Source organism: Oncorhynchus tshawytscha, unplaced genomic scaffold, assembly GCF_018296145.1.
Source record: "Oncorhynchus tshawytscha isolate Ot180627B unplaced genomic scaffold, Otsh_v2.0 Un_scaffold_530_pilon_pilon, whole genome shotgun sequence".
Lineage (NCBI taxonomy): Eukaryota > Metazoa > Chordata > Actinopteri > Salmoniformes > Salmonidae > Oncorhynchus > Oncorhynchus tshawytscha.
Genome location: NW_024609811.1, coordinates 5,457 through 146,652, shown reverse-complemented (window position 1 = coordinate 146,652; position 141,196 = coordinate 5,457). Strand labels below are relative to the sequence as shown.

General features: G+C 43.1%; 8 protein-coding genes and 4 pseudogenes across 11 annotated transcripts in view; 6 read left to right on the top strand and 6 right to left on the bottom strand.

Annotated features, from left to right (window-relative positions):
- The first annotated feature begins 9,139 nt into the window (after positions 1-9,139).
- On the top strand, positions 9,140-22,724 carry vps33b (VPS33B late endosome and lysosome associated). 3 transcript variants are annotated; one of them, XM_042318619.1, is made up of 24 exons: positions 9,140-9,224; positions 10,227-10,371; positions 10,702-10,782; positions 10,912-10,973; positions 11,579-11,628; positions 12,456-12,523; positions 12,619-12,664; positions 12,751-12,845; positions 13,070-13,174; positions 16,174-16,264; positions 16,484-16,561; positions 16,772-16,845; positions 16,948-17,034; positions 17,292-17,382; positions 17,960-18,034; positions 18,147-18,211; positions 18,600-18,654; positions 18,760-18,806; positions 19,132-19,264; positions 19,819-19,892; positions 21,338-21,439; positions 21,524-21,599; positions 21,747-21,866; positions 22,254-22,724. In XM_042318619.1, the coding sequence occupies exons 2-24, from the start codon at positions 10,276-10,278 to the stop codon at positions 22,331-22,333; spliced, it is 1,851 nt and encodes a 616-aa protein (XP_042174553.1). In that variant the 5' UTR covers positions 9,140-9,224; positions 10,227-10,275; the 3' UTR covers positions 22,334-22,724. The 3 variants fall into 3 exon arrangements, with proteins under 3 accessions (XP_042174553.1, XP_042174552.1, XP_042174554.1); XM_042318618.1 differs by having other exon boundaries at positions 21,744-21,866; XM_042318620.1 differs by lacking the exons at positions 18,600-18,654; positions 18,760-18,806 and having other exon boundaries at positions 21,744-21,866.
- Positions 22,725-22,862: 138 nt separating this feature from the next.
- On the top strand, positions 22,863-33,291 carry prc1b (protein regulator of cytokinesis 1b). The gene is made up of 15 exons (XM_042318621.1): positions 22,863-23,023; positions 23,594-23,726; positions 24,043-24,165; positions 24,708-24,941; positions 25,428-25,598; positions 25,949-26,098; positions 26,535-26,682; positions 26,923-27,059; position 29,207; positions 29,532-29,624; positions 29,811-29,959; positions 30,235-30,345; positions 30,598-30,711; positions 32,129-32,317; positions 33,077-33,291. The coding sequence occupies exons 1-15, from the start codon at positions 23,013-23,015 to the stop codon at positions 33,146-33,148; spliced, it is 1,836 nt and encodes a 611-aa protein (XP_042174555.1). The 5' UTR covers positions 22,863-23,012; the 3' UTR covers positions 33,149-33,291.
- A 4,421-nt stretch (positions 33,292-37,712) lies between these two features.
- Positions 37,713-47,792, top strand: LOC121845991 (annotated as a pseudogene).
- On the bottom strand, positions 46,124-49,971 carry LOC121845992 (methionyl-tRNA formyltransferase, mitochondrial-like). Of its 2 annotated transcripts, none has more exons than XM_042318623.1 (9): positions 49,593-49,971; positions 49,201-49,417; positions 48,733-48,855; positions 48,106-48,208; positions 47,785-47,860; positions 47,536-47,627; positions 47,208-47,286; positions 46,937-47,010; positions 46,124-46,727 (listed from the first exon to the last, which is right to left on the bottom strand). In XM_042318623.1, exons 3-9 carry the CDS (start codon positions 48,750-48,752, stop codon positions 46,527-46,529), a joined length of 645 nt encoding a protein of 214 aa, XP_042174557.1. In that variant the 5' UTR covers positions 48,753-48,855; positions 49,201-49,417; positions 49,593-49,971; the 3' UTR covers positions 46,124-46,526. The 2 variants fall into 2 exon arrangements, with proteins under 2 accessions (XP_042174557.1, XP_042174556.1); XM_042318622.1 differs by having other exon boundaries at positions 49,201-49,398.
- Positions 49,972-51,673: 1,702 nt separating this feature from the next.
- On the top strand, positions 51,674-56,533 carry LOC121845990 (annotated as a pseudogene).
- Positions 56,534-57,610: 1,077 nt separating this feature from the next.
- On the bottom strand, positions 57,611-62,989 carry LOC112244487 (annotated as a pseudogene).
- Positions 62,990-63,566: 577 nt separating this feature from the next.
- Positions 63,567-65,473, top strand: LOC112238502 (kelch repeat and BTB domain-containing protein 13-like). The gene has a single exon (XM_024407078.2). The coding sequence runs from the start codon at positions 63,759-63,761 to the stop codon at positions 65,295-65,297; it is 1,539 nt and encodes a 512-aa protein (XP_024262846.2). The 5' UTR covers positions 63,567-63,758; the 3' UTR covers positions 65,298-65,473.
- A 613-nt stretch (positions 65,474-66,086) lies between these two features.
- On the bottom strand, positions 66,087-88,225 carry LOC112227845 (ubiquitin associated protein 1-like b). The gene is made up of 6 exons (XM_042318633.1): positions 88,114-88,225; positions 84,971-85,124; positions 82,367-82,974; positions 80,585-80,800; positions 68,407-68,508; positions 66,087-68,110 (listed from the first exon to the last, which is right to left on the bottom strand). The coding sequence occupies exons 3-6, from the start codon at positions 82,748-82,750 to the stop codon at positions 67,976-67,978; spliced, it is 837 nt and encodes a 278-aa protein (XP_042174567.1). The 5' UTR covers positions 82,751-82,974; positions 84,971-85,124; positions 88,114-88,225; the 3' UTR covers positions 66,087-67,975.
- Positions 88,226-88,979: 754 nt separating this feature from the next.
- Positions 88,980-92,545, bottom strand: LOC112227575 (programmed cell death protein 7). Its single transcript, XM_024392373.2, is given in 6 exon segments — positions 88,980-89,359; positions 89,641-89,704; positions 89,707-89,727; positions 90,024-90,254; positions 90,457-90,595; positions 91,118-92,545. Coding segments are annotated over 6 exon segments (1,887 nt in total). The 5' UTR covers positions 92,411-92,545; the 3' UTR covers positions 88,980-89,220.
- Positions 92,546-94,806: 2,261 nt separating this feature from the next.
- LOC112243059 lies at positions 94,807-116,375 on the bottom strand (annotated as a pseudogene).
- A 4,116-nt stretch (positions 116,376-120,491) lies between these two features.
- On the top strand, positions 120,492-128,672 carry LOC121845996 (maspardin-like). The gene is made up of 8 exons (XM_042318635.1): positions 120,492-120,623; positions 122,741-122,902; positions 123,863-123,943; positions 124,425-124,570; positions 125,092-125,200; positions 125,431-125,538; positions 125,755-125,895; positions 126,566-128,672. Exons 1-8 carry the CDS (start codon positions 120,492-120,494, stop codon positions 126,845-126,847), a joined length of 1,161 nt encoding a protein of 386 aa, XP_042174569.1. The 3' UTR covers positions 126,848-128,672.
- Positions 128,673-132,312: 3,640 nt separating this feature from the next.
- Positions 132,313-141,196, bottom strand: part of LOC121845995 (ankyrin repeat and death domain-containing protein 1A-like) — a gene marked incomplete at its 5' end in the record, with an annotated part of 14,232 nt that continues 5,348 nt past the window's right edge. The window contains 12 exon segments of the mRNA XM_042318634.1: positions 132,313-132,539; positions 133,816-133,947; positions 134,364-134,565; positions 134,803-134,898; positions 135,615-135,713; positions 136,052-136,150; positions 137,366-137,464; positions 137,909-138,007; positions 138,328-138,426; positions 138,623-138,721; positions 139,386-139,493; positions 140,902-141,000. Of these exon segments, the coding sequence (XP_042174568.1) occupies positions 132,478-132,539; positions 133,816-133,947; positions 134,364-134,565; positions 134,803-134,898; positions 135,615-135,713; positions 136,052-136,150; positions 137,366-137,464; positions 137,909-138,007; positions 138,328-138,426; positions 138,623-138,721; positions 139,386-139,493; positions 140,902-141,000 (1,293 nt within the window).

Genomic DNA, 141,196 nt, shown 5'->3' with positions numbered 1-141,196 from the left:
TATTCCTCCGCAAGGCTATCAAACAAGCTAAGCGCCAGTACAGAGACAAAGTAGAATCTCAATTCAACGGCTCAGACACAAGAGGCATGTGGCAGGGTCTACAATCAATCACGGACTACAGGAAGAAACCCAGCCCAGTCACGGACCAGGATGTCTTGCTCCCAGGCAGACTAAATAACTTTTTGCCCGCTTTGAGGACAATACAGTGCCACTGACACGGCCTGCAACGAAAACATGCGGTCTCTCCTTCACTGCAGCCGAAGTGAGTAAGACATTTAGACGTGTTAACCCTCGCAAGGCTGCAGGCCCAGACGGCATCCCCAGCCGCGCCCTCAGAGCATGCGCAGACCAGCTGGCCGGTGTGTTTACGGACATATTCAATCAATCCCTATACCAGTCTGCTGTTCCCACATGCTTCAAGAGGGCCACCATTGTTCCTGTTCCCAAGAAAGCTAAGGTAACTGAGCTAAACGACTACCGCCCGTAGCACTCACATCCGTCATCATGAAGTGCTTTGAGAGACTAGTCAAGGACCATATCACCTCCACCCTACCTGACACCCTTGACCCACTCCAATTTGCTTACCGCCCAAATAGGTCCACAGACGATGCAATCTCAACCACACTGCACACTGCCCTAACCCATCTGGACAAGAGGAATACCTATGTGAGAATGCTGTTCATCGACTACAGCTCGGCATTCAACACCATAGTACCCTCCAAGCTCATCATCAAGCTTGAGACCCTGGGTCTCGACCCCGCCCTGTGCAACTGGGTACTGGACTTCCTGACGGGCCGCCCCCAGGTGGTGAGGGTAGGCAACAACATCTCCTCCCCGCTGATCCTCAACACTGGGGCCCCACAAGGGTGCGTTCTGAGCCCTCTCCTGTACTCCCTGTTCACCCACGACTGCGTGGCCACGCACGCCTCCAACTCAATCATCAAGTTTGCGGACGACACAACAGTGGTAGGCTTGATTACCAATAACGACGAGACGGCCTACAGGGAGGAGGTGAGGGCCCTCGGAGTGTGGTGTCAGGAAAATAACCTCACACTCAACGTCAACAAAACTAAGGAGATGATTGTGGACTTCAGGAAACAGCAGAGGGAACACCCCCCATCCACATCGATGGAACAGTAGTGGAGAGGGTAGCAAGTTTTAAGTTCCTCGGCATACACATCACAGACAAACTGAATTGGTCCACTCACACAGACAGCATCGTGAGGAAGGCGCAGCAGCGCCTCTTCAACCTCAGGAGGCTGAAGAAATTCGGCTTGTCACCAAAAGCACTCACAAACTTCTACAGATGCACAATCGAGAGCATCCTGGCGGGCTGTATCACCGCCTGGTATGGCAACTGCACCGCCCTCAACCGTAAGGCTCTCCAGAGGGTAGTGAGGTCTGAAAGATGATAAAGATCATCAAGGACATCAACCACCCGAGCCACTGCCTGTTCACCCCGCTGTCATCCAGAAGGCGAGGTCAGTACAGGTGCATCAAAGCTGGGACCGAGAGACTGAAAAACAGCTTCTATCTCAAGGCCATCAGACTGTTAAACAGCCACCACTAACATTGAGTGGCTACTGCCAACACACTGTCAATGACACTGACTCTACTCCAGCCACTTTAATCATGGGAATTGATGGGAAATGATGTAAATATATCACTAGCCACTTTAAACAATGCTACCTTATATAATGTTACTTACCCTACATTATTCATCTCATATGCATACGTAGATACTGTACTCTATATCATCGACTGCATCCTTATGTAATACATGTATCACTAGCCACTTTAACTACGCCACTTGGTTTACATACTCATCTCATATGTATATACTGTACTCGATATCATCTACTGTATCTTGCCTATGCTGCTCTGTACCATCACTCATTCATATATCCTTATGTACATATTCTTTATCCCCTTACACTGTGTATAAGACAGTAGTTTTTTTGGAATTGTTAGTTAGATTACTTGTTCGTTATTACTGCATTGTCGGAACTAGAAGCACAAGCATTTAGCTACACTCGCATTAACATCTGCTAACCATGTGTATGTGACAAATAAAATTTGATTTGATTTGATTTGACATACAGGTCCTTGCAAAAGTATTCATCCCCCTTGGTGTTTTTCCTATTTTGTTGCATTACAACCTGTAATTTAAATTGATTTTTATTTGGATTTCATGTAACGGACATACACAAAATAGTCCAAATTGGTGAAGTGAAATTAAAAAAATAACTTGTTTAAAACAATTCTAAAAATGTCAAATGTAAAAGTGGTGCATGCATATGTATTCACCCCTTTGATATACCTGTATTAACTGCACCTGTTTGAACTCGTTACCTGTATAAAAGACACCTGTCCACACACTGAATCAAACAGACTCCAACCTCTCCACAATGGCCAAGACCAGAGAGCTGTGTAAGGACATCAGGGATAAAATTGTAGACCTGCACAAGGCTGGGATGGGCTACAGGACAATAGGCAAGCAGCTTGGTGAGCAGGCAACAACTGTTGGCAAAATTATTAGAAAATGGAAGAAGTTCAAGATGAAGGTCAATCACCCTCGGTCTGGGGCTCCATGCAAGATCTCACCTCGTGGGGCATCAATGATCATGAGGAAGGTGAGGGATCAGCCCAGAATTACATGGCAGGACCTGGTCAATGACCTGAAGAGAGCTGGGATCACAGTCTCAAAGAAAACCATTAGTAACACACTACGCCATCGTGGATTGAAATCCTGCAGCGCACGCAAGGTCCCCCTGCTCAAGCCAGCGCATGTCCAGGCCCATATGAAGTTTACCAATGACCATCTGGATGATCCAGAGGAGGAATGGGAGAAGGTCATGTGGTCTGATGAGACAAAAACAGAGCTTTTTGGTCTATACTCCACTCGCCGTGTTTGGAAGAAGAAGAACACATCCCAACTGTGAAGCATGGAGGTGGAAACATCATTCTTTGGGGGTGCTTTTCTGCAAATGGGGACAGGACGACCTCACCGTATTGAGGGGAGGATGGATGGGGCCATGTATCGCGAGATCTTGGCCAACAACCTCCTTCCCTCAGTAAGAGCATTGAAGATGGGTCGTGGCTGGGTCTTCCAGCATGACAACAACCCGAAACACACAGCCAGGGCAACTAAGGAGTGGCTCTGTAAGAGGCATCTCAAGGTCCTGGAGTGGCCTAGCCAGTCTCCAGACCTGAACCCAATAGAAAATCTTTGGAGGGAGCTGAAAGTCTGTATTGCCCAGTGACAGCCCCGAAACCTGAAGGATCTGGAGAAGGTCTGTATGGAGGAGTGGGCCAAAATCCCTGCTGCAGTGTGTGCAAACCTGGTCAAGAACTACAGGAAATATATGATCTCTGTAATTGCAAACAAAGGTTTCTGAACCAAATATTAAGTTCTGCTTTTCTGATGTATCAAATACTTATGTCATGCAATAAAATGTAAATTAATTACTTTAAAAATTAAAAATCATACAATGTGTTTTTCTGGATTTTTGTTTTAGATTCCGTCTCTCACAGTTGAAGTGTACCTATGATAAAAATGACAGACCTCTACATGCTTTGTAAGTAGGAAAACCTGCAAAATCGGCAGTGTATCAAATACTTGTTCTCCCCACTGTATATATTTACGCTCAGTGTGTCGTCTTGATCGCTGTTGAAAAGTTTGTTTCTTTTGTAGAATTGTCCGTCTCTCTCTGCCGTGGTCAGAATGGATACTTCAGAGTAACATTCAGCAATGTTGTTATAGAATAGATGTTTCGGCGGTTGTCGGTCTTGCCCTTCAATGATACCGAATTCCTAGCTGCAGACTAGTAATTAATATCAAAGACTTGTTCTTATTCTGTGGGTATCGATAGTCTAAGAGTTTAACCACGTGGGATGGTTAAAAGATTCAGCAGTCTGGTCTCAACCTTGGCCCTCTCGTTATCGAGGTAAGCTGGTCTGCAAACTTTGTCCTCTCGTAATTGAGAGAAACATGGTCTGTTGAGAAATTCTCAAAGTGGGTTTTTTATTCGTGAATTGCAGAAAAGGCTGTCTCATGACGCCAGGTCCGAACTGGGCTCATGGGCGGTCCTCTGATTTAGTTAAGCTCAAAAGGGAATTGGAGTTTCCTTCATTAAACAGTCCAAAATCACATTACACAATTTTACAAACAGTATCATCTTCACTCATTCATCTTATACAACAATTAGATGTAAACCTCATATCTGAGGCTATTATATAAACAATGTTATGGTAATGTGGCTGGATTGTCTCCCATGAGCCCCACAAAATTGCACCAAACGGACCAGTTCGTAGCTGGATTCTTCACCGATCTTTTATACCTTCTCCGGAACATAAATGTTGTTCGGACCTCAAGTTCTGTGAGGTGGAAGAAATTCCTTTGTTCTCTTCTATGAAAACTCTACTCTGTCTCTATACTGTGGCCATGAGGAGATCATCTCCTCCAGGAATTTATGACCTCTCTGACCACAGCAGCCTAGTTGTAGGAGACAGAGAGGGGGATGGTGCTCGCTGTACCCAAAGAGGGCAACGTCATGACAGCGTTAACTAGTAATAAGTAGAGAGCATACATAGATGATCATATCTACTACAGTAATATCTCTCTCCTCTGGGGCTCACGCTCTGTAGCAGAGGAAGTTCCTCCTCTCCTCACAGTTCCTGGTTCCCCAGTGCTCTTCATCTCTGGTCAGGGTCCCACCATGGAGGTATTAGGCGGGGCATAGGGGCAGCTCCCCGCCGGACCAGGCCTGGTACTCCAGGTGGTCCCCGTTCACCAACAGCCATTCTCTGGCCAGGAAGATCAGACCCGTCCACACATGGTCGGTCTGGGCACCCTCCATCTTGCTCTGGGCCTGGAGATGTTCAGTCTTAGAGAGCATGCTGGGGAGGTCGGTGTAGTGATCCCTGCAGTACTCCAGAGCCTCCTCCCATCTCTTCATCTCAGGGTCACGGAGGAGAGAGGACGGAGGAGAGAGGGTGCAGGACTGACTTTTGTCCAAATGAGAAACGGCCCCACCACACCATCAGAGTGCCTTGTTACATCACCTGTACTCTCAGGTTACCAATTAGACTGCTTATATTTTTTTTCTACTGGGCACTTTCTTAATTGTCTGTCCTTGATTCCTCACATTCTCTTACCTCGTATCCTTCTCAAAACCCCCTGAGGACAACCTTGGATCTTCTCCTCCAATGGTTTTGAGCAGAAGGAGAAGAAAAGGGATGTGAGGATTCAGGGAAAGACAATATAGTAAGGGCCCTGTTCACACACTACCTAAATACGAACACCTCAGTCAAATAACTCCTGCATTTTCTAAGCAAACTACCCAGGAGCTTCGGAAAATCTCACGGTCCAAAAGAACCAGAATAAACTTTAATCAAAGCTGACATGTAAATCCCTCCAACAGTGAATCAGTAGAGAGAGAGTTCATCTTCTTGACCATATGCCCTTACACATTTTTAACGTCAAATGTCGGTGTGGAATATAGTAACATACGCGTAATATAGCATATGATGTCATCATAAATGTTTTGCAAGTTCTACCTGCATGTACGATTAACTTGTCAAAATCGGACAAAACTTTAGATTGATATACACATTTAACGTCTTCCTACAATAACAAAACTGAAATAGAATGCCCTGACTATGTTAATATAAGTGACTTGTATAGAGTCTGTTTGTGATGAACTATGACGGTGAAGCAATAAGATAAATAATATATTTCTTTCGTTACACTCTTAGATAAAAAGGGCTACCCTGTCTCTGACAGAGACTCTCCTAACTCAACATGTGCACACACACAATACCAACTACACACTACTCTTACCTAAACAGGAAGACTGCAGTCAAATCACTTGTGTATCTTCTAAGTAAACTCTACCCAAAAAGGTTGAAAATGTCAAATGGAGAAGGACAGTAACCAAAGCTTGCATGCAAATATTTATTTGGGCTTATCCAAGAAACCTTCATTTCAGCTTAAAAATAGAAATAAACTCAGCAAAAAAAGAAACGTCCCTTTTTCAGGACCCTGTCTTTCAAAGATAATTAGTAAAAATCCAAATAACTTCAAGGATCTTCCTTTTAGAGGGTTTAAACACTGTTTCCCATGCTTGTTCAATGAACCATAAACAATTAATGAACATGCACCTGTGGAACGGTCGTTAAGACACTAACAGCTTACAGATGGTAGGCAATTAAGGCCACAATTATGAAAACTTAGGACACTAAAGAGGCCTTTCTAATGACTCTGAAAAACACCAAAATAAAGATGCCCAGGGTCCCTGCTCATCTGCGTGAACGTGCCTTAGGCATGCTGCAAGGAGGCATGAGGACTGCAGATGTGGCCAGGGCAATAAATTGCAAAGTCTGTACTGTGAGACGCTTAAGACAGCGCTACAGGGAGACAGGAGGAACAGCTGCTCGTCCTCGCAGTGGCAGACCTCGTGTAACAACACCTGCACATGATCGGTACATCTGAACATCACACCTACGGGACAGGTACAGGATGGCATCAACAACTGCCCGAGTTACACCAGGAACACACAATCCCTCCATCAGTGCCCAGACTGTCCACAATAGGCTGAGAGAGGCTGGACTGAGGGCTTGTAGGCCTGTTGTAAGACATCTTGTAGGCCTGTTGTAAGACAGGTCCTCACCAGACATCACCGGCAACAACGCGCCTATGGGCACAAATCCACCATCACTGGACCAGACAGGACTGGCTAAAAGTCCTCTTCACTGATAAGTCACTGTTCTGTCTCACCAGGGGTGAAATATCTTCCTGTGTGTTACAGGGAAGATATTCTCCTCCCTCATGTGGTACCCTACCTGCAAACTCATCCTGACATAACCCTCCAGCATGACAATGCCACCAGCCACACTGCTCATTCTGTGCGTGGTTTCCTGCAAGACAGGAATGTCAGTGTTCTGCAAAGGCCAGCGAAGAGCCCAGATCTCAATCCCAATGAGCACTTCTGGGACCTGTTGTATTGGAGGGTGAGGGCTAGGGCCATTCCCACCAGAAATGTCCAGGAACTTGCAGGTGCCTTGGTGGAAGAGTTGGGTAACATCTCACAGCAAGGACTGGCAAATCTGGTGCAGTCCATGAGGAAGAGATGCACTGCAGTACTTAATGCAGCTGGTGGCCACACCAGATACTGACTGTTACTTTTGATTTTGAACCCCCCTTTGTTCAGGGACACATTATTCAATTTCTGTTAGTCACATGTCTGTGGAACTTGTTCAGTTTATGTCTCAGTTGTTGAATCTTGTTATGTTCATACAAATATATACACATGTTAAGTTTGCTGAAAATAAACGCAGTTGACAGTGAAAGGACGTTTATTTTTTTTGCTGAGTTTAGCTAATTTCTTGCTCATCAATTTTGACATTGCCATTCGCGTTCTATGGTTTTCTAGGAACAGACATGTCCGCAGTGGTTTAACAGTACCCAATTGTCAAACTTGAGTAAAAGTAAAGATACCTTAAAAGATAATGACTCAAGTAAAAGTGAAAGTCACCCTATAAAATACTACTTGAATAAAAGTCTAAAAGTATTTGGTTTTGAATATACTTAGGAATCAAAATTAAAAGTATAAATCATTTAAAATTCCTTATAATAATCAACTGAGACGGCACAATGTTTTTAAAATATTTTTTATACGGAAAGCCAGGGGCACACTTCAACAGTCAGACATAATTTACAAACTAAGCATTTGTGTTTAGTGAGTCTGCCAGATCAGAGGCAGTAGGGATGACCAAGGGGGTTCTCTTGATTAGTGTGTGAATTAGACAATTTTCCTGTCCTGCTAAGCATTCAAAATGTAACGAGTACTTTTGGGTGTCAGGGAAATGTAGTGGAGTAAAAGTTTTCAAAAATATAAATAATAAAGTTATGTACAGATACCCAAAAACTACTTAAGTAGTACTTTAAAGTATTTTTACTAAAGTACTTTACACTCCTGGACATACATAAGGTTTACATCCTACAAAAGGTCTGTGTGTAAATGAAGAATAATAACATCTGTGACCACTTTGGATATGAATTGATGCTGGTCTTTCTATGCTGTATCTGTTACAAGCCTCAGAAAGGGTGTCTGAGTCAGAATGCTGTAGATAAAGGAAAACGGACATCGAAGTTAGTCGAGCTGTGTGGCAGTTCAAGCGCATTCTTTATTCTTTTCCCAAATATTGTCTTGTTCAATCATGTCCTAATTCAATTACATATTTCTCATTCAACTTCAATACATCAGCTAGAATAATTATTCACAGTAAACATCATAAAATTAATTCATTGACATTTGACCTTCTCTTCTGTGACGCTGTAAGAAGCTCTCTGTATAGAGGAGAGTTCTTTTCAAGCTTGTGTTGCTTTCTCAGGTGGGCTGGCAGTCTTTTGACCACTTCATGACAGCCTGTCATGGGGCAAGGCCTGGAGTGATGGTTGTTTTTAGCCTTGCTGCTGCTGTCACCATGTCTGCTTGGTGCACCGAGACCGAATGTGTTGACTGCAGACTGGGCCTTCCCCTGCCCCACTCATGGACCTGCCGCAGGTGACGAGGTAGGTGAATGACGGTGACTTGACAGCCAGCCACCGGACACCTCTTTCGTCCTCTCCTTTGTGTTTTGTGTTTGTTTTCCTTTCTTTTGAGTCTTTGGTCCACACCTGTAAACATATCATTGACAACAAAGAAGAGAACATGGTTATGATGGAGACGGGTGATGATGTTGGAATTAAGATGAGGAAGGTTTGCTCTGCTAGGGACCTGGTGCATCTAAATGGTCAAAAGAGGATCTTCTGGATAAAATAAAGAAACATGGTGAGTGCTGGATGCTGCCAACTTGGTATTTGCTTTAAAAAAATCCACTTTTCCACCACATTTGTACCAATGGTTTTTATATAGCTACATCATTAATAGGTAATAGGGAGAGGCTACGGTACCTATTGGATAGTTGGTTTCTTTGGGGTCTTTAGTCCGTTGATCTTGGTGGTTTTCAGCAGAAAATGTCACCGTCTGCAACAATATAACCGAATCTGAACTCATAGTAGCAAGTTGCATACTGTAAACAGCAAAGTGCATTGACTACGTACAGTTCTCCAAAAGTTTTTCTCTCCAGTCATGTCTTGAGATACGGTGCCCTCTATTTACTTGTTCGTAGTGAAACAAAGATTCGCAACATCCCATCCGCACATCCGGAAACAAACCAAGGTAATGTACATAGCTAGCTAAAATTGATAGAGCATTTTAGGTTTATTTTACATTTTTAAATCGTCTAAATCGTCCAATAACCTATACAGTGACGGTATATACATTTGGTTTTAATGACTGACGTCGTCCTTATTGCCATATACAGTTAATCATGGTGTGACTACTAAATCAGCTGATAACTACAGTATGCTAACGTTAGCTCTCGAAAACTCTTCTCTGTATGTTGGTTTTCAGGGTTTCAGGTGTTACACCCGCATTTGTCTCAATGTAAACAAAAATGTTACGCTCTGTTTTAACGTTTAGAAAAGTAAATAATAATCGCGTTCAACCCGGTTTTCGAAACGTATATTTCATTTCAGTGAGAAATTATTTTTTCAAATAAAAAATATACACTATACTGTAGCTGGCCCGGTTCCACGATTAGCCAAAAGGATTAGCCCCCTCATTTGAAACTTGTGCCCCTTCAGTTTTTGTTGTAATGTCTCTATATAAAACATATTTTTAAACGATTGAGTGACAGGTTGGCACAAAATCTGTATCTCTGCTGCACTGTCAGCACAATAGACAGAGCCCACTGCTGTGTGTGTGTGTGTGTGTGTGTGTGTGTGTGTGTGTCTAGGGGCACCTGGTCTCAGATCATTTCTTATTATTTTGTATTTAAATCCGAGACATTCCATTTAGTATGATATGTTATATTTCGTATGGTATGCATTAATTTGTGGATGTCCATCAACCATTTCGTATGATATTTGACAAATTATAATTAATATTATATTTTAGGAATTTGTAAAACGTACAATATATTACGAGTGAATTCTAGCTAGGTGGCTAACGTTAGCTAGCTCGTTGTCAATGTGAAGCTACCCACTCTGCAAAGAAGTCAATTCAATGTCTATTCCACGTTGGTTCAACTTAATTTAATTGAAATGACGTGGAAACAGTGTTATTTCAATTAGAGTGTGCCCAGTGGGTAGCCCATCACAGCTGGATTGTATTTTCCAGGGAGGTGAATGGTTGGGCAGGTGTGTCACTCTGTTCCACCTCAGGCCCCATGGCTCACAGTGTCAGGAGAGATGCCCCTGAGCTCCCTGACTTCTCTCTGCTCAAGAGGCTGGCCAGGGACCAGCTCATTTACCTGCTGGAACAGGTAGGACTACTCCACCCATCTTCCCCCCACTCAGGTTATCAATTGTCTTGTGTCTCAGTATCCACAAGTACTCGCACAAGTCATGGATCCTATTAAAGTTGTAAAGCCTGGGTCAGTTCCCCAGACAGTCCTGGTCCTGGACTAAAAATCTGTTTCAATTGAGATTCTATAGGCTTAATCTGTGTCTGGGAAACTGTCCCTCTATGTTTCTGTAATGTATATTAGTCTCTACTGCAAATAGCAATCCTAAATTCCTCTTCTGGGGATTGATTAGGTATATTCATCATCCTCATCATCATCATGCTGCATTTTTACTCCCCTGGTTTAAAGCTACCTGGGAGGAAGGACCTGTTCATTGAGGCAGATTTGATGAGCCCCCTGGACCGCATTGCTAATGTCACAACACTAAAGGTACATGTCATTGTTATGTGTCTGAATATTGCTGTATACCATTTTGATTGCCTGTCCTTACATATATCAGTTTACCAGGTTACAATGAGGTTCAGTCCTATACAATCTTTGTCACCCTTCTCCTTGTAGCAACATGATGTGGACAAGCTTTACAAAGTGGAACACAAACCCATTGTCAGCACCTCAGATCAGTAAGTAGCAAATCCGATTGTAGTTCCATAGATCCGCTTCTCTTTTATTGTCTTGGAGAAACAAGTATCAGCGCCATAACAATGTTGTAACACAGCCATAACAATGTTGTAACACCGCCATAACAATGTTGTAACACAGCCATAACAATGTTGTAACACCGCCATAACAATGTTGTAACACAGCCATAACAATGTTGTAACACAGCCATAACAATGTTGTAACACAGCCATAACAATGTTGTAACACAGCCATAACAATGTTGTAACACCGCCATAACAATGTTGTAACACCGCCATAACAATGTTGTAACACCGCCATAACAATGTTGTAACACCGCCATAACAATATTGTAACACAGCCATAACAATGTTGTAACACCGCCATAACAATGTTGTAACACAGCCATAACAATGTTGTAACACCGCCATAACAATGTTGTAACACAGCCATAACAATGTTGTAACACCGCCATAACAATGTTGTAACACCGCCATAACAATGTTGTAACACAGCCATAACAATGTTGTAACACAGCCATAACAATGTTGTAACACAGCCATAACAATGTTGTAACATATCCTTAATAATGTGCCTTCCTTGACAGACTATGCTTCCTGATCCGTCCAAGAATAAAAACTGTCAAGTGGATATGTGGTAAGTAGAATGGTGGCACCCTGATATTGAAAATCAGCTGATTCATATTGTATGTCATTAAAGTGTAATTCTTGGGATGCCAATGCAGTGAAAGATTAAGTTAGCAACGCTATTCTCTTACGGAGAAATGAATGACTGTATTACTGTCGTCCCAGACTTTGAAATGCCTTGTCTTTTCTGGATCAGTGGTATTATCGACAGTGCTTCTGGAGTACGTTGTGTTACTGTGCAAACAAAGGCTTCTGATTTAATGTCCTTGATCGGGAAGACAATGAGGGAAATCACTCTGTTATGAGTTTGATTTATTCTTGCTCACAGATCAACTGAAGAAATGCAAAATGTACATGACTAATAATTGCAAAACACTCATTTAAATACATAACACATAATACATAAATATATATATATTTTTAATTTTACCTTTATTTTACTAGGCAAGTCAGTTAAGAACAAATTCTTATTTTCAATGACGGCCTAGGAACAGTGGGTTAGCTGCCTGTTCAGGGGCAGAACGACAGATTTGTACCTTGTCAGCTCGGGGATTTGAACTTGCAACCTTTCGGTTACTAGTCCAACGCTCTAACCACTAGGCTACCCAGAACACTTGAAACATTACAAGACATTTTTTAGAATGGAAATTGAAATATTAAAATGTGATTGTAAAACCCCCAAAAATTGAGGGGGGAAACCATTAAAGAGGTAGAGTTATTATACAGTCTGACAGCAGTGAGTAGAGTGCCGTTTCCCAGGTGGTTTGTACAGGCAGTTATACAGGACTGTTCGTGGCTGTTTCTTATATCCACTGACAAATTGGTTTCTTTTTCCAGATGTGGTCAATGCAGACAAAGCATTTGGGAGATTCAGAAGATACAAGATCATATTTAGCCCTCAGAAGGTGATTATTATGTAGTTATTGTATACTCTCTGCAATAAAACAATTATATTTGTTTTCTTTGCTCATTCTTCTCTCGCTTTCCGTGCCTCTTACAGTTTTATGCATGCGAGAACCTTTTGGAGGAGCAGGGAATCTTTGGTGGTAGGTGTCTTTTGATATTTCATATTAATATTTTGGTATTCCAGATGTTTGAATGTTAACAGACACTTTTTCACTCCCTTGTGAAGATGTGACTACTGACGAGTGGTCATTCTACCTCCTGCCCCTGGACGATGACATCATTAGCTTGGAGCTTCCGGAATTCTTCAGAGACTACTTCTTGGTAATGATAGACAGTAGTGCTGATGGGAGTTGTATTTAGGAATATCAGTCCCACTTTATGATGCAAAAATTATGTATTTACATGTAGTTACATAAGCAGGTACAGTGTAATAACAAATTAGTAACACATTTTGGCATATAACTAACAACCTAGTACTGGGACTAGCATGGTTATATTCATAGTGCTAATTATTTTGCTAACAAGCATGACCTGTGTGTCCACAGGAGGGAGACCAGCGCTGGGTGAGAACAGCGGGTAGTGCCCTGCATCTCCTACACTCTGTCTACGGCCCCTTCTCTAAGGTGTATGGGATCGGACGATGCTCCAAGGTAAGATCAGCTTGTAACGGCTTTCTTCTATCTCCTCCTCTGACGAAGAGGTGTAGCAAGGATCGGACCAAAATGCAGCATGGCTATTGCAATCCATGTTTATTAAATAATAAAGAAACACGAACTTACAAAAACAATAAACGTAATGTGAAAACCGAAACAGCCCTATCTGGTGAACACTACACAGAGACAGGAACAATCACCCACAAAATACACAGTGAAACCCAGGCTACCTAAATATGGTTCCCAATCAGAGACAACGAGAATCACCTGACTCTGATTGAGAACCGCCTCAGGCAGCCACGCCTAGCCACGCCCTAATCAGCCACAATCCCAATGCCCACAAAACCCCAATACGACAACACAATAAACCCATGTCACACCCTCGCCTGAACAAATAATTAAAGAAAACACAAAATACTAAGACCAAGGCGTGACAGAACCTCCCGGACGCACCTCAAACCATAGGGAGGGTCCGGGTGGGCGTCTGTCCATGGTGGCGGCTCCGGCTCGGGACGTGGACCCCACTCCATAAATGTCTTAGTTCCTCCCCTTGCGTCCTGGGATAGTCCACCCTCGCCGCCGACCATGACCTCGTAGTCCTCACCCAGAACCCCACTGGACTGAGGGGCAGCTCATGACTGAGGCAGCTCGTGACTGAGGGGAAGCTCGTGACTGAGGGGAAGCTCGGGACTGAGGGGAAGCTCGGTACTGAGGGGAAGCTCTGTACTGAGGGGCAGCTCTGGACTGAGGGGCAGCTCGGGACTGAGGGCAGCTCGGGACTGAGGGGCAGCTCGGGACAGAGGGGCAGCTCGGGACAGAGGGGCAGCTTGGGACTGAGGGGCAGCCCGGGACTGAGGGGAAGCCCGGGACTGAGGGAAGCCCGGGACTGAGGGAAGCCCGGGACTGAGGGGAAGCCCGGGACTGAGGGGAAGCCCAGTACTGAGGGGAAGCCCAGTACTGAGGGGAAGCCCAGTACTGAGAGGAAGCCAGGCAGTAGTTGGCTGAGATGAAGCTCAGGCAGGTAGTTAGCTGACTGGCAGATCCTGGCTGGCTGGCGGATCTGGAAGAGTCTGGTTGACTGGCAGATCTGGAAGAGTCTGGTTGACTGGCAGATCTGGAAGAGTCTGGTTGACTGGCAGATCTGGAAGATCATGGCTGACTGGCGGATCTAGCTGCTCTGGCTGCTCCATGCAGACTGACAGCTCTGGCTGCTCCATGTAGATTGGCAGCTCTGGCTTCTCCATGCAGACTGGCAGCTCTGGCTGCTCCATGCAGACTGGTAGCTTTGTGCAGACTGACAGCTTTGGCTGCTCCATGCAAACTGGCAGCTCAGGCTGCTCCATGCAGACTGACAGCTCTGGCTGCTCCATGTAGACTGGCAGCTCTGGCTGCTCCATGTAGACTGGCAGCTCTGGCTGCTCCATGTAGACTGGCAGCTCTGGCTGCTCCATGCAGACTGGCAGCTCTGGCTGCGTTGAACAGGCAGGAGGCTCCGGCAGCGCTGTAGAGGAGGAAGGCTCTGGAAGCGCTGAATAGGCGGGAGACTCCGACAGCGCAGGAGAGGAGGAAAACGCTGGCTGCGCTGAACAGGCGGGAGGCTCCGACAGCGCTAGAGAGAAGGATGGCTCTGGCTGTGCTGAACAGGCGGGAGGCTCCGGCAGCGCTAGAGGAAAGGAAGGCTCTGGCTGTACTGGATCGAGAACACGCACAGGAAGCCTGGTGCGGGGAGCTGCTACCGGAGGACTGGTGTGTGGAGGTGGCTCTGGATAGACCGGACCGTGCAGGCGCACTGGAGCTCTTGAGCACCAAGCCTGCCCAACTTTACCTGGCTCGATGCCCACTCTAGCCCGGCCAATACGAAGAGCTGGTATGTACCGCACCGGGCTATGCACCCGCACTGGAGACACCGTGCGCTCCATAGCATAACACGGTGCCTGCCCGGTCTCTCCAGCCCCCCGGTAAGCACAGGGAGTTTGCGCAAGTCTCCTACCTGGCATCGCCATACTCCCTGTGAGCCCCCCCCCAATACATTTTTGGAGGTGACTCTCAGGCTTCTATCCGCGTCGCCGTGCTGCCTCTTCATACCAGCGCCTCTCCGCTCTCGCCGCCTCCAGTTTTTCTTTGGGGCGTCGATATTCACCAGGCTGTGCCCATGGTCCTTTTCCGTCCAATATCTCTTCCCAAGTCCAGAAGTCCTTTGATCGTTGCTCCTCACGATTAACAGGGAGAGTTGGCTCAGGTCTAACTCCTGACTCTGCCACTCTCTCCCTGAGCCCCCCCCCCAATACATTTTTGGGGCTGCTTTTCGGAGTTTCTTTCTGCGCCGCCGTGTCTTTCTCTTCGACTCCATTCTCCTATAGCCCTCTTCGCACTGCTCCAGCGAATCCCAGGCGGGCTCCGGCACTCTCTCTGGGTCGACCGCCCACCTGTCTATTTCCTCCCAAGTCGTATACTCCATACTCCTGCTGTCCATAACGCCCTCCCATGTCCATTCCTCCTTTCGCTGCTCCTGCTGTCGCTGCCTGTTACCACGCCGCTCGGTCCGGGTGTGGTGGGTGATTCCTCCTCCTCTGACGAAGAGGTGTAGCAAGGATCGGACCAAAATGCAGCGTAATTAAAGAAATAATTAAAGAAAACACAAAATACTAAGACCAAGGCGTGACACAGCTCAGTACATCAACACTCTTTAATGTACTTTTGTATACGCAATTCAGCATTTAGCTGCCTTGTATACTGAATTAAAACAAAGCTAAAATACATCTGGGATTATGATTCTAGATGGTACTGAATGAATGATTTACTATGGGTGCCAGTCTGTTTATGTTTCAGCCAACCAGTCTTTGTCTTGTTCATCAAGGTAGAGCTGTATGTTGTTGAATGCCGACACAGTCAGAAATCAGCACCGGTACAGATGATTTAGATTTTCAAACACCATGATTTAGACGAGATTCATAGAGTATGTGTTAACAGTATGTCTGGTCTCTTGCCCGGTTCAGATGGCGTATGAATCGTGGAGGGAGCAGGTGGAGGAGGGGGAACAGAGAGCGCGTCAAGCGGAGATCGGAAATGTGTTTCTCATTGACAGAGGTAGATCTTTCTTGAACTGTGAATCACGGCAGTTGTGACGTTTGTCTTATTTGTTGCTCTCGTTTTTTGACATTTTAAATATGCTATTGGATAATGTTGTTATTCATTCTCACAGACTAACATATGAAAATGTGGATTTGGAATGGAATAACAATAGGGTGATACTTGTCATAATAATAGCTGATATCATACTAATGTTTTCTCTCATTCTCTTTGCAGATGTGGACCTTGTGACTCCTCTGTGTTCCCAGGTTGTCTATGAAGGACTTGTCGATGATATTTTCAGAATTAAATGTGGTAAGCAATGATATTTGCTATGATTACAGTCTCTACTTTGAAATAGCTATACTGCAAATAATGTGGTCTTTATATATTGTGTCCTAGTCACACACACTGAAGCCTCTTATTGCTGTATACTATTACAGTTACAATGCATAAAATGGCATTAAGATCTTATTGCATGTCCATTGTCTGTATGGAATTCTAATCCTTCTCTTTGTCCTATAGGATGTGTGGAGTTTTGTCCAGATGTCACCTCCTCTGACAAGAGTATAAAAGTGATGCTAAACTCTCAAGATAAGGTTGGCCTTTTAGAAGTATAACACGGTTGAATTGATATAATTTCCCCATCACTGGTTTAAGGATGACAGTCTCACTGGAATTTGTGCGTGCTTCTATCTCAGGTTTTTAACGAGATCAGGAACGAGCATTTCTCCCAGGTGTTTGGCTTCCTAAGTCAAAAGGCCCGAAACCTCCAGACTGCATATGATGTGAGTGTTTCATGCTGACCATATTTACATCTATATGGGCCTTTGTGCTTCCAATTTATTTGTTTACCTTTATTTGCTAGGTATGGTAAGCTGATTGACAGCACATTTATAATTTCCAACAATTCCCCCTGTTGAAGTGTTGCCCTGCGTGGATGCATAATATTTGTCTTAAATGTCCTCTTAGAGCTTTCTTTACATCAAAGAGTAGAAGTTCATGTTTGACGATTATTCATCTCTCTCCGTCTCTGTCATTACAGAAGCGTAGTGGAATGGATATTAAACAGATGAAGACGTTTGTGTCGGAGGAGCTGAAAGGGTTAAAACAGGAGCATCGGCTCCTCAGTCTGCGTGAGTATTGAGTCTCTACTTCCCCAGAGTCAAATGAATTGGTTGAGACCATTTCTATGTCTGCGTGCATTTTGAAGGAAGTTGTTAACTGGTGTTAGCGCAATTTATTTTTTGTTTTTATTTAACTTGGCAAGTCAGTTAAGAACAAATTCTTATTTACAATGACGGGCTACCCCGGCCAAACCCTCCCCTAACCCGGACGACGCTGGGCCAATTGTGTGCCGCCCTATGGGACTCCTGGTCACGGCCAGTTGTGATACAGCCTGGGATCGAACCCGGGTCTGTAGTGACGCCTCTAGCACTGCGATGCAGCCTTAGACCGCTGCACCACACAGGATCCTATGAATGAATGGAAGTGTATGGTAACTGCTAGTATGCTATTAGATACCAAAGACTTTCAGTCATTGCGCTAACACTAGTTAACATTAGCTCGAAAAACTACCTCTAACTTCCTTCATACTGGATGTAGAGACATACAAATGGTATCCATGAGTTCATCAGACTGTGAGGAAGTAGATAAAGGGTTTCATTGCAAAAATCCCAAAGTATCCCTTTAAAAAGACACGTCTCTCTTCAGATATTGGTGCCAGTGAGTCGATGATGAAGAAGAAAACGAAGCAGGACTTCCAAGAGCTGTTGAAGACAGAGCACTGTAATATTACATTACATAGGCTATACTGTACTTTGAGGCATATGCTTTTTCCCCATATGAATCCCATTTCCTGCATTGCATAATAACTGATACTTATTTCTCCACCCGACAGCCTTACTGGAGGGGTTTGAAATCCGTGAATGTATTTCTTACATAGAGGAGCATATCAATAGACAGGTGAGATTGTCTGGAAGATAATGGTACTATAGAAATATAATGAATAGAAAGGGTGTCTCTATTCAAGTCAATGATGTCATAATGGGTGGACTGGCAGCCATTCTGAGTGTACCCATGAGTTTACCAGTCAAATTGGCAGGGGTAGATCCTCCAAACCCGTTCTATTCATTATATTTCTACGAATGCTACATGCATAGAGGTAATCATAGTGCTAAATCGGCCCAATAAGATTTATATTGCAGGTTGTGTTCATCAATCATCCTGGCACATAATTGTTCTCTCTAACCACATCAAACTGTAAACGTTGTTACCAGGTACCACACTGGAGGAAGCTATCATCCACCTTATTGTGTTATCATCCACCTTATTGTGTTATCATCCACCTTAGGTCTCTATGGTGGAAAGTATGAGACTCCTTTGTCTGTTGTCTCTCACAGAAAACGGTGAGACTTCACAGAGATGTTTTTTAACCAAACACATGAAAATATAATTGATCTCATGATAAGATTCTTAGTCCTTTTAAATCAGCTGTTTATATTTTCCTTCAGGCCTCCTTCCCAAAGATTATCGGTCATTAAAAGCCCAGTTTCTACAGGTGGGTTCTGGTATCATAAGTATTGTTTTAAATGATATCTAGCACTGGTTGGGAAAAACATTTTAGTGACCAGAAAAATATGACCTCTCCCAGTCCCAGATATCTTGACGTTGTCAGGAAAAAAGACGTCTATACAACCAACCATTTTACAACCACAAAATTATGACATCCCAGACCAAATTTTGCCCGCTAGTGTGTTACTGTGTAACATTGTCAGTGTAATGTGCATTTAGACTGGATTCATTCTGTATCTTTGTATTTCCATTGTTATTTTGTTGGAGCCTTTTCCTTGTTACGTAGTTCTGTGTCCTATTTCCTCTCTCAGAGTTATGGCATTGAACACCTACTGACGTTTTCCAACCTGAAGCAGCTAGGCCTGCTGGTGGAGCAGCAGCCTGGAGAAACCCTCACTGTCATGGAGAGCAGAGTGGGCAAACTGGTCAACGACAAAACCGCAGGTCAGATACAGGCTGGTCCCAATACCGTTACTGTTTTTAATACAGGCTGGGTCCCAATACTGTTACTGTATTTAATACAGGCTGGGTTCCAATAACGTTACTGTATTTAATACAGGCTGGGTCCCTATACTGTTACTGTTTTTAATACAGGCTGGGTCCCAATACCGTTACTGTATTTAATACAGGCTGGGTCCCAATACCGTTACTGTATTTAATACAGACTGGGTCCCAATACCGTTACTGTATATAACTACTTTGTTTTTCTCCTCGTTTCCTTTCCTGAGTGACCACCACTAGTTGATGACGTGTCTGAATAGTTTTTTTTAACCTGTCAAGTCATTGTAATAAGGAATTGGGATAAGGAAATTAAGCTAATTAAGAATAGTGAGAGACTGACTGATCTGAACCAAGTGAGGGTACAGTGATTTAAATTTTTGAGACTACTACTACCCACAAACTATACATCATAGATATACTGTACTTTAGAGTCCTGACAATGACAAGAAGCTCTGCAAAATATCAGCACTTGAACATTTCAACATGTTCTATTTTAGGAAAGCTGACTGATGCCTTCTCCTCCCTGGCCAAGAAGAGCAATTTCCGTGCCTTGGGCAGGAGGCTCAATCTGGTATGTAGTCTTTTAATTTAATTAACAAAGCAATTACCATATTAAAAACATACCCATGTATTGAGTTACTTTAACTTCATGAAATTTCACTAAACATTATAGAGCGGATTCGTGTACACAGATTAAGCCTAATCCTGGATTCTCCATGAAACTTAGTTTTTAGTTCAGGACTAGGCTGGGAAATGGCCAGGAAACTGTGTTTTTAGTTCAGGACTAGGCTGGGAAATGGCCAGGAAACTGTGTTTTTAGTTCAGGACTAGGCTGGGAAATGGCCAGGAAACTGTGTTTTTAGTTCAGGACTAGGCTGGGAAATGGCCAGGAAACTGTGTTTTTAGTTCAGGACTAGGCTGGGAAATGGCCAGGAAACTGTGTTTTTAGTTCAGGACTAGGCTGGGAAATGGCCAGGAAACTGTGTTTTTAGTTCAGGACTAGGCTGGGAAATGGCTGTGTTTTTAGTTCAGGAAACTGTGTTTTTAGTTCAGGACTAGGCTGGGAAATGGCCAGGAAACTGTGTTTTTAGTTCAGGACTAGGCTGGGAAATGGCCAGGAAACTGTGTTTTTAGTTCAGGACTAGGCTGGGAAATGGCCAGGAAACTGTGTTTTTAGTTCAGGACTAGGCTGGGAAATGGCCAGGAAACTGTGTTTTTAGTTCAGGACTAGGCTGGGAAATGGCCAGGAAACTGTGTTTTTAGTTCAGGACTAGGCTGGGAAATGGCCAGGAAACTGTGTTTTTAGTTCAGGACTAGGCTGGGAAATGGCCAGGAAACTGTGTTTTTAGTTCAGGACTAGGCTGGGAAATGGACAGGAAACTCACCATAAAACAGGGTCCCAAACGATTTTGGCTGCGACCCGTTTTTGACATAAATAAAAAGTTGACTCCACCATGTTAAAAAACTGATGTTATCAACGGCAAATGTTTACATTTAGGCTATGACAGTCTATTATAAATCAGTCTGACTGTACTTTTGTCAGTATTTCAATCTGAAGGAAATATGGTTTGAAGTGACTAAAATGTACCAGAAAAGGTATAAGTTCAGAAGATCATCAGACAATAATGTTGTTTGATCTTCAGTTTGATTTAGTGCCTGGTCTTGTCCAGTCTGTTTTAATGAGTCCTGCGTGGCTTGTGGGCATTGTGGAGGGAAACAGAAGAAACAGAAGATACATACGTGTTCCTGAGAGTCTAATCTTACAGTAATGGGGTCATAATATTTTGTATCTTGAACCATTTAAAAGATTGAGCCACATTTGTAGGAAGAAAACAGAAACCTCTCTGTTTATTACAACGGTATCTAGTGGCTACCGGAGGTTTCTGACAAAACCCTGGTTCTAAGAACCAAGAGCGATTTTCTTTATATATAGTTTGGGAAACACTGCCCTAAATTAACTCCATAACCAAACAGTATTGCAATGAAACCGGATGTCCTTAATATATCTATATCAAGGTGCCCAAGTCAGATGAAGAGTATGACCTCCGTGTCCCTCGAGACATGGCCTATATCTTCAGTGGAGCCTACATTCCTTTGAGCTGCAAACTCATCGAACAGGTATGAACTCATGGATACTAAGACAGAAGTGTGGTTTCAATTAGTGATATAATAAAAAGTATTCCGCTTGTGCCACGTCTGCAGGTATTGGAGCGTGATGGCTGGACAGGGCTCGAGGAAGTCACCCGCATGCTCAACGGACATGAATTTGCAGTCACAGGTAAGACAAGTGGGCTTGACATTCACACTGAAATGTATGTAAACGGCACTTTTGAATGGAAAGTCCATTGAGGAAAGGGGAACACGCAGAGAATTCCAGTTCTTTATTTTCTCCCGCTCTCTACCTCCCCCCCTCCTCTCTCAGCAGGTAGTAACGGATCAGACGCAAGGGTGAAGACCGATTCCCAGCGTATCATCCTAGTCATGTTCCTGGGTGGGTGCACCTTCTCAGAGATCTCAGCACTACGCTTCCTGGGCAGAGAGAAAGGTAAGGAAGGCTTTATATTGGGATTCTGGAAGGTGGTGGTACTAGAAATGTATCAGTGTGCCAATGTAGGGAACAGCAGAAGTCTTGAGAGGTGGGCCAGTAACCAGAGGGTTGCCGGTTCAAATCCCAATGCTGACAGGGAAAATGTAGAGGGTGTGAGCTAAGGAAATATATATTCATGCCCCTATTTCTACCTCTATTTCTCCTAGGTTATACATTTATTGTGGTGACTACATAGTTTACAATATATGTTTTATATAGGTCAAGCGGGTTCTACATAATTACTTTGTACCATTGAAAAAGAGACCTTGGCTCTCAATTGGGATTTTCTGTATAAATACAAGTTGAATAAAAGTGGATAATGTGTTCTCTCTATGGTGTTTCTAGGTCTTAAATTCATTGTGGTGACCACAGCTATCACAAACAGTGCCAGACTTCTGGAGTCTATGTTGGACAACCATGCATGAGTCCTGGGGTCTTTCTATCATTGCCAATGGAAGCATCCAGCTTGTGGTCCAAGACATCATGGGGACACATACAGATGACTTTTTGGACAATTTGCATCAACAATATGACAACAAGCTACATGCTTGCACCTGCTATTCAGAGTCTTGTATTGGAAGCAGTCACTGTCTAGGATAGATCTGATTCAGAAAAAAATTGATTGACGTTGGAATATATTCCATCATAGTGCTATACCAACTGCAAAAGGTGTACAAAGAATGTTGTTTTCTGTCCACAGTACAAAACAAATATTATGTTTTATTTGTTGTCTGTGATTTATAATAAATGATATTTATGAATCTTACGATATCAAATACCTGTAGGTAAATAAACAATGACGTCTCTGTACGGTGACATTTGAAAGCATGTCTGTCACTTTACTGGTAATAACTGTTCGTTCTCTTAAGTCCACGCCCTTGCGCATGCGCACATGGTACCACCATGTCTAGACGATGACATAATGGCCGTCCTCAACCAATGAGAAACAAGACCGCAATTTGATGCATATTTTTGAATCGGACAGAAACGGCTTGACTTGAGAGAGAAGTAACACAGGCAAAGCTGAAGGACAGAGATTTGAGGATTTATGAGAAGTTTTGCTGCAAGCTTCAACACAACTGACTTAATTACTGGGACATCACGATGAGGAAGAGGCAAGTGAATTGTATTTGTAAAAAGTATTGCATTTGGCATGCAGAATTGAAATGTTAAGCTAGCTGTTAGCTAATTTAACAGCAGCAGTGTTTTGTGACTAACGTTATACCTAGCTACCTATATAGAAATTGCAAGATTACTGAAGATTATGAGTTTCTAGCTAAATCAACATTTTAGCAAACGTTAGATGTCAATTTGCCAGAAATGACTAACGTTAGGCAAGACAGTCATTCACAGACTAGGCTGCAAGCACGTTAGCTAACGTTACTGTCTGTAATACCACAGATATAACTTATTTTATTGTACTATACTGTAACGTTAACAGTTAACGACTGGGTGTGTCTGCAAAGTTGAATGAAGGATGGACTGTTGTGTGTTATCAATTCAAAGACTGATAAATTACAATAGCAGGACGACATTGACAATAACGTTAATGCTGCAGTGCTGCCCCTTGTCGCTGCAGTGCAGCGGTCCAGTAAAGTCAAGTAACTTTAACTAGTCATGCCAGTCCAAAATTAAACTTTTAAAAATATATTTTTTATATTTTTTATTTTTATATATGTCCCCAGTGAGGTGCTCGCAGCCGAGTCTGTGGCTTGCCTGAATAAAGCTCTCTGCCGCCTGAAGGACATCTGGGAAGAGATAGGAATACCAGAAGACCAAAGACTACAGAGAACCAATGTGGTCAAGAATCACATCAAGGTGAGTCAGAACAAATTGACACTCAAGCATAGAGTGTAATTATTCTCCAAGAAACAACATTCTTAAAGCCGTGACACCTGTCTGTGCACCTGCTGTAGCTAGTTAACTAGCTAGCTCAGACTCCAGGGCGTCTGGTGAAGAACTAGAACAGTAGCTAGCTAACCTACTTTTGAGGGGTGTGTTGCTAGGCTACATCACACTTATGCCCTATCTATTTAGTCTGCTAAATGTGAGATTTCTATATGTAGCTAATTCACAAGTATGTATTCCTTCCTATATGTGGACTGACTAGTCATTTCTGCACATCTCTCATCAGGGTTTGTTAGACATGATGATAACAGAGGAGGAGTCTCTTAGGACCAGACTGTTGAGCAGCATTGAAGCCTGTCACAAACAACTGGATACGCTGTGCTTGGAACTGCAGCTACCCCCATTTGAGGTAAGCATCCTAACAGTTTCTAACAGGGTCTGCAAAGTTTTACTAGTATGCAAATGACAACCCATAAAAATATAATGACTGGTGGATAGGGATTCAAATCAATGTCCCAGTCAAATTGCCATGGTCTGATTGGCTTTGTCCTTTCTAGTAATTATATTTCTAGGATAAAGCATGTACGGCTTACTATGATGATTTATGGACTTATTGCTGTCCATTTCCTGAAGATGAGTGGATGGAGAAAAAAAGGGCTATTATGGAAAGAAGGGAATGAGGCCATTCCAGTTTAGATAAGTCCATTTTTGAATTTGAAGATTTCTTTGGATAAGTCTTCCAGGGTTGGGGCCAATTCAGGATGTAAACTGAAATTCTCTTTTCAGTTTACTTTCTGAATACTCAAAATGTAAATGGCATTAACCCCAACCCTGGTGCCTTCCCTGGGTACAGATCTGGGATCAGTTTCCCCTCCTCAATACTCACCTTAACCATTAGTGGGGAAATACAGTGTCTAGGGGCAACTTCACCAATACCTTTTCTCTCACCAGGAGGAGAGGGGCGTCACCATGCTGCAGCAGGAGAAGGAGATCCGGACCCAGGTGGAGATGTTGGTGAAGGAGCGGACCCAGAGGATGCAGCAGCTGAAGGCCTTGACGGAGCGCGACCAGGACCTATGTGACACTCTGTGTTCGGACCCCTACGCCCTCGACCCTAACGCCGTGCCCTCCCTGGAGCAGCTGGACGGCTTCCGCCAGCACATCGGCAGCCAGACCACAGAGAAGGTGGATAGGGATTTGTAATAAAAGCAGACCCTGGATTCACATACCAGTAGTATTTGTTTAAAAAAACATATAATGTAGCTGCACTTGATTGCGTTTACCTGGCACAATGGAACTAATGGAATAGTCCCAAAGGAGCAAACCCCATGTGATACATCATGCAGGCTCAATCAAATACTCAAAGGATTTGAAAGAAAAATGTTATTTGAACGTAGATGTGAATGATGGTGCATACTTCAAAGCCTGCTCCTGGAGAGCTGCTGTTTGTTCTGCCATTTTGTTTTAGCCCGGCACTTATTTGCTGATTCAACTACTCTCCGTCTTTAATCTAGATTCATGATTAGTTGAATTGTTTGTAGTAAAGCCAAAAAAGGTTGGCCCTTGATTCTGCTCCTCACTTAGAGAAAATAATATTGGGGGAAAACACTGATGTAAAATAATATACACATTTGAGGAGATCCCTAACAGCATATCTCTGTCTGTGGCCAGGAGCGGCGGCATGCTGAGTTTGTGGGCATCAAGAGGCAGATCATCCTGTGCATGGATGACCTGGACCAGCTGCCAGAGACCAGCTTCGAGAAGGACATCATCTGCGAGGACCAGGAGGCCTTCTGCCTGTCCAAAGACAACATCGCCTCACTCAAACTCCTCCTCAGCCAAGTGAGAATGGAACTAATCCAATATGTTTGAGATGATAGTTTGAGCGATACTTTGCCATGTCTGTGCAGAATGAACAAAGTTGATCTGCTCACCACCACAATACAGTAGAAAGTCGACCTACACACGTTACATTTCTACATTTCAACAATACTGTATCAGTTCATTATCACTTCACTATAGATCATGTAAATATCTTCATTTGCATTTTGTTGCTAATATCTGTCATTGGCTGTGTTCCAGGTCTTTATTGCAGTCGCGCCTCATGTAAAGACAATACAGATGTCCTAGAACGTGCCCATTTCCATAGTGCTCCTTTACTGACCGTCCTGTGTCTATGTTGTTCTGTCTAGCTAGAGGAGAGGAAGGCAGAGAACCAGGCGGTGTGTGAGGCTCACAGGGAGAAGATCCAGGAGCTGTGGGACAGACTGCAGGTGCCCCAGGAGGAGAGAGAGCTCTTCTCAGAGCACATGGTCGCCTCCAAGAAGAAGAACCTGGATGCTGTCAGTGAACACACTTAGCTTATGTCCCAAATGGCACCCTAATCCCTTTCTAGTGCACTTATTTTGACCAAAGCCCAATGAACAAATGTTGACCATGTCCCTTACTTTCCTAAATATTCTGAAATAACTGTTTTTATTTATTTTTGAAAGATAAGCATGAAATGGGCTTGGTCTAATTGACTCAACAACTTAAAATGCATATCTAAGTTTAGCTTTCTTAATGAACCAGAAAGTCAATAGTTGTTTATGGTGTTAAAAAAAATGGATCCTGCTTTGTAGTATGTATACCCCTCTGGTTTGTACCCTGGCTAGTCACCATTGTCTCCAGTACTCTATCTGGCATTCTAAAGCTGTTTCTAAACAAGGTCTGTCTATTAATCAAGAAAATGTTAGAATCAAAGAACCAAATTGTTCTCTCTTCTTTTTCACACCTCAGTTGGAGGCAGAGGGCAAGCGACTGATGGAGCTCAAACGACTGAACATGCGAAACGTTACTGAAGCCATCCGCTCAGAGATCGCAGTGCTCTGGGAGAAATGCTTCTTCAGCAGTGATCAGCAACAGGCCTTTGTGCCCTACTTTAGCAGTATGTTGGGTTTTAGGGTTTTGATTACAGGTTAAACACAAGCTTTGGTAGACCAATCAATGAATGAAGACTCAGAGAAGTCTTTCTAGTGAACAATGTGTTTTATGATTGTTCACTTATTAATCACATACCCATGCATCACATACCCATGCATTTAGTTTTCCCTTTTGAAAAGGCAAAATAAAATCAATGTGACTGATTTTAATAGTACATTTAATTATTTGTTTTTCCCTCCTTCAGATGATTTTACAGAGCAGCTGTTGGGGCTGCACGACGCTGAGATCCTGAGGCTGAAGAAGCACTATGAAGAACACAAGGAGCTGTTTGAGGGGGTTCAACGCTGGGAGGAGAGCTGGAGACTCTTCCTGGAACTAGAGGTTAGCAGTGGAGAAGCACCGTGGAAACATTTTAGTCATTTAGCAGACGTTCTTATCCATAGCAACCATAGCGAGTGCATTCATCTTAAAATAGCTAGGTGAGACAACCACATATCACAGTTGTAGTTTGTACATTTTTGTCAATAAAGACGTTATCAGCAAAGTTGGTGCTAGTAGGAAAAGACAAGTGCAATCATCTTTTTTAAATGGGCTTTAAAGGGATAGTTCACTTTAAGAAAATGTTTATTGCTTATTTTTGAATTACCTAGGCTGTTTCATCCAAACAATTTTGAAGTTAAATAACATAACATTTTAATTTTGAATTACAAAAAAATATTTGTACAAATGACACATTTTTGGGAGTCTTACTGCTATTAGCCCATACAAATGCATTAAATAACAAATTTACTACATAGAAAGTAGGTTGTTCTGAAGTGTAAGAGAAATAAGAAAGGTCAGGAAACTTGTTTATTATTATTATATATATTTTCTTACGTGTGTGTGTGTATATAACTATGAAGTAACACATGGAATTGTGTAGTAACCAAAATAGTGTTAAACAAAAATATATATTTCAGATTCTTCAAAGTAGCCACCCTTTGCCTTGATGACTGCTTTGCACACTCCTGGCATTCTCTCTACCAGCTTCACGAGGAATGCTTTTCCAGTCTTGAAGGAGTTCCCAGTTATGCTGAGCAAATGTTGGCTGCTTTTCCTTCACTCTGCGGTCCAACTCCTCCCAAACCATCTTAATTGGGTTGAGGTCGGGTGATGGTGGAGGCCAGGTCATCTGATGCAGCACTCCATCACTCTCCTTGGTCAAATAGCCCTCACAATCTGGAGGTGTGTTGGGTCATTGTCCTGTTGAAAAACCAATGATAGTCCCACTAAGCGTATACCAGATGGGATGGCGAATCGCTGCAGAATGCTGTGGTAGCCATGATGGTTGTGTTCCTTGAATTCTAAATAAATTACTGACAACGTCACCAGCAAAGCACCATCACACCACCTCCTCCATGCTTCACGGTGGGAACCACACACGCAGAGATCATCCGTTCACCTACTCTGCGTCTCACGAAGATGCAGCGGTTGGAACCAAAAATCTTAAATTTGGACCAAAAGACAGATTTCCACCAGTCTAATGCCCATTGCTTGTGTTTCTTGGCCCAAGCAAGTCTCTTCTTCTTATTGGTGTCCTTTAGTAGTGGTTTCTTTGCAGCAATTTGACCATGAAGGCCTGATTCACGCAGTCTCCTGTGAACAGTTGATGTTGAGATGTGTCTGTTACTTGAACTCTGAAGCATTTATTTGGGCTGCAATCTGTGGTGCAGTTAACTCTAATGAACTTAACTCTGGGTCTTCCTTTCCTGTGGAAGTCCTCATTAGAGCCAGTTTCATCATAGCGTTTGATGGTTGTTGTGACAGCACTTGAAGAAACTTTAAAAGTTCTTGAAATTTTCCGCATTGACTGACCTTCATGTCTTAAAGTAATGATGGATAGTCATTTCACTTTGCTTATTTTAGCTATTCTTGCCATAATATGGACTTAGCCCTATTTGGTAAAAGACCATCTTGTGTATACCACCCCTACCTTGCCACAACACAACTGATTGGCTCAAATTGATGAACTTTTAACAAGGCACACCTGTTAATTTAAATGTATTCCAGGTGACTACCTCATGAAGCTGGTTGAGAGAATGCCAAGAGTATGCAAAGCTGTCATCAAGGCAAAGTGTGGCTACTTTGAAGAATCTCAAATATAAAATACATTTAACACTTTTTGTTTCTTTTTGTTATTACATGATTCCATGTGTTATTTCATAGTTTTGATAGCTTCACTAGTATTCTACAATGTAGAAAATAGTCAAAAATAAAGACAATAACGAGTAGGTGTGTCCAAACTTTTGACTGGTACTCTACTTTCATTAAAAAAAAAAAGTCAACCGGTACCGAGGGACATTCAGATGAGTCTTGTGAGGCCTGTGGGTGTCCTAGAGCAAAACAACCGATGTACTTTATACAGGGGTACTAGTATGTAGCCCAAACTGTTCGGACGGTATAGACAGAAGTTGGCAGATCGTCTGTACCAACTTCAGACAAGTCCCAAGATGATTGTGGGGGTCGTGGAGCAAAATGTTTCCAAAGAGGGTCTTGATAGTTTGTAGGCAAAACCGTTTGGACGCTACAGACGATTTTGTGCAAAGACCAATTTTCGGTATGTCTCATGGTCTGACAAACACCACTCTGTCACCTTTCACCCCAAATGCGGAAGTGTTACATAGGCGGATGCAGTGGAATGAGACACATCCAATGCAAAAAAACCAACATCTCTAGCTTAAATTGACCAACAACAAAATTATTTTTTGTGTGTCTGAATTTTTGTATAATGCTAATTTAGATTTCTAAGGAGGCAGGCACAGTCATCAACCTTAGGGGGTTTTAACCCCTGGCATGACCTTTTTATCCCCACAGAAAAAAGCCACAGACCCTCCAGGTTCACCAACAGAGGAGGGAATCTGTTGAAAGAGGAGAAACAGAAAGCCGAGCTCCACAAAAGCCTCCCAAGGTAAATCCTTTTGAAAAAGACAGGGGTCTGTATTATTCCCTTGTTAGGGGGTAGCTACTGTACATAGAAACATGACAAGGCTCTCTTTTTTTTTTTTACCAGCCGTACATAATGCTATGCTATATAAACACATACTATACTGTAAAACACTTGGCTATATCCCTATATTTTTGTTTTGTTTGTCCAGCTTGAGAAGAAGCTGAAGGCTCAGATTGATGTGTGGGAGCAGGAGCAGGCCAGGGAGTTCCTGGTGAATGGACAGAAGTTCCTGCAGTTTGTAGAGGAGCAGTGGGAGCTGCACCGCATCGAGAAAGAGAATGAGAAGCTGGAGAGGGTAAAGACATGGCTACTCATTTGAGGGCAGAATCCTAACTTGAGAGATACAGTATTGGTCCTCTTCCTGGACCCAGATCAAACCTAGTCCTGGACTAAGAAGCATGACCAAAGAAGTGTTTTTCAGTCCAGGATTAGGTTTCATTTGGATCTGGGAAACCGGACCTATCATCATTTGTTACACACTTGTCTCAAGTTAGGGTTAGGTCTGTGCAGCTAAAAGCTTACTTTGTTACAATACTTTGATCTTATTGAGCTTATATTTTATTGTAACAGCAACTGAAAAAGAGCAAGCAGATTGAGGTGGATATGCTGTATGGGACAGCTGTCCGGACGCCTACCAAAAGGAGATTCCTTGGCACAACTACCCCCAGCAAAGCAAGAAAGGTACCACTCCAGTGACTTTGCTGCTGCTCTTTCTAGCCTTCATACTCATGGAACAATTGCGTGGCCCAATCTTAGCCTGGGTATCCAGTCTGTTTCTGGACTGCCTACGTTTGTATGACAAAGGTGGCTAAAGCAGAAACAAGACTGGACACCCAGGCTAACACAATCACTGGCTTGTATTTTAAATAGTTGCGCATTAATAACGTGAGCTTTTGGCATCACTAACTAACTCTGTCTGTGTGTTCTCTCCAGTTCAATGGCACCACCTCCAGCCTCTCTAGTGCCAACTCTAACAGTACCATGCGCTCAGCCTATGGCGGAACTGTCTGCCACTCACCCTCCCGCCCCCCTCTGTCAGTCAACAAGGTCAATGCAGCATGTTTGTACAACAACTAACTACACTGAAAAAATATATATAAATGCTACAATTTCAAAGATTTTACAGAGTTCAAATAAGGAAATCAGTCAATTGAAATAAATAAATTAGGCAGTAGTCTATGGATTTCACATGACTGGCAATACAGATATGCATCTGTTGGTCACAGACACCCTAGAAAAACAGTCAGTATCAGGTGTGACCACCATTTTCCTCATGCAATGCAACACATTTATTTTGCATAGAGTTGATCAGGCTGTTGATTGTAGAATGTTATCCCACTCCTCTTCAATGGCTGTGTGAAGTTGCTGGATATTGGCGGGAGCTGGAACACGCTGTTGTACATGTCAATCCAGAGCATCCCAAACATGCTCAATGGGTGACATGTCTGTCAAGTATGCAGTCCATGGAAGAACTGGGATATTTTCAGCTTTCATGAATTGTGTACCGACTCTTTCAACATTATCTTGCTGAATGGCACGCCAATCATCATGGTATCTCTGCATTCAAATTGTCATCGATAAAATGAAATTGTGTTCGTTGTCTATAGCTTATGCCTACCATTACCATAACCCCACCTCCACCATGGGGCACTCTGATCACAACATTGACATCAGCAATCCGCTCGCCCACACGACGCCATACACACACACACTGCCTGCCATCTGCCCGGTACAGTTGAAACCGGGATTCATCCATGAAGAACACACTTCTCCAATGTGCCAGTGGCCATAGAAGGTGAGCATTTGTCCAATGAAGTCCGTTTCGATGCCAAACTGCAGTCCAGTCAAGACCCTAGTGAAAAAGCTGGATGTGGAGGTCCTGGGCTGGCGTGGTTACACATGGTCTGTGGTTGTGTGAGGCCGGTTGGACGTACTGCCAAATTCTCTAAAACGACGTTGGAGGCAGCTTATGGTAGAGAAATGAACATTCAATTCTCTGGCAACAGCTCTGGTGGACATTCCTGCAGTCACCGTTCCAATTGCACACTCCCTCAACATGAGACATCTGTGGCATTGTGTTGTGTGACAATTTTTTTGAGAGAAATAAGCTTTTGTGCATATGGACAATTTTTGCAATCTTTATTTCAGCTCATGAAACATGGGACCTACACTTTACATGTTGCGTTTATATTTATTTCAGTATACTTAGACGCTATTTAATTACTTTTCTCAATTTAGACCAGTCATTTGGTATGGCTAACATGCTAATCTTTGGCCAAACCCTGACATTTACTCAAAGCAAACCATCTGTTGTGTTTTCTGTTCCCAAGCTTGGAATACAAACTGATGCTCTGTTTCTTCATTTTTGAAGTGATGGGGAAATGGAATATATCAGTTTGGATTCCAGGCTTCTCTTTCTCCCTTTCTCCTCATCCATATTTTCTCTGTGTTCTCCCCCATCCAGGTCCCATCGGTACGGACCCCGGGTCGCAGTAAGCCCCCTCTTGCGGGACTGCAGGAGCGCAACAAGGAGAACATGGGCCAGGTGACCGGACTTGGAGTCCCTCTTCAGAGCGGTGGGTTTAAAACCCTGGCTAGTCCGCAGCGTAACTTCAGCATTAACTCTGTCGCCAGCACTTATTCCGAGTTTGCGGTAATTTGTGTTTTTTTCTGTGTCTTATTTTCCACATTTTACTATGCAGCAACACACGGTCTAGCCATGAGAGGGGTTTGAGTGGAGAATTGTGGATAATTGATAAATGTATTCTGTTTTTAGACAGGCTTAATCAACACAGTAATCGAATCAGTTCAATCAAGGTTTGTTTGAATGTGTTAATTGCCTAAACTAAAACCATACACCTCAAATAATTCTTCCTGTATCCAAATATATGCATGTCATTAACCACTAAGATACATTCTTCAAAGGCTTCATCCCTGATTATGTTCACAGGTAACAGTAGTGTACCCTCTTGTTAGTGTGTCCTTGAGGGCTCTCAGGCTAGGCTGTGTGTCGCTATTTACTGATGTAACCTTTTTACAACCACACTCCTAATATCCTTTCTTCAGTCTTTCTCTGGCTGTCACTGTGGTTGTTTCTGCCTTTTTAAATGAAAATGTATTTGGGAAATGTGCAATTACCAGAATTGCATATTTTCTAGATTTGTGTTTATTTACTATGAAATGAAAACTGAGGTAGTGTCCATTGCTATTTGTCGCTACTCAATTTGTTTCCACTGCACCTTGGTCATGTTCATTAGGATATGCTGTAGCAAAATATTTTGCATGAAAATTAGCATTTTCTAATTTAGATCATACCTCCCCATTATACTCTGTTTCGTGCAACTGAACACTAGCCTGTTGATGTTGGGTGGGAAGGGAATATCTATGCTTATCTCTGTACCTTTGTCCACAGCGAGACCTCTCCAAGGTCACTAACAGCAAGAGCAAGCCAGACATGCTGAACTCCACCATTGCTCACCTTTGACCCCTGACACCAGACAATGACGCGGTTGGTTGATTGACATCCTGTGTTTGTGTCCCATCAAGTCCCCACCAGCTGTCATTTTAAAGTGGATCACTATCCTTTTTTTTTTTTTGTCTGCGTTTCTATGTAAATTTAAGGTAATACTATATGTGTATATATATGTATGTGTGTGTGTGTGTGCATTCATACATGCATGCATACATACATACATACATACATACATACATGCATGCATACATACATACATACATACAATACATACATACATACATACATACATACATACATACATACATACATACATACATACATACATACATACATACATACATACATACATACATATATACATACATACATACATAAATACGTACGTGTGTAAATATATGTAAGTGTTCGAATTAAAAACCTTAAAGGTCATGTTATGAAATGTATCATATTGTAACAAACAATTTTTAAGCACTAAAATGGCACGGATGACTATGTTCCTTGTATGTAAGATGGAGCAGACAGTACTGCCTGCAATCTCGTGCTCCGATGGTTTTGGTGAAAGAGGCTTGGGGTAGCCAGTGTTCGTTCTTTCCTTTAAGCCAGGCTTTCACTATCTTATTATACTCAAAGCATACCGATCATGAATATTTTGCACATGTTTTCTATTGTATATTAAATCATTTATTTTACACTCATGAGTTATGTGCCGTCATCACTTTTTTTTCCCACGACTTGATTTTCTGTGAACGTACAGTACCAGTCAAAGGTTTGGACACGCCTACTCATTCAAGGGTTTTTCTTTATTTTTACTCTTTTCTACATTGTATAATAATAGTGAAGACATCAACTATGAAATAACACATATGGAATCATGTAGTAACCAAAAAATTGTTAAACAAATCAAAATATATTTTAGATTATTCAAAGTAGCCACCCGTTGCCTTGACAGATTTGCACACTCTTGGCATTCTCTCTTCCAGCTTCACCTGGAATGCTTTTCCAACAGTCTTGAAGGAGTTCCCACATGCTGAGCACTTGTTTGCTGCTTTTCCTTCACCCTGCGGTCCAACTCATCCCAAACATCTCAATTGAGTTGAGGTTGGGTGATTGGAGGCCAGGTCATCTGGGTTTGGCTGGAGTAGGCTGTCATTGTAAATAAGAATTTGTTCTTAACCGACTTGCCTAGTTAAATACAAAAAAAACTATCTGATGCAGCACTCCATCACTCTCCTTCTTGGTCAAATAGCCCTTACAGTCTGGCGGTGTGTTGGGTCATTGTCCTGTTGAAAAGCAAATGATAGTCCCACTAAGCGCAAACCAGATGGGATGGCGTATTGCTGTGGTAGCCATGCTGGTTAAGTGTGCCTTGAATTCTAAATAAATCACTGACAGTGTCACCAGCAAAGCACCCCACACCATCACACTTCCTCCCCCATGCTTCACGTTGGGAACCACACATGCGGAGATCATCCGTTCACCTACTCTGCGTCTCACGAAGACACAGCGGTTGGAACCAAAAATCTCACATTTGAACTCATCAGACCAAATGACATGCAGTGCCTTGCGAAAGTATTCGGCCCCCTTGAACTTTGCGACCTTTTGCCACATTTCAGGCTTCAAACATAAAGATATAAAACTGTATTTTTTTGTGAAGAATCAACAACAAGTGGGACACAATCATGAAGTGGAACGACATTTATTGGATATTTCAAACTTTTTTAACAAATCAAAAACTGAAAAATTGGGCGTGCAAATTATTCAGCCCCCTTTACTTTCAGTGCAGCAAACTCCAGAAGTTCAGTGAGGATCTCTGAATGATCCAATGTTGACCTAAATGACTAATGATGATAAATACAATCCACCTGTGTTTAATCAAGTCTCCGTATAAATGCACCTGCACTGTGATAGCCTCAGAGGTCCGTTAAAAGTGCAGAGAACATCATGAAGAACAAGGAACACACCAGGCAGGTCCGAGATACTGTTGTGAAGAAGTTTAAAGCCGGATTTGGACACAAAAGATTTCCCAAGCTTTAAACATCCCAAGGAGCACTGTGCAAGCGATAATATTGAAATGGAAGGAGTATCAGACCACTGCAAATCTACCAAGACCTGGCCGTCCCTCTAAACTTTCAGCTCATACAAGGAGAAGACTGATCAGAGATGCAGCCAAGAGGCCCATGATCACTCTGGATGAACTGCAGAGATCTACAGCTGAGGTGGGAGACTGTCCATAGGACAACAATCAGTCGTATATTGCACAAATCTGGCCTTTATGGAAGAGTGGCAAGAAGAAAGCCATTTCTTAAAGATATCCATAAAAAGTGTCGTTTAAAGTTTGCCACAAGCCACCTGGGAGACACACCAAACATGTGGAAGAAGGTGCTCTGGTCAGATGAAACCAAAATTGAACTTTTTGGCAACAATGCAAAACGTTATGTTTGGCGTAAAAGCAACACAGCTCATCACCCTGAACACACCATCCCCACTGTCAAACATGGTGGTGGCAGCATCATGGTTTGGGCCTGCTTTTCTTCAGCAGGGACAGGGAAGATGGTTAAAATTGATGGGAAGATGGATGGAGCCAAATACAGGACCATTCTGGAAGAAAACCTGATGGAGTCTGCAAAAGACCTGAGACTGGGACGGAGATTTGTCTTCCAACAAGACAATGATCCAAAACATAAAGCAAAATCTACAATGGAATGGTTCAAAAATAAACATATCCAGGTGTTAGAATGGCCAAGTCAAAGTCCAGACCTGAATCCAATCGAGAATCTGTGGAAAGAACTGAAAACTGCTGTTCACAAATGCTCTCCATCCAACCTCACTGAGCTCGAGCTGTTTTGCAAGGAGGAATGGGAAAAAAATTCAGTCTCTCGATGTGCAAAACTGATAGAGACCTACCCCAAGCGACTTACAGCTGTAATCGCAGCAAAGGGTGGGCTACAAGGTATTAACTTAAGGGGGCTGAATAATTTTGCACGCCCAATTTTTCAGTTTTTGATTTGTTAAAAAAGTTTGAAATATCCAATAAATGTCGTTCCACTTCATGATTGTGTCCCACTTGTTGTTGATTCTTCACAAAAAAATACAGTTTTATATCTTTATGTTTGAAGCCTGAAATGTGGCAAAAGGTCGCAAAGTTCAAGGGGGCCAAATACTTTCGCAAGGCACTGTATTTTCACCGTCTAATGTCCATTGCTCATTTTTCTTGTCCCAAGCAAGTCTCTTCTTATTGGTGTCCTTTAGTAGTGGTTTCTTTGCAGAAATTTGACCATGAAGGCCTGATTCACGCAGTCTCCTCTGAACAGTTGATGTTGAGATGTGTCTGTTACTTGAACTCTGTGAAGCATTTATTTGTGCTGCAATTTCTGGGGCTAAATAATGAACTTATCCTATGCAGCAGAGGTAACTCTGGGTCTTGCTTTCCTGTGGGGTCCTCATTGAGAGCCAGTTTCATCATAGTGCTAGATGGTTTTTGAGAGTCCACTTGAAGAAACTTAAAGTTCTTTAAATTTTCCGGATTGATTGAACTTCATGTTTTAAAGTAATGATGGACTGTCGTTTCTCTTTGCTTATTTGAGCTGTTGTGGCCATAATATGGACTTGGTCTTTTACCAAATAGGGCTATCTTCTGTATACCAACCCTACCTTGCCACAACACAACTGATGGGCTCAAACGCATTAAGAAGGAAAGAAAATCCATAAACTTTTAACAAGGCACACCTGTTAATTGAAATGAAATTAAGCTGTTGTCATGTGTTGCCACCATGCTGTGCTTTCATGTGTTGCTGCCATGCTATGTTGTCGTTTTTGGTGTTGTCTCTCTTGTCGTGAAGTGAAGTATGTGTACTTTATGAAACACAATTTTGCACCACCATGCTAGGGTGGCTAATGCATGATCACTCATGTTGGAAACCCTGAAATGTTACACTTGCTAACCTAGGTGGAAGAATCAGATTCTGAATTTCCCTCTTGGGTTTGGACCAGAATCAACCAATAGGAGGCTTTACGCAAATAACTTTAGTTAATTTTAAGTCACAGGTGTCGAGTTTCCGACATGACATGAACACAGCATAATACCTAGGAACGCTAGTCCCAGATGTGCATATCGCCTTTAGCCATTTAGGCTGCAGCAGTCTGTTGTTTACCGCTGGCTGAAAAAGGGGTGTAAGTAGAATCAACCAATAGGAAGCTTATTTATATATATATTTTTAATATATATTTTTATTTTATTATTTTTTAAATCAAACCTTCTCACCATTAAATCAAGTTAAGGAGGAAATTGACACCCTTGCAGCGTGAATGGAGAATGTTCTATGTATTAACCGGTCCATGGGGGACACGAGTGTATATAGCTGGCTGCATCGTCATCTGCTGGCCTTGAGGTTAATTGTTCTCATTGTAATTTCGTTTAAAAAACATTTTTATGTAATCAACCATATCAAAATGAGAAATGAATGTTAATTGTAATTCTAAATCGTGTCTAATCAACAAATACATTTCTATGCATTCATTCTTTGTCTCAAGTGTTATCTTTTTGCATAGCATGTCAAAGGTTTGTCTGTTAAGTTTAGGTTCTTGTTTTACCTTAGTGGTTTTATGTCGGGCAGAATTCGTGGAGTACCAACATCCGGTTGAAACAATTTGATTTTGTAGTTCAGAAGAAAACAATTCTGCCACACATCGGCATGGACGGCAGCAGTAGCAAGCTAGTTATGCACAACATTACTCTTACTACTATTTTCTGCATCGTATATTTTAAATGGATCACTTCGAGGAAGATTTAGTCGCTGCATTAAGAGAAATTGTCAAAGACGGAAACTGGCAATGTGTAGGAAAGAAGTGTGATTTTGACTCACCATGCACAAAGTAAGCAGTCCAATTAGCTAGAATAGCAGCAGCTAGCATATACACATTAGCTGCCCTTGCCTATTCTAAAAAGATGGTCTAACTGCATGACTTCTCTACGTTTCCCCAAGGCTGTACTCTGAGGATGGTGAACACATTGTCCTGGTTCACACAGAAGATGACAGATTCTGGGCTATGGATTCATCCTGTCCCCATGAAGGTATAAGTTAGCCTAATTGATGGCATCAGCACACAGCACCATTAATCACTCAGCACTATGCTATGGTAGCTTGCTGTTCTGATGATTAATTCATAAACAACTACGTGCCAAAGTGGCTATAGGATGAGAGTATGCTATAAGAACAAAATGATCATGGTCACCATACGATGATGTCTTTCATCATTACAACCACTGTCTTGGCGCAGGAGGCCCTCTTGATCTCGGTGACATTGAGGACCTGGGAGATGGGAAGAGGGTTCTGGTCTGTCCCTGGCATCACTTTGACTTCTGCCTGGAGACAGGTGCCTCTTCCATGGGACTACAGGTAGAGAGATGGTCTCCAACAGAGCCTATTTATTCGTAGTATTCTAAATATAGGTTTCCTGAAACAGTGTGATAAAGGGAAGGTTGATATGTATTACCACCATCGGCTTCATACAGAAGTCAATGTGGCATTAATGTGTGTGCTTGGGGCGAGAGACAGGCATTTGGAGTTGCTTAGAGAAAGTACTGACACCCTGAGACAATCGAGACGTCTTGAATTTTTCACTTTGAGAATGTGTAGATCACAAGCGGATGAAACAATCTAATTGAATCCCTTTTATATCTACATAAGGCATCTACATGTGACAGCTTTGCAAGAGGTGTGAAGACATTCGCTAGGCAATGTACTGTATGTGTTATTAGAATTTGGTCATTGAATAACAACAGCTTATTAATCAATAATACCATGAGACTAAAATGAAAGTTTGTTTTTCTGTGTACAGAACCAGGTGTATGAGGTCAGAGTTGTCCAAGACATGATTTATATCAACACACAGAATGAGCTGTGTCTAAGTCCCATCCCAGAGACAGACACATCTAATGGTAAGGCGATAGTATACCTAATGAACGATGTACACCAGTCAAAGTTTTTTTTTTTACAATTACATAAAGGAAAGTAGTGTAGCCTGGGTGACAGTCTGTTTCTGCACTCTTGCCATCTCCTTATGGAATTGTCATGCCAAACTTGTTGGCTTGATGATGAGCAGGCAAGAACACACAGATCTGAGAGCAGGCTAGTAGCTAAGATATTTTTTTCTGGCAAAGCTTTGAATGATGTTAAGTACATTAATAAGAGACCTCTTTTTGTCTCAGGCAAGTTGTCAGTAGATGATGTCGAGCCATCACCCTCTGAGGACACACTGTGCTTCTGGGCTACAAAGATCCTCTGCACACCAGACCCCAAAGAGAAGGCAAGCCCCATTCACACTAACCACCACATGAAGTGTTAAACTGGGAGGGAATGGAGTGTTGGTTTGTGTTCATTAGGCACCAAATGAAGGAAAGAAAATGTCTGAAACAGGCAGAGACTCCCTGGACTTTCCATGGCAAAACATACAAAACTAGTTTTGGTGGCATACACAGATTTGCAGATGTTGTTTCGCTGCACCTGCGATGCTTGTATTTGACTATAGTGTAACGTTGATGATTTGTTCAACACTGCATATCTCACTGGCTCACTGACTTTGATCCAATCCCTGTAGGTAGCCATGACGCTGGAGGTCCAGGAGAGGTGGAACAGTGGGGAGATCACAGAGGTGGGTCAGGCTACACCACCTGTCCAGCCAAGCAGGAAGGAGAACCTGACCGTACTGCAGCCGGGCAAAATCAAGCGTGGCAAAGGTGGCACACAGGTCAGTGTTAAGAACACCTTCTAATCACTCAGACCAGACAGGTTGGCAGTATGAACTAACAAGTTCAGAATCTCTGAAATCCCCAAAAACTGAGTCTAAAATCCCATTGAACTTTAGAGGGATTATTCTCATTAGCACTGTATGTAAATTGTAGTCCTGCATCCTAAATAACAGGCTCTTCTCACTATCTAGAACTGTCTGGTCAGCTTGCTGAAGAACAGAATGGCTTTAGGAAAGCCAGAACATGTATAGACCACATCTATACTGTCTCTACAGTGGTCCAGGCTAGAATTCAAGAGAGAGAACCAACTTTTGCCTGTTTTATTGGTTTTATGAAGGCTTTTGATTAGGTAAATAGAGACCTAATTGCTTTTAGACTGAGGTAAATCCATTTGAATTTGATCACTTTTGACAACACCCTTTATTCAGGAGCACGTTGTGTCTCAACCACGGACACAACACAAAACCTCAGATGATGGAAAGTAGGGTATAAGCTACAACATATGCGAATGCGAAAATCTGAGTTTACGCCTTTTACATAATTGACATTAAAGGTAATTGTTTTTATATATATTTTTTACATTTAGTTTGACAACCCTATTTGTTGTAAGCTTTTGAATTATATCAAACTCAACCGTTTATCTTTTCCAGTGATGATGACATGGATGTCTCATGGTATGGTGGGGTAATGCTAAATGGGTCAACTTTGAGCACATCTTATTTCCTGAATGTTTTGCATGCAGGTCCAAAACGTCACTTTCTGACCACTTCTTCCATGAGCAAACATGTCTGGAACGTTTTGTTTCAATCAAAAGGAAGCTGTCAAAAAATGATTGAATTCATATGGATTTAACCACTAATTAAAATGGGAATTGATGGAAGATTCTCTGATGTTATCAAACCTCTTGATCTGGCTCCAGTTGCCTGTGTTCAGGTTAATGACCTGGTTTCCAACCCCTTACTGTGTATAGCAGGGAGATGTACTCTCACCCACTTTATTTACTCTATATGTTAATGATTTAGACCAAATGAAAAGGACCTTGGTTACTGTGCTTATTCTCAACTGTTTCAATCCTGTGTGTGTCCAGTGATGGACTATGCTGCTGGGGTATGGGGATCCAAAGTACATACTAATTGTAACAATGTTCAAAACAGAGCAATCCGCTGCTTTCTTGGTGTGTATAAACTGACTCGAAACCTGGCCATCTGTGGAGATATGGGTTGTGAAGGTAGTTAAAAAGGTGACATGGTACGTCTATGGAACAGACTGATGAATATGCCAGAACACAGAATCGCAAAAAAAGGGTTTGACTGAGACCTAGATAATTACCTATTTTTTGTGAAACTGATTTGCAGTATATATTCAGGAACAAATTACCATGTGGTGTTAACCAAATCTAGGACAAGCTTTTTCTGATCCACAAGGAAAAATGGGCAGCTGATATATGGTTTAGACCTAAAAACTTAGAACATACTGTCATCAAAGAGAACTATATCCCTGAACCATATGTCCTCCTGAACCTAACAAAAAGCCAAAGGTCAGTTTGTGCTCAACTCCCATCCGGCCCTCTCCCTCTGGCTTAGAGAAGGGTCCATTTAACACAGTGCCTGAAGAGGAGATCATTTGCCTACTGTGTTGGGAAATCCAAAACAAAATCCATTTAGTGTTTTATAGCCCTTTGTATAACGATCTGAGACATGTTATCTTCTGTAAAAATGTTTGGTGCTAAACCCTGAAGTATTGTGGTTACGGGACAAGCAGGGACTTGAAGTCTGTTTCAGGCAGGGGTTTGAGATCAGTTTGTTTACACTGCCTGGAGAAGGAGAAATGTACTCTTTGTGTAGTGTACGGTTTGTGTAGTGGTGCTAGATGGTAGCTGTACTGTTTGTGTAGTGGGGCTAGATGGTAGCTGTACTGTTTGTGTAGTGGGGCTAGATGGTAGCTGTACTGTTTGTAATGTACTGTTTGTGTAGTGGGGCTAGATGGTAGCTGTACTGTTTGTAATGTACTGTTTGTGTAGTGGGGCTGATGGTAGCTGTACTGTTTGTAATGTACTGTTTGTGTAGTGGGGCTAGATGGTAGCTGTACTGTTTGTAATGTACTGTTTGTGTAGTGGGGCTAGATGGTAGCTGTACTGTTTGTGTAGTGGGGCTAGATGGTAGCTGTACTGTTTGTGTAGTGGGGCTAGATGGTAGCTGTACTGTTTGTAATGTACTGTTTGTGTAGTGGGGCTAGATGGTAGCTGTACGGTTTGTGTAGTGGGGCTAGATGGTAGCTGTACTGTTTGTGTATTGGGGCTAGATGGTAGCTGTACTGTTTGTAATGTACTGTTTGTGTAGTGGGGCTAGATGGTAGCTGTACTGTTTGTGTAGTGGGGCTAGATGGTAGCTGTACTGTTTGTGTAGTGGGGCTAGATGGTAGCTGTACTGTTTGTAATGTACTGTTTGTGTAGTGGGGCTAGATGGTAGCTGTACTGTTTGTGTAGTGGGGCTAGATGGTAGCTGTACTGTTTGTGTAGTGGGGCTAGATGGTAGCTGTACTGTTTGTAATGTACTGTTTGTGTAGTGGGGCTAGATGGTAGCTGTACTGTTTGTAATGTACTGTTTGTGTAGTGGGGCTAGATGTTAGCTGTACTGTTTGTAATGTACTGTTTGTGTAGTGGGGCTAGATGGTAGCTGTACTGTTTGTAATGTACTGTTTGTGTAGTGGGGCTAGATGGTAGCTGTACTGTTTGTAATGTACTGTTTGTGTAGTGGGGCTAGATGGTAGCTGTACTGTTTGTAATGTACTGTTTGTGTAGTGGGGCTAGATGGTAGCTGTACTGTTTGTAATGTACTGTTTGTGTAGTGGGGCTAGATGGTAGCTGTACTGTTTGTAATGTACTGAGAAAGGAGGGAACATATGCCATGCCAGTATTGAACTACACAACCCCTAGATTAACCAAATGGGCATGCTAACTACCCACTGTCGCAATAAAATAATCTCTTCGGAAGTCAAAGTTTATTTGTCACTTGCACAGGATACAACATGTGTGAAACAGTGCAGTGACATGCTTACTTGCAAGCTCTTTCCCAACAATGCAGTACTCAATATAAAGGTAAGAGAAATAATACGAAGGACAAACAGTAGGAAAAAACTAGATGGTAAACTCTATACAGGATCAGTACCAGCACCATCATTTCAATGTGCAGGGATACTGGAGTAGTTGAGCTAGATGTGTGAGCAGGGGTAAAAGTGACTGTCAGCAGTATAAATAATAGAATAAATAGAAGCAGCAGCGTAAATGGTGTGTGTTCATGTGTGATGTGTGTGGCATTAGCATTCGTTGTCATGGTATTAGCATTCGTTGTCATACCATTAGTACATACAGTACGGACGAAGGCTATAGAACTGCAACATTCCATGCTTCATGAATGATGATTGATATGAGCGTGTGTGTTTACTATGTGTCTGACCAGGCTAGCAGGATAGCCCTCCTCCACTCCCTGGCTAACATAGAGCAGTGGGCTATAGACTTGTCCTGGGACGTCATCGCTCGCTTCTCATCGGTCAGACTGGACACTGGAGAGCCCCTGCCCCGCCAGTTCTTCAGCGACTTTGTCAAAGTGGCCGGAGACGAGGCCAAGGTCAGTGTCCTAACATACATTTAATTAATGTGGTCTGTTATGTGTTGTTTTAAGTATAGTTCACTTTCTGAAGTTTCAGCTTATTTTTTAAAAACAGGCTGGGGGAAAAAGTGGAATATTCCTTTAAGAATGATGCACATTATTGTTATGTATGTCTGTTGTTCAAACGTCTGTACATCAGATATTGGTAGTCCAAGTATATTTACTATGTTTATATTTGTATAATACTGCAAGACGGTGTTCCTCAAGGAGGATAAAAAGTGGTAGTACTGTATCAGTTGTGAGTAGTGGATGGACTGTTACCCTGGGAATACAATTCATTTCTACGGTTCCCTACAGCATTATCACTTACTAGAGACGAGGATCACAGAACTCGACAGCTTCTTTGGTGCGTTACCTGTTCATAATGGTGGGTGTTTCGCTGGCTTCTCCAGACTAAGGCCGGGCTTCAATCCGATCTCTTTTGTAGACAATGCGTCTTTGGAACGTCAATGTTCCCCGTGTTCGTGGAGATCGAATTCACAGTAAACTCTGCATATTTCGGCTCAATCGGAAATTAACTTTTAAGTATCACGCGTGCTATAATGCAGATTGGATTGAATCCTGGCCTAACTAACTATTAATATCATCACAGTTGGTTTTATGAAAAATACATGACATTTTCAGTGCAGCCAGTGTAAGTTGAGCTTCCTCCACTCGTCTCCACAGGACTGTGGCAGTCAGCAACGGATACGTCCCACGACCTTCTGGCGAGGCTAGCCATTGTGCATATGGTACATGAAGCCAGGTACAGCATCCACCTGAATTACAGCACCAACAGAATATGATTATGTTACCAGTGCAGTGGAAGCATTATGGTCCCTATTACCTTGACACATCTTCTAATACACCCATGGGGTTCACATTATCTGAAAGGTTTGGATAGGTGTGAGAAATGTCACTCCTCCTTGGCCACAAATAACCACAGGGTGGCGAAAACAAAAATGGATGAAATTCTTGTCTTTTCTAAATTGACTTGGGCTCAGGAAAGTACATCTACCTAACTCCCTCTCTCTCCTCCTGCAAGGGGCCTAGATGTGCACCCCCAGACCCTCTCCCGCTCGCTGCCCAGGGGGACTGCAGCTCTGTGGAGGTGCTGGAGGTTATCTACCAGGATGAGATCACTCACGTGGCCGCCGGGCTCCGCTGGTTCACCTACATCTGCTCACAGGAAGAACGGGTATGTCTATAAGGAGGCCATTATTTAACTACCGTTTAGTAGACTGAACAGTGCATAAATAGTTGCCTCTTTATAATGCACATTGTTGAAGAAATGTTTCATATAAAATCACTGCCACATTACAACTGGGTTTATGGTGAATGTAGTAAATCACTGGCCTGGTAACACATCCACCATAGTTGATGCAGCTGTGCCTCATCCAAAAGTGTAATACATTTTGGTAGCTAATATTCAGCTTTCCTGATGCTCTCTTTAGGATTGCTTATCTACTTTCCATGACTTGGTGAAGCAGCACTTCAAAGGTTACCTGAAGCCTCCTTTTAACACAGAGGGTAGGAAGACAGCAGGGATGACAGAGGAGGTATGATGACACCCTAAACACATTCACACTAGCTAACGGCAGCTAGCTTTATGACTAAAAGGAAACATGCAGTCAGTGTTTCCCAACCCTCTCTTAACCACCAGACATTTGTGTTCTACCACTTCACTGATACATCCTTATCACTAATGAACTAATTAGCCTACCAAGCACTTGATTAGTTGAATCAACAGGGCTAAAATAAAAAATGTAATCTTCCGAGGGGTTGGACAACACTGGTCTAATTCACACCCACTTTATCAAGTTAAGTGAATAAATACATTTCCTTCAATGTTTTGTTTAAAACTTAGTGAAATGCTACAATTCTGAACTTTCTTTCTCTCTTCCATAGTGGTACGTGCCTCTTGTAAAGCCTCCCAGCTAACAGACAATGTCCCCAAGACCAGCATGCTGTGACGAACACAGTTGTAAAGCCTCCCAGCTAACAGACAATGTCCCCGAGACCAGCATGCTGTGATGAACACAGTTGTAAAGCCTCCCAGTTAACAGACAATGTCCCCGAGACCAGCATGCTGTGACGAACACAGTTGTAAAGCCTCCCAGCTAACAGACAATGTCCCCGAGACCAGCATGCTGTGACGAACACAGTTGTAAAGCCTCCCAGTTAACAGACAATGTCCCCGAGACCAGCATGCTGTGACGAACACAGTTGCTGCGTCCCAGTGGGTGGGGGAAACAGATTCACACCAAATCTCATAACACCTGGATGAAGGTCAAACTGTTACTATTATAAAGGTTTAAACTCAAACATGTCAGTAGCCGTATCAATGTGGTATTGCAATCTAATATCTGAGCCCAATGTAGATGACGTGGCATTCGATCATTGGTTAATTTGTGCAGTGCGACTGCAATGTAGTCGGCCTGGAACGGCACCATTTAGTCCCCTGGGAAGAGTACATCTCTAAAACAGACCCCACCATCTCTACATCACTACAACTGTGATAAATATTACAAAGTCCAATGCATAATATGGTAATGGATAATGTCATAGAGCAAATGACAAAGGCAACAGAACCTTGTAAATGTTTATTTATGCAAATACAACTGTTATTTTGGTAGTCTAACGGGTTTGAGGGTTTTGCATTCGACAACAAACTACTCACACACAACAGCCTCTCCATGATATCACTATTATTACATTCATGTGTTCCATAGGCTATCAGGAAATAGTTTCCAGTAGGCGTAAAATAAGAGAAAACATTTTTGAAACAGAGGGTAGTTACTACCTGGACTTGAACAATAAGAAATGCTCATTTTTAGTTTCAAAACGTTTTGCCACGGTGTTCCCTGCTGAACACTACTCGTGTGTGTACTCTTAAATATGTTGTCTTAAAACAGACATAGTATAGATCCTTTATTTTTTACAGGAAATGTATCTAATCAAATAACATTAAAGTAGGTTGTTGTTTTGTGTTTTAATGCACAGCGTGTAGCTGTGTCAATGAGTTCTCTCCAGCTGATTGTAATCCAGTTCGGTCTCTGTTACTGTGGAACAGGCACTCCTGCTTGGGAGGGCCAGATCTGTTCTGGAAGCTCTGATGGAGATATCCGTTGTAGAAGTCCGCTGCCGACAGTCTCTTCTTCAGCATCACCGCCTTGAATCCCACCCAGCCATCCTTGACCACCGAACACACAAAAAGTGCTTGTCATCATTTCTTTATGGGATCCATCAAGTTAATTATTTGTATTATGCCATGATACATCAGGAAGTGAATTATTTTTCATTAATATTAGACATATTTCAAAAAGACAAAATTTGAGGTGTTTTGACATAATAACAGTAAACCATGGAAAGTGTCAAGGGTGAAAAGCCTGGCTCACGCACCTTACAACAGACAGCCAAGGTATTGGATTCTTTCTGATAACTCATAGATCCTGGCACAGGTATCCTCCCTCGACCTGTCATTAAAACAATCACAACCTTTCTCAACCTAAGATATTCAAAACGGATGTTACCAGACAGATTGTCTTTGCAGCGTGTGGACTCCAGCACTACTGCTGCCGATCCACACAGCTACTTACTGTTTGAACTAGCTGACTGAGTCAACCACCATCTACCACCAAGCAGTGTTGGAAACAATGAAAAAGGAAATTACCTGATAGTGAAATGTTGCACTTGCCAGTAAAGTCCAGCAGCTTTATGGTCTTGCCCATCCAAATTGTTCTCAATGGGATCTAATGAGAGAGAAGAGGAGGGCATTATTTTAACACTCCTGGACAATGTGTGTTGAGAGGCCGGTCATAGTAAATCAAGATTGTGTTCAGTATGCACAGAATTAGAAAATCATCTTGAAACAGGTGAGGAACGGCCTGAAATAGCCCAATCAAGTCTTATTGCTCACTTTAGAGAGGCTCACTTTAGTTTGAAGTTTTCTGACTTTTCTAGTTTCGTGCCAACTGAACATGACTGGTCTGTCTTATTACCCGGGATGCGATGGCACGAAACAGGCAGTCGATCTGGACACAGGTCTGCTCCTCCCATACGATCCAGCTCATCAATGTGCTGATTTTAGGGGCTGTTGAGAAGAGTCAACTCTAAGCTGAGGCATGAATGGGTGCTTAGAAAGTACATGCAGCTTTCGCAGTAAGTTGCAATTCTTGCTGATTGTTTATCATTCAAATTGTAATTACTACTAGCATCAAATGTCTGGTTGAGTAAATAAATGTTCTTACCTAAAGTGGCACCGTCTTGAGCTTGCTCCCTTCGGTTTGTGATTCTCTCTGGAAGGGTCCTTAATGTGTCAATCAACTGTTCAGGCAAAATAAGAAAGGTCCCATATAAGAGAGCTTACATTAACCATGACTGGTTTCTGACAAGCCTCTTCAAACGGATTACGCTCTGTGGATCTACGTCCCAAATGAGTGAGCTCAAATCACACCCTATTCCCCATGTAGTGCACTACATTTGACCAACAGAGTCACATAAGACTCGAGCCACGTAGTACACTGGATGGGAATAGGGTGCTATAACTACACAGTGTGAAGTGCACTCACCAGCTGGGCTCCCTTGGTGGCCAGAGTAGCTCCTAGCTGGTCAGCTGTGAAGTTGTCTGGGACCTGGTAGATCTCCTGGTGAAGAATGGGACCCACATCAAACCTGTAACAGAGACCAGAGACACACTGTAACACAGACACACACTGGTTTACTGTAACAGACAATGAGGTTTACTGTAACACAGATCAGAGATACACTGAGGTGCAACGGTTTAATGATCTTTGACTTGAGGAATAGTAGTATGTGCTTTGACAGTGAATACGGTAGTAGAGTACACTATTATATATAGGCCTATTGAAATCTGGTGGCCTCTGAAGACTTTATGGTCCAGTTTCCTGGACCCAGATAAAGCTGTCCTGTACAGGGCTATAACACATGCTCAATGGGGAAAGTCACAATTAAAAGGGCTTTTCAGTCCAGGATTAGGTTGGGAAATCATCCCTAAATATGCATTTGAACAAACAACCATCTGCTAATGTCATCCCTCACTTTTGCCTGTCAATAGTAGGTCCATGTTACTGGCAGATGACTGGTCCCTTTCATGACTTACCCTTCCTCCCTCAGCACCATGAGGAAAGGGAGAGAGGGAAGGGGACAGAAAGTAGCTCTGGGTCACGTTAGCCTACCTCTTTGGTCGTATCTGCATGACGCTGACCCCGGTGATAGTGTCTCCGTGTAGGATGGTGTGGAACACTGGGGCGGGGCCGCGCCATCTGGGGAGAAGGCTGGGGTGGACATTCAGGATCCCACTGGAATAGAGGCAACAGACACATGCTGCAACTATCACAATCAAACAGATTGGACACAGTCAGGGTTTGACTCTTGGGAGGAGTTCATAAGATTGACACTTCTTGGAGCGTCTGCTGCTTGTGTAGCTGATATGGAACATAGTAGCTACCGCGGAGCAAGTGATGTCGCCCGCCCTGAGATCTACAAGTACATTCTGGGTCAGTGGTAATGACAATGATCATTTTGGTGGCGAGTCAGAGTGTTGTGTGCAGGTCCCTGGTTTGCACCCAGCTAGGGGCACACAGGGACAGAAGCTATAACGTTACACTTGTATTGCATGAGTCACTTTCAGAGAAGTTACTCACCATGGAAACTGGTTGATAAGTCCTTCCCGAAGCAAGCAGCCAAACGACACCACCACCCCGACATCGAACCGCCCTTGAAGATCCCCGAGAGGCCAGACATGAACGGGCAGTTTGTTTTGATCAGCAAACTTCTTCACAGGGACGTCATTGGATAGTGTGACAACCTCAAGTGATTCCACAACTCGATCATTGGAGTCCCTGTGACAAATAATGACAGCTAACAACTAACATTAGGCGACGAGAGGTTACTCTAGCCTGGTCCCAGATCTGTTCGCACTGTTGCTCCAACTCTTATGAGACAGCACAAACAGATATTGGACCAGGTTAAAGTTACTCACTGCAAAGACTCTCCTCTTTGCTCACTGGCATGTCAATTGTTGTGGGTGTCATACCTAGATGCAGAGAGCAGCTTGAGGGATTCTACAGCAAAATCATCTGTCCCAAAGAAAAGGACCCTCCAAGGTGGTTCTGTTGATAAGTAGTTCCTAGTGGCAAATAGGCGGGTCTTGCCATGGACTTGTCCACAACGTCTATGTTTCTCCGGCGTTCTTTTGACCCACACGCCAACAGATGCATGCCTCTGGGTGCAATAATTGCAAAAGCCATGGAGTATTTTCAGACCCATTACTTTTGCCTTGACATTGTTCCACATCTTCTGTCATTGGTCGGGCGGGCATCTACCAATGCCACCAGTGTGTCAAAATTAGCTAACAATGCTCGACTCCAGTATGGCTAGTTTATTCGTCAAGACAAGCTCAACAAATTACACGAGGGCCCTCTAGAATTAAGATTTATTAGTGTGACACGCTTACCTTTAGCGTTAATTAATATTGTCCAACATTTAGCTTGATTAATGTCAGCTATAACGTTAAGGTATTTCTACATACGGGCGCCGCCATATTTTTTCTTGACATGTTTCCGGTTCTATCGAAAATAGTTCTCCTTCGTTTGATCAGACACTTTTAGTTCCGACTAGACAATGACGCCTTGATCACACCGATAGTACTCCTGCGCAAAATAGAACGCAGCATCATCTAGATATGGGTGCAACAAAAGTTCAACATTCACCTACTGCTACCATTTCTGTCAAGTCGTCTACGAATACAGTTTGACGCATACATTTTTAAATCCTATGTTTAGCACCACATAGAACGCATTGCAACTGCCTCTGCAATGCAGCGTTCCATTGGATTGAATGTACTTCTGGAGTCCCGGAATGATGACACTGTCAGTGTGATCGAGGCGTGAGTCCCTAAGAAGAGGCCTGTGCAGAGAGGTATATTATGTGGTCCAAACCTTCAGAGATAATCAAGTTCTCTCCCATGAAACTGAACTGTTTTTTCCTCACAGAGAAGGGATATTATATGTGTAAATAATTGACTTTATTCCAACCACAACCAATGGGACTCCTTAAAACACACCACTTTGAAACAACTATGACCAGAAGTTACTTTTCATTGCAGGTTATGATATGAGAGCATTTTCGCTAACCCAAACCCTAACCCTTTTCCTAACCTTAATCTAATTATCCTAACCTGCTATGTTGATTCTCCTTACCTGCTGCGTAAATTCTCCTAACCTGCTTCAAAAAAGTAACTTCTGGGCTTAGTTGTATTGAAGTAGTGTGTTTTTAGGGTATCTTCACCACCAACCAACAAACGTATTTGTTATTTGAGTATCCTCATCCTGTTGATTTTTAAAGTGTTGGAAAATAATGTCTTTGTGTTCACAAAACAGTTTAACTCACTCACTTAAAAGGCCAGCCTACTTCTTTCTCCTCTGCTAAGGTATGGTAGATGACCTGGAGGTCATTTACCTTTAACTGTAAAACATACTTGCAATAAAGAAATAAAAATCCCTTTAAGTCTCTTGTTTAACAGACAGATATCACAACAGTTCCACATATGCCAGATGTTTGACTAAACACAGACTGTTTTCCTCCCATGTCGGCAAACTGCAATGGCAAGGTCCCAGCAAGGCTAACTAAACAGTAACCAAGCAACCCTGGTCACTGACCTTGTCGATGCAAGGATAATGCCCCCCCAATGTAGAGTTTAAAAGCTTGAGTACAGGATTGATTCCATTCCATTGAGTTAGGAGAAGATTGTAATGAAGTAGGCCCAGTTATGGTGCAGTACACTATGCAGTAGTTTACAGTAGCATAATGAAGCATTCACAACTTCTTATCATTGAGAAAGAAAAGACTGCCATCACTATAAGGAGGCTGTTTCACCCGTCTCAAAATTTCTCTCTAGCAATAACATCCCCAACTACTTCCAGACTATGCATTCTTTAATAAATGAAGAACACATTGCACCACATAAAAAGTCCCCATATCCCCAGCTATAAAGGGAACATTTACAGATGCCATATAGCCATAATCAAGAGACTCAATGAACCAATCTCCTCCCCACATGCACTTTGGAAAGCCTCTCCTCTGCGTTGTGTATGTTCAACAGGTAGAATCATGTTCCTACTGCACTACCTCCCTTCTCCGAGTCAGACTGTGAGAGAAACAGCCCCTGGTAAGTGAGTAAATTGTTTTCATTACTTTAAAGCTACTGTCAGCAATTGGTATATCATTTTTTAAAACTTTTAAATTAATGATATATAGCCATTAGTTAGGAGGACTTGTAGTGTATATTGTTTGGTTTGGATTGTTAACGCTTATAGCAACTTTTATTGATAGGATGTTTGGATCATAATTAATAGGATCATTGGGGTAATATGATTGATAACCATCATCTTTTGATGTGTACTATACACACATAGAGTCAACCATTAGATTATCTACATTTACATTTGAATTTGTTGATGGGATAGGAGTATGTTTCGATTGAACCTCTAACATTTTATTGGCGCCTCGCTATCGGCGTTAAAAGTGCAATGATGGACAACTTTTCTAAATAGTTTACTTGATGATGAGTATTTCTCTTCAGGACCTAATATTGTAGCCTAATACACACTATTACAGTACATAATGGAATACACATGTACATAATGGAATTAGCAAGGTACAATGCCTCTACATACTTTCAACGTTGTTTTGAGTGTAGAGATGGAATTGCGGCACAAAGAAGGCAGTGCTTTGGATAAACTCTCAGTTTATAAGGTGGATGTGTATGTTTCCCTTTGGTCCACTAATTCAACGCAGACTAAAGCTTTGTTTTTATCGGTTGAGAAGCCCAGTAAAAAGGTGTTAGATACTACCATCCCAGGAATACTACCATACAACTTTCTAATGGGAACCAAGCCATAATAAAAGTTACATTTACATAACTATGATTATTATTATGTGTAAGTGTTGATCTTGTATTCTTGACTAAGGGAATACATTGTCATTCTGATTTATGTCAACAGTCATTGCAGATTTCATCCACTTCAGACATGTTTCGTGTGTGGATCAAACTCTGTCTCCTCTTGCCAGGTAATGCTATCCCTTCACACGTACACCTTTCACTGAAACATCAAAATCCCCTGATTCATTTAGCCATAAAACCACAACAACAAGTGGAAGCATGTTTTTGATTTGTCATAACACTACGCTCACAACAGTGCATGTCCACTATACTGCACTTCCAGGGGTAAGTAGCTTCATGATCCACAACACCCTCCACAGCCTGTGCTTGGAGGACTTCCCCCAAGACGGGCTGGTTCAGCTGAATAAATGCAACCTGGACTCAGTTCTCCAGCAGTGGATCTGGAGGGACCAGAGTCTCCTGGAGCGTGTGGGGACCTCCAGGTGCCTGTCGGCCCACCACTCTGATCCTGTCCAGACTGTACCCTGTGAGGGGGTAGAGGATGGGGGACACAGGGATGATGGGGGCTGCGGTGGGGGTGTGAGTTGAACAGGCTGATCAGTCAGAACAGTTCTCTGGAGCTCTCCACAGACGGGAAACGACTGACGCTGTCCCACAGGAGCAAGCAGACCAAGTGGAGGTCTCTGGATGAAGGGGATATATGCCAGGAGAGGCTCAGTAAGTGATTGTTGTTGCCTCAAAAGTTTTTTAATCGCTTAATTTACATTTAACACTGACTGTATAACAAATCCTCATGGCATGAAATTGGATCTTTGTGTAAATTGACTTACATGAGTGAAGCTCTAGAATGAGCCACATAAGCACTCATGATGTTGAAAATAATGTAACATTTTTATCTCCTTTTGAATGATTGACTTCATCACTAGTTAGCAGTTGTTAGATTGAGGCTTTGTGTGAATTGATACAGCATGGGCCTCTCAAACCTAGGCTAGAAGATATTAACTCAATGTCGTTCCACAATAGTCCCCCAGTCCACCTTGGCCACATGGTGCCATTGTGGCCACCATTTTGTCCGCATAAAAACTAACACAGGGGATGGTGATGCAACATGTGTTTGTATATTTGTACTGGCACCTGCAGGATCCAAAAGGGCATCGAGCGATCCCGATGAGTTTGAGGTGAAACCTGCGAAAGAGCAGAAAGCGGGGCCTCCTGGTATGACCGATGAACAGAAAGAATTCCTCAGATGGTTCTATCGCACTGAGGACCGTAAGTTATGCTCTTTACAAAGCTATTGTACCTTTTTCCCACTACCGAGCTGAGCCAAACTGAGCTAAGCTGTTCTGTGTCTTGCTGGAAAGGACAATGAGGAAGGAAAATAGCCAAGCCAGCACAGTACAGATAAGGTTGGCTTGATAGTGTGAAAATGGTATTATTAGTGTTGTATTAGGTTAATGTTGGGGTAGCAAACTGATCCATAGCCATTGTTTGGGAAATTACAAGTAAAATAGATATGATTGGATTGTTCTTAAGTAAGCTATTTGATATGACAGCTCCATTATGTTATCCAGCTCCATTATGTTATCCAGCTCCATTATGTTATCCAGCTCCATTACATTATCCAGCTCCATTACGTTATCCAGCTCCATTACATTATCCAGCTCCATTACGTTATTCAGCTCCATTAAGTTATCCAGCTCCATTACGTTATCCAGCTCCATTACGTTATTCCAGCTCCATTACGTTATCAAGCTCCATTACGTTATCCAGCTCCATTATGTTATTCAGCTCCATTATGTTATTCAGCTCCATTATGTTATTCAGCTCCATTATGTTATTCAGCTCCATTATGTTATTCAGTTATCCAGCTCCATTACGTTATCCTACTGAGCAGTTTGTTCTTACAATATATACTCAGTTAATCAGTTTTCACTTTTCATGGCACTGTAGTGGTGGTGGTGTCATTTATGTGATCTGATCCCAAAGCCTCCATAAAGGGATTGGTTATAGTGAAGCACTTTTTCTCTTAGTCAGATTTACATGGTAGTAAACTTTTATTCTCGCCAAGGCTCCAAGTCTGTAAAAAAAAAAGCTGTTAAGTGCACACTTGGTCCAAGTTCCAATGTTTTGTCTTTGATCACCTCTGAAATTTCCTGTGGGGTTATAACGGTGGGAAGATTTTCCGCAGTTACAACTGTGTGTTTTTGTCGTCACAGCAACTCCCTGGAAGTTTGCGATGCTGGCTCTGTCCTTCGCTGCCCTTCTGCTGGGCTGTCTGCTTCTGGGAATGGGCTCCATGGCGAACAAGTAAGCCCCTATCTGACACTGACTCAACTTAAGTAGACTAATGTCTACCCACTCAACTCAAAAATACTAATGTAATACACTGTCATTCTAAACAAGAAATATCTCATGTGTCTTCAATTATGAAACATGGTGTGGTGAAGATACTTATGGTCAACAACAGTAAATGATCCAAACAAAGTGTTCATCCCAAATAACACCCTAGCCTTATGGCCCTTGGTCAAAAGTAGTGCACTATGTAGGGAATACGGTTCAATTTGGGATGCAACCAAAGGCTCTGTGGAACCTAAATACAGGACCTGTTATGGAAGAAAACAAAAGCAATCTCCATATTTGTGCGTGCTGGTCTGGCCATCTTTATTTACACCACAGTGACTACATTTCCCATCATCCTCCACACAGAAACAGGAATAAGATAGCCAAGTACAAGGCGGCGGCTCTGGCCATGAAGCCGGAGGCGGAAGAACTACAGGTCATCATCACGGAAGTTGGAGGTCAAAGAACTAACTCAGAGGTCAAACCCGTCAACAGCGCCTCTGTCCAGGTCAGTATGAGCCAATCTGAGATCCCAGTGAGCCAGGCCAAGCCCCTCCAGGACAACGGGGAGGTAGAGGGGCTCAAACCGGGGGACATTGTGGTGACCTGGAATGACGGGAACGTGTCCAGCCTGTACCCCGAGCCTGAGGGGGAAGTGGAGGTGTTGGCGGAGGTAGAGAAAGAAGAGGTAGTTGAGGTAGAGAAAGAAAAGGTGGTGGAGGAGTTAGAGAAAGAGGAGGCAGAAGAGGGAGTGGTGGTAGAGGGATGAAGGAGAGAGATATAACAGCCACGTTCCTCATTACTGCTCCTCTGCAGAGGCAGAACAGAAACTCCTATTTACTTAGGCATAACTGTCATTTTAAGTTGTTTTATTTTGACCTGTAACTTAAACAACCACTGTCTGTTTAATTACTGTAATGCCCTTTTTACACTACTGTGCTGAGCCAGACCGTACTGTGCTGGCTCAGATATTTTATTGGAGGATGCGTAACTATGCCAGCGCAGTACAGCTTGACTTGGCTCAGTAGTGTGAAAAGGGTATACAACTACTACAAATAATGCTGTGTACAAGATGTGCAGTATCACAGTCATCATTCACAAGTACTTTGTTGGTTGCAGTTTCAGCCATGCTTGGAATATACATCTACTGTAAACATTGCTGGCCGTCGAAACATCGCAACCAACTATTTGGGATACCAAATAGTTAGTAAATGTTGTTTTTGGTCATGAAGAAGTGCAACGTGTTGTTTATAGTGTAGTGAAGAGTTTTCCTATGTCTCTTGACAGTATGTAGGAACACTGATAAACCATGTGTCATAAGCTATTCAAGTGTAGTCTACTTGGGAAACACTAAAAGGCAACTAAACATGGTCTGAGATAACATTAAAATTGGAAGATCAAACTTCTCTTTATACATCTCTTTTGTAATTCTATTTGTAAAGTATTTTTAGTTATAATGCTGGCCACCAGGAAGATTAGCCGACCTCATGGCATCAGCTAATGGGGATCCTAATATAATCCAAACTGGAATTATCTTGCTGTAAGTATAGTGGAAAGCTCTTGTGAGAGAGTATTCACATATAGATGTTTGGGACAGAAAACAGAATTCAGTGGGTTAACTTTTGTCATCATACCACCTCTCCATGTGTAAGATACATTTTCATTGTGTTATAAAAGCATTCCACCAATTGCAGTATTTACAATAAGGAAATAAAACTGTTCATATCAAAATAGTTATGTTTTGTCATTTTGGTTGGGATGGCATTAGCATACAATAGTATAAAACTGTGTTTTAAGTTTTTAAAAATGCAACCATTGTTACACTGATGAGCCTGAGGAGGGCGCCCACATCTCGTGAAAACGATGTATATATGAAGTTAAAGCCCCAATGCAGTTGTTTTGATATCAATATCAAATCATTACTGGGTAGCAATTAAGTACCTTACTGTAATGGATTTCCATTCAAATGGGCAAAAAATGCTTTTTAGCAAAAACATATTTCTCAAGCAAGAATTTCGCTCAGACTGTCTGGGAGTGGTCTGAGATGGGAGGGGAAAACTGAAAACTAGCTGTTATTGGCAGAGATGTTTGGAACTGTCTTTGTTATTTGTCTATGAACCAATTTATAGCATGGTGATGTGACCATGGAAAGCCAAAACTCGCGGCCATGCAAACCTGCTGATTAGAAACCAGCACCTATCAGGAAATTACACTGATCACATTTTTCACACTTTTACAGTGTTAGTTTCATCAACTGTTGTACAATATAATATAAAACACAGAAAAACTGAATTTTGACTGCACTGGGCCTTTTACTCAAAGATTGACTTGCTACTTTGTGTTATAACATCAAATAACTTATAATATGTCTTCATTCGATAAAATGAGTTTTCCTTTATAGCTTATTAAAATGCATATAAAAATACATGTGCATAGTGTCAGCAATCTATACTACAGTGAACATACCATCACCGTCATATGCACTCCAATCACCACAATACATTTGGCAACTAACATAACTTTGTCCCAGTAACTGACTTCAAGACAAACTTTGAAAACTTTGGCAATATAAATTCAACATTCACAATGACAGTTTAAACACCAGTCCATTACTGTCCATCTCTCAAGGAGCTCTGATAATTACTGTTCCATCTCTTCACTTGAAGGTGCAGTAAGTCATCATGACGTTTTGGTACACGCTCCAACGAAGTGATGGTGATATCACCATGACAGCTTCTGCTGCATACAGTATGTTGATGGCTTGGTTGTATGTTATTCTGTCTCCATTTTGTTCTGTTTTTCACATTTGACACAGTCCATTGTCTCTCATAACCTATTTCACAGTTCTCTCACTTGTCCATATTGTAAGCCACTATGGCAGACTTGTCAATAAGTCACTTTAGGAAAGTCCAGGTTGAGTCAAGTCTTCGAGCCTGAGACACTCAGTCAAGTCTCAAAACTCTGAGCACAAGTCCAAGTTAAGTCTCAGTCTCTGGTACAAGTCCAAGTTAAGTCTCAAGGTTTGGGCATAAGTCTCAAGTCTTTGAGCACAAGTTTGAGACAAGTCTCAAATTTCCATTCTTTAAGTCTGGTCTCATTCTCCATCGACTCATCAGAAGATCTTGAAGCCCTTGAGCAGCGTCAGCGTGGGTGCCCGCCGTTTGCTCTGTGCCCGTGATGACTTGACCGTCACCAGCTTGGCGGTGGCGGGCACTGGGAGCTCTTTGTAGCAGGGGTGGTGAACGGGGGCACGGTGGCGAGGCTGAACAATGGCTTGTTGTCCTCACTGATGTAAAGGGGACGTAACGGGGGGCTCCTTTTGCCGCCCAGCTGCCTGGCCTCCCTCACGGCTTCATGGAAGACCCGCTGGACAGACAGGAAGTCTAGGCAAGCAGACACCTCGAAGAACAGGCAGCCGAAACGGGTGGCGAGGGCCGAGCCGTCCGACTTACTCACCTGCCTGAAAGACAGAGTGGGAGAGACAGGGTGATGGGAGTGAGGAGAGAGAGAGAAGAGAGCGAGAGCGAGAGAGAGAAGAGAAGGAGAGCGAGAGAGTGAGAGAGAGAGAGAAAGAGAAAACAGGAGGGAGAGAGGGAGAGAGAAAAGAGAAGCCCTTTAGTTTAAACAGCTCCAAAATACACTGACCCCTATAATCAGTACTATAATGTGCCAACTTTGCACATATCATTAGTCAATCACACATCCTACATCCTTAGCTAACAACAAACTTTCCCACAACTTTAGAGAGCGTTCCTTTAAAAGTCTTATTAGGTCATAAACTAACGTTTTCATAGGAATGTCCCAAGAGATTATTCCATTCAAATATAACCCAGAACTCGGTGACCATGTTCTCAGGACTTAAGATATACATTTTCTAGACATGTTTCATGGGAACATTGCAAGAACATTTACATGTATGTGTCCAGTTTTCTGTGGGTTTGGAGAATATTCCATCCATGTCCCACCAAACATACACAGAACATGGTTGCCATATTCTCCAAGCATAACATATTGATGTTTGGGCCTCCCAAGAGGTGCAGTGGTCTAAGGCACTAAGGGTTCGTTCCCGGGCTGTGTCACAACCGGCCGTGATCGGGAGTCCCATAGGGCGGTGCACAATTGGCCCAGCGTCGTCCGGGTTAGGGGAGGGTTTGGCCGGGGGGGCTTTATTTGGCTCATTGTGCTCTAGCGACTCCTTGTGGCAGGCTGGGTGCCTGCAAGCTGACAATGGTTGTCAGTTGAACAGTGTTTCCTCCGACACATTGGTGCAGCTGGCTTCCGGGTTAAGCGGGCAGGTGTTAAGAAGCGTGGTTTGGCGGGCCATGTTTCGGAGGACACATGACTCAACCTTTGCCTCCCGAGCTGGTTGGGGAGTTGTAGTGATGAGACAAGATCAAAATTGGGGAGAAAAAATAATAATATATTAATGTTCTAGACAAGTTTCATGGGCAACGTTGCAAGAACATTTCTGTCTATCAGTTGTCAGGACGTCACCTGATGGAACCAAAGAAATGTTGTCCCACAAAAAAATGTTAATTACACATCATGCCTTGTTACTAGCAACATGACAACCTCTTACACCTAGAAAAAAAAGAAGGTGTATTGGAGTGGCTATAAGTCTGCTGGCCATTATTGCTTCATACATTTCTGTACGTTATATGTTTTGGATAAATATAGCAACATGAAGACATCTTACACTGGGAGACAAATATAAGTGGTTGGAGTCTTGCCATGAATCAACTTTACTGGAAGTGCTTGAATAAACATGATTGTTTCCATAAACACCAGCTAAGAGGGCTTGGGTTGCCACACATGCAGCAGTGATGAGGATGTGCATTAACATTGAGTAGGACTGACATGATGTTTCATTTCAGGCTTTCAGATGACTACTACAAGTAGGCCTAGAGCTGCAAAACGCTTTGGTGTTACTTGAGAGGCTATGGGCCAAAACAGAACTTTGGGGATGGCATCACTCCTCCTGGAAGCACTGCCGGCCCGGACCAAGACATGCCTTGGCTTTTTGAGTATGTTATGTCATTGTGGTGTGGGTTTGAATCGCAGGTCCGCCTTGGTGGGGATGAACCGGGTTATATTGTATCTCTTAAACGTCCACCAGCTGTGTCTCTAACAGTCATAAACAGACATCTTGGCATGCAAGACTTCTGCACCGGTATCTCTCCATGTCTAACTACTGTGGTATGTATTGCTGCTGCTGACTATGCTGATATGAGCCAGTAGTGAGCTCTGAGCGCCTGCAGCAATACTTAGTCGCTATAATACCGGAATCTCATCAAGACGTTTGGGCCTCTTGGTATAATGTCTCAGGCATTACACTAACAGACGAGTAGTTGCAGGTTTGAGTCCCACTCTGACTTCCATCCACCCCACCAATTCACTACACACCTGTATCTCTCCATGTCCAGCTTGTTGCCCAGCAGTATAATGGGGGTCTTGGGCTGCAGGGCCTTGGTGTGGACGCTGACGGCCTCCAGGTACTGTTGGCAGCCCTCAAAGCTCCGTCTATTGTCTATGCTGTAGACCACAAGGAAGGCACTGGCCCACGAGAGGTAGCGCTCACAGTTCACTGGGCCGTCCTGACGGTAGAGACAGACAAGGGGAAAAGGTCATCACTTCAAAACAATTAGTGGCAAAGGCTTTGGAAGACGTATCAATTGATTTTGAATACATCTTCAAATGGTTTCCATTTGCACAGAAAATGTGTCATTGTGTCCCGGCTCTTGTAATGGTAATGCCTCAGCCTACGGCACACACGTCTTCAGGTTTGGATCTGACCTACTGCCCTTTGACACAACCTCTATCTTTCCTCACTATCATCCTCTGTCTCTATGTTCAATGCAAATCTGAAAACCTTTTTTTCTTCTGTCACATTATCCAACCGCGGCACAGCGTCGGGGGCAGAGCAGCGCCCCTGGAGCAGTTCAGTGCCTCAAGGGCACAACGGCAGTAGTATAGTCTTTCAAAAAAGATTCTTCCCACCTGGTCAGCTGTGTCCATAACTTTCACAACGACAGGCTGTTGGTCCACCATGTCCTCAGAAGAGTAAGTATCCTCTAGATGGCAGTGAACACAACATGGAGGTCACAACATGGACCCAACATCACAATACAGTCATTCATGTGTCAATATGAACACGTTTATTGTACATTTCTCTGAAAGTGCATCTGCCGATTCTTGTATAGTTAGTGTTATTACAGTGTTATAACTATTACAGAGGTGTTTTAATGTCCATACTAGCCAACCATAAAAGGCTTTCCCAATGCACAGCGTGATTCTAAACGGTACTAGAGGGGATGTTAGGACAGAGCCAAAATGATTTATTTAACAAAGACATTTCTTGACAATTGCATTTTATTTCAGAAGGTAACAATTGGAAGCTTACCGAGATTGGGGTCATATTCACTGATGAAGCGCTTGGTGAGAAATTTGACAGTCAACGCTGAAAAGAGAGAAGGGAATCATTCACTTCCTGTTTAGATTCAGCTCTTTGTTGTCAGTCTGTCACACTGTACAATCTAGTGTCCCAAATGGGGCATGGGAACCCTGTTTTTATATAAACACTCCCATGAAATATCAGATAGGAGTAGATTGCTTTTCATGAATAACAAACTATCAAAACGGTAATAAAATGTAAACAAAACTGGGATCTACTCCACTACAAATACTAGGGATGACAAATCAAGGCAAGTTTCTAATGTTTGGTTTACTCAGTGTATATTAAGTGGCAGAACACAATATAAAACCAACCTAAACATCACTAATGTTTGGTTTACTCAGTGTATATTAAGTGGCAGAACACAATATAAAACCAACCTAAACATCACTAATGTTTGGTTTACTCAGTGTATATTAAGTGGCAGAACACAATATAAAACCAACCTAAAAACATCACTAATGTTTGGTTTACTCAGTGTATATTAAGTGGCAGAACACAATATAAAACCAACCTAAACATCACTAATGTTTGGTTTACTCAGTGTATATTAAGTGGCAGAACACAATATAAAACCAACCTAAACATCACTAATGTTTGAACAATAAACACTAAATCAATCCAATAGCATATGAAGGAGAAAGGGGAAAAGATGGGTGGGCCACCTGATTTTCCTGAGCCCTTCACTCCAAGGATGACCACATTGACCTCAGGTTGTCCCCCCTCAGGGATAGCAGAGAAGTTACAACTCCTTGCTTTCCCAAACATCAGTGACATCTTTAGACTAAAACCCAGGAACACAAGTTTTCAAAACAGATCCAAGTAACAGGATCTTTATTCAGTGCCTACATGCATTATTCAGAATATTATTAACAATAAAAATAACATAACATAACCAAATAATATAAAATGTTTATAACGGTATCATAAACACTAATATTAATGCATATGGATGATAGGCTACTATGCAGGAAACACAAATAACGCCCACGTTGAACGTTTCCATAACGTTTCAATATAACCTTACCTTCAAAGGTTTTCTCAGAGTTAAAGACTGGGGTAGAAGTGAATCGGCTATTTGGTTGGATGTGGTTTAAAAAAAATCTGTATTACATTTAAAATCATATGAATCCAAATGCAATAAAAACATTCCAAAGAGTTTTAGAACGCGCACTTAAATCCTGTCCGATGATGAGGATGCTCATACTCGATGGTGAAAGAAGCTCGAGCTGCTCCGTGCGTGCACAGCTGGTAGGACCTTGCGTCAAGTAGACGAATCGGTTAACATTGGCTGAAGAATGTTGCTGCTTACGCACATGATTTACTGACAAACTCCATTTAAGGGAACTGAGGTGAGGTCTCATAGTTATTCTACATGCAGTCAGATATGATTTGGAAAGGTAGACCTTTCTCATCTCCAACTAACTTCATTGACAAGAAACAAGGATATCAATAAATTGTTATGTCAGTTGAGATGATTGGATTGCATCCAGTGAGTGAATGATTCTGTTGTCTTCATGCAGCATAGTTTCCTTCACAGATAATCACATAACTTCACAGTTAAAACGTTGCACATGTTAAAGTAATTGCTCGTGTAATAGTCTCAAATCTGACATATTTGAACAGAAAGAACAAAGAAAAGGTACCGTTTGACATACTGGACTTGGTTTCCTCCTTTACCCTTTAATGAATGAGAACTCCACTCCCTCCTCATTCTCTACATTGGTGGCAAAGGTGGTGTCTGGCCTCTTTTGGAAGAGCGCCCCTGTTTGTATCGGGGTTTGCATGGAGGACAGAGAGAGGAGTAATTATGTAGCCTTGTGTGTAAACATTTACACGATTTTTATAGGGGGTGAACGATTTATACTACAATAGGTGAATCCATCTATGTGCATGTAAGTATTTGCACAGGTGCCACGACTGTATTGGAACAAGGACTGGTAGCATGCTGTTGTCATGTGCAACAGATCCCTAACAGACAAGGTTACTAAGAATTTAACTGTTTGGAATAATAGTCTCATATAACAAATGTGACCTCGGGGAACAATCTATTGTTGTCTCTCACCTTTGCCCAACCGCTCCAAGGCCAAGAGTTCTGACATTTCCCGCTGAGACAAACTGTCAGCCTCACAGACAAAGACCAATAAATCATAAGCATAACTGCACTGCTGTGCCCATCCATTGGCCCACCCGCTCCCACCCGACCCATCTCCCCTTTCCAGCAGGTCAACACTAGATTCCCCTCCGGCTGCATGTCACCATAATGTATGATAACTGTGCCACACGTTGCCTAACAGCTATCTATAGCCTCTGCTATTCTCGTAGCTGTGAAGAGCAATACAAACAGTGGTTACCCTGTCAAGTGCATCTGCTCTGCACAGAGGAGAGGAAAGGGGGGGATTCGGTCTAGCTGCTACTGTACCTCAAGGAAATATCATCATGGACAAAATGTCATGCTAGGACATGAGATATTTTGATCTGACTCAGCACTTCGTCACTCCTGACAAATGCAAATGTGCTGTTTGAACACTTCAGTTGAGGCGATGGAGCCAAGCAGCTGCCCTGGTTCAGGGACCGACAGTGACAAGCCTGCCCTCGGCAAGCCTTTGGACTCAGGGATGGACAGCCTGAAAGTGAGAGTTGACGGGAGCATTTTTGTGGTGAACAAAGCCCTACTCGAGCAGCACTGTGAGTACTTCCGAGCCCTCTTCCAGTCGGGAATGCGGGAATGCCAACAGGATGAGGTCCATCTGAAAGGGCTGAGCGCCCGGGGATTTGTGTTGGCACTCCGGGTCCTGGACGGGGATCGCCCCATCCTGGGTGGTGACGAGATTGTGGAAGCCATAGAGTGTGCCACCTTTCTACAGGTGGAGTCTGTGACAAAGCACCTGACCAATATCATCAACTCAGAGAACTGCTTGTTGATGTACCACACGGCTGCGACCTACGGTTTATGGGATCTGTCCCATCAAGCTGCTTTATTCATTAAAGACATGTACTCGGACCTGAAGGAAGATGTTGTGAGCACCTTACCAGAAGACCTAGTGGAGTACGTTGAGTCTCTCATCCCCAGTCGGTACGTCACAGTCTGCAGCCACTCTCCTACCGTCGAGCAGCTCCAGGACTGTCAGAGGACGGTCTGCTACCTGGATGACGAAGATAGAGAATGGAAGGTGCTGAGTCACCTACCCCTAAACACAAGCACCACTATGGCAGGTGTGACCATGCTAGACAACAAGCTGTACATTATAGGAGGCGTCCACGACCTCAGCAAGAAAGTTGTGGACTCTGGCTTCTGCTACGACCCAGAGAGTGACTCCTGGTCCACTATTTCGAGTCCCCAGCAGCCACGCTACAACTTTACGTTAGTGGGCCACGAAGGCTGCCTCTACGCCATCGGTGGGGAGTTCGACCGGAAGTCCATGGCGTTGGTGGAGAAGTACAGTGTCTCCACAGCCACCTGGCGCTTCGCCGCTAATCTCCCCTGCAGAGCCGCCAACGTGGCCTCCACCAAAGCCATGAGCCGCATCTTCATCTGCCTCTGGAAACCCAAGGGCGTTACGGAGATCCACGAGTACATCCCTGAGAGGGACCAATGGGTCCTGGTCACCACGCTAGTCCGTGACCAGAGCTATGGCCACTGCATGGTGGGCCACAGGGACAATTTGTATGTCATGCGCAACGGGCCCTGCGAAGACTTCCTGATGTGCGTGATGGACTGCTACAACCTGACTACGGGTCAGTGGACAGCCTTGCCGGGGCAATACGCAAACAGTAAAGGAGCCCTGTTCACATCGGTAGTAAGAGGGGACTCAGTATTCACCCTCAACCGCATGAGGACCACGGAGTTCGCCGTGGAGGAGCACAGATGGAAAACCAAGAGAGAGACCAAGGGCTTCGGGCGAATCGGCTCCATGTACACATTTCTCATGAGACTGCCCAAGGCCAAGACTGTGGGAAACACTGAGGTGTTGACGGACGGGCTGGAGTTTGGGAATCGGATCGACCACAGACGCAGAGGCTCTCTGCTACAATGCTTTGACTGACTTCCTGTGAATAAGTTTAGTCTTTTAATATCTCCTGACAAACTAACAACAGGACAATGAACTAGAATGCTTTGACTGACTTCTTGTGAATAGGTTTAGTATGTTACTTGGGCCACTTTTAGTAGGCAAACATGGAACGTTGCAGAAAGAAATGTCATGAATATAGCTGACGATTCCTTTTTTACATGTCAGAGAGGCATGTTTGTTCTTCATAGCATATTTCTATCTGAATATTACACAACGTTGTGCCGTTCTGAATGTAATCTTGCGGCATCTCTCTACAAATCAACAAACAAGCTAAAGATGTAAATGTCAGAGACAACAGTAATTTGTAAACATTAAAGTTTGCTTCATTCATGACAAGTTGGAAGCTCGGAACCTCTGAGTAAACATTAATTAACATATTGGTTGATTTGGATACTTCCAAGTGGGAAATATTAGTTTCCTAGTTTCCACATGTCATGAGTGCAGCATATCTTCCAAGAATAATTAAATAGCATTTAAGAAACTTTATAGTAATATTGTCTTCTATAGTTCTTGAGAAATGTGTTGCCTCAAGTAGCCTTCTGGGTAATTTGACTCTGTATCCAAATGTAGTGTACTATAAAGTGTACTATAATCAAGTGATTCATTACATTGAGTTGACACAGCCCTTATCAGAGAGCTCTTTCCATGAAAGCCAAACACATGTTCAGTAATGTACATAAAGACTGAAATCCTTTCCTGTTTTTACAACAAACAAACCATTTATAACCCAGGCTCAGGTCCCCAAGGCATTCGTTGCTAGAGAACAGGGTAAGATAAGGCTGGCAGTGTTCACGCTGTACAATAAAACTTTTCTGTAACGAGTGCATGTTTGCTGCCGTCTCGGGACAGGTATCCCTTGAAGGAGAGATTTGTATTCTCCATGGGATCACCTGTGTAAATACAGGATGATTGGGGAATTCAAATGAATAGATTGTCTTTGGCAGAAGATATATGAAATCATTGTCTTTTAAATTATCAAATCAAACACTGTTCAAATAATGTGTTAATGGGTGAAGAATGTTGCTAATGATGTGCAGATTTTTCCACTTATCAAATTATATTACCATTCATTTCCCCTATAGTTAACAGGCGAAAATCTCCCTTGATAATATAAGAATGGTTCTTTCCCTCATTATTTAGCCTACAGCAGTGGAGACTGGTGAGGGAGGACGGCTCATAATAATGAATGGAATCAAACAAGTGGAAACCAAGTGTTTGATGTGTTTAAGACCATTCCATATATTCAGTTCCAGCCATTACTATCAGACTGTCCTCCCCATTTAAAGTGCCACCAGCCACCACTGGTCTACAGTCTGTTAACAGTCTATGAGTGAAGTTCATTAATAGCAAAGTGATAAAAGAAATGCTCTCTTGACCAAACATAGAGGACCTCTAAAGCTCTCCCGGTCCATCAACAGAAGATACACATCTTTAATAGATGCCGACTCTTCCCTTTGCTTGGCTGCTCCCATCTAAGTTCTGCCGTGGCTTTGATAGTCAAATAACAAACCTGTCCTGTGGTAACCCCGTCCATCCGTCCGTCGTCAGCGGGGAAAGCATGGCAAAAATGTGGAAGTGTATCCCACACATATCAAGACATAATATGATGTGGGAACCATGAGACATGAGTATGATATTACAAGTATATTGAATTTTGATTAATCAGAAATGTTTTTTTTGTAACTGAAAACAGAAATCTCAATTCTCATACGTATTTGATCTGTACACAATACTTTTGTATCATAGGCAAAAACAAATCAAATGAATACAAAATACATTCAATACATTTTAAAGTGCAAGTTACAGTATGTACAACTTCAAGTGGGTCGTTTCAGTCAACCTGCCATACAGAAAAAGATTTGCAAGCTTCTTTCAGGTTTCGATGTTTTACCCCGTACACACACCCTACAAATACAGATAATGACTTACCAGTAACACAGTTTGCATCCCAAATGGCACCCTATTCCCCATATAGTGCACTACATTTAAACAGAGCCTATGGGCCCTGGTGAAGAGTAGTGCACTACAAAGGGAATACGGTGCCATTTGGCATGCAACCATAGTCTACTGGATTTTATTTAATTGTATTACAGATTGAACTTAAGTTAAAAATACTACATGACAAATGCTGTGACACTTGAAATTGACAAAGAAAATTGACAATGGACAAATCACATCAAACATTGTCAAAACCTGAAATGTAATAAAACTATGTAACATATCGATTGTCTGTAAATTGTATTGTTTAAGTTTTCCTTTTCCTAGAAGGCCACTGTTCATTTCCTGATTTGCTAGAATGTATAGTTTTAGTGTGCTCCAGTCAATCAACATTGTTTCAACATGCAAATTGCAATTTGCAAATGACATATCATTAAAAGGGATAGTTCACTGAAAACTCATCATCATCATCGTTTTTGCTCTGGAATGAAAGTGCTCAATCTTGAAGACTTGACTGGTGACATACACAATTGTTGTGGATTGTATTAACAGTGGACTAATGAACCAAATATTAAAATATAGTTTGAGTGAACTATCCCTTTAATAGGATACATTAGCTAACATAATTGTTTGTAGTAAACAGGAACTGTGTTTGTGTTGGTGCACGTATGTCTCCTACAATGTATTTTTCATGGGAGCAGACATTGACCCTGTCATGCCACACGCATCATCAGCTCTTCCAGGGCCCTCTCACGGTGGTTCTCGTGGACTAACAGAACCTCTTTGATAGCGTTCTGCTGGAAGCCCATCTCATTGAACTGAGCCAGCAGGTGAAGAAACTCCTCAGCCTGAGGGGAGAGAGAGAGGAGAAACCATCAGATGATAGAGCAGCTTTTACAGTTAAAGGGATAGTTCACCCAAATGACATGTTGATTTTCTTACCCTTTTAGCAGTTTATGGACAAGGTAAGACAATGTTCCATGTTGGTAAAGAAGCCAATATGTAATTTTGTATTTTGGGTGATTTAATTCCTTTAAATCCAGCAGTACAATTCAATTCAAATTGATTTGTTGTTCATTAGAGGAAAGCTGTGAGGTAAACAGAGAATACCAGGATAAATAAATGAATAATCTATGATGTTTACCTTAGTCTCACAGTTCTGGAACATCTCCAGAGCCTCCTCCACCTGAGCCTCGTCGTAGCCCCGCTCACACAGTCTGTCACAGGCCACCAGATAGCGCAGGATCTGCACACAACAAGCACAACACCACAGATTACTACGACTAATAGCATTACTGTCAGTTAGCAGGTAAACAGTTGCCTGGGTAACTGTCTGTCTCTGCGCTCACCAGCAGTCTGAAAGCCAAATATATTCAAGAGACGAGCATTAGACACAAAGCAGCCACAGATATGGTGGACAAGGTCATTGAAGAATACCGCTCCACACCACCACACTGACCTCAACTGACTTGGATATTTCATTTTCATAGTGTCCTTTCCAGCACGGCTTCAGTAACATGTCAGTGCAGTACAGATTGGTAGTGTGAAAAGGGTAAATGTTTCAGTGTAACTGAGTATTAACTGATGTGGTTATCGTGAATCTGCCACTGTGCTCTGTGGTGTTCTATATCAATATGTGTGTTATTATGGCAAGAGTCCAATTACGCCTAACACAGCAGTGTATAACAGATTATTATCATATTTCTGCAGTGACAACTTGGTCTTGCGCTCTCACACACGCCACACACACACACACACACACACACACACACACACACACACACACACACACACACACACACACACACACACACACACACACACACACACACACACACACACACACACACACACACACACACACACACACACACACAAGGTGATTCCATTGACACATTATATATAACAATAATCTGATAGGCCAATCTTGTGCTAATGACATCACTCTGCAAAGGTGAAGAACTAATCTGAGATCAGCGGAGTGAAAGATAATATGTGTGAGAGCAGCGTGACCCATGGCCCTGCTTTAACATGTTGAGCTGGGAGGGAGAGAGGGGCAGGGGATTACACTGATTAAATAGGTCATTGATTAAAGAGTTGATCCCTGTTAATGTAACTCTCCAGCTGCCTTCTCTCTTCACTGGGAGAGAGGGAAGGAGATGGAGGAAGAGAGATAGAGACAGAAGGAGGAAGGGAAAGAGAGGGAGAAATGGGAGAGAGATGGGAGGAAAGAGAGATGGAAGTAGAGGGAGAGAAACAGAAAAGGGAAGAGAGAGGGTTGGGGAAGGATGGAGAGAGAAATAGATAGGAGCAAAAGGGGTGGGCGTTGTAGAGAGAGAGAGAGAGAGAAAGAGAGGGAGGGGCGGGGGGGGGACATAAGAAAAGAGCTGAACCCTGGCTGCAACCTCCACACTGCAGGCTAGGAAACTTTCTAAACCATTTAGCCTAGCTAACTTTAATGTGTCACTTGATTCATGGTCAAGGACACTGATAAGGCCTTGACCAGAGGCAGCCCCTGAGAGAGAGAGAGACCCTTGGGCCCTGACAGTAAATCTCAGTAAGACCAAAATAATGGTGTTCCAAAAAGGTCCAGCCACCAGGGCCACAAATACAAATTCCATCTAGACACTGTTGCCCTAGAGCACACAAAAACTATACATACCTTGGCCTAAACATCAGCGCCACAGGTAACTTCCACAAAGCTGTGAACGATCTGAGAGACAAGGCAAGAAGGGCATTCTATGCCATCAAAAGGAACATAAATTTCAACATACCAATTAGGATTAGGCTAAAAATACTTGAATCCGTCATAGAGCCCACTGCCCTTTATGGTTGTGAGGTCTGGGGTCCGCTCACCAACCAAGACTTCACAAAATGGGACAAACACCAAATTGAGACTCGCAGAATTCTGCAAAAATATCCTCCGTGTACAACGTAGGACACCAAATAATGCATGCAGAGCAGAATTAGGCCGATACCCACTAATGATCAAAATCCAGAAAAGAGCCGTTAAATTCTATAACCACCTAAAAGGAAGCGATTCCCAAACCTTCCATAACAAAGCCATCACCTACAGAGAGATGAACCTGGAGAAGAGTCCCTAAGCAAGCTGGTCCTGGGGCTCTGTTCACAAACACAAACACACCCTACAGAGCCCCAGGACAGCAGCACAATTAGACCCAACCAAATCATGAGAAAACAAAAAGATAATTATTTGACACATTGGAAAGAATTAACAAAAAAACAGAGCAAACTAGAATGCTATTTGGCCCTACACAGAGAGTACACAATGGCAGAATACCTGACCACTGTGACTGACCCAAACTTAAGGAAAGCTTTGACTATGTACAGACTCAGTGAGCATAGCCTTGCTATTGAGAAAGGCCGCCGTAGGCAGACATGGCTCTCAAGAGAAGACAGGCTATGTGCTCACTGCCCACAAAATGAGGTAGAAACTGAGCTGCACTTCCTAACCTCCTGCCCAATGTATGACCATATTAGAGAGACATATTTCCCTCAGATTACACAGATCCACAAAGAATTCGAAAACAAATCCAATTTTGAAAAACTCTCATATCTACTGGGTGAAATTCCACAGTGTGCCATCACAGCAGCAAGATTTGTGACCTGTTGCCACGAGAAAAGGGCAACCAGTTAAGAACACACACCATTGTAAATACAACCCATATCTATGCTTGTTTATTTTATCTTGTGTCCTTTACCATTTGTACATTGTTAAAACACTGTATACATATAAAACACTGTATATATATATATATAATATGACATTTGTAATGTCTTTATTGTTTTGAAACTTCTGTATGTGTGATGTTTACTGTTAATTTTTATTGTTTTTCACTTTATATATTGACTTTATATATTATCTACCTCACTTGCTTTGGCAATGTTAACACATGTTTCCCATGCCAATAAAGCCCTTGAATTGAATTGAATTGAGAGAGAGACGGAGAGAGAGGAGCCAGAGGCAGCCCCTGAGAGAGAGAGAGAGAGAGAGAGAGAGAGGAGCCAGAGGCAGCCCCTGAGAGAGAGAGAGGAGCCAGAGGCAGCCCCTGAGAGAGAGAGAGAGAGAGAGAGGAGCCAGAGGCAGATCCTGAGAGAGGGAGAGAGGAGCCAGAGGCAGCCCCTGAGAGAGAGAGAGAGAGAGAGAGAGAGAGAGGAGCCAGAGGCAGCCCCTGAGAGAGAGAGAGGAGCCAGAGGCAGCCCCTGAGAGAGAGAGAGAGAGAGAGAGAGCCAGAGGCAGCCCCTGAGAGAGAGAGCCAGAGGCAGCCCCTGGAGAGAGAGAGAGAGAGAGAGAGAGAGAGAGAGAGCCAGAGGCAGCCCCTGAGAGAGAGAGAGAGAGAGAGAGAGGAGCCAGAGGCAGCCCCTGAGAGAGAGAGAGAGAGAGAGCCAGAGGCAGCCCCTGAGAGAGAGAGAGAGAGAGAGCCAGAGGCAGCACCTGAAAGAGAGAGGGAGCCAGAGGCAGCCCCTGAGAGAGAGAGAGAGAGCCAGAGGCAGCCCCTGAGAGAGAGAGAGAGAGAGAGCCAGAGGAGCCCCCAGAGGCAGCCCCTGAGAGAGCCAGAGAGAGAAAGAGAGGGAGCCAGAGGCAGCCCCTGAGAGAGAGAGAGAGAGGAGCCAGAGGCAGCCCCTGAGAGAGAGAGAAGCCAGAGGCAGCCCCTGAGAGAAAGAGAGAGAGAGAGAGAGAGAGAGAGAGAGAGAGAGAGAGAGGGGAGCCAGAGGCAGCCCCTGAGAGAGAGAGAGCCAGTGGCAGCCCCTGAGAGAGAGAGAAGCCAGTGGCAGCACCTGAGAGAGAGAGAGAGAGAGAGAGAGAGAGAGAGAGGAGCCAGAGGCAGCCCCTGAGAGAGAGAGAGAGAGAGAGAGAGAGAAGCCAGAGGCAGCCCCTGAGAGAAGAGAGAAAGAGAGAGAGAGAGAGAGAGAGAGAGAGAGAGAGAGAGGCAGCCCCTGAGAGAGGAGCCAGAGGCAGCCCCTGAGAGAGAGAGAGAGAGAGAGAGAGAGAGAGAGGCAGCCAGAGGCAGCCCCTGAGAGAGAGAGAGAGCCAGAGGCAGCCCCTGAGAGAGAGGAGCCAGAGGCAGCCCCAGAGAGAGAGGAGCCAGAGGCAGCCCCTGAGAGAGAGAGTGAGAGAGAGAGAGAGGAGCCAGAGGCAGCCCCTGAGAGAGAGAGAGGAGCCAGAGGCAGCCCCTGAGAGAGAGAGGAGAGAGGCAGCCCCTGAGAGAGAGAGAGGAGCCAGAGGCAGCCCCCGAGAGAGAGAGAGCCAGAGAGAGAAAGAGAGGGGAGCCAGAGGCAGCCCTTGAGAGAGAGAGAGAGCCAGTGGCAGCACCTGAGAGAGAGAAAGAGAGAGAGGAGAGAGAGAGAGAGAGAGAGAGAGAGAGAGAGAGGAGTCAGAGGCAGCCCCTGAGAGAGAGAGAGAGAGCCAGAGGCAGCCCCTGAGAGAGAGAGAGAGAGAGAGAGAGAGAGAGAGAGAGGAGCCAGAGGCAGCCCCTGGGAGAGAGAGAGAGAGAGCCAGTGGCAGCACCTGAGAGAGAGAAAGAGAGAGAGAGAGAGAGAGAGAGAAGAGCCAGAGGCAGCCCCTGAGAGAGAGAGAGAGAGAGAGAGAGAGAGAGAGAGAGAGAAAGCCAGTGGCAGCACCTGAGAGAGAGAAAGAGAGAGAGAGAGAGAGAGAGCCAGAGGCAGCCCCTGAGAGAGAGAGAGAGAGCCAGAGAGGCCAGAGGCACCCCCTGAGAGAGAGAGAGAGAGAGAGAGAGCCAGAGGCAGCCCCTGAGAGAGAGGGAGCAAGAGGCAGCCCCTGAGAGAGAGAGAGAGAGAGAGAGAGAGAGAGAGAGAGAGAGCCAGAGGCAGCCCCTGAGAGAGAGGAGCCAGAGGCAGCCCCTGAGAGAGAGAGAGGAGCCAGAGGCAGCCCCTGAGAGAGAGAAAGGAGCCAGAGGCAGCCCCCGAGAGAGAGAGAGAGCCAGAGAGAGAAAGAGAGAGGGGCCAGAGGCAGCCCTTGAGAGAGAGAGAGAAGCCAGTGGCAGCCCTGAGAGAGAGAGAGAGAGCCAGAGGCAGCCCCTGAGAGAGAGAGAGAGGAGCCAGAGGCAGCCCCTGAGAGAGAGAGGAGCCAGAGGCAGCCCCTGAGAGAGAGAGAGAGAGAGCCAGAGGCAGCCCCTGAGAGAGAGAGAGAGAGAGAGAGAGAGAGAGAGAGCCAGAGGCAGCCCCTGAGAGAGAGAGAGAGAGAGCCAGAGGCAGCCCCTGAGAGAGAGAGGGGCCAGAGGCAGCCCCTGAAACTATATATGACTCTGCTGAGAACACACATAATACTGAGCATGTTGTGGAAACGTTGGAGTATCTGGTATCTATTTTTACAATGGTGTTTTTACCCTCCTCCTCTATCTCTTCATGGGCAAATGACATCAAATACAAGCCGGGCTGCGGGAGCTAAAACCATTTGTTCTGCTCTGTCATTAAACACTAAAGCCAACTGAGGTAGATGCACACTGTCAGATGGGGTAAAGTTGAGAGTGCTGGCATCATGTCCGGCTACGTGGACTCAATGCTCTGGAATGTGGCACTGTAGCAAATTACAGAAACGTGGGGCTTTTGGTTGTATGTATTTGTATTTATTAAGGATCCCCATTAGTTCCTTCCAAGGCAGCAGCTACTTTTCCTGGGGTCCAGCAACATTAAGGCAGTTACAGTGTATACACAATTCAAAATATTACATGACATTACATTTCATAACATGGGTCTTGAGCGTCACCACCGATAAATCCATGATTATCGAAAACTTCAACAAGCACTTCTCAATGGCTGGCCATGCCTTCCGCCTGGCTACTCCAACCTCGGCCAACAGCTCCGCCCCCCCCCGCAGCTACTCGCCCAAGCCTCTCCAGGTCCTCCTTTACCCAAATCCAGATAGCAGATGTTCCGAAAGAGCTGCAAAACCTGGACCCGTACAAATCAGCTGGGCTTGACAATCTGGACCCTCTATTTCTGAAACTATCCGCCGCCATTGTCGCAACCCCTATTACCAGCCTGTTCAACCTCTCTTTCATATAGTCTGAGATCCCCAAGGATTGAAAGCTGCCGCAGTCATCCCCCTCTTCAAAGGGGAGACACCCTGGACCCAAACTGTTACAGACCTATATCCATCCTGCCCTGCCTATCTAAGGTCTTCGAAAGCCAAGTCAACAAACAGGTCACTGACCATCTCGAATCCCACCGTACCTTCTCCGCTGTGCAATCTGGTTTCTGAGCCGGTCACTGGTGCACCTCAGCCACGCTCAAGGTACTAAACAATATCATAACCGCCATCTATAAAAGACAGTACTGTGCAGCCGTCTTCATCGACCTTGCCAAGGCTTTCGACTCTGTCAATCACCATATTCTTATCGGCAGACTCAGTAGCCTCAGTTTTTCGGATGACTGCCTTGCCTGGTTCACCAATTACTTTGCAGACAGAGTTCAGTGTGTCAAATCGGAGGGCATGCTGTCCGGTCCTCTGGCAGTCTCTATGGGGGTGCCACAGGGTTCAATCCTCGGGCCGACTCTTTTCTCTGTATATATCAATGATGTTGCTCTTGCTGCGGGCGATTCCCTGATCCACCTCTACGCAGACGACACCATTCTATATACTTCCGGCCCGTCCTTGGACACTGTACTATCTAACCTCCAAACGAGCTTCAATGCCATACAACACTCCTTCCGTGGCCTCCAACTGCTCTTAAACGCTAGTAAAACCAAATGCATGCTTTTCAACCATTCGCTGCCTGCACCCGCACGCCTGACCAGCATCACCACCCTGGATGGTTCCGACCTAGAATATGTGGACATCAAAAGTACCTAGGTGTCTGGCTAGACTGTAAACTCTCCTTCCAGACTCATATCAAACATCTCCAATCGAAAATCAAGTCAAGAGTCGGCTTTCTATTCCGCAACAAAGCCTCCTTCACTCACGCCACCAAACTTACCCTAGTAAAACTGACTATCCTACCGATCCTCGACTTCGGCGATGTCATCTACAAAATTGCTTCCAACACTCTACTCAGCAAACTGGATGCAGTTTATCACAGTGCCATCCGTTTTGTCACTAAAGCACCTTATACCACCCACCACTGCGACTTGTATGCTCTAGTCGGCTGGCCCTCGCTACATATTCGTTGCCAGACCCACTGGTCATCTACAAGTCCATGCTAGGTAAAGCTCCGCCTTATCTCAGTTCACTGGTCACGATGGCAACACCCATCCGTAGCACGCGCTCCAGCAGGTGTATCTCACTGATAATCCCTAAAGCCAACACCTCATTTGGCCGCCTTTCGTTCCAGTTCTCTGCTGCCTGTGACTGGAACGAATTGCAAAAATCGCTGAAGTTGGAGACTTTTATCTCCCTCACCAACTTCAAACATCTGCTATCTGAGCAGCTAACCGATCGCTGCAGCTGTACATAGTCTATCGGTAAATAGCCCACCCATTTTTACCTACCTCATCCCCATACTGTTTTTATTTATTTACTTTTCTGCTCTTTTGCACACCAATATCTCCACCTGTACATGACCATCTGATCATTTATCACTCCAGTGTTAATCTGCAAAATTGTAATTATTTGCCTACCTCCTCATGCCTTTTGCACACAATGTATATAGACTCCCCTTTTTTTTTCTACTGTGTTATTGACTTGTTAATTGTTTACTCCATGTGTAACTCTGTGTTGTCTGTTCACACTGCTATGCTTTATCTTGGCCAGGTCGCAGTTGTAAATGAGAACTTGTTCTCAACTAGCCTACCTGGTTAAATAAAGGTGTTCAAATCAAAATACCTACCTGGTTAAATTTCGGAACTTAGGTTACAATATGAAGCTCAAGCTAGCCTACCTGGTTAAATAAAGGTGTTCTCAACTAACCTACCTGGTTAAATAAAGGTGTTCTCAACTAGCCTACCTGGCATTCCAGGTAGGGCTACCTGGTTAAATAAAGGTGTTCTCAACTAGCCTACCTGGTTAAATAAAGGTGTTCTCAACTAGCCTACCTGGTTAAATAAAGGTGTTCTCAACTAGCCTACCTGGTTAAATATGGTGTTTTGAACAGAATAACACAACTAGGTGAAAACAGGACATCCGAAATAAATCAAATCAAAATACATTCCTTGCAGATTTAACATTTCAGAACTTATTGTACCGTTACAATATGAAGCACAGAGCTGGGTTGACATACTATTCCAAATACTTTAGCTGGACTTGATTAAGTTTGCTTGGTGCAATGGAACCAATAGAATAGTCACAAAAGGGATATGTACAATCCCAGAATAACCCATCTGGCATTCCAGGTAGGCTAAAGAGTAACGCTATTACTATTTGAAAGATTTCAAATCGTATGTGAACCCAGGTGTGATGGGGATAAAGGGATATGGCATTTGGATAACACAGAGACATCCGGGGATAAAGGGATTGGTGGAGTCTTTGAACAGAATAACACAGAGACATCTGGGGGATAAAGGGATATGGTGGAGTCTTTGAACAGAGTAACACAGAGACATCTGGGGGATAAAGGGATATGGTGGAGTCTTTGAACAGAATAACACAGAGACATCTGGGGGATAAAGGGATATGGTGGAGTCTTTGAACAGAATAACACAGAGACATCCGGGGGATAAAGGGATATGGTGGAGTCTTTGAACAGAATAACACAGAGACATCCGGGGGATAAAGGGATATGGTGGAGTCTTTGAACAGAATAACACAGAGACATCTGGGGGATAAAGGGATATGGTGGAGTCTTTGAACAGAATAACACAGAGACATCCGGGGGATAAAGGGATATGGTGGAGTCTTTGAACAGAATAACACAGAGACATCCGGGGGATAAAGGGATATGGTGGAGTCTTTGAACAGAATAACACAGAGACATCCGGGGATAAAGGGATATGGTGGAGTCTTTGAACAGAATAACACAGAGACATCTGGGGGGGATAAAGGGATATGGTCCGGAAAGTCTTTTTGAACAGAATAACACAGAGACATCCGGGGGATAAAGGGATATGGTGGAGTCTTTGAACAGAGACATATAAAGGGATATGGTGGAGTCTTTGAACATAACACAGAGACATCTGGGGATAAAGGGATATGGTGGAGTCTTTGAACAGAATAACACAGAGACATCCGGGGGATAAAGGGATATGGTGGAGTCTTTGAACAGAGTAACACAGAGACATCCGGGGGATAAAGGGATATGGTGGAGTCTTTGAACAGAATAACACAGAGACATCCGGGGGATAAAGGGATATGGTGGAGTCTTTGAACAGAGTAACACAGAGACATCCGGGGGATAAAGGGATATGGTGGAGTCTTTGAACAGAATAACACAGAGACATCCGGGGGATAAAGGGATATGGTGGAGTCTTTGAACAGAATAACACAGAGACATCCGGGGATAAAGGGATATGGTGGAGTCTTTGAACAGAGTAACACAGAGACATCCGGGGATAAAGGGATATGGTGGAGTCTTTGAACAGAAAACAGAGACATCCGGGATAAAGGGATATGGTGGAGTCTTTGAACAGAATAACACAGAGACATCCGGAGGGATTACGGATATGAGGAGTCTTTGAACAGAGAGGACACGACGGGGGACACTGAAGGGATACACATACTGTTTGAGTCAGATAAGAGGACAACATGTTGAGACACATAGGATAAAGGGATATGGTGGAGTCTTGCAGTCTTTTGAGAGGACACGAGAGGACGGGATATGGTGGAGTCTTTGAACATGAATAAACATCTACAGGACATCCATGTTCTGATAAAGGATATGGTGGAGTCTTCTGATGCCACATGTCCCAGCAAAATGACCTTAATTACCTTTCTTCTGTAACAAATAAAAATGAAAGGCTTTAAAATGTCCACTCATTTGTGAATCGAATTAATCACAGTGTGCAACATGACGAGAGGACACGATGAGAAGCGGCTGAGGTTTGACACGATACTAAGAGTCATATACTATGGGATTTATGGTAGAGCTGACAAAAACTTGAGAGGACACCACACCAGAAGGACACGTGGAGAGGACACGACGAGAGGACACGACAGAGGACACGACTGCTCTTTTAGAGAGGACACAGCCTGAGAGGACACGACACTAGGACACGACGAGAGGACACGACGAGAGGACACAAATCTCTTTCCCAAGAAGGACACGACGAGAGGACACGACGACAGGACACCTCTTTAGAGGACACGACGGAGAGGACACGACGAGAGGACACGACGAGAGGACACTTTTAAAATGTCCACTCATTTGGAAGGCACGACAAGACACGTGAGACATGACGACGGAGAGGACACGACGAGAGGACACGACGAGTCTATATACTAGAGGACACGACGCACGAAGAGGACACGACAGAGGACACGACGAGAGGACACGACGAGAGGACACGACGAGAGGACACGACGAGAGGACACGACGAGAGGACACGACGATACGAGAGGACACGACGAGAGGACACGACGAGAGGACACGACGAGAGGACACGACGAGAGGACACGACGAGAGGACACGACGAGAGGACACGACGGAGAGGACACGACGAGAGGACACGACGGAGGACACGACGAGAGGACACGACGAGAGGACACGACGAGAGGACACGACGAGAGGACACGACGAGAGAGACACGACGGAGAGGACACGACGAGAGGACACGACGAGAGGACACGACGGAGAGGACACGACGAGAGGACACGACGAGAGGACACGACGAGAGGACACGACGAGAGGACACGACGAGAGGACACGACGAGAGGACACGACGAGAGACACGAGAGGACACGACGAGAGGACACGACGAGAGGACACGACGAGAGGACACGACGGAGAGGACACGACGAGAGGACACGACGGAGAGGACACGACGGAGAGGACACGACGAGAGGACACGACGAGAGGACACGACGGAGAGGACACGACGGAGAGGACACGACGAGAGGACACGACGAGAGAGGAGGACACGACGGAGAGGACACGACGGAGAGGACACGACGAGAGGACACGACGAGAGGACACGACGGAGAGGACACGACGGAGAGGACACGACGGAGAGGACACGACGGAGAGGACACGACGAGAGGACACGACGAGAGGACACGACGAGAGGACACGACGGAGAGGACACGACGAGAGGACACGACGAGAGGACACGACGAGAGGACACGACGAGAGGACACGACGAGAGGACACGACGGAGAGGACACGACGGAGAGGACACGACGAGAGGACACGACGGAGAGGACACGACGGAGAGGACACGACGGAGAGGACACGACGGAGAGGACACGACGGAGAGGACACTACGGAGAGGACACGACGGAGAGGACACTACGGAGTGGACACGACGGAGAGGACACGATGAGAGGACACGATGAGAGGACACGATGATAGGACACAACGAGAGGACACGACGGAGAGGACACGATGAGAGGACACGACGAGAGGACATGACGGAGAGGACACGATGAGAGGACACGTCGAGAGGACACGAAGGAGAGGACACGACGAGAGGACACGACGGAGAGAGAGACTCCAGACACCAAAGAGATCAAATTAGCACCTTAAATAACTTTTACTGAGTATAACTGAAAAAATATTTTTAAAAGGGTAATAAGACAAAGATATAAAACTATTGTGCATTGGCAATATTTCATGATGATAAATCTTATTGAATTGAATGGCGAAGGTTCATAAACCTTGGCAGAATTCAGTTATGACGTTTTAGCACGATCCACAGATTTATTTTTTAACTACAGCGCACGACATGGTTCAATGTGCCAATAAATCAGCATAATCTACTTTTTCTGTTTTTTTAATTGCCGTCGTCCTGAAGCTAAAATTGGGATCATGTATACTCTACTGGCGAACATTAAAGAAGAGTAATGGAACGCAATGTACCATACGGCGAACTTAGCAAAGCAAGGATTTGTGGCAAGTACATGGGGGTCGCCATCTTTATGCACCTCTGCTATTGAAAAAGAGAACAGAGAGAGAGACTAGACGATGTGGCTGGCAGGATCGGAGAGAGCTCTGTTTCAACTACATTTTATGACAATGTCTTCTTAGGCTAGAACACAATTGGCTGCTACATCATCATATCACTCTGTACGGTGTGTCAATGATGTCATGTAAAACATGTTGTGCTGACCACAGAATTAAACAGAGCACTAGAAAGGACATTGGCATCCCAGGGACACAACTACAGGACGGCCATCTTGGTCAGAGAAACTTTCATTCTAGAAACTGGTCAAATTCATGTTTATGAAATGTTTGTGACTGTGTTTTGAGATGGACCTGTTCTGGGCTCTGCTGGCCGGTCTTCTGCAGGGCGATGATGGCGGTGCGGAGCGGATAGCCCCTTTCAGTGATGGCGTGCAGCAGCTCTCTCTCTTCGGGGCTCAGCGCGGACAGCAGCTCCACCGAGGAGTCCAGTGCTGACGCGGCGTGGGAACCCAGGGGTTGTGAGGTCACCGAGGGAAGGGCCGGCAGGCAGAAGTACGGACTCAGGGACTGCACACACAGGGGGGAAGAGCAGAGAGAGTGTGAGAGAGACCGAGGGGGAGGGGAGGTGGGGAGTTTGTGAAAGAAAGAAAACCAACCCCATAAAGGGAGAGGGTTAGCCTGAAACCCCAGCCTGACTGATGCCGCTCTATGTGCCTGTAGATTGACAACCTGACTGACAGCCTGTGCGTGGAACTGGCAACATTCACGCAACATGAGTGCAACATTTATAGTGCATGACAGCGTATGTACACGGCTGGCTAACCTTGAAAGACTGGTTTGCTGAGAAATACATTTCCCTGAGTAATTCCACTCGCTAATCCTGATGAACTAATAATAACTTGAGACGATTCCAGGGACAGACTTTACACTAGCTATATTTAGAGCACACATCCCTCAAAACATTTGAGAAATGTGAATTGGAAAAGAACCTTAATATACTCAGGAGGATCTGTTTTCTCTATCAACTAACATACTACATACAATTTGCTTTACAAAAATATGGATTTCATTCGTTTTTGTAAAAATGTATTTTACAAATATATCTAAAAGTTTCAAGTTCATCTGAAATACAATCTATCATATTTCCATTCAACATATGTACTGTATCGGGAGTCCAAGTTGAGCAAATCCCACATGAGCTTGTTGAGCTGTGGTTGGCGTGAGAATACGTCTGATACTTAGTGTGGGGGTTTAAATTCCTCCATCTTTTCCAGGCCCATGCTGCTCCGAGGCAGAGCCAGTTATAGAACCGTCACTCTGCCCACTGAGGACATCTGGTTTGGTGCTTTAGTTTTTAAAGACAGCACATGGGAACTAGGAAGTGGGGCCTTGAACTACACAGCCTAGAGAAAATGTTTTTTTAAGAAATGGGAAAACATTCTTACTTATTGATAGAGGCATACCCGGGTGTACCTGAACCCATTCCTACTAATATAAAATAAGGGGATTGATGAATAGAATAGTCTACTATGCTAAATAATTCTGAGCTTCTCAGTTGGACAATGACTAGGCAACAATAATGTAAAAGGGACACTTGGATCCAAAGAGACTGTGGTTTTTGCGTGTGTTGATATTCATGATGGTGTACAGCTACAGAAGGTAACTAACGTTGGTGACAGTGGCTAGGTAAACCAATTCAACGTATGGATTCAGGGCAAGACCGCTTTCAGGGCAAGGAAACATATCATTTTGTCATTTCAGTGAAATATCTCTTTAACTATCTAACAATACTAATTGATCTATGCATAGTCACTTTACCTACATGTACATATTACCTCAATTACCTCGACTAACCGGTGCCCCCGCACATTGACTCTGTACCGGTACCCCCCTGTATATAGCCTCGCTATTGTTCTTTTACTGCTGCTCTTTCATTTTTTACATTTTTCTTATTTAACACTTTTTTCTTAAAACTGCATTGTTGGTTAAGGGCTTGTAAGTCAGCATTTCACTGTAAGGTTTACACCTGTTGTATTCGGCGCATGTGACAAATACAATTTGATTTGATTTGATTCTGGGCCTTCACTACCACTTCTCTACTATATTTCTCCTAATAGGAGGTCATGTCCGTACCGGATGTGTTGGCTTGTGGTGTCTGATGGAGGGGACATTCTCTGTGTTGGCCCTGGTCAATGGGTGTCTGGGTAGGGATGAGGAGGACGGTGGCTTGGGTCCTTCTGGGGGGCAGGGGGTCCCCTGGATACACTCTCTGGGGGTCTCCAGAACGGACAGCGAGTACTGGCGGAGGTTCTTCCTACGCTGGTAGGTCACCAGACCACTCTGAGAGACAGGTAGGTTCAGGACGTTAGGGGTGCAGGTCTGTCGTGGCTTCCTCACCCCAGGAACACGCTGATCCGACCTGTACCCTGAACCAGACTCCGAGGAACCCTCTCCCGACGAAGAGCACTCCTCTTCTTCCTCGGAGTCGGAGATGACGAACTTGACCCGGGTGCGCATGTCAACCGGGTTCAGGCTGTGGGAGCGCTGGCGGGGGTTGGGCTCCCAGAAGTCAGAGCTGTGTCGGCTGGCCAGGCGGCTCTCCTGGGGGCTGCTGAAGAGATGCCAGTAGGGTGGGCTGGAGGGGAGCACCTCGGATGGGGATCTGGGGCCGGGGGTTGGGGCTGGCTGGGGTAACCTCCCTGGAGGCCCTGGAGCACCCAGTTCTCCAAGCTGAACATGTACTGTTGACAGAGGTGAAGATGGGTTGGTAAATGGTTGTTGGTTGATGGGTGGGTGGGTGGGTGGGTTGTTGGTTGATGGGTGGGTGGGTGGGTTGGGTTGATGGTTGTTGGGTTGATGGGTGGGTGGGTGGGTTGGTGGTTGATGGGTGGGTGGGTGGGTGGGTGGGTGGGTGGGTGGATGAATGGAGTGTACTTTAAGAGAACCATTTAATCACGTTATGTCACTAACATATTTTCGAATACCAACCAATCAAATGGCGAACCAATCAAACAATTAATCAGGTAAGCAGTCATTCTAGCAAATGCTTCCTTCTTCCCTCAAAGCGCTTCACATTGTTAACGTGTGTCACGCAACTCATCGACTCACCCACCGCCAATGTCTAACACCCACTCGGCTTTCCCTTAGCGATTTGGTCTTTCACTTGGATCACACTTATCCAATATCATGTGATTAAGGGAAGGAAGAGAGGAAGGAAGGATCCAATAAGGCCAAGGACGCAACACAGCAAATGTTTCACTATCAATTTTCCACCTTCATTTTGTCTACATTTATGGCTTTGTTTGCCTTCCCATCAATTTCCCAGACTGTAGGAAATACCTTTGCATGTGATGCCCAAAAACCACGACACCACACATCAGATTGAAGCTGTTCTCTCTGTTAACAAGATGAATGAATTGATCCCAATAGAGGTGTGTGTGTGCTTGTGCGTGTGTTTTCAGAATTATACAAAGGTGCCTGCTTCAGCCCAGACTAGATGTTCTTTCCAAATAGCACCCCTGTTCCCTTTATATTTCCTGCACTACATATGAAATAGGGTCCCATTTGAGACACAACCTAGGTTCTGTTGGCTTTAGATGGATGAGGCTGTCAAACTCAACTCTCTCCAGAACAGAGGAGGTGAAAATAAAATGTCAACATCAGGCTCCTATAATAATCACACTGGGTTTATCAGATTCTAAACCACTGACTATGGCTTCAGAGTAGTATTAACAATGAGGAGATTATGTATGTGTTGCAGGTGGCTGTCTGTTCCCTATATAGTGTAATACTCTTCACCAGGGCCAATAGGGCTTGAAAATACCTATGAAATGAATTTAAATCCAACCAAATACTTCCACAAATTAGCCTGTTCCCAGATCTGTTTGTGCTGACTTGCCAATGACCATAGAAGTAGGTGAGTATAGCACAAACAACTGGGACCAGGAAACCATCATTTCTGTTGATGTTTTATTAATTATATAAAGGCCATACCATAAAGGTGTTGATCAAAAACATCCCCAGCAGAGTTTTTCTGGCCCTAGTATTTAGCTATGTTATAGCTTCAAACTGCAAAGCTATGTAGGAGAACATCGTACACACTCTGTGTGTTGAGGCCACTGTGAATTTGGAAACAAACCTTACTCGAACCCTAACACGATTAAGGAGAAAGCTTGGCCGAGATTTTGACAACTAAACCGAAGCGACATATTTTCCCTTCTCCGTTAAATACACAACCATTTGACTGTATGGACAATGTTGGTGGTCACTGTGGGATTTAGGTTTGGCGGTGTTGCAGTGGACTGGGTCAAAGGCCACCCAGTATCATAACAGTCCTAATTACACTAAAACAAGAGCAGGAGACGTCAGCCATTTTCCCATGACTTTAACTTCTACTCAGTAAAAGTCGATGACAACATTGGAAAACAGCGTGATTAAAACACCCGTTGTATATCTGTGTTGTATTTTGAGCATTATGTTCTGTCTGTGTTGTATTTTGAGCATTATGTTCTGTCTGTGTTGTATTTTGAGTGTTATGTTCTGTCTGTGTTGTATTTTGAGCATTAGGTTCTGTCTGTGTTGTATTTTGAGTGTTATGTTCTGTCTGTGTTGTATTTTGAGTGTTATGTTCTATCTGTGTTGATGTTCCAACCATGTGTAGAATGTCATCAAAGCTTTCTGGTGTCATCAACAAATAAATAAATGATAGCCCCCCCTCAATCTCTTACACACACCGACCTCTGTCTCCTGCAGTATGGTGAGATAGTCTGGGACAGTGATGTCTGGGGCAGCAATCAGCTCCACCTCTTCCCTGGGTCCCTCCAGAGATCCCAGAAGGGTCTTAAAAGGAACCTCATCCAAACAGGACATCCTCCTGCTGCTCTTCTGGTCACTGGGGGAGAAGGAGAGAGAAGGAGTAGGGAGAGGAGGAGGGAGAGAGAGAGGAGGAAGAGAAGGAGAGATGAGGAGTAGGGAGAGAAGGAGGGAGAGAGGAGGAAAAGTAAGAGAAGGAGAGCGGAGGATTGGAGGAAGAGGAGGAGCGATATCAGTTTTCAACAGTCTACTATTGTCCATCATTGTAACCTGGACTCCAGCTGTTCCAGTAACTAGCATATGGTGTTGAGGTCTGGTACTGAGAGACAGGTGGGAAGGTGACAAGGGAGCTATATTGCCTCTCCTGAAATAAATTGCCTGGCATCTCTGTCACATTTAGACAGGATTGGATAGGAGACCAAAACAGATTCTCCTCTTGGTTCCCAGAAACGTACACTTTTTCCTTCCTATATATCGGTATATTCTGTTACACAATCTAGGAGAGGGAAGTCTGGGGGAAGAGGATTAAGGATTATAAGGTACCATGTCTGACTCTCTCAGACGTCAACACCTGATGCTCCTCTCCTATTGGCCGAAGGGGACGGAAAACACACGCACGCAAGGCAGAAAGCAAGCATGCACGCATGCATGCACACACACACTGCCGTACGAAAGAAAGAATGCAAACACACACTCCAGTAAACCCTCCTTATGCAGACAGGTGTTGTGAGGCTAAAGCATCATCACAACTAAGCCCCTCCACCACCACAGCTGATCATCAACCCCAGTATGTTTGCTACTGTAGAATTAGAATTACTAGAAAGGAAAATAATATCCTATTCTTTATATAGTGCCCTACTTGTTTCTGGTCAAAAGTTGAGCACTATATAGGGCATATATAAAAGAGTGTGATTTGAGGCGTGGCCAAACAGCTGAAAACAGTCATTGTTGCAAATAATGCATCTTTATGTGGCGCAGAATTCTGGGCCCGTATTCATAAAACGTCTCAGGATAGAGTACTGATCTTAGATCAGTTTTGCCTTTAAGATCATAATGAATAAGATTAGGCCTATGTGAACAGGCAGGACCTGATCCTAGATTGCTTATGAATATTGGCCCGGATGTGAGAAGCCTTGATTGAGCCAACATTCCTAATGGTACACCAATATGGCCACCGATGTACCCACCATGAGATGCTCATTTGAATGGGAATGTCTGCTCCACAGAACCATACTGAGTAGAATGAATGTCCTCATTCAAGTCAATGATGCCACAATGGGTGGACTGGCAGCCATTTTAAAAGTGTATCCATGAGGATGCAGTCAAACTCTGGTTTGAGGGGTTGTACCCATTTTAGCACTACCTGTTTTGATTCTATGGCTGCCCTTCTAGCTTCAGATGGTGCTGGACTAATGACGAGGCTGGAGACCTAAACAGGCATACCGGTTAAGCTTATTAACTAGTTTTAAAACGCACGAAGAGCGAGACAATGGAAAGTTCAATGACAGTAGACCTACATTCTACAATATAGTCGTCTGTTTCCATAGTTAAACTGCGTCACTGGAAATGTTTAGTTTTTCAAAATATATATATTTTTTAAGTAGGCCTATCTATCCGTTTTAAATGAATGACCTATTCAGCAAATATTGTTGTATGATTCCAGAGTGGGGAAACACCCTCCATATTGTTTAACACTTGTAGGCCTATTATGGCCATCATGCAAAGGTGAGGAAAAAATATGAGAAACACATGAGAAGAACCACTAAACACATAACACTATGACAGGTATTATGTCCCCAGAAGACAATAGTGCCATACACAGGACATTGACTGATGCACAAGGGTTCAATAAGTCACAGTTGCCCAAAAGAAATAAGATGATAACTAGTGGTTTCTTCTACTATATACTATCCTAACAATGAAGGGTAATATGAAGTAGGCTAGTAAAAACTCCAGAAAGAAGATAATTCCAATCACAAAAAAAAGAAAAAAGCCTAATATCACCCAACAGCACCCCCTGCCACACGGTAACTATTCCTATCACCAGAGGAACAATCATCACCGGAGGAACTATCACCACCAGAGGAACAATCATCACCAGAGGAACAATCATCACCAGAGGAACTATCATCACCAGAGGAACTATCATCACCAGAGGAACTATCATCACCAGAGGAACTATCATCACCAGAGGAACTATCATCACCAGAGGAACTATCATCACCAGAGGAACTATCATCACCAGAGGAACTATCATCACCAGAGGAACTATCATCACCAGAGGAACTATCATCACCAGAGGAACTATCATCACCAGAGGAACTATCATCACCAGAGGAACTATCATCACCAGAGGAACTAGGAACTCATCACAGAGGAACTATCATCACCAGAGGAACTATCATCAGAGGAACTATCATCACCAGAGGAACTATCATCACCAGAGGAACTATCATCACCAGGAACTATCATCACCAGAGGAACAATCATCACCAGAGGAACTATCATCACCAGAGGAACTATCATCACCAGAGGAACAATCATCACCAGAGGAACTATCATCACCAGAGGAACTATCATCACCAGAGGAACAATCATCACCAGAGGAACTATCATCACCAGAGGAAATCATCACCAGAGGAACTATCATCACCAGAGGAACTATCATCACCAGAGGAACTATCATCACCAGAGGACCTATCATCACCAGAGGAAATCATCACCAGAGGAACTATCATCACCTCTAGAAAAGCATTTGCTACTCAAACGAAAGCACAAGCATATCAAAACATCTTTATGTGAAAAAAACAGTTGGAGTGACATGAGGCATTATCCTCATATTGTGCTACTGACTGTACGTTTGTTTATTCCATGTGTAACTCTGTTTTTGTCGCACTGTTTTGCTTTATCTTGGCCAGGTCGCAGTTGTAAATGAGAACTTGTTCTCAGCTGGCCTACCTGGTTAAATAAAGGAGAAATCAAATAAAAAATCATCAAGTAAATACTCAACCAAATCCAAATCACAAAAAATTTGCTACTTAAATAATCTGTCAGTTTTTTTTATGTACCTGTACTTGTTTCTGTGAGCAGTCCCTCTCTTCTCTGTAGTGCTTCTTCCTCTCTCAGGCCTGGGTTACTGATGTCGTGTGTGTTGTTGCTGCCTCTCCCAACCTGTTGGTGATTAAGAGCAGTGGGCGTGAGGTCTGAGGATACAGGAGGATTAGCCCTCCTGAACCACTATGCTACTGACATAACTCACTGACTTCAGCTGCTTACCTGCTGCTGTCCAGGCGCATGTCGACTGGAAACACCCAAGGAACACCGCTCCCATTACACCATCACCACATCCCAAATGGTACCCTATTCTGGTATTCCCTACACTGTGCATTATATAGGGAATAGGTATGGGCCCTGGTCAACAGTAGTGCACTACATAGGGAATAGACTGCCATTTGGGACCATCCCCAGGGTCTGTTAAGGGTGAAGTATTGCAGAGCATTCAGATATACATATATTTTGTAGAACAGATATAACCCCCAAGCCATAACACATCTACCTCAAATACCTCTGCACATTGAACTGGTACTCCCTCCATTCTTGTGTATTTTAATTCTCATGTTACTATTACATTTTTTGTACTAGACATTCAACTGGGTATTCAATTGGTTTGATTAATGAGAAGGCCAACAAGGAGAAGAGTAATCCTTCCATTCCTTCCTTCCTTGGCAGGCCAGGGTGTTAAGAGATTCTCGGTACACCCATGCTGTGTAAAGGTGGTAAACAGAAGGTAGACTGAGGGAAACAGAGATCTCCAAGAGCCAGACAGTGTGACGTCACTAAGAACCCTCCTCTGTAAGACACGTTTAGTTCAACTGTAGCAGTGACACCAACTGACCATGGTCAATAATCTGGTACGCCAGGCAGGAATAAAAATATTTATTGACTTCAGAAAATACAGAATTCCTGATAAATAGGATTTCAAATTCAGTCAAATATCAGTTGGAGAGAATAACTACCAAATAGCTGTTTGTACAATTAAGAACTGATTTTGAAATCCTTAAAGAAAACCAATTTCACTCTTCTGTTTCACTTCTCCAGCAGGTCTTGTTGGAGTAACTTGCTAAATACAGCGCTAGCGAATGACCAGTCCTTTCCAGAGCCAATATGGGCGTCAGTCAGGGTCCGAGGCAGTCCCCTCGGTCCAGGGCTGTGGCCCAAATCTCGTCTGTGGGGCATTGTGGTAAGACCCAGTCCTGGGGGACCGTGGTGCCGTCTGGGTGGTCCACTGAGACCAGACAGAGGTCCCACTCTCTCCTAGAGGAGAAAGACAGCAGGTGAGCCAAAACATAGGATACTGAAGTACTTTAAAAGTGCATGCATCCTTCATTCCTTGATTTAATGACTTGTGAAATATCACTGGTTAGATATGCTTTAACAGTAAAAGCATTGGTGGAGCCCTTTCATACACATATAATGAAGGAAGGAAACAAGGAAGGAAGAAAAAAAGGAAGGAAGGGTGCAGTCTTAAAGTATTTGAACAGGGCCTTAGTGGAGGTAAATCTTTAAGTCTAGTAAAATGCTTGTGTGACACAAACCGTATCTGTATTAAGGCTGGTAGTGAGCGCTCTGCCTGTGTGTAGTACTCTCTGAAGGGCTGTAGGGGTGGTCAGGAGGCATCTCATCTGGAGGAGAGGAGGGGATGAAGGGAGAACAGTCACATTAACAGAAATGGTTATTCAAATATTAACTTATAAAATCAGAATATCTAAATGCTGTGTCTGTTTTCCTCTTATTTACCAGTGGTTCAGAAACTGTGTGCCATGAGATGACCAACCTAATACCCTTTGAATTGCTGTGTTCCAATTAACTAAATAATGTGTTTATTTCCATGACCCGAAATAAACAGGCTACAACCTGAAAGTGGGTCACGACTCTCCTTTTGGGAAAAACCACCAGCCTTTATATGGTTTCTAATTACCTCCAAAGAGCATACTATCCATCTCTCGTTTCCTCAGCAGTAGCCTCTCCCTCTCCTTCTTCTGTCGTTTCTCCAGGTCCCTCCTGCGCTCCTCCTCCTGCTCGCTCTCCAGCATCACCCGCAGGGCGTTCTCCTCTGCCCCATACACCCCTGTCCTCTTCCTGATCAGTGCACGCAGGCGCTCCACCAGCCCATCAAATGCTTGGTCGGCTTCTTTCTCCGGGAAGATCCCTGGTAGGGGACACAATCAGAGAAACGTTTATGTTCAGTTGTCAGAAAACGTTTTAAAATGGAGTGAAACAGAGAGGTACTGCATGAATTTGTTCAATGAGAACAGAGATTTTTTACTATTGTTGTTGTGAAGTTGAACAGCAGTTGGCTAGACAAAAGATCTGAAGAGAAACTGTTGCACCATTATGGTGCTTCTACTTACCTTTCCTGGAGGCTGCCTCCTTCCTGAGTTTGCGTAGCTTCTCCAGTGATCTGAGGATGTCCAGCATTCTCTTGGCATCTGCCTGCTTCTTCCTCACTTCACAGAGCACCGTGTCAGCAGCCAGCTTCAGCTCTTGCGCCTGATGGGGGAGGGGAGCACAAAAAAAGACATAACAGAAACCGTGTTCATAGTCTGGGTCAAATCAATACAGAAAACACACACACACACACCTCTGCAAAAAGCAGTTTCCATCAATGCATATTCAGATATGTCCATGATTTGTGTATCAATCAACAGCTGTCCAATGAGCAAGTTAAATCAAAATGAAAGCAGTTAGACAGTCTTGAAATTCACTGACACCAAACTAAGAACACTGGGCCACCTGCTGCGGACGTGTGTAACGCACATTACGAGTGTCTCATATCTCCAGTCCCTTGGGAGCCCCACGGTTGAACACTTTATTTCTAGCCCAACACACATGCTTCAAATTGTCATCTAAACATCAAACCGTTCCTTAGTTGAATCAGATGTGCTGGGCTAGAACAAAAAAATGCAACCTTTATGTTTAAAGCAGGAGGGCTCCAGTCTGAAGGTGGAAAGGGGAGCTATCGATCAGAGATGAGACACTGAGTTTGACAGTGCTCCCTTTCAGTTCTCTCACCCTCTTCTTCTCCTCTACTTCATGGATACGTTTCATCCTCCACTTGTCAATGGCCGCTTCACGCTCAGCCACTCGTTCCTCCTCTCTCCGTTTGTCCTCGTCCTGTTCCACTTGTCGACGCCGTAGCCTGGCCCTTCTCTTACTGATGGAACTCAGTTTCTTTTTAAGACTTTCAACAAACTCAGAGTCACCGAGGACCTTCAGTTTCTCTTGCAGATCCGTCTTCACACTCACTGCCTCAGCATAAGAATCCGCCCAGACGCTCTCATTCTCCAAGTTGTGCTTCAGCGTTTCACAAGCCATGGACAGCTTTGAAACGAGCTGTATGGCACCGTACAGGGTGTCTCGTATGTGAGCCACGGAGACCTTTGGGTGAGTTTGCCTTGAATGCGGTTGCGCCGGTTTGGAGGTCTTGGCTGTTGTCCTCTCTCGGTTCCTCAAGAAATGTTTCAGCCACTGTTCGTCTTGCATCCTCTGAATGGAGTCTTCATCTGGCGGCTGTGGAGCCATAGGCCTACTAAAACCTTGGTCACGCTGCAAAGCTGTTCCCATCGCAATCAAGGACGGGGAGGTGAGGAGAGGTCTGCTACGATGTTCCGTGTAACCACTGTCCGCATGCTTTGGTCTACAACTAGCATCAGGGTTTCCATACTGACTGTGTTGTGGACCGGGTCTAGGGTATGCTGGATTGTGATCAAATGATCTTTGGAAATCTGAAGTTCCCATGTTCGATTGAGCATCACCCATATTGTAGCCCTGAGCCCATGAGTTTGGTGGTCTCCCCTCATGTGTGTTGGGTTCCAGCTTTGGATGACTGTGGAAGGGAACTGGCTGTGAAGACATGGGAGGGAACTGACTGAGTGCCGGGTTGTTGAGGGGCGGTGGCGGTATCGACGGATCAAAACCATATCCTGGGGATGACATATGAGGTGGTCCGTAGCCTTCAAATCGTGGTTGTGGAAAGGGGGGTCTGAAGCCATATGGTTGACTGCCATATCCTGGCACGGGTGGAGTCCACTCTTGACTTTGAGGGAATCTCTGGTCGCTAACTGGGGCTTGTTGTGGTGGAGGAAGATATTGGGAAGGGGTTTGACCCGGCCAAAACGCTCCAGCAACGTTACTTGAATTCGGCATGTTACTTTGAAACGAGGTTTCACATACTGGTGGTGGTTGTATCGGCTGCGGCCCGAGATATGTAGGTCCTCCTCTAAGGTAAAAAGTATCGGGACCTCCGGTGTTAGAAACGGGGTGCTGCCGTCCTCCCGACGTAGACTGGAACGTTGGTTTATCCATTTTCAAGAGGCGTGATATTGTGTAAAATAATAAACTCGGTTGTTTTCAAATGTATTTAGCTAGCTAACGACACTGTTGAACGCCGGAAGCGACCATGTTTACAAGTTGACGTCACACACCGGATATAGTATACGTATATCCGTTTTTTAAACATTTTTTACGAAGCGAAAGACCAGGGGGCATCCTAATTAGCTAAAATTGGTTCCTCTCCTCAAATCAAATTATATTTGTCACATGCGCTGAATACAACCGTGCAATTATTTTTTAGGAGTCCATCCCAATAATGCAGAGTAAAAAAAATACTTTGTAGTTTACGTTGTCTGTCATTGGCATCAGTCCTTCCGCACAATTGTCTTCGTCTCCTCTATTAATTTGGAGAACAGACTGCTATCATCTAAAGAAACGAGACCGTTTAACCATTGAGCTATATAATAACCATCCCATTCTGTCAGGTCGGTGCAAATGAGAGAGAGAGATAGAGATGAACCTGTAGAAAAGTCCCCAAAACAAGCTGGTCCTGGGGCTCTGTTCACAAACACAAACAGACCCCACAGAGCCCCAGGACAGCAACACAATTAGAAGCAACCAAATCATGAAAAAACAAAAAGATAATTACTTGACACATTGGAAAGAATTTACAAAAAACAGAGCAAACTAGAATGCTATTTGGCACTAAACAGAGTACACAATGTCAGAATACCTGACCACTGTGACTGACCCTATTTTTAATTTATTTAACCTTTATTTAACCAGGTAGGCCAGTTGAGAACAAGTTCTCATTTACAACTGCAACCTGGCCAAGATAAAGCAAAGCGGTGCGACAAAAACAAACAGACTTACACAATAGGGAAAATCTATATACAGTGTGTGCAAATGTAGAAGAGTAGGGAGGTAGGCAATAAATAGGCCATAGAGGCAAAATAATGACAATTTAGCATTAACACTGGAGTGATGGATGTGCAGATGATGATGTGCAAGTAGAGATACTGGGGTGCAAAAAATCAAGAGGGTAAGTAATAATATGGGGATGAGGTAGTTGGGTGAGCTCTTTACAGATTGGCTGTGTACAGGTACAGTGATCGGTAAGCTGCTCTGACAGCTGATGCTTTAAGTTAGAGAGGGAGATATAACACTCCAGCGTCAGTGATTTTTGCAATTCGTTCCAGTCATTGGCAGCAGAGAACTGGAAGGAAAGACGGCTAAAGGAAGTGTTGGCTTTGGGGATGAAATATACCTGCTGGAGCACATGCAACGGGTGGGTGTTGCTATGGTGACCAGTGAGCTGAGATAAGGCGGAAAGCTTTGAGGAAAATTAAGGAAAGCATAGCCTTGCTATTGAGCAAAGGCCGCCGTAGGCAGAAAGGCTATGTGCACACTGCCCACAAAATGAGGTGGAAACTGAGCTGCAGTTCCTAACCTCCTGCCAAATGTATGTCCATTTTAGAGACATATTTCCCTCAGACTACACAGACCCACAAATAATTCAAAACTCCCATATCTATTGGATAAAATACCACAGTGTGCAATCACAGCAGCAAGACTTGTGACCTTTTGCCGCAAGAAAAGGGCAACCAGTGAAGAACAAACACCATTGTAAATTCAACCCATATTTATGTGAATTTATTTTCCCTTTTGTACTTGAACTATTTGAATATTGTTACAATACTAGATGTAGACATATGACATTTGAAATCACTTTACTCTTTTGGAACTTTTGTGAGTGTCATGTTTACTGTTCATTATTCCTATTTTCCCCCCCACTTTTGTTTATCATCGATTTCACTTGCTTTGGCAATGTAAACATGTGGTTCCCATGCCAATAATGCCCCTTAAACTGAATTAAATTGAGAAGAGCAAGAGAGAAGTTCCTCTACTGCTCATAGATAATTGACATTTTTTAAATAACTAATATAAATATACAGTGGGGAGAACAAGTATTTGATACACTGCCGATTTTACAGGTTCTCCTACTTACAAAGCATGTAGAGGTCTATTTTTTAAATCATAGGTACACTTCAACTGTGAGAGACGGAATCTAAAACAAAAATCCAGAAAATCACATTGTATGATTTTTAAGTAATTCATTTGCATTTTATTGCATGACTTAAGTATTTGATACATCAGAAAAGCAGAACTTCATATTTGGTAGAGAAACCTTTGTTTGCAATTACAGACCAGGTTTGCACACACTGCAGCAGGGATTTTGGCCCACTCCTCCATACAGACCTTCTCCAGATCCTTCAGGTTTCGGGGCTGTCGCTGGGCAATACGGACTTTCAGCTCCCTCCAAAGATGTTCTATTGGGTTCAGGTCTGGAGACTGACTCCAGCCACACTAGTCACTAGGACTGAAGAACACTGGACAACTATAGTTCATCAAACAACCTCTGAACACTCTTAAGTGATTAATATATTTATTAAAGTCTCACATTTACATAAGTTCACAACTATTCAGAGCAAAATAGGGTTGCTGCCACACAGATGGCATCAGTTCTGATGGAGGGAACATCACACAATTGCCCAACTCTAAATCAAGACCTTATGCTGTGTTCATAACCAAGTGGGAAGGTGTTATTTACCACATACAAAACCTACTTGAACGCCCCTCCAACTGGTAATTACTAGTAGGAAACTCATATATCATTCCTGAGCGCCAACTTCTCCCACATGTTGACCTCTGATGTCACCCACTAAGGAAATTACCTCGATAACAGCATTTTAGGCAGTTACATGCAGTAAAACATTATTTATAAAAAGCTATCTATTAATGTTTTTGAACACATATGTTTACAAGCATGATAGCTGTACTTTTATTTTATGATTGACGCAGCTTGCCATTAGCCAATCAGCATTTCTCAATGAGTTCAAAGCATGTGAATGCATCCAACTGATATTTACGACTTCACAGCTGGTAATTACCACCTTCCCACTCGGTTATGAACGCAACATAAGCTCCAAGATAAAGTCCCTGTGTAGATTTGAAAGGTTTGGATGGGTGTAACCAACATCACAGAAACCCATAAGAGAAAGACTAAACTGTTACCATATTGCTAACACCTATCAAATCTTCTGAGATCTACACAGGTGCCTAGGGGTTAGGGTCTAAGGGTCAAAGTGGAATTGAGCAAATTATCTAGATTCTAGGCCCTTACTGTCTGAGATTTCAAAATGTTATATCTGTATATAAAGTGTACAAAAAAGCCCAGCTTCTTTTAAAGAAACTGCATTGAATGAACAGTTTCTCAGTGTATAGTGTTGAGCAAATCAGACAATGCATTTGTAAAGACTGGTATGTTTTCATTTAAAAACACCAGTGATGTCATGGCTTCATTAAATGTGTAGGAAGTTCTAAACGGTTCCATAAAGAAACGTCAAAAACAACCACAATGGGAAAATGTGTTGAAAATGTGACATTATCAAAGCTGATTGGGATCAATTTAAGTCACCCCCCCCTATCTCGACCCCAGATATCTTACACGTTTCATCTAATACATGGCATACTAACTGTACATACAGTATACTAGTAATTCCAGTGTTGGATATTTGAAATCCACCACAGAGCAGCCAAACTGATCTTTTTTGAAAAGGTTAACAATTTAACTATAAATACTTGTTCTGTAAAGAACGCTGGTTTCTATGACCTGGCTGACCTCGTCAGAGAGTTGTGAAGAAACAAAATGGCTTCCTAAATTACATCAGAAAGACATGGTGGTTAAAACAAGTATCCTATATTTACCTTAATCCTTGACTGTCAAAAATAAAATGGTGTCAAAACGAAATAAGAGAAAATAGATTTTGGACTTGATACAATCCATTTCCATTAAGGTTTCCCAAACAAGTACTTATCACAAAGAGAAACTAGCTACTTTATGAGAAAAAGTAAAATTATCTTTACATTTAAACAGGATAACGTTCTTTCTCCTTTTCTCTCTCTCTGGGAAAGATGGGTAGAGAATACTTGGTTAATGTTAATTCTTAAACCTTTGCAACAATTTGGGAACAAACTTTTTCTGATGTATGAAATTGCATAACCTACATCATCATGACCAACACTGATGTAATTCAGATGACATAATTACATTTGAAGTTACAATAATGGTATTTGTAAAATGCCATAGCTTATTAAATCGAAATGGCAATTTCTGAAGTTCCATTTTGGACTGTTAGTTAGTTGTTGGCTGCATCCGCCTGCCTTGGCCAGCTCTCCTCCTCTAACCCAGAGTCATACTCCTCCTCAGACTCTTTAGCAGGTGCTCTGGGAGACACACAAAAAAATATTAATATTAATATTCTGCTGCAAATAAATGAAAAGTCATGGTAAAAAAACTGTATTTTCAATTAAATTGCTGTGAAACCACACCATATAAGATTTGCATGGGTCCTCAGATCCTGAAAAGGTTCTACAGCTGCACCACCGAGAGCATCCTGACTGGTTGCATCACTGCCTGGTATGGCAACTGCTCGGCCTCTGACCGTAAGGCACTACAAAGGCTAGTGCGTACGGCCCAGTACATCACCGGGGCCAAACATCCTGCCATCCAGGACCTCTATACCAGGCGGTGTCAGAGGAAGGCCCTAAAAATTGTCAAAGACTCCAGCCACACTAGTCATAGACTGTTCTCTCTGCTGCCGCACGGCAAGTGGTACCTGAGCGCCATGTCTAGGTCCAAGAGGCTTCTAAACAGCCTCTACCTCAAAGCCATAAGAGTCCTGAACATCTAATCAAATGGCTACCCAGACTATTTGCATTGCCACCCCCCCCCCTTTTACACCGCTGCTACTCTCTGTTATTATCTATGCATAGTCACTTTAATAACTCTACCTACATGTACATATTACCTCAATTACATCGACTAACAGGTGCCCCTGCACATTGACTCTGTACCGGTACCCCCTGTATATACAGATGCAAGAAAAAGTATGTGAGCCCTTTGGAATTACCTGGATTTCTGCATAAATTAGTCATAAAATTCGATCTGATCTTCATCTTAGTCACAACAATAGACAAACCAATAACACACAAGTTATTGTATTTTCTTGTCTATATTGAATACATCATTTAAACATTCACAGTGTAGGTTGGAAAAAGTATGTGAACCCCTGGGCTAATGACTTTTGAAAAGCTAATTGGAGTCAGGAGTCGGCTAACCTGGAGTCCAATCAATGAGACGAGATTGGACATGTTGGTTAGATCTGCCTTGCCCTATAAAAAAAAAAACTCACAAAATTTGAGTTTGCTATTCACAAGGAGCATTGCCTGATGTGAACCATGCCTCGAACAAAAGATCTCAGAAGACATAAGATTAAGAATTGTTGACTTGCATAAAGCTGGAAAGGGTTACAAAAGTATCTCTAAAAGCCTTGATGTTCATCAGTCCACGATAAGACAAAATGTCTATAAATGTCTATAAATGGAGAAAGTTCAGCACTGTTGCTACTCTCCCTAAGAGTGGCCGTCCTGCAAAGATGACTGCAAGAGAACAGCGCAGAATACTCAATGAGGTTTAGAAGAATCCTAGTGTCAGCTAAAGACTTACAGAAATCTCTGGAACATGCTAACATCTCTGACGAGTCTACGATACGTAAAACACTAACACACTTGAATATATATGTGGACATCTATAAGTACCTAGGTGTCTGGCTAGACTGCAAACTCTCCTTCCAGACTCATATCAAACATCTCCAATCGAAAATCAAATCAAGAGTCGGCTTTCTATTCCGCAACAAAGCCTCCTTCACTCACGCCGCCAAGCTTACCCTAGTAAAACTGACTATCCTTCCGATCCTCGACTTCGGCGATGTCATCTACAAAATGGCTTCCAACACTCTACTCAGCAAACTGGATGCAGTCTATCACAGTGCCATCCGTTTTGTCACTAAAGCACCTTATACCACCCACCACTGCGACCTGTATGCTCTGGTCGGCTGGCCCTCGTTACATATTCGTCGCTAGACCCACTGGCTCCAGGTCATCTACAAGTCCATGCTAGGTAAAGCTCCGCCTTATCTCAGTTCACTGGTCACGATGGCAACACCCATCCGTAGCACGCGCTCCAGCAGGTGTATCTCACTGATCATCCCTAAAGCCAACACCTCATTTGGCCGCCTTTCGTTCCAGTACTCTGCTGCCTGTGACTGGAACGAATTCCAAAATCGCTGAAGTTGGAGACTTTTATCTCCCTCACCAACTTCAAACATCAGCTATCTGAGCAGCTAACCGATCGCTGCTGCTGTACATAGTCTATTGGTAAATAGCCCACCCATTTTCACCTACCTCATCCCCATACTGTTTTTATTTATTTACTTGCTCTTTTGCACACCAATATCTCTACCTGTACATGACCATCTGATCATTTATCACTCCAGTGTTAATCTGCAAAATTGTAATTATTCGCCTACCTCCTCATGCCTTTTGCACACATTGTATATAGACTCCCCCCTTTGTTTTCTACTGTGTTATTGACTTGTTAATTGTTTATTCCATGTGTAACTCTGTGTTGTCTGCTCACACTGCTATGCTTTATCTTGGCCAGGTCGCAGTTGCAAATGAGAACTTGTTCTCAACTGGCCTACCTGGTTAAATAAAGGTGAAATTAAAAAATAAATTAAAAAATTAAAACAAGAATGGTGTTCATGGGAGGACACCATGGAAGAAGCCACTGCTGTCTAAAAAAACATTGCTGCACGTCTGAAGTTTGTAAAAGAGCATCTGGATGTTCCACAGCGCTTCTGGCAAAATATTCAGTGGACAGATTAAACAAAATTTGAGTTGTTTGGAAGGAAAACACAATACCGTGTGGAGAAAAAAAGGCACAGCACACCAACATCAAAATCTCATCCCAACTGTAAAGTATGGTGGAGGGAGCATCATGGTTTGGGGCTGCTTTGCTGCCTCAGGGCCTGAACAGATTGCTATCATTGACGGAAAAATAAATTCCCAAGTTTATCAAGACATTTTGCAGGAGAAAGTAAGGCTATCTGTCCGCCAATTGAAGCTCAACAGAAGTTGGGTGATTTAACAGGACACTGACACAAAACACAGAAGTAAATCAAAAACAGAATGGCTTCAACAGAAGAAAATATGCCTTCTGGAGTGGCCCAGTCAGAGTCCTGACATCAACCCAATTTAAAATGCTGTGTGATGACCTCAAGAGCGGTTCACACCAGACATCAAGAATATTGCTGAACTGAAACAGTTTTGTAAAGATGAATGGTCCAAAGTTCCTCCAGATCATTGTGCAGGTCTGATCAACAAATACAGAAAATGTTTGGTTGAGTTTATTACTGCCAAAAGGAGGGTCAACCAGTTATTAAATCCAAGGGTTCACATACTTTTTCCACCCTGCACTGTGCTGTGAATGTTTACACGGTGTGTTCACTAAAGATATGAAAATGTATAATTGTGTATAAAATGCGTTCAGCGTTACAAATAAAACAGACTTCTATTTTAGCGCTTGGTAATGCAGACGCTCGTTGGCGCCCGCAAGCTGTGTGGATGCAATAATTGAATAACATGTATGTTTAAATTTATTTTGCAACACTCACGCACGTGACGTGAGCAGAGTGGTCAGCATGTTACTTATACACTTTAACACTGTATTGTCCCCAACCGAGTTGAGTCTCTGGTAATTATGAATACTTACTTTACATACACAGGCATTGATTTCCCTTGGACCACGTCTTTGTTCAGCTCAACAGCCATGATGTCTGAGTGTGGCACTTCAAACATGGGTTCAAGAAGCAATTTTTCCTTAAAAAGACAAGAGAAGGAATATTACTCCCACCATCAAAGGTTTAAGATGTACATTTCAAAATGCATGTAAAACAATTACATTTCATATTCTTAAATATACATTCAAAAATGTAAATCACAATTTATACATTACTGTACATTTCAAAATATATATTGGAGGTGCTTACCATAATGGACCTTAGCCCACGAGCACCGGTCTTCCTTTCCAAAGCCAACCTGGCGATGGCTCTCAAGGCATCTGGAGTTACATTCAGTTCACACTGGAATGAGATTAAGGTAATACAAGTGTTAATGAAATCATCACAATTTATTTAGAGGGCACACACAAAGACATCAGAGCCTACAGATGTATGTACACAGACACTAGTGTCTGCACATCCAAACACAGATAAATACAGGAAAGTACGCACACCCTTCCCCCCCACACCACCTCCCCTCCTGAAACACCTTGTCCATGCTGAACAGGGTGTGGTACTGGGGGATGACGGCATTACTACTACTACTACTATCACAGCTACTTATATTACTACTACTACTGCTGCTACTACTACTACTTATATTACTACTACTACTACTACTACTACTACTATTACTGCTGCTACTACTACTACTTATATTACTACTACTTATATTACTACTACTATCACTACTAATGCTACTATTACAACTGCTGCTACAATGACTACTACTATTCCTGCTACTACTATTCCTGCTACTACAACTGCTGGTACGACTACTACTGCTAGTACTACTATTCCCGCTACTACAACTGCTACTAATACTACTGATCCTACTACTACTAATACCACTGATCCTACTACTACAACTGCTGCTACTACCATCACTGCTACTACTGCTACTTATATCACAACTACCATTACTACTGCTGCTATTGCAACTGCTGCTACTACTACAACTGCTGCTACTACTACAACTACTGCTACTACTGATAATGCTGCCGCTACTACTACTACTGATAATGCTGCTGCTACTACTATTACTACTGATACTGCAGCTACTACAACTGCTGGTACTACTACTTATATTACTACTACTGCTGCTGCTACGACTACTATCACTACTGCTACTACTGATCCTACTACTATTGATGCTAATACTACATCTGCTGCTACTACTATCACAGCTACTACTATTGCTGCTACTATTACTACTACAACTGCTGCTATAGTACTACTGATGCTACTAATACTACTGACACTATTACTACTACTGCTGCTACTCCTACTAATATTACTACTACTACCACCACTTCTACTACTACCACCACTACTACTTATATTACTACTACTACAACTCAGTCCTTCCAGGATTTGGCAGAGATTTGTTGTGATATTTGCAGGCATATGTTTGCGTCTGGATCGACTGAATCACATTATGCTGGAAATGTGGGGTGATCGGCAGTTTTATGCAATAATATTGCAATGACTGTTTTATGTACAGAATGGCAAAATCCTGAAGGGACCGATTATTACTACTATGACTATTACTACCACCACTAACCCCACTATTACTTCTACCACCACCACCAGTAACACTAATACTTCTACTACTACTACTACTACCACCACCACCAGTAACACTAATACTACTACTACTACTACCACCAACACCAGTAACACTAATACTTCTACTACTACTACCACCACCACTAATAATAACAATAATGAGTCTCCACCTTGTCCATGCTGAACAGGGCCTGGTACTGTGGTATGACAGCATTGCGTGGCTCCGTCAGGATCCTAACCAGGGTCTCCTCATCCAGGCTGTGCAGGGGAACCACCACAGGCAGGCGCCCCACAAACTCGGGAATCATCCCAAACTCGATGAGGTCCCGGGCCTCCACGTGCTTCAGGAGTCGGTCCTTCTCCTTGATCTCCAGCACGGCGTCCATCTCCGCTCCGCTGCTGTTGGCCAGGTCTGCGGCCGCAGCCGCCCGACGCCCCTGCCCCACATTGGACGGCGTTCCGAAGCCCAGATACTGCAGAGAGGAGGAGGGATTCAGTTAAAGAGGGACAGTTCTGCTACTATAGGCTGATGTTGGCTGATTTTGTACTTATGTTGCATTGTCTATTTTGTTATTTTTTAAACTTTTCTCCATAATAACAAAAAATATACTGCATTCGGGAAGTATTCAGACCCCTTGACATTTCCACATTTTGCTACGTTACAGCCTGATTCTAAAATGTATTAAATAAAAAATCCTCAGCAATCTTAACACAATATCCCATAATGAGAAAGTGAAAACAGGTTGTTAGAAATTTTAGCAAATGTATTAAAAATAAAAAACAGAAATACCTTATTTACATAAGTATTCAGACCCTTTGCTATGAAACTCGAAGTTGAGCTCAGGTACATCCTGTTTCCATTGATCATTGTTGAGATGTATCTACAAGTTGATTGGAGTCCCCCTGTGGTCAATTTAATTGATTGGACATGATTTGGAAAGGCACACACCTGTCTATATAAGGTCCCACAGATGGCAGTGCATGTCACAGCAAAAACCAAGCCATGAGGTCAAAGGAATTGTCCATAAAGCTCAGAGACAGGATTGTGTCGAGGCACAGATCTGAGGAAGGGTACAAAAACATTTCTTCAGCTTTGAAGGTCCCCAAGAACACAGTGGCCTCTATCCTTCTTAAATGGAAGATGTTTGGAACCACCAAGGCTCTTCCTAGAGCTGGCCACCTGGCCAAACTGAACCATCAGAGAAGGGCCTTTGTCAGGGAGGTGACCAAGAACCTGATAGTCACTCTGACAGAGCTCTAGAGTTTCTCTGTGGAGATGGGAGAAACTTCCAGAAGGACAACCATCTCTGCAGCACTCCACCAATCAGGCCTTTATGGTAGAGTGGCCAGACCGAAGCCACTCCTCAGTAAAAGGCACATGACAGTTTGCTTGGAGTTTGTCAAAGACACCTAAAGACTCTCAGACCATGAGAAACAAGATTCTGTGCTCTGATGAAACCAAGATTGAACTCTTTGGCCTGAATTCCAAGTGTCACGTCTGGAGGAAACCTGGCACCATCCCTAAGGTGAAGCATGGTGTTGGCAGCATCATGCTGTGTGGATGTTTTTCAGGGACTGGGAGACAAGTTAGGATCGAGGCAAAGGTGAACAGAGCAAAGTACAGAGAGGTCCTTGATTAAAACCTGCTCCACAGCGCTCAGGATCTCAGACTGGGGCGAAGGTTCACCTTCCAACAGGACAACGACCCTAAGCACACAGCCAAGGCAACCCAGGAGTGGCTTCTGGGCATATCTCTGAATGTTCCTGAGTGGAACCCGATCAAACATCTCTGGAGAAACCTGAAAATAGCTGTGTAGCAATGCTCCCCATCTAATCTGACAGAGGTTGAGAGGATCTGCAGAGAAGAATGGGAGAAACTCCCCAAATACAGGTGTACCAAGCTTGTAACGTCATACCCAAGAAGTCTCAATGCTGAAATCGCTGCCAAAGGTGCTTCAACAAAGTACTGAGTAAAGGGTCTGAATAGGTATGTAAATGTCATTTCAGTTTTTTATTTGTAAAAAATGTGCAAATATTACTAAAAACTATTTGTCATCATTGTGTGTAGATTTATAAGGGAAAAACAATTTAATCAATATTAGTATAAGGCTGTAACGAAACAAAATGTGGAAAAAGTCAAGGGGTCTGAATACTTTCCGAAGGCACTGTATATACATACACACAGGTGAATCTGCTATGAATACCCAAATCTTCTTGACCGCCCCTTGAACCTTACTAATCCCACCCACATTTGCAGTCTTTTCTGACCCAAGGCCGGATACTAACTTGAGATAGGCCTATGCACAAATAACTTGGATTTTCACGCAAATCGTGAAAGTACATTTTTACACACACCAATTTCAAGTTAGGATTGATTCACAGTAGCTGGACTGTATCAGGTTGAGAGCGTTGTAAACACAACTAAAGTTCTCCTCATTTACCTTGTAATGTCATGACGATACAGTGCCTTCAGAAAGTATTCACATCCCTTTACTTTTTACACATTTCATTGTGTTACTGTCTGAATTTAAATTGATTAAATATACTATTTGGGGTCACTGGCCTAAACACAATACCCCATAATGTCAAAGAGGAAATATGTTTTTAGAAATGTTTACAAATTAATAAAAAATGTAAAGCTGAAATGTCTTGAGTCTAAGTATTCAACCACTTTGTTATAACAAGCCTTAAGTTCAGGAGTAAAGATTTGCTTAAGAAGTCACATAATAATTTTCATGGACTCACTGTGTGCAATAATAGTGTTTTGAACGACTACCTCATCTCTGTGACCCACACATACAATTAACTGTAAGGTCCCAAGAAGTGAATTTTAAACAGATTCAACCACAAAGACCAGGTTTACAAATGCCTTGCAAAGAAGGGCACCTATTGTCACGTTCGTCATAACGAGAAGACCAAGGCGCAGCGTGATAAGAATACATACATACTTATTTGAATGAAGAATAAACACTGACCATACTAAACAAACATGAAGCTATGCGACACGGGTACTGACATGCAACTACACGTAGACAATAACCCACAAAATACCCAAGGAATATGGCTACCTAAATATGGTCCCCAATCAGAGACAACGATAAACAGCTGCCTCTGATTGAGAACCAATCTAAGCAACCATAGACATATAAACACCTAGATATACAACAACCCCTAGACATACAAAAAACCCTAGACAATACAAAAACTACACAAGCCACCCTCGTCTCACCCTGACCTAACCAAAATAATAAAGAAAACAAAGATAACTAAGGTCAGGGCGTGACACCTATTGATAGATGGGTGAAAAAAAGCAGACATTGAATAGCTCTATGAGCATGGTGAAGTTATTAATTACACTTTGGATGTTGTATCAATACACCCAGTCCATACAAAGATACAGGCGTCCTTCCTAACTCAGTTGCCAGAGAGGAAGGAAACCTCCCAGGGATTTCACCATGAGGACAATGGTGACTTTAAAACAGTTACAGAGTTTAATGGCTGTGATAGGAGAAAACTGAGGATGGATCAACATTCATTATAGTGACTCCACAACACTAACCTAATTGCTTGTAATCATTAAGGACTGGGGAGTTTTTTGGGATAAAAAATTTACGGAATGGAGCTAAGCACATGCAAAATCTTAGAGGAAAACCTGGTTCAGTCTGCTTTCCACCAGACACTCTGAGATAAATTCACCTTTCAGCAGGACAATAACCTAAAACACAAGGCTAAATCTGGAGTTGCTTACCAAGAAGACAGTGAATGTTCTTGAGTGGCCGAGTTATAGTTTTGACTTAAATGCACTTAAAAAATGAGAAAGCGAAGAACTGAAAATAGTTTCTAGCAATGATTAGCAACCAATTTGACAGAGCTTGAGGAATTTCTAAAATAATAATGGGCAAATGTTGCATAATCCAAGTGTGGAAGGCGACTTTTTCACTTTTTTCACTTTTCTTTCTTCATTATGGGGAATTGTGTGCAGATGGGTGAGAGAAAAATATATATATTTAATCCATTTTGAATTCAGGCTGTAACAACAAAATGTGGAATAAATCAAGGGGTATGCACTTGATCAAAGAGCTTCTGTGTCCAGGATACACTGATTCAGTGCAATATCACTTATGGTAACACCAAAACCCCTGCACTTACAAATGCAACCTTGCCACAAAACGAAGGGTCTGTCTGAAATATCAGCCTCCTTATCAAGTCTAGTATAGTACATTTGGCCAGAGCCACACAGGGACGGCAGCCTAGTTTCATTCTGTATTGACTGTTATTTGTGTACAGTTTGTTTATTGTATGAACCACTCCACAAGAAATTCCTTTACAGAAAAAGTAGTTATTAAAAATGTGAAATTCAATTTAAATAAAACTCAGAATTAAAATGTTGACATTGAAATGTTTACCTTTTCACACTTCCTCATGCTGATGATCCGGTCCAGGCCGTTGAAGGCACCGGAGGCCACAAACAGGATGTTGGTGGTGTCCACCTGGACCGTCTCACCTCTCAGCTTCCTGGAGTTCTTCTCTGGGACGTTGATGATAGTACCCTCCAGGAGTTTGAGTAGACCCTACCAAACGACCACCAAACAGAGGACATTATAAGACACACACAATGTACAATAACCCAGTGTTTCCTAAACCTCTTCTCAACCTCTTCCAAACCTATAAATGTTTTTGCACCAGGAGAAATTCTCTCATTACCTCTCCTCATAGTTGAACATCTTTGCCCTAGTCATTTCTGGGCGATCAAACATGCGTCTAGAGCAAATATTGCGAAGGGAGGCAACAGCCAAGATGGTGGAAGGGTAATGAGGGAATTTATCACATGGTGTTAACATGTTTTATTTATTTTTTACTGTTGATTTAACTTGTCTGAGTTTCAAGGGCAACTAGCCACTGAAAGTTATAAGACACAGGAGCTTTCCAAATAGACAATTAAGGAAGTATCACCAAGTAAAGTTTGGATGGGAAACCTCTGTAACAGGTATGTATGATCCCATGTTGGAATCCTTATGGGAGATCAACAAATCAACAAGTGTGTTTTTTTACAGACAATGCGGTGAAAGGTGAAGGAAATCTGTTATGAAGCCAGAATCTACAGGTTTTATAACCCACAGTGTTCATGGCAGGACTGTACTGCCTGACAGTGACAGATCTACATATCTATAAATAATCAAACCACTATAATATCAATCTATACACAGTATACACTGACCTGCTGTACTCCCTCACCCCCACGTCTCGTAACTGGTGGATTCCGGGCACACTGCCAATCTTATCCACCTCATCCAGGAACACGATGCCTGCGAGGGCCAATCAGTGAAGAGAACGAGAACCAATCACCGTTCAGAGTGAGTTAGCATACAGTATATCAACATTTTTACCACACAAGAATATTTTGCTTCACCTTGGTTCGTCACACATGCAATATATATGTTACACAGCAGTCATGAAAAATGTGGGCCTACACTGTCTCTCTTTTCTATCTTTAAAGGTGCAATAGGAAGAAATCACTGCACCATTTCCTGGTTACTAAAGTTCTAATGGTTCGCTTAATTTCAGTGTATGCGACAAAATACGTATTGAATAGTGTAGAGCATCATTGTACCATCTAAACCACTAAGAAATATATTCTCAATAACTAAAAATGTATTTTTTTCAGATGTTTGAAGATGGTATACAAAACTCTAAGTAAAATGAGCAAAAACGGGAAGCACAGAAAAATAGCACACATAGAATGGATCTACCGCTTCTCAGACATACTTTCAATGAGAATGACAGATCTACAACATTTCTATGTGCATTTGGTCGGGTCATTAAAACAGCTGCCTACTGTGCCTTTAATTCAGTTATTTACTTTCAAAAACATCCCCTCTTAGGGCATTTAGAGAAGTTGATCTGCTACAAGTACAGTAACTGATAAGCTAGTCGGACAGATGGCACGTTTCATAAACTTTTCTTTATCCAATGAAATCATTCACCATCAAAACTCTACCAACTCTTAGGACAAGGACTGAAGTTGATGTGCTTAAAGTACACGACCTGATAAGATAGTCATACTGATGTCACATGTCACACACAACCACAGACATTCACATACACAAGCAAGTAAATAACACATTATAGCATATACCTTGTTGTGCTTTCTCAACAGAGTTGTTGGCGTCTTGGAGGAGCTTGGCCACCACAGACTCAATGTCTTCGCCCACATAGCCTGCCTGGGTTAGCGTGGTGCAGTCACAGATGGCGAAGGGCACATCCAGGCACCTAGCCAGTGTCTGGGCTAAGAGGGTTTTACCTGCAATATGGATGTCAATCAATGTCAGGCAATAGGAAATACCAACACATCCATTTGACAACTTTTGTTTAAAGGAATACTACACTAAAAAAGCTTTGTGTTAAAGAGATACTTCAGGATCTTGGCCCTTTATCTACTTCCCCAGAGAGATGAACTCATGGATACCATTTTTATGTCTCTGCGTGCAGTTTGAAGGAAGTTGCTAACTAGCGCAATCACAACAAACTGTGCAGGTCAGCAGTCAGCTATTCTAGAGCCCTTTCAGTACAGAGCAGAAACTGTCATGATGATGACTTTAAGTGTACTATTGCTTTAACGCAATTTGTGTTTCCTGTAATATAGATATCAAAGCCAAGAATCCGATTACAACTTATTTTGCATGTGTTTTGTTAGACCCCTCTTGGGAACTCGTAAAAGACTACGTACGACTACGCAACAGATGGCATTCATGGTTGTAAAAGTAGATGTAAGCGTATAGCAATTGACTTTAGAGTCATGTCAGAAATCGTGACAGTAAATGCCATCTGTAATGCCATAACTGTGTCACCTTATGCAGAGCAGTGCAGGGTGAAATCAGGCCCTTGGCGCAACTCTTACCGTCCGTGTCATAACTGTGTAAAGTCAGTTTCCATCCGCCCTTATGAGCATTTATGACAACTGCTACTGTATGTCATTACTACCCTACGCAGGCCTTATGACAGTGTAGGGCCAATTAAAGAGCTGACCCAATGACAAACTGTTTAATCACAGAGGGACACAGGAGACTCTGCTCAAAGTAGTACACTATAGTAGAAAAAGACTTCCCTTATAGATCGGCACGTGCTCCAATTCTTCCAAAGCTCACCTGATCCGGTGGGTCCCAGCAGCACGATGTTGCTCTTCTCCAGTTTGATGTTGGCGTGGTGAGAGTCGAGCACCTCGCCCCCCCTCTTCTCCTGGGCAGGCTGCTGGCTCTGCTGCTGCACTGACGCACCCAGCGCATTGCCATGGGGATTGATCCCAGCGATCTGCAGCAACTCTGAAAGAACAGACAGAGAGGAGGTAAAGAAAGGGAGGGAATGGAGAGGCAAGAGGGGAGAGAGAGAGGTCAGCTAGGAATGTAGTGCGCTATATAGGGAATAAGGGTGTTGTGTAGAGATACTGTGAGAGTGAATAAATATTGGACTAAGGCAGTGTATTGTTACTGTGTGGAGAGATATATATACCCTGTGCATGATTAACAACAAGGTTACTAGGCCACTATCTGTCTGTCTGTATTTCTGTTTGATTGTCTTTGTCTGTCTGTATTTGGCCACCTTATCCTCTCTGTTTGTCTGTCTGTCTGTCTGTCTGTCTGTCTGTCTGTCTGTCTGTCTGTCTGTCTGTCTGTCTGTCTGTCTGTCTGTCTGTCTGTCTGTCTGTCTAACTGACTGTCTAACAAATGTCCTGTTCAAACAGGACTTTGGGCTAATGGGGCGACAGGGAGCCTAGTGGTTAGTGTGTTGGGCTAATAACCGAAAGGTTGCAAGGTCAAATCCCTGAGCTGACAAGGAAAAAATCTGTCGTTCTGGCCCTGAACAAGGCAGTTAACCCACTGTTCCTAGGCCGTCATTGAAAATAAGAATTTGTTCTTAACTGACTTGCCTAGTTAAATAAAGGTTAAAAAAACTAGGAAAACCTTAAAGTAACTGTCCAGTGAAAAGCTCCCTTTTAAAAGTTCATATTGTTAACTCATACCCAAATAATGTTGTTGACTCATCATATACTCGTATTAGCGGCCAAAGCATAAATTGGAGAAAAAACACTTAAAAACACCTCAAACTTTTATCTCAAACAAACCATTTTAAAAATGCTGCTATTTCCTTATAGAGGAGGATTTCATCAAGCTGACCAATCAGCTGTCTACCCACATGAACATTTCTTATGACCGGTATACGCCATTCTGTTGTTTAGGTACGCCCACACCCCTCTTAACATACTTAATTACCATTTTTGGGAAGGAAAACTATTTCACTTATATTGTAATTAATTATTGGTCATATTTGATAGAAATCTGGAAACCCTGGGTCTTTACTTTAAATCCATGGATGAGGAAGGACTGCAAGAAGCCATTGTACACATGCCAAACCATTGCAGAGGAGCCTGCAAGAGAACACTTCATCCTACCATTCATTCAGCTGTGATTCTGTTTTACATTACAAATGGGTAAGGCATTTTGTTAACCTGAGTGAATGGCATGCTGTTACATTTCAAGGTGCACAGTAGAAAAAAACTGCCACTGCACTTAGTATGCATCTCGATAGTATAAAGTCGCTTCCTCTAATCGCCTCTTCTTCTTCTGCACTGATTTGAAGACATAGGATAGCTACTCAATAGTTCCTTTCACCTGTCAAGTTCATTCACATAGGTGCAGATGGAGGAAATAAGTTGCGAGGAAGGGAGAAGGCCATTTTAGACAGATGAAATACAGAGTCAAACTGGAGATAGACAGCTCAGGGACAGTACCAACCTCGTGGAGTAAGGGAGGCCTGCTTCTCCACCTCCGCCTGTGGCTTGGTGCCTGCTCCCGGAAGGTTATTGTAGATGCGCTTGTAGTGGTTGTAAACAGCCACCGCCAGCACTTTCTTTGCATAGGACTGTCCAACAACGTACTTATCCAGGTAGGCATAGATCTGAAAGACAATTTGGTAACACTTTACATAAAGCATAATGCATGATGCAGTTATAATGCATTACAAGACTTATCATAAGCATCAATGACTCTCCTTACAATGTCACATTATAATAATCTTATAATGATCCTAAAAGAACAGCCATTTTGAGTCAGTTGAAAATGTCCCACATACAGTGAAAAAAACATATTATAAGCCTTATAATAAGACATTCATTATAAAGGCTCATTCAAGCCAATAACAAGATATAAAGCATTATATCTACAGGCTTTAAAGGGCCTATCGTTGATTTGTACATACATTTTTGGATTTTGAATTTGAGAGTGTCTACATTTCTCCAGCCCCATTCCCCAACCATAGCTGTTTACACAAAAAGTGGCAGGATGGCCGCATTGTTGTTGTTTGAATCCCAGATTGCCCCAGTAAGTAAAGTGTTATGTAAAATGTTACCAATAGGTTCTGCAGACAGTTTATAGACACATGTCCCTCTTTGGTGCTTTTGTCTTACAATCTCTACTTGTTGTTCTTTCAGTGGTATGGCGGATGTTACAAAGCCCGGTAAGCTATAACTTAACACGGATGACTGAACCACCCGTTGTCTGGCATACACAACAAGTGGATGTGTTGGGACATTGCAAGAGGACAGACAGTAGCTGGAAGGGTTGAACGCAGTTTGAATGAGATGTATCAGCCTAATTTCACATTATTGTGATTATTTTGGTAACACTACTTAAAGCCTGCAAGTATAATGCAGTTATAATGCATCAAGACCTGTCATAAATTTATATGATCCCCTTATAATGTCTAATAATCATCCTGATTACCATATACTTTTTTAAAGTCTGTATGTTTATTGGATAGAGAGATACAGGTGAAAGATAGAGGAGTGTCCTGAAATAGCAGTGGGCCAGATTAGAACCCATGCTGCAGCGGTATGTGTGCACCTGAGGCAGCGGATTTAGAACCCATGCTGCAGCGGTTGTGCACCTGAGGCAGGGGATTAGAACCCATGCTGCAGCTGCACCTGAGGCAGGGATTATGCTGCAGCGGCACCTGAGGCAGGAACCCATGCTGCAGCGGTATGTGTGCACCTGAGGCAGGGGATTAGAACCCATGCTGCAGCGGTATGTGTGCACCTGAGGCAGCGGATTAGAACCCATGCTGCAGCGGTATGTGTGCACCTGAGGCAGGGGATTAGAACCCATGCTGCAGCGGTATGTGTGCACCTGAGGCTGCGGATTAGAACCCATGCTGCAGGGTATGTGTGCACCTGAGGCAGCGGATTAGAACCCATGCTGCAGCGGTATGTGTGCACCTGAGGCAGCGGATTAGAACCCATGCTGCAGCGTTATGTGTGCACCTGAGGCAGTGGATTAGAACCCATGCTGCAGCGGTATGTGTGCACCTGAGGCAGCGGATTAGAACCCATGCTGCAGCGGTATGTGTGCACCTGAGGCAGCGGATTAGAACCCATGCTGCAGCGGTATGTGTGCACCTGAGGCAGCGGATTTAGAACCCATGCTGCAGCGGTATGTGTGCACCTGAGGCTGCGGATTAGAACCCATGCTGCAGTGTTATGTGTGCACCTGAGGCAGTGGATTAGAACCCATGCTGCAGCGGTATGTGTGCACCTGAGGCAGCGGATTAGAACCCATGCTGCAGCGGTATGTGTGCACCTGAGGCAGCGGATTAGAACCCATACTGCAGCGGTATGTGTGCACCTGAGGCAGCGGATTAGAACCCATGCTGCAGCGTTATGTGTGCACATGAGGCAGTGGATTAGAACCCATGCCTGCAGTGTTATGTGTTCACCTGAGGCAGTGGATTGAACCCATGCTGCAGCGTTATGTGTGCACCTGAGGCAGTGGATTAGAACCCATGCTGCAGCGGTATGTGTGCACCTGAGGCAGCGGATTAGAACCCATACTGCAGTGTTATGTGTTCACCTGAGGCAGTGGATTGAACCCATGCTGCAGCGTTATGTGTGCACCTGAGGCAGTGGATTAGAACCCATGCTGCAGCGGTATGTGTGCACCTGAGGCAGCGGATTAGAACCCATACTGCAGTGTTATGTGTGCACCTGAGGCAGCGGATTAGAACCCATGCTGCAGCGGTATGTGTGCACCTGAGGCAGCGGATTAGAACCCATGCTGCAGCGGTATGTGTGCACCTGAGGCAGCGGATTAGAACCCATGCTGCAGCGGTATGTGTGCACCTGAGGCAGCGGATTAGAACCCATGCTGCAGCGGTATGTGTGCACCTGAGGCAGCGGATTTAGAACCCATGCTGCAGCGGTATGTGTGCACCTGAGGCTGCGGATTAGAACCCATGCTGCAGCGGTATGTGTGCACCTGAGGCAGTGGATTAGAACCCATGCTGCAGCGGTATGTGTGCACCTGAGGCAGCGGATTAGAACCCATGCTGCAGCGGTATGTGTGCACCTGAGGCAGCGGATTAGAACCCATGCTGCAGCGGTATGTGTGCACCTGAGGCAGCGGATTAGAACCCATGCTGCAGCGGTATGTGTGCACCTGAGGCAGCGGATTAGAACCCATGCTGCAGCGGTATGTGTGCACCTGAGGCAGCGGATTAGAACCCATGCTGCAGCGGTATGTGTGCACCTGAGGCAGTGGATTAGAACCCATGCTGCAGCGGTATGTGTGCACCTGAGGCAGTGGATTAGAACCCATGCTGCAGCGGTATGTGTGCACCTGAGGCAGTGGATTAGAACCCATGCTGCAGCGGTATGTGTGCACCTGAGGCTGCGGATTAGAACCCATGCTGCAGCGGTATGTGTGCACCTGAGGCAGCGGATTAGAACCCATGCTGCAGCGGTATGTGTGCACCTGAGGCAGGGGATTAGAACCCATACTGCAGCGGTATGTGTGCACCTGAGGCAGGGGATTAGACCACCAGACCATCCTACTTTTCTTCTTGTCCCACTTGTTAACACTTTACTTAAAGCCTGCAGGTATAATGCATTGTAAGACTTGTCCACTATACCTTTTTAGGAGGAGGAGGAGGTTTCTGCTGGAAGGCCAGTTTGACGGCCTCATTGGCTGCTTCCTGCTCCTTATTGAGACTCTTGCTGGAGTCGGTCTCTGACAGCACCACAAAGAAGTGATGACATTTCTCACATTTCACAAAGCGGGTTGAAGCTAGGAAGAGGGAGGGGGGAAGGATGTTATGGCACCAACTAAGCCGGATCATGATATTGCTAGTGGGGGCATAAGCACACAAACTAGACCTGTGTTACACTTAGCTGCTCTGTGACTATGACCCATTTGTTACATAAGGACTTTATTTGTTAGTAACACGCAATATGTCTGACAGCTGTTGCCCAGTAGTCTGGCATTCCCTATAGATGTGTGAGCTGCACTGAGCCAGTAGATACTAGGTAAAGCAGATCAGTTGAAAGCTGGAGTAACACCATATTCTCTTAAATGCTGTCCCTTCCATATGATGTGCATGTCATTCAGACTGGTACTGGTACTTGTACATGTTATAAACCATATGTTCAATTCATTCAAATAAATTAAAAGAAATTAAGTGTCAGGGTCACTGCACAGTTTGCTAGCCTGGGTTCCAAATCTGTTTGTGCTGTCTTGCCTACTCGTATGGTCAATTGGCATATTTTTGGTATAATAACAACCATATAGGAGTTGGCCATACAGCACAAACAGATCTGGGACCAGGCTAACAGTTTGCTGTTTTTTTCAAAGCACTTTTCAAAGCACTCAATTTCTCATAATTGAGATTTGCTCCTGTGCCAAGCTTGACCGTACACAAATCCTATCCTCTCTTGTCAATTCCTCTAGAAGAAAAGTAAAACACTTACACACAAAGGTTTCTACATGTGTGCAGGCATCTCCACACTTAGGACAGCGTAGCTGGCTGCCTCCTTTTCCAGAGCCACCAGAAGCTCCTCTTTTCCCACTTCCTGCATCACCAACTGACTTCTGTCAAGAGTGGAAGAGCAGAGAATGTAGATTAGGTACTGTAGCTGTAGCTCCTGCTGGGACTAGATCATTCACCATGAAGGAAGTCATGAAGATATTATAACATTCAATGAACTTTACTTATAGCCAACAGGTATTTTTTACATTATTATTTTATTTGACCTATATTAACTAGGTAAGTCAGTTAAGAACAAATTCTAATCTTCAATGATAGCCTAGGAACAGTGGGATAACTTCCTTGTTCAGGGGAAGAATGACAGATGTTTTTACCTTGTCAGCTTGGGGATTCAATCTTGCAACCTTTCGGTTACTAGTCCAATGCTCTAACCACTAGGCTACCTGCCTAGGCTACTTGCCGCCCCAATGCATTATGATGTGATTGCAATTCATTGTAAGAATTGTCATCATAAGCATGTGTAACCTCCTTATAATGTCTTATTAATAGTAACAACATGTTAATAAGGCCTGATTTTGACATACCTTTCCTCCATCACTGGAGCCATCTTTGACATCTTTTGATGAAAAACATACAGATGATTCGGAGAAGGATCTCACAGGAACTCTTCTGGTTAATCGGACTTCAGGTGTTCCTGGTCTGCTAATAGAAAATAACTGGACTCTGGTGGAAGAGATACCTGTGAACGTACAAGCAGATTCAATCAACTGACATACTGTTAATGTACATTTTCTAAATCAGCAAAGCTGATATTCAAAACATGAAAATGTTGACAAAGTCTTTGGATAAATAACTAACTGTAATGCATGCTCCACCACTGTATGGTTCTTTCTTGCGTAACAACACTGTAAGTCAAGTTCACATCAGCTTAGCTAGCTTTTAGCTACAAGGCTAGCAGGTAGATGTTACAGGTTTCAACTTTGCAAAACAACCATGTTACCCCATTTCACATTAGTTTGCTTTTCTCAACACCTCATAATCATTATTTGTGCTGTATTTGAACATTATATGATTGTGCAACTTGCAAGCTGGCTGGCTAGAAGACTAACGTTAGCTAGCTAGCCAGAAAGTTAGCTAGCTAGCAAAATATGCTTACCTTTTTGAGAAGTTATGAACAATCTCGCCGCTGATCTGCATGTGCATGACATTCTTTTATTTAAGTCGACAGAAAAGATAGAAGTAGGAATGTGGGGAATATCACAGAGTAATAAAAAATAACTAGCCAAAGTATATGTTGACTGGCAGGCTAGCTAGCTAGCTTCGCTGGCTAACGAACCAGCAGTAGCGTTGGTAAATAGAGCACACTGTTTAGTATAGCCAGCATTAACGTATCCAGTCTGTGTGTCTGGTCCGAACCTGTAGAAAAGGAGTTGAAAATAAGATGTAATTATAATGCAGAACAATACCCATAATATGAATGTGTTATTATACCTGGAGACTACATCTAGTTAGAGAGCGGAGACTAGTGTGGCAGAACAAGTATCAAGTAACTTAACGTTCTAGCTAGCTTGCCAATAAAGTAGTCAAAACATTTACTTACGATTATGCTGGCTTGAAAGCCAAACAAATACAATCATGGATGAAATGTAAATCAAATGACACTGTCATGCTGTCAATACCACAGAGGGTGCGAGTTACACAACCCTCGTGTATTTTCTTATGTGACAGTGTTCTTGAGTGATGTAACCAAATGAATGGTGTTATGATGGGCCATTCAGAAGAGAGCAGAAAAAACGTATACCCTTTGTACAGTATATTGTAGATCTAGAACAACCAGAATAAGAGCAGTATTAAAATATGACTCTGGATTCGAATAATATGGACAACCAATATTTATACTTCAAGAGAGGGTGAACAGAATACACTTCCCGTACAGCTATTATTATTGGCTTGAGCTCAAGGGCGATTCCACGCCAGGACAAACAAAAAATATTTAGGGTATCTCAGATTTTTCTGCCAATTCTCACATAGAAACTTCACTGGGAGGAAGTACGTTTGACTTGCTTTTTACATTTGTATCACAATTTATTTAATAAAAAAATATGTATCTTGATGAAAGTGGCTATTTTAGGTCTCTTTTAGACCTACAGTATATGATCTGTGAATGGTACATGATACAGTCAGACAACATCTTGGTGTCATTATTGGTGTGCTCTAATCGTTAGCCCGCTAAGCGATTCTAGACCACATTTCACACAGAACAATACGTTTTTTGGTATTTATTTTTTTAACCTTTATTTAACTAGGCAAGTCAGGTAAGAACAAATTCTTATTTACAATGAAGGCCTACACAGGCCAAACCCGGACGACGCTGGGCCAGTTATGGGACTCCCAATCACGGCGGGTTGTGATACAACCCGAAACAGGGTGTATGTAATGACGCCTCTAGCACTGAGATGCAGTGCCTTTTTCAAGATGGCCGCCATTTATTTCAATGGGAGGAACTGCATCAAAGATGATCTATTATATTGACAAGACATTAGAGTGACTGCTCCAACAATGGAAATACATGTCCTCAACGAGGAAAGGCAGGCGCGATAAGGTGGGACCCTTCTAGCCATTGAGAGGGCACCAGGGCAGCTATGCTCTGAACAACTGGTACAACTAAGTCGTTTTTTTCTTCCAAAATTGGCGGAATGCCACATGCATCCACTTATATCAGTACATTTGTAACAGTCTAAACATTACGAAACTTCTATTAGATCAAATAAGCTATGTTATTCGACACTCTCTCATAGACCTCCATACAAAAAAGGGCTTATCTCTGATTGGGAGTCCCATAGGGCTGCGCACAACTCGCCCAGGGTCGTCCGGGTTTGGCCGGTGTCTGCCGTCATTGTAAATAAGAATTTGTCCTTAACTGACTTGCCAAATTAAATAAAGGTTAAATAAAAAAATCTCCCAAGGACAGATTTTGGGTGTAGTAAATCCTCTTGCTTTGCCTCTTCCTCTCTGACTACATTGATTTTGCATAACTGAATAAATAATTAGTGTAATAGACCAATAATGACTTAACATGTGTGCTACAATAAGGACAACCCAAGTATGTCAGTTATATGTATATAATCAAAATCAAATCCAATTTTATTTGTCACATGCCCCGAATACAACCGGTTTAGACCGTACTGTGAAATGTTTACTTATAAGCCCTTAAACCAACAATGCAGTTTAAAGAAAAATAAGAGTTAAGAAAATGTATTCGTCACTTACACAGTTTTCAGCAAAAAAGGTGCAGCAAAATGCTTATGTGCTAGCTCCCTCAACAATGCAGTACATTAATCATTAATAACACTGAAAAGAATTGAGCCAAAAATAACAAGTAGTAGAAGTAATAGAAGAGGTAGTGTGCATCGGAATAATGGACTATATTTACAAGTATAAAGCTGGTAGTGGAATCAATAGTATATATTAGAATAGCAGGGTTGACTGTGTGTGTGTGTGTGTGTGTGTGTGTGTGTGTGTGTGTGTGTGTGTGTGTGTGTGTGTGTGTGTGTGTGTGTGTGTGTGTGCGTGTGTGTGTGTGTGTGTGCGTGCGTGCGTGCGTGCGTGTGTAGGTTTGTGTATAAGGGTTGTATGTATGTTAGTCAGTGCAAACAATTTCTAAGATACATATAGTCTCTCCGGTGTAAATAGTCTCTAAGCTGCAGGTCTGTGCAGGGAGACAGCTAAGTTTAGCTTTTCAGAAATCTGATGGTCTGGTAGTAGAAGCTGTCTCAGATCCTGTTGGTCCGAGACCCGATACTCTGATACCATTTCCCAGATGGTAACAGAGTGAACAGTCTGTGGCTCGGGTGACTGAAGTCCTTGACGATCTTTCGGGCCTCCCTCAGACACGCCTGGTGTAGATGTCATTGCTTACCGCCCCAATAGGTCCACAGACGACGCAATCGCAATCACACTACACACTGCCCTAACCCATCTGGACGAGAGGAATACCTATGTAAGAAGGCTGTTCATCGATAGCTCAGCATTTAACACCATAGTACCCTCCAAACTAGTCATTAAGCTCGAGACCCTGCAACTGGGTCCTGGACTTCCTGATGGGCCGCCCCAGGTGGTGAGGGTAGGTAACAACATCTCCACCCCGCTGATCCTCAACACTGGGGCCCCACAAGGGTGTGTTCTCAGCCCTCTCCTGTACTCCCTGTTCACCCACGACTGCGTGGCCATGCGCGCCTCCAACTCAATCATCAAGTTTGCAGACGACACTACAGTGGTAGCCTTGATTACCAACAACGACGAGACGGCCTAAGGGAGGAGGTGAGGGCCCTCGGAGTGTGGTGTCAGGAAAATAACCTCACACTCAATGTCAACAAAACAAAGGAGATGATCGTGGACTTCAGGAAACAGCAGAGGGAGCAGCCCCTATGCACATCGACGGGACAGTAGTGGAGAAAGTGGAAAGTTTTAAGTTCCTCGGCGTACACATCACGGACAAACTGAAATGGTCCACCCACACAGACAGCGTGGTGAAGAAAGCGCAGCAGCGCCTCTTCAACCTCAGGAGGCTGAAGAAATTCGGCTTGCCACCAAAAACACTCAAACTTTTACAGATGCACAATCGAGAGCATCCTGTTGGGCTGAATCACCGCCTGGTATGGCAACTGCTCTGCCCACAACCGTAAGGCTCTCCAGAGGGTAGTGAGGTCTGCACAATGCATCACTGGGGGCAAACTACCTGCCCTCCAGGACACCTACCCCACCCGATGTCACAGGAAGGCCAAAAAGATCATCAAAGACAACAACCACCCGAGCCACTGCCTGTTCACCCCGCTATCATCCAGAAGGCGAGGTCAGTACATGTGCATCAAAGTTGGGACCGAGAGACTGAAAAACAGCTTCTATCTCAAGGCCATCAGACTGTTAAACAGCCATCACTAACATTGAGTGGCTGCTGCCAACATACTGACTCAACTCTAGACACTTAAATAATGGAAAAATGTAATAAATGTATCACTAGCCACTTTAAACAATGCCTTTATATAATGTTTACATACCCTACATTACTCATCTCATATGTATATACTGTACTCTATACCATCTACTGCATCTTGCCTATGCCGTTCGGCCATCACTCATTCATGTATTTTTATGTACATATTCTTATTCATTCCTTTACACTTGTGTGTATAAGGTCGTTGTTGTGAAATTGTTAGGTCAGATGACTTGTTAGATATTACTGCATGGTCGGAACTAGAAGCACAAGCATTTCGCTACACTCGCATTAACATCTGCTGACCATGTGTATGTGACAAATAACATTTTATTTTATTTGTCCTGGAGGGCAGGGAGCTCTCCCCCAGTTATGCAGTGGGCCGGCCGCACCACTCTCTGTGGGGCCTTCCGGTTGAGGGCCGTGCAGTTGCCGTTCCAGGCAGTGGTGCAGTTGCCGTTCCAGGCGGTGATGCAGCCAGTCAAGATGTTCTCGATTGTGCAGCTATAGAACTTATTTAGGATTCCTGTAGTCCACGATTGTCTCCTTGGTTTTGCTGATGTTGAGGGAGAGGCTGTTTCTAACCTCCTCCCTTCTCCGCCCTGCTTTGCTTTATCTTGGCCAGGTCACAGTTGTAAATGAGAACTTGTTCTCAACGGGCCTACCTGGTTAAATAAAGGTTAAATAAAATAAATCCAATAAGCATGGAGTACACCCTGTATACCCACGACTGCGTGACCTCACACAGTTCCAACTCCATCATCAAGTTTGCTGACGACACAACAGTAGTAGGCCTGATTACCAACAACGACGAGATGGCCTACAGGGAGGAGGTAGGCCCTCTGACTGTGTGGTGCCAGGTAAACAACCTCTCCCTCAATGTCAGAAAAACAAAGGAATTGATCGTGGACTTCAGGAGGAACCAGGCTGGGCATGCCCCCATCCTCATCAACGGGGCCACCATTGAGACAGTTCCTCCGGTACACATCTCCAAGGAGCTAAAATGGTCAAACCACACGGACAGTATGGTGAAGAAGGAACGACAGTGACTCTTCAACCTCAGGAGGCTGAAGAAATGTGGCCTGTCCCCGAGGGCCGTCACAGTGTTCTACAGGAGCACCATCGAGAGCATACTGTCAGGCTTTATCAAAGCCTTGTCCGACAATTCCACCTCTATACACTGAGTGTACAAAATATTATGAACACCTGCTCTTTTCATGACATACACTGACTAGGTAAATCCAGGTGAAAGTTGTGATCCCTTATTAATTTCACCTAAATCCACTTCAATCAGTGTAGATGAAGGGGACTTAGAGAAGGATTTTTAAGCCTTGAGACAATTGAGACATGGATTGTATATGCGTGCCATTCAGAGGGTGAATGGGCAAGACAAAACATGTAAGTGCCTTTGAACAGGGTCTGGTAGCAGGTGCAAGGCGCACCAGTTTGAATGTGTAAAGAACTGCACAGCTCCTGGGTTTTTCATGCTCACCAGTTTCCCGTGTGTATCAAGAATGTTCCACCAACCAAAGGACATCCAGCCAACTTGACACAACTGTGGGAAGCATTGGAGTGAACATGGGCCTGCATCCCTGTGGAATGCTTTTGTCACCTCGTAGAGTCCATGCCCCGACAAATTGAGGCTGTTCTGAGGGCAAAAGGGGGTGCAAACTCAATATTAGGAAGGTGCTCCTAATGTTTTGTACACTCAGTGTACAACAGACTATTACAGGTGGCTATATAAAACTATAAACAAATACGCTACCAGCTTTGGATCTCTTGGACTTGTAGAATTTCCCATTATAACCAATTTCCCTACAACAAATATGTAGTTTGTTACATTGTTGTTTCAATGATGAGTCAGTCTAAGTAAATCATTAGATCTGAAGGCAAAAATGTACCTAATCCCATGGTTTTTAAGAGATCCAATAGAATGTTGTTTGTTTGATAGTCATTTTCAATGAACATGTGAACATTCCAACTTGTCTCAACATTCCTTTATCAGCCTGCGAACATTCTATTGCATAGACTCCATACAACAAAATATATAAAGATGTGAAAAACATAGAACAATTGAATGCCATCAAACCTTTGACACCTCAAAGTGGACACATTTTTGGTCTGGCCCCTTGACTATTCGCTGTAGATGTATGAGCCTAAAAGGGAACACACCATGTCCTATTGTAAAATCTTGGTTAACAAAATGTATACATTGGTCTCATGACCATCTTTTCTCTAATGTATAGACAAAGGTTTTAGGCTTTAGGTTTTTAATAGAAGTCTGTGGTTTTAGGAGATCAATAATCATGAAGTAAAGGAGACGAGGAGAGGAAGGAAGTCATTTAAGAATGTTGAAACACGCCCCTGAGCATCACGGAAGTGCGTGCAAGTAATGTCATATGACTTGTTCAGAACGAGAAATAAAATGTTGCTAATCTGTGGATAAGAGTGGACCTTAACGGTGAATGATATCCAAAGCAAACACGGTAATATTGACCCTATGTATTTTGACATTTTTGTTTTTGTCATTGATCATCGGTTTGCAGGTAATAACTCTGTGAGAGAGAAAATCGTACAGTCGTTAGCTAACGTTACAGCTTAAGTATTCGTCACGAGTGGTGACTAACGTTAGCTAGGATGGCTAACGTGAACTAGACAGACATGCGACAAACTAGCCAAATAAAATAAATGCAAACTGGTGTTAGCTGACGGTTCTCATCAACCCCCCTCTTTAGTTACTAAAGAGATAAACAAGCACACGCTGAAGGATGGCTAATCAGTTTCAGAATCATCTTACTTCCTTCCTTCCTTTAACAGGAGGATACTTAATACCAGCCTATTAGCTGCATACTAGCCTTCGTCTTCTTGTTTCCACAGAAATGGAGGAGATAAGAATATCTCCTGATTACAACTGGTTCAGAAGCACAGTGCCACTGAAAAAGTAAGCAAAAACACCATATCGCACTCCACAATAGCCTAGCTAGCTTTATCACTACAGTTGTTTCAGTTGCTGGCCATTCACATAGCCCGTATGAACTCAATACAATAATATTTAATTGAACAGTTATACTATATATCTTCAGTTTGTTGACATTGACGAGTCCAACACCAGTCTTCGTAAATATCCCTTTCATTGACGTGATCCCATCTAGAAACACAGTTCTTTGTTATAGAATTTGCTATAATATTACATGGAATGTTTTGCATTTATGGGTTGTACATTCATGTTTTACCTCTGTATCATCTCTCTAGATTATAGTGGACGACGATGACAGCAAGGTGTGGTCCTTATATGACGCAGGCCCAAAGAGCATCAGGTGTCCCATCATATTCCTTCCCCCTGTGAGTGGGACAGCAGAGGTGTTCTTCCAGCAGGTCTTAGCCCTGACAGGCTGGGGCTACAGAGTCATCTCAGTGAGTCACTGTGAAAGAACACCTTTATGGCTTGTAATATCTTCAATTCATTCAGATATTCATCATCCACAGTCAAATGACCAAGGCACTCCTTTTGGAATATTAGATACACTAGACTGGGTCCACTCTATAGGTTATGTGATGCTTATTTATTCAGTGTAGAGGCAACCAGTGCAAATCAAACATTTTGGCTGTTAGGCCATCCTCCATGTTTAGAATTTAAAATAAAAAGCCTTTTATATGAAGAACTTTGGAAAAAACTGTATTGGGACTGTATGGTGAGAATTTAGAAAGGATCAGTAATGGATGAATGCTGGTATTTTGATATTTGACCAACACAGTTAATATAACTAATATAACAGTAAGACAGGCAAAACTGAGGAGTGTAATTAAGTCTAATGCTTTTATAAGCATCTTTATGAAGCTGGTATACTTTTAATTGCGCTATAGGTTCATAAAGGTGTTTTCAGATTTTTATTGACCAAATAGTGAGAGAGAATGACAGTGGGGAATGTTAGAGCGAGGTTGTGTGAAAGGGCAGTAGGCTGGATTTGATCCCATGCCGATACTAAAGACTCGTGCTGGAGTCTTTACCTCTCGACCAGCCAGGATACAATACAAGTCTTTCACTAGGCTATATTCCAAGTGATTTTTATTTGAGCCAGGCACCATTGAATGTCATGACGTTAACATCACACTGAGTGGCATAGAGTTGATTCCAGTTCTCTGTAGCTGCTAGGTTCAACTAGTGCTTTTAGCTGTTAGATATTTGGCTTTGTTTTGTTTTAGAACTGTATGCAAACAAGGATAAAACACATCTGAAGCAGAATAAGTTTACTCAACACAGGACCGTTTTGATCTGGATTAAATGTGTTTTAAACTAACCCCAGGGGTTCCTAGACTGGATATATTCTACAAGTTAAGGTTTCTGAAAATGACTTTTCTCTCTGTCTCTCTTAGCTGCAGTATCCTGTTTATTGGGATCTCTTGGAGTTCTGTGATGGATTTCGGAAGCTTCTCGATCACTTGCATTTGGACAAGGTTTGTATTACCATGGAAAACTTGTAACGCTAGTCTTTTATGGTTTTACAATGGTATGACCTGGAATTATAAAAACCGACAGCTATAATGCGTTTTTAATATAATAATATATGCCATTTAGCAGACGCTTTTCTCCAAAGTGACATAGTCATGCGTCTATACTTTTACGTACGGGTGTCCCTGAGATTCAAACCCACAACCCTGGCGGGGCAAGCACCATGCTCTACCAACTGAGCCATACAGGACCATATTATTACTATATTAATGGTATTATTACATAATACATTATTACATTATTATTACATGTATGAGCCGTTATAATTGTCTTATTATAATTTATATAGCAAATGTTCAATATAGTCATGATCATTATGAGGCATAAGGGACTTCCATTATAAGGCGTGTCATAAGCATGTATTCTAAGTGCATCATAATGCATTAAGGCTTTAAGTAAAGTGTCAGACTATTTCTATTGTTATAGGTCCATCTATTTGGTGCTTCTCTGGGCGGCTTCCTGGCCCAGAAGTTTGCCGAGCACACACACAAGTCTCCCAGAGTCCACTCTCTGATCCTGTGCAACTCCTTCAGTGACACCACCATCTTCAACCAGACATTGACAGCCAACAGGTATAGTCCTGTGTTGTATTCCTTAAGGAACACTGTAGCAAAATTAAAACAAGCATTTCTTATTGGACAAGTTCAAGTAGTCCTGCCCTGTTTGTCTGTTTTGTTCGATTTGGTGCCTAATGAATAAGACCCTGTTTTACCCTTACCGTGCTGTGGAGGAAGAACAGGGTCGTGTTCAGTGGACAAACGTTGTGGAGCGGTGCAGATAGAAATGCCATGAATAGAGCTGACATGATTCCTTTCTCTACATGTCAGAAAGGCAACCTTTACCCTGCTGAACGTGACCCAGGTGTTTGTCAAAACGCAAAACATAGCCTTTGTTTATGGTCTGTCATTACAAATGTCATCTGTGTACCGTGTAGGCCTCCGTAGTTCATTAAAGTTACATGTTCTTCAGTCTTGTCTTTTTGGTTTAGCCTTACCATTTAGCTTTGAGCCACATAAGTTTCTCTATTCTCTACCTGTAGATCCCTGTTCTGAGTCATTCATACAGGGACGCCATGTTATTTCTTGCCTTCCAGTTTTTGGTTGATGCCCGCCTTCATGTTGAAGAAGATTGTCCTGGGGAACTTTGCTAAAGGACCTGTCGACCCCAAGATGGCCGACGCAATCGACTTTATGGTCGACAGAGTAAGTTCCAGACCTCCATTAAAGGGGTAATCTGAAATTGTTTTGGTAAACAGCTGAGGGATTGTCTAGAGAAATGTAACCACTCAAATTCACAGCAGAGATGCATATTTTGGGTTTTGATGAGGTATGACAGTTACCACCTCTCTCTCTCTTTCTCCCCCCCCTTCTCTCTCTCTCTCTCATCTCTCTTTCTCTCACCCCCTTTCTCTTTCTCTCTCCCACCTCCCTAGCTGGAGAGCCTGAACCAGGGTGAGCTAGCCTCTAGACTAACACTCAACTGTCAGAACTCCTACGTGGAGCCTCACAAGATAAAGGACCTGGCCGTCACCATTATGGATGTAGGAGGAACTGCTGTTCATTTGCAGCATTTTATTTCCATTCTTGTTTACTGTACATCTCACTTCACATATCAGTAGGGATTGGCTGTTTTGTGGCTTGTGGGTGGGTCATTGGAGCTGTAACCTGGATGTGTTCTGTGCTTATGCATATGTATGCGACTGTGTGTAACTGTGTGTGTGCTACTTGTTTGTGTGCGCGTTTAATTTGGTTTAAAGGTGTTCGACCAGAGTGCCCTGTCACACGAGGCGAAAGAGGAAATGTATAAGCTGTATCCAAATGCCAGACGGGCTCACCTCAAAACGGGTGGAAACTTCCCCTACCTGTGTAGGAGTGCTGAGGTCAACCTATACATACAGGTGAGCACATCAGAGTTGGTAGAAAAGACACACTAACTGTACCATTTAAACCACCAAACTGATATGATAAATATTACACAATACATTTCATGTGGGGATATGATGTGACTTTCCCCTTACATTGTATTAGGAACAGAAGTTCATAAAGTGAAGTGTTGTCTGTCATCAAAATGTATTTTGTAGCACAGATGTGGCTGGTTGGGTTAGCCTGGAGAGGAAGCTGTGGTATTATCGCACCACTTTAGTATGTTTATCTTGTATATTTCAGACTCAGCTGATGATGATAGTGTCAACTGTTCTACTCTCATACCGCTCTCACCTCAACGTGGCTAACATTTCCCAGCCTAATTGTTACCAAATATCCAAATGGAGATTCAGTGAATACTAACATCTGACATTGATTGATTTATCTCGAGGAGTCCCCCACGCTTGTCTCAAAGCAGCGAGATGTCGCTGTCCCAATCAAAATGTTGCTGAAATTATAATCTAGGTGACCACACACGACTATTGCTTTAAATTAGTATAACGGCTGGATATGACTTTGGGAGTTTCAGTATAAGCAAGAATTTGATACATGCCTTCAATTGCATTAGCCTACTTTATTCCAATATTGTCATCATTCAGTGCATCATAACTAAGGTGAGTTTTCCTCTATCTGCGCCTTTTCTAGGTCCAATGGCTGTTTCCTCCTTCCTCACTCTGCTGTCGTCTGCCTCCGTCTCAACACCACTTTATTTCAATATACAGTTTTCTAGAAATCTTTTTATTCATTTTTTTGGCACTTAATTTCTGTGATGTCAGGCCTGGGCTCGGGCTTCAGCTCACCGGGCTTTGGTCAGACCGGGATCCAATTTTAGTTCTGATGAGAACTCTAAACTGCATTCGGGTCTCATGTGCAGTCCGTCGGTGTCAATTATGCTCAAGGTTTCCATGTGAAAACCTGTTTGGATAATGTGCTATTTTATTTTTTGCCAATATTTGCTGCTGCGCATGTTGTGTATTTTGGGGAATTGCTTTAGTGTGACATTGTTGTAATTTCTCAGGTCTTGTCATTTTATTTTCTCGGGAAATGTGAGGTGTTGATCCCGGCTACCGGTGTTTATTTTTAAAATTGTATTTAACTTGGCAGGTCATTAAAGTCAGGACAGAAAGAGTGGTAACCCCACACTGTTGAATGTTGTAACAATTCTCAGACTCGTACATGTAGTAGTGTAGCCTCGTTAATGTATTAAACATGTGAGTTTGTGATGAATCCAGCAGTGCAGGCTCCTGCACATTTCTTATTGCCGTTTCATTGTGTTACTACTACTACTATACTACTATGGTGCATCACTATGTACCATTTGGTACCAGATAGTTACCAATTGTGCTGACTTTGATGTAAGTCAAGTATCCATTATTGGTACATAGTTACTACTGTAGTTAGTTAATACCAATGTACATACCAAGTACTAGCTGGAAATCAGGCTGTAAAATAAAGATTTTTGTCTGTATCTACAACCACCAGATACACCACAATCTTGAATAGCACCACTAAACATAGTCAAACACTTGATACCACAGCTTCCTCTGCAGGCTAACCCAACCAGCTGCATCTGCTACAAAATAGGTTTTGATCACTAACATCCCTTGTTAATCCCTAGTGTCAAGTGTTTGACTATGTTTTAAGTGGTGCTTTTCAAGATTGTCTCTCTGATGTTTGGAGATGCAGCCAAAAATATTTTATTTCCAGCTAGTACTTGGTATGTACATTGGTATTAACTAACTACGAGGCTACACTACTAGGTGTACGAGTCTGAGAATTGTTAGAACATTCAACAGTGTGGGGTTACCACTCTTTCTGTCCTGACTTTACTTATTGTACCTGCAACTTAGCCTTGTACCAACATCCTGATCTCAAGCTTACATTCTGTAAGGATGGTCATGTGAGGCTTCCTGCATGTAACTTCATATAGACTATTTCTGAACATGTTCCCTCTGTCTCGACCCCTCTCCTCAGATTCACCTGCGGCAGTTCCACGGGACGCGGTACGCCGCCATCAACTCGGACATGGTGAGCGCCGAGGAGCTGGAGGTGCAGAAGAGCCACCTGGTGAATAGCGCCAACGACCAATGATGAGACTGTTACCTAGCACCTTCTCCTCTCTCCCAGCTCTGACCCAGCTCTGACCGACAGGCCAGAACCGGATTGGCTGATTCTGTGGGGCAGAACTATGGGAACTACATTTCCCTGACCAGCAAAACAGCCAAGAAAATGTCAACCATAGAAATTAGAATGACTCAATTCTATTTCTGTATTTCTATGATCAACCATCATCACCCAGTCACCACGACTGGTCACACGGATCCACTTGGTAAAAAGGTCATCTCTTCACCTGATCTTCTTCCTGTTTTTTCTACGATATTGAATACAATCAATCCACAAGTTGAACTGATACTATTTTTACTTTACAGTTAAAAATATATATTTTAATTATCACTGTTACTGTAAATAGAGCGTAATTGGCTACGTTGCTTTGAGAGAAGAAACGCCATACGATGCCATGTTATGAACCTTTTGCCTTATGTGATATAAATCTCATGCATTTAATTGATGTTGCACTTTTGAATTCCATGTTTTCCTTCTATGTTTATGGTTAACTCTGCCAACCGTGGCGATACTTGGTAAGCTAGAAAACCTGCACTGATTAGATATACTGCTGAGGATGTTAGTCGGAATAAATTATGTATAATGTTAAATTTAATTTCTAATTGAATAAAGCCTTCTTGAAAACATGCCCTGCCATGTGGGGTTTTGTCATTTCAATCAACTTTCTATGCATTTCCATAGGTTGTTATATGCTGTTATGAATGCCTAAATCTATTTGTGCTGGAATGATGTAAAGCACAATAAATGCAAGATGTCATGTTGATAGAACATTTTCCATAATGCTGGGGGTTGGTCTATTGCAGGGATCATTAACTACATTCAGCCATGGGATGATTTTTATTTTTCTCGAGTGGATGGTCATGGGGTTGGAACATACACCGTTTAAAGGTTTGGGGTCACCTTTTTTTATTGCGGACTGCAATATCATCGAATAGTCCCCACGATATGCAACTGTTCAGGGAAGTCAGGAACCAATACACGCAGTCAGTCAGGAAAGCAAAGTCTCTAACCAGAATAGAAAGAAGAGTGGGGGGCCCCGGTGCACAACTGAGCAAGAGGACAAGTACATTAGTGTCTAGTTTGAGAAACAGACGCCTCAACTGGCAGCTTCATTAAATAGTACCCTCAAAACACTAGTCTCAACGTCAACAGTGAAGAGGCGACTCCGGGATGCTGGCCTTCTAGGCAGAGTTCTTCTGTCCAGTCTCAACGTCAACAGTGAAGAGGCGACTCCGGGATGCTGGCCTTCTAGGCAGAGTTCTTCTGTCCAGTCTCAACGTCAACAGTGAAGAGGCGACTCCGGGATGCTGGCCTTCTAGGCAGAGTTCTTCTGTCCAGTCTCAACGTCAACAGTGAAGAGGCGGGATGCTGGCCTTCTAGGCAGAGTTCTTCTGTCCAGTCTCAACGTCAACAGTGAAGAGGTGACTCTTGCTGGCCTTCTAGGCAGAGTTCTTCTGTCCAGTCTGAAGAGGTGACAAGGCAGAGTTCGTCAACAGTGAAGAGGCGACTGGCCTTCTAGGCAGATGCTGGCCTTCTAGGCAGAGTTCTTCTGTCCAGTCTCAGTGAAGAGGTGACGTGCTGGCCTTCTAGGCAGAGTTCAGTGAAGTGAGGCGACTCCGGGATGCTGGCCTTCTAGGCAGAGTTCTTCTGTCCAGTCTCAACGTCAACAGTGAAGAGGTGACTCCGGGATGCTGGCCTTCTAGGCAGAGTTCTTCTGTCCAGTGTCTGTTCTTTTGCCCATCTTATTATTTGTTTAATTTGTTATTGGCCCGTCTGAGATATGGCTTTTTCTTTGCAACTCTGCCTAGAAGTTCAGCATTCCGGAGTCGCCTCATTAACAATGTCTACACTGTATTTCTGATCAATTTGATGCTATTTTAAATGGACAAAAAAATTGTGATTTTCTTTCAAAAACAAGGACATCTAAGTGACCCCCAACTGTTGAACGGTGGTGTAATTACAAATAATTTGTAAACTGCAAATGAACTGCAAGAAGCCCAAACAGAAATATTGAAATATAACGTACTTTCAAACCTTGCTTATCACATGTCTCTATTATTCGTGGAAATAATTGGGAACAGATTTACCAAATTAAAATCAATTGAAGCTGATTTCTTGATATTCAGAAAACTTGGGATGCCAAAGAAAAGCACAGAATTTGGTCCCCAGTTGGGGAACCCTGGTCTAGTGGGAGTTCTGCTGCCCCCTGGATCACATGACAGTGAAGGCAGCAGTTTGATCCCCTGTTCCACCACTCAGTCTCCACTATATCCCTGTCATCTATTTAATCTGTTTTAATACGTCAATAAATCTTCAAAATACACTTTAAAAATATTTTAAGAAAGTTTCACTAAAATGTTTCTGTATAGAAAGTCAATTAACAAATTAATACCTCAGTTGTTAATCAATTGTTTAATTGATCTAAATGTACAAGCCAAACAGTGATAAACTAAATAACAGTCCATCCCAGTGCATTGTCCATCAATACAAGAAAATAGAAAACAGTTAAGCATTTGTTAAAAACAGATCTTTACACAATATGTATGGCATTTTATGGTAAAAATCTACCATGTGGTAGAACCACCACCTATTTTAGTTATTGAGCTGCATAGTCATGAACAGTTGTAATTTAGTAGACTGAGTTGACATTGCAGTCCGGTACAGAAGAGAGCAATGTGGAATACTTCACCACACAGCTGAAAGCAGTATAAAACAAGTGGTCTCGCTAGTAAAACATTGAAAAAGCATTCTATTAATATGGCAGATGTAGAGAGAAAACATTTTTTACTTCTCAGGTATGAAAAAATTAAATGGTAGAATATTTGTTTTATTTTCAGGCATGAAAAAGATAGTGATTGTTAATTTATTATGCCCTCTTTTCCTTTTAGGCTAAACAACAAGTGGTCTTAAATGCATGGTGCCTAGAATATGGAAATATAATGGCTCAGTAGAACATTTATTTTCATTGCACCTGCACCAGTAGAGCAAATATTTTTCACATTTACAGTGCACCACCCCACACACAAAAAAACTCAACATTTAATTCAGTTGAACTTAGAGAAAAACACTGCTATAGTTCTCTGTATGACAGACATACAGACAAACATGGATCCTTGACTGATCCAGGGGTCGAATTACAGGTTGCTGGGCACCATAACATATTAGATATATTAACATGGGTGCCTCCATAAGCATTAAATATATACAGACCAAAAATAAACACAACATGCAACAATTTCAAAGATTTTACTGGGTTATAGTTTATATAAGGACAGCTGTCAATTGAAATGAATGAATTAGGTCCTAATCTATGGATTTCACATGACTGGGAATACAGATATGCATCTGTTGGTCACAGATACCTTGGATCAGAAAACCAGTCAGTCTCTGGTTTCACCACCATTTGCCTCATGCAGCGTGACACATCTCCTTCACAGAGTTGATAAGGCTGTGGAATGTTGTCCCACTCCTCTTCAATGGCTGTGCGAATTTGCTGGATATTGGCAGGAACTGGAACACACTGTCATACACGTAGATCCAGAGCATCCCAAACATGCTCAATGGGTGACATGTCTGACGAGTACGCAGGACATGAAAGAACTGGGAAATGTTCAGCCTCCAGGAATTGTGTACAGATCCTTGCGACATGGGGCCGTCCCTTTATCATGATGAAACATGAGGTGATGGCGGCGGATGAATGGCATGACAATGGGCCTCAGCATCTTGTCACGGTATCTCTGTACATTCAAATTGACATCGATAAAATGCAGTTGTGTTCGTTGTCTGTAGCTTATGCCTGCCCATACCATAACCCCACCGCCACCATGGGGCTTTCTGTCCACAACGTTGACATCAGCAAACCGCTCGCTCACATAACGCCATACATGTGGTCTGTGGTTGTGAGGCCGGGTGGACGTACTGCCAAATTCTCTCAAATGACTTGAGACTTATGGACGTTAAATTCTCTGGCAGCAGCTCTGGTGGACATTCATGCAGTCAGCATTCCAATTTCATGCTCCCTCAAAACATGAGACATCTGTTGCATTGTGTTGTGTGACAAATCTGTACATTTTGGAGTTGCCTTCTATCGTTCCCAGCACAAGGTACACCTGTATAATGATCATGCTGTTTAATCAGCTTCTTGATATGCCACACCTGTCAGGCAGATGGATTATCTTGGCAAAGGAGAAATGCTCACTAACAGGGATGTAAACAAATTTCTGCACAAAATTTGAGAGAAATAAGCTTTTTGTGCTTATGGACCATTTCTGAGATCATTTATTTCAGCTCATTAAACTTGGGACCAACACTTTACATGTTGCATTTATATTTTGTTCAGTGTGTTAACTTTATTCAGACACTATTTTTAGTTTTGAACCCTGGGATGGGCATTTATTCCTGCAGTATATCAGTGTGTTTCAGGATGGACTTGTTCACATGGCGGTGCATTTCTTGGGAGAGCTTGTGTCTGCATTTGCCTTCTGTCTGATGCTTTCTGTTGAAAAAGAAAAAGGAAACTTCTTTGTTCATTCAAGTTGACCTACGGGCTACGGACCATTACTGGTAGAGATGATAAAAGATGGTCAAACCAGCATTTAATGTACTTATGTCATTAATAACCACAATATCAGTGGTGGAAAAAGTACTAAATTGTCATTCTTGAGAAAAGTACAAGTAAATACTATACATCAAATTCCTTATATTAAGCAAACCAGACGATACAATTCTTGTTTTTTAAATTTACACAGAGAGCCGGGGGCACACTCCAAAACTCAGACAATTTATAAATGCAGAATTCATGTTTAGTGAGTTCGCCAGAAGTGGCAGTAAGGATGAAAACCCGTTATATTGGTAATTGAATCGGACTATATTGCTGTCCTACCTGAGCACTCGAAATGTGACCAGTGCTTTTGGGTGACAGGGAAAATGTATGGGAGTAAAAAGTACATATTTGCTTTAGGACTGTTTTAGAATAAAAGTAAAAGTTGTCAACAATATAAATAATAAAGTAAAGTTCAGACATCCTTTCAAAGTACAGAAATACAGCCGGTGTGTTTTGCATCCTCTGATGCAAAACACAGCATCCTATGATGCAAAACACAGCATCCTCTGATGCAAAACACAGCATCCTCTGATGCAAAGCAGCATCCTCTGATGCAAAACACAGCATCCTCTGATGCAAAACACAGCATCCTCTGATGCAAAACACAGCATCCTCTGATGCAAAACACAGCATCCTCTGATGCAAAACACAGCATCTTATGATGCAAAACACAGCATCCTCTGATGCAAAACACAGCATCTTATGATGCAAAACACAGCATCCTCTGATGCAAAACACAGCATCTTATGATGCAAAATGCATCTTACCGGCTGTATTTCTCTACTTATATATCATGAAAACTTAATTTCTGACATGCAAAACATTTTTGGACTATATCAACAATGGGCCCCCACAAATACCAAAAGATTGAAGTACTACTTAAACTACTCTAAGTATTTTTACTTAGTTACTTTACACCACTACATAATATGCTCATAAAGCTTTTGGACAACTACCTCCCCCAGGCTAGACAGCAGTGTGGTCTAGAGGGAAGCTGGGCAGTGTTCAGTAGGCATGAAATGACTGACAATGATTGGACAGTACAGTCCGATAAGAACATCCATTGTTGTTTTTGATTAAATAAAATGCTATTCGCCCATTGTGCCCTGGTGCTCAGGTTCAAATACCTGATGGGTGTTGACTCCCGTCCCCCGTGCCATTGACTCACCAGCTAGGTCGGTCCTGGAGATCCCCGTCAGTCCCTCATACAGGCCTTTGATTGGGTTCTCCCCTGCGATGACTACTCCATGCAGCCAGATCAGCAACATACGGTGCCCATGCTCCTTGAAGCTCTTTGTACCTAACATATGTGAATGTCATAAGAGACTTATCATATAAAATAGGTGGGCTACAATAAGGACAGTTCTGGGCTTAAGTGCCTTGCTCAAGGGCACAACGGCAGGATATGGTACCTGGGATCTGTCAATTAACCCTCTAGGTTGAACCAGCAACCCTGTGGCTACTGGTCAGCCTCTCTCACCTAAAGGCTACCTGTCCGCCCAAGCTGCTAACTCCTTATTCCTTAGGCTCTTTGGTGTTTACAGATCTGAAGGAATCATATGAATGTAAGCAATATGGCGGAAGCGCCCTTAAAATCAGATAGAAAGCTAGATGGAAAAGTTGAATTTTCACTTAGACCTATGTGATTGCTTAAGATCTGAAAATTACAACGAGCTAGGCTCTGGGGGTTATTTCTAGACCAAGCCAACACTTCACCTGTCCACTGCTGCTCTATGGAGCGTATGTGGGCATCCGTGAAGCCCCAGTGTTGTGCGAGGCTCTTCCACTCCCCGCGGGACAGGTCTTTGGTGGCCAGCCTCCACGTGACAGAGCGCAGGTGCTGGGTCTCCACCTGGTGGTCCTGCTTAAAGCTCAGCTGCTTTCCCAGCCACGAATCATCATCGCTGATCACGTTGTCCTGGTACACAAAGAAAGGGTGTGTGTTTGAGATTGACTGCATTGCAGTTGAGCTGCGAAGCAGACTGATATTTGATTCTGAAATTCTAAAACATTCATTCCGGAATCGTGATGATCTGGTACAGCTGCGAAGACCTAAAGTAGTCGATCTCAACATGAACAAAGTAGAGCTGCAGGCGCTACCTTGCAGTTCAATGATGGAAAGAGTTTTTACATTTGCGTTTAAATATGAACCTACCTTTTCCCACTTGTAAAACCGGTCTGCTTTGATGATCATGTCCACTAAGATGACATGGTTTCCTCTGGCTGCCACCTCCAGAGAAGTCTTCCCCTGCTGAGAGTACCAACACACAGCCACAACACTGGATTCAATATGAGCACCAATTCACCTGGGTCCTGTTCATTAGCACCAATTCACCTGGGTCGTGGGTCCAGTTCATTAGCACTAATTCGGGGGGAAACAGTGAAATGAGAGGTACTACCTAATCTAATAAGCAATACTTGTTGTTTTCTGTTGCAAAATGTTTCTCCGGTGTGCTCTGATTAACAGGATCCTGGCATAGTCTTCAGACTGGAATTAAATAATTTAAACACACTTTAACGCTTGTGAGACACTGGCTTCCCATTAACAATCCATCTCAGGACTATTACTCCTGCTGTGCCAGACTGATGAGATTTGAAAATGGAAGCTTTCTTAGAAATTGTGTTTAAGTGTGTTGGGAATTTGAAAATGTTTGTACTATATGATATGAGTTATTTTAATACACAGCATTGTTTCCAATGCAATTTTGCCATCAAGGAAAATAAAGGTGACATTATTGAAAAAGTGTGACTGTCAGGGAAACAAGATTGATATGATTTAAATACCATATCTTCAGTGATTGATACCCTCAATGAGTTGTCCAACCAAAATTAGATAACACATTTTTAGGTTTTATCCACGCGTTAAACAATCCATTACAACTCCCACATACAGGCGTTTAATGGATCACTTGGTAAATAAAAAACAAGATAAAAAATTACCCTTTAAAATAAGATTAAATCAAATACCTTATCCAGTAGTTTGAGGTTAACCCCAGCTATGAGGATCATCTCAGCGATGTCCTGTCTTCCATGCTCTGCTGCAATGTGCAGGGCTGTCTGGAGCCTCTGTAAGGAAGGAGGTAGAGAGGGAAGGGAGAAAGAACGAGAGAGTGAGACAGAAAAAGAGGGGGAAAAAGAGAGAAGAATTAGGTCATTAGTGTTATGAATTAGGTCATTAGTGTTATGGCAGTATACTGTACAGAAGCCTTCTGTTCTATGGTCTTTACCTCAATGATAATGTAAACAACGTCAAACACAGATCACGCAACACAATGACTCGATACAGACACTTTAAGGTACACGATGCACCATTGGCCTAACAAATCATTGACTGCATTGCATAGAATGTTTCCATACAGTAAGGTGTTAACGTAACGCCCATAGAGAGTGGAAACATTACTCACATTGTCAGATATGTCCAGATCACATTCAGCGTCTATTAGCAGCCGTACCACCTCGGTGTGATTGTGGAGCACGGCGATGTGAAGAGGGGATGTGTGTTGCTGTTCAAAGGTAAAAATAAGGTAAAAGGCAAAGGTAAAATTAGATACACATTGATGGTTACCACGTACAGATGCCACGTAAATAATAATAAGTTATACTTGTAAAGCACTTTTCATTATGCAAGAATAATCTCAAAGTGCATAAAATGAAATATAAACTAGGAAATACAGTAAAATATATATATTTTTAATTATAATATATTGAACAAGACATTTAAAAATAAATAACAATATCATGAAAACAATAGGAGTCTAATAGTCCAGCCGATAGAGATGAGTCAGGCCTGCTTTAGGAACGAGGCTAGTCCAGCTGATAGAGATGAGTCTTAAGGCCTGCTTTAAATGCACCAACAGTCAGAGCAGCTTCGAGATTGTCATTGAGGGAGTTCCAGAGGTGTGGTACGTGGGAGGAACAAGGAGGTGTAATGAGTTCGCACTCAAAAAGATGTTGCATAAAGCTTACTTCATTATTCAATGTGTTTTATAATGGTCACTGCATCAGGGATAATTTACACAGACGGGTATTCAGTAAGAACCCATTACACCTCTGTCTGAATTGGCGGGTTTTACACACAAGCCAAGCTTCTGGGGAGTGCGATGGTTCCCTTTTGATTAGTGGTACGTGGGAGGAAAAGGCCTGTTGTACTGTAGCTTGTGGTCTTGTTTCAAACACAAACTAAAACAAAGATCTATGGAGAGAACCTATTCTGCACTGAAAAAAAAAACACCTTTTGTGTCTTGGGCGGATCCAGTGGTCTAAGCTGCTGCCTCCAGGACCCTACTGCTGCAGCATGGGTTTAAAACTAGCATGTCAGAACACCTGTTTATTGACTCTCTCTATCCAATACAACAAACATATGAGAGGAGTGGGACTGTCCTACTCCTTAAAACATAAAATCAATAAATCACTTTTACTGAAAACATCAATATAGGACATGCACTGAATTATACAAACAAATGTGGCACCAATTCTCTGAGTAGGAAAAAGTTAAGAAAAAGAGAAAGTGGAGAAGACATGGTGCAGATGCTGAACCCTACTGGTGTATTCTGAGCTGTTGGGCTTAACTAAAAGACCTGGCTGTTCACTATTGTAATTTGAAAGAGGAGCTAACCAAGTTGCAATAAGTGCTACCAACTATTCCTACAGGGGAGCTAACCGATGCACAAACTAGTGTAGTATGTACAGTATGGTTAAAGGTTGGCTTGCATACTCACGCCATCCACCGTGTCTGTGTTGATGCCCGCCTCCAGTAGCAGACTGGTCTCCCTCTCAAAGCCGTGCTGGGCCACGTAGTGGAGGGCATTCATATTCTTCTGCACAGACAACAACATAGTGGGACAGGTCACAGTTCAGACTCACTAATGTACCTCTCAGTCTCACACATTAGTTGGCACTTTATACATCTATCTATCTATCCATTATCTATCCATCCAATTATCTATCCATCCATCTCAGATTCAGTCTTAAATGTCAGTGTGATAATCAGGTACTACTTTAAACTAATTACAATTGACTTAAGTCTTTATAACCCCTTTCTAAGACATATTTAGATGCTTTAGAAATCATGTATTATCATCCATGCCTGTCTTTGCAAGAGTTTTAACATCATTGTCTTGGAAGAGAAGGTCCCAGTCAGTGCATAGGAAGCACCCACTTCTAGGTGGTCCTCTGCCCATACGTTTACAGCTATATAAATATATAGATGAATGCTCTATAAAGCCTATATGAGTTATAGTTAATTGAAAGTTGACCCTTACGTTTGTCAGCGCGTTGACATTACAGCAGGCCTCCAGCAGTAGTTTGACACATTCATAGTGACCTCCATCAGAGGACAGGTGCAGAGGTGTCAGTCCGTCCTGGAGAACCAAATATCACGTCACAACAGGCCTCCATCAGCTTTACATTCTATCAACAGAATAGGGAATAATCAACCATATAAAATAGAACAAGTAGCAGTAACCCTAATTGTTATTATAGTAAAATAGAATGTTATTTCCTGGCAAAATAAAGGTTTAGAAGCAAAACAAATTCATAGTAAACTTTTTTTTCTCATCATTATCCATATAAAGTGAAGCAGGAACCACGACAGCTAAAAGGCATTGAATATAAAATATAGTTTCTGGGCTGCTTTTAACCCTACACCACACCTGAGAGTGACAATATGTTCTTTACTCACTATGTTTCTCTCGTCAATGTCCACTCCTGTCTCAACTAACTTCTGCAGGACCTCGTTATGTCCATGCTTGGCTGCTAGATGGATGGCCATGTTTTCATCCTATACAATATATAAAAACACATCAAAGACATCATGCTATTTATATGATAACATCTTAGTTACAAACACACACGAAAAGTAATGTAAACGCGTTTTCCAAAGGTGTTTAAAGTTCATGTTTACTCTCTCGCTACTGTAACACTAGCCTAATCATGTATTAACCTATAGGTGTGTATGTGTCAACGTCTGAACCTACCTTATCCTTGAGGCCGTGAGTGCAGCCCATACCGATGAGGAACTCAACCACCTCTAGTTGTCCATGTTCTGCAGCCAGGTGAAACGCCGTCTTCCCAGACTGACAGTAAAACAGGGAGTGAGGGATTAACTAGAAGACAGTAACAGTAATGACAACATCACAGTATGACCAAATGACACTAATGACAATATGACCAAATTACAGTATGAAAGTATTGACAGTATGGAATAACAGTGTCTTCTGTTCTGCCCCAAGCAGGGCTCGAACTAATAACCTCCTGCACAAACACACAAGCCAACAGAGCAAGGGACTAGTCTGTCACTCTGTAAGCGACAGTTGGCTGTTGGGGGTGGGGCTTGATGTCACTGATGTCCAGCCAACATGCGACAAGCAGGTTTGACATCCTAGTAAACACATCTAACATGGCACAGGATAAATAATAGGTAGCATAGTAAACCCTCAAGGTATCTGTTGTGCACAGAGGGTGGTGATACTGCATCAAATTCTTAAAGGAAACAAGATTTTTTCATTCATCAATTTCCCTTGTAAATCCTGTAACCAGGCAGGGTTGAGACTAAAGCACACACAGGGAGAGTATAAGGAAAGGAAAGCCCTAGGACAGTACTGGGAAAGAACTGGGAAAGGAAAGCACTCCCAGGAAAATACAAGTTCAAGGAATTTGCTATGAAAAGTCTTTGAAAGAACTAGGAAAGTGCAGAAAGCGTGCTAGTGAAGAACCGGTAATGTGGTGTGGGGCAGTCACATTGTCCATCCTGTCCAGCAGTACATCCTCTACTAGGTCCTCCATGATGAACTCCAGTACTCTGCTATGACCCCGCTGGGCGGCACAGTGCAGCAGGCCCAGCCCATTCTGACAGAGAGACGGATACATAACATATTATAAGTCTTATTATAATACAAAAATTAATTGTAAGTCTTATTATAATACAAAAATTAATTGTAAGACAGAAATGACTGAAAGCCACCTCAAGTGGTGTGATCTGGAAAACTTGCTGTCACGTTCACTGTCTTCAAACTCCCTGTCATAGATGAGCCAAGGCGCAACGTGCATGTAATTCCACATATTTAATAAAGTGAAACCTTCACCAAAAAAAACAGGTAAACAGAAACCGAACGTGACGCAACTGTGGCACAGACAGAAAATAAATAATTACCCACAACATTAGGTGGGAAAAAGGCTGCCTAAGTATGATTCCCAATCAGAGACAATGATAGACAGCTGCCTCTGATTGGGAACCACACTTGGCCAAAAACAAAGAAATAGAAAACATAGAATGCCCACCCAAATCACACTCTGACCTAACCAAATAGAGAAATAAAACGTCTCTAAGGTCAGGGTGTGACACTTCCCCCCCAACCGAGTGAGATGGAGTACATTTGTCAATGGCCTATGCTCCTCATAGGAGCCAAATGCTTAAGTCAAGTAAGTCAGTCAATTATCTTACAGAGCACTATATTTGCAAGCTTTAAAAGGCGTAGTATGCAGAAATTGCTCCGCCATTGCCTGGATGCTAAAATGTTTGAATGTTATTTTTTAAATTAAACTCTTTATGACAATGTATCATTCTTTGAGGGTCTAATTACACCATAACACACTGGTCTGACACAACCCTGCAAAACACAGTATGCTGGCTTGCAAAGTAATGTCATTTTTTGAGGAATCCAGCCAGAGTAAGGATATCCAAAATTGACTGCTGGGGTAGAGAAGTTTGATTAATGAGACCTAAATCATCTAAACTGGAACCGCCATCTCAGTAACTGGTGCAATAAGTCCAACTACTAACAGATTGGGTTAGTTCAGAAAAATGTTGCATAAGATGAATCAACAATTCTGAGAAACCTGCAGGGAAATATGAAGATGATTGGTTTTGAGCAAACATGAATTTGTAATTTTATTCAACAAGCTTGTTCAAATTCAGCTAACTTCGAGCAGTATTTGTTGAGTGAACAAACTTGAACACATCAGCTCAACTTCTTGTCCTTTTGAAGTCCACCCAACTCAGTTCCCCTGATTAAGTAATATGTTAAGTTGGCTTTTCTTTTGTGTGCATAGGTGTGAATACAAACAGCATATTGTTTGCCTGAATTATACAAGCTATGACTAGTTAAAATTAGACACAATTGTAAAATAGACAGAATTAAAACACTATAACATGAAGATACTCTCATGATGTAGTTCTATCTGCGTTTTTACATCATTGGGGTAGGATCCGTTCCATTGAATTTGGTCAACTCATGTAATTAATTGAATAACTTACTTTGTTTTCACAGTTGAGCTTTGCGCCAGAGGCCACGAGGATCTGTAGGATCTTGAGGCGACCGAACCAGGCTGCCAGCAGCAGAGGATTCATACCAAACTGAGAAGGGACAGCATGTTGTAGAAATAGAATGAACACACACATTTTCTAAGTATCTGCTGCTGTTCACTTTACTCACCCTCTTCTGGACTCACAGCCAATTTGATCTCCATGATTATGTAGCCTACATCTCTGCCTCATATATAATATATACAGTGCCTTCAGGAAGTATTTTCCCCCCTTGACTAATTCCAAA

Excerpts from the sequence above, each read along its gene's own strand:
- vps33b (XM_042318618.1), top strand. The coding sequence starts at position 10,276 with ATGGCTCACAGTGTCAGGAGAGATGCCCCTGAGCTCCCTGACTTCTCT. Across the intron at positions 17,035-17,291 it reads ACCTCCAGACTGCATATGAT|AAGCGTAGTGGAATGGATAT; the intron begins GTGAGTGTTTCA and ends CTGTCATTACAG. Across the intron at positions 19,265-19,818 it reads GGTCAACGACAAAACCGCAG|GAAAGCTGACTGATGCCTTC; the intron begins GTCAGATACAGG and ends GTTCTATTTTAG.
- prc1b (XM_042318621.1), top strand. Across the intron at positions 24,942-25,427 it reads GCAGCCAGACCACAGAGAAG|GAGCGGCGGCATGCTGAGTT; the intron begins GTGGATAGGGAT and ends GTCTGTGGCCAG. Across the intron at positions 26,683-26,922 it reads CTTTGTGCCCTACTTTAGCA|ATGATTTTACAGAGCAGCTG; the intron begins GTATGTTGGGTT and ends TCCCTCCTTCAG.
- LOC121845992 (XM_042318622.1), bottom strand. The coding sequence starts at position 49,852 with ATGTGGAACAATGTCAAGGCAAAAGTAATGGGTCTGAAAATACTCCAT. Across the intron at positions 48,856-49,200 it reads CTTATCAACCAGTTTCCATG|TGGGATCCTGAATGTCCACC; the intron begins GTGAGTAACTTC and ends CCTCTATTCCAG. Across the intron at positions 46,728-46,936 it reads CCTTGGCTGTCTGTTGTAAG|GATGGCTGGGTGGGATTCAA; the intron begins GTGCGTGAGCCA and ends TCGGTGGTCAAG.
- LOC112238502 (XM_024407078.2), top strand. The coding sequence starts at position 63,759 with ATGCAAATGTGCTGTTTGAACACTTCAGTTGAGGCGATGGAGCCAAGC.
- LOC112227845 (XM_042318633.1), bottom strand. The coding sequence starts at position 82,750 with ATGCGCACCCGGGTCAAGTTCGTCATCTCCGACTCCGAGGAAGAAGAG. Across the intron at positions 80,801-82,366 it reads ACCACAAGCCAACACATCCG|TCCCTGAGTCCGTACTTCTG; the intron begins GTACGGACATGA and ends CTGTGTGTGCAG. Across the intron at positions 68,509-80,584 it reads GCCAGCAGAGCCCAGAACAG|ATCCTGCGCTATCTGGTGGC; the intron begins GTCCATCTCAAA and ends TGTTGTGTGCAG.
- LOC121845996 (XM_042318635.1), top strand. The coding sequence starts at position 120,492 with ATGGTCAAACCACACGGACAGTATGGTGAAGAAGGAACGACAGTGACT. Across the intron at positions 125,201-125,430 it reads TCGACTTTATGGTCGACAGA|CTGGAGAGCCTGAACCAGGG; the intron begins GTAAGTTCCAGA and ends CCACCTCCCTAG. Across the intron at positions 125,896-126,565 it reads AGGTCAACCTATACATACAG|GTCCAATGGCTGTTTCCTCC; the intron begins GTGAGCACATCA and ends CGCCTTTTCTAG.